This window comes from Pan paniscus, chromosome 6, assembly GCF_029289425.2.
Source record: "Pan paniscus chromosome 6, NHGRI_mPanPan1-v2.0_pri, whole genome shotgun sequence".
Classification (NCBI taxonomy): Eukaryota; Metazoa; Chordata; class Mammalia; order Primates; family Hominidae; genus Pan; species Pan paniscus.
The window spans coordinates 27,960,540-28,067,871 of record NC_073255.2 but is presented as its reverse complement, the minus strand read 5'-3'; the positions used below and the strand labels follow the sequence as shown (position 1 = coordinate 28,067,871).

The window sequence follows — 107,332 nt, the reverse complement described above, 5'->3', positions numbered from 1 at the left end:
CATTCCTTTTTTTCTTTCCCTAGGTAAACACTGTTCTGAATTTGGTGCTTGTATTAGTCCATTCTCACACTGCTAATAAAGACTGGGTGATTTATAAAGAAAAGAGGTTTAATTGACTCACAGTTTTGCATGGCTGGGGAGGCCTCAGAAAACTTAACAATCATGGCAGAAGGAGACGCAAACACATCCTTCTTCACATGGCGGCAGCAGAGAGAATAAGAGCCCAGGAAAGGGGGAAGCCCCTAAACCATCAGATCTCATGAGAACTCACTATCGTGGGAACAGAATGAGGGAAACCAGCTCCATGATTCAATTGTCTCCACGTGGTCCTGCCCTTGGCACATGGGGATTATTACAATTCAAGATGAGATTTTGGGTGGGGACACAGCCAAATCATATCATTGCTTATTATCCACATGCTATTATTCCTGTGTTTATGAATCCATACATAATACTACAGTATTGTTTTGCTCTTTTGTACTTTAAATGGTATATCATACATACTATTCTGTACCTTCCCCTTTTTGGTGGTTGTTTATACAAGTAACTTGAGTCATTATACAGTTATATTCCGTTATGCCAAAGTTTATCCATTATCCCGTGGATGGACTTCTGGTGCTTTCTGTTTTGCTATATAAACAATACTGTGTACATTTTTGTACATCTCCTTTACACATGAAATAGTTTCTGACATGTTCATGTGCATACAAATCATTTGGTGGGTCTTGTTAAAATACAGACTGATTCAGTAAGTTTGGGGTGGAACTGCAAATTGTACTCATATGAGGAAAAATGGGGGAAACATATAAAGGTAATGCTATTGTAGAAAATACAAAAAAAAAAAGACAAAGTGTCCTCATAATCTAGTATGTGGTATGGCAGAGTGGTTTAAAGCATGGCCCCTTTAAATTCAGTGTTTGAATTACAACTCAACTACTTGGAAGTTGAGTGACTTTGGATAGGTCATTTAATGTCTCCAAATCTTGCTCTTCTCATTTTGAAAATGAGAATTGTTATAATAGCACCTAGGTTATATGGTTGTGATGAGGCAATTTGCTAATATACTAGATACAGAATGCTTAGGACATTGTCTGGCACATAGCAAAAACTCACTAAAATTTGAGCTATTATTGTTAACTTTTAGCCTCCCCCATTAATATACTCTTTCTCTCCAAATTGGATCACACTGTACATGCTCTTTTTATAGCAAACTCTCGTCCACTGATTGCAGAATGAAAACATTTCCAAGTTATTCTCTATTAAGTCATTTAGAAAGGCTGTTTAGTATTCCAATGTATGTATCTACCACAATTAAATCATTGTTTGATGCTTCAAGTTGAATTATTTTACTCATGAATAATACTGCATAGCTAAATCATTTTATACCTTTTAGTTTTAATATCAGCTCACTTTCTCTCCCCTTTTAATCAGCTCTCAGCTGTTACCATTCTCCCCTTCTAATCTGTGATCAGATAATCAAGCGAGTTAAATCAGTTTATTTGCTATACCTTATCTACAATTCTGTCACTTGCTCTAGACCTTAGGTGAAAAGGACAGCTATTACAGCAGCTGTGAAGGCAGGCTGTTTTTGCCTATTTTAGGGTATGCCTCTTAGTCCAGCTCTGCTAGTCTCACTGGATATGAGATTAGGAGATACCATCCAGAAGATGCTGGCACATCCTCTTGTTGTGGGTGCCTTTTCCCTTCTACTACCTCCCTCTTGGGGTCTGAACACTCAACCTACCTTTATACCCAGCTGCTGCCACCTCATTATTACCTGTTTCTGATTTTCTGAAGCCCCGATGCCCCTTAGCCTAGGTCTGGGAGTTACCAGTTTTCTTGACTTCTGACACCAGTATGTATGCATGGTGCTAGATTCTACTTTGTGGGCCTCTCTGCTTTAGTTTCTCAAATTTTTTAATAGCCTGTAGCACTTATTTGTGCTTTTTAAAAAACTTCGGATCCTGTTAAATTCCCACATTTTTGTCTATATGGGAGCACAGAAAACAGACTTCAACAATTAAAACTCCCAAATCAGGTATTACTAAGTAGCCTAAATCCAGCTGGATAGTCCTGTTTCCCAAACTTGCTGAAGGACCACAAGGAATACCTGTTGACATATTCCCAAGCCCATCCCAATGGGCAGCTCCTGTAATTTGGATATGTTATCTGGATATATTATTTAACACCCCAGGTGATTCCTATAATCAGGCACAGTTGGAAACAATGGGCTTTTAACTAGGATTTTCTGAGATCTTCCAGGACACTGGGAAGTTCAACTGAGACCTCAGGGAGCTTGTATGCAATTTAGAGGTAGTGTAGGGCTCATCCCAGGGGGGCCAGGAAAATTCTAGGATTCAAGTATTAGTTCGAATACTGGAAAGTCTGTAGAGCTTGAGACCAAAGAAGGAATTTATGCTCTTTTTGTTTTAATCTTGCTCCTTCTAAAGGAACTTATGCTCTATTTACCATCTCTACACCAGCATGGTTTCAAATATGTATCCCCTGGTTATAGTATAGATTCTGTACCAAACACTGGGGTTCCAGAACTGTCAGATGAGTCATGCAGCTCCTCAAAAAGTGTAATGGAGCCAGGCATGGTGGCTCACGCCTGTAATCCCAGAACTCTGGGAGGCTGAGGCAAGCGGATCATGAGGTCAGGAGATCAAGACCATCCTGGCTAACATGGTGAAACCCCGTCTCTACTAAAAATCCAAAAAAATTAGCCGGGCATGGTGGTGGGCGCCTGTAGTCCCAGCTACTCAGGAGGCTGAGGCAGGAGAATGGCGTGAACCCAGGAGGCGGAGCTTGCAGTGAGCCGAGATCGCGCCACTGCACTCCAGCCTGGGCGACAGAGTGAGACTCCATAACAACAACAACAACAACAACAACAACAACAACAACAAAAGTGTAATGGAGAATGCAGGTCTTTTGAGGACTGAATCCTTTGCATACGTTAAAATCATTTGGAGTGCATATCTTTTATTATGTAAGATTTTATATTCACTTAGAAAAATCAGCTGAATGCCAGAACCGTGTTAGTAACTGCTCTGGCAGTGCTAGCTATGCAATTTTTGAGGCCTGAGAAAGCGCAGAAGTCTGATATACCTGCTTCAACTCGTGACAGGCATTTAGTTTCTTGGATCATCCATATGTAAAATATAAATCTTACTCCCTCAATCTGAGGACAGAGGGAGATCCAAACATGCACAATAATTCTTTTTTTGTTGGGGGAGGGCAGGAAAGGGGATGGAGTATCGCTCTGTCACCCAGGCTGGAGGGCAGTGGCGTGATCTCAGCTCACTGCAACCTCTGCCTCCTGGGTTCAAGTGATTCTCCCGCCTCAGCCACCTGAGTAGCTGGGATTACAGGTGCCCGCCACCACACCCAGCTTATTTTTTGTATTTTTAGTAGAGATAGGGTTTCACCATGTTGGCCAGGCTGGTCTTGAACTCTCCTGACCTCAAGTGATCTGCCCGCTTCAGCCTCCCAAAGTGCTGGGATTACAGGTGTGAGCTACTGTACCTGGCCATGCCTGAGAAGATCTAGAAACAGAAACTGGTGAATCCTGACCCCACTACACACATTATTTATTCACATGAGATCACAATTTGTTTTTCTTACAACTCATCCATTTGACAGACTAATGTGATGAATAAATAGAATTCTATAAAAGTGAGTCCAAAATAAAAAGCAGCCTAAGATTGTTGAAGAAAACTCAAATGGTGGTCCACGAGACCGCCAAAGTTGAGAGGGAACCAAACTTATGGGGGGGGAAATGCCCCTATGGTTCTAAAAATAAAAGCTTGTCACTCTTTACAAACTGATTTATCTCTTTGAGAGAATCCTGAACATGAAGTCATGCTACTAATGTTTATTCTAAAAGTAGGCTAAATATTTGAGCATGTTCCCCCTAATAATTACAGAAATTATCTCCTTCCTAAAAAAAAAAGTTTAAAACTTTAAATGGTGAGACAGTAAAGTGGTATGGCATGAGAAAAGTACTTTATTCGTGCACAATTTTTCAGTTCCATTCAAAATTACAGTACAAAAAAATTCCCTTGCTTGCAGAGTTTTTGTTACTTTTTACTTAAATATTTAGAGTTAAGAAAAAAATCAAATTTAAAATCACTATTAATGGAAGCTTATATTCCTTATGAATATATACATGTATGCATATATACATCTCTATATGAATCACTCAAAGCAATTTTAAACATCATTCTTTTTTGTATTTAAAATTACCCTTTTAAAAATTTAGAAGTTCCAGAGGTGGAGGCTTTAATGGAATTTTTCCCAGAGTAAATTTCTTGGATTGAAATTGTTCCAGTTCTTCTACTGTTAGTTTATCTCTGGGTGTGAATAACACATTATCTGTTGCAATGATGCTGCTTGAGGCTGACAGAGAAGTGGATATGCTGCTATTTCCAAAAGTGTCACCGGATGGCTTAGAAAAAGCAGTGTGAGAATGTGAGCCCGGACTACCAAAACCAGCCACAGAACTGCCACCTCCAAAGGCTGGGGCCACTGGAGCTCTGACAGGACCTGTTGCCAAGGAAGCTGGAAGTCCTGAAAATCCAGGTGATCCAAAACTGGAAGCTGCAGGGCTTTTGAATGAAAATGATGCAGCCGATGTGACTTCAGGCTTCCCAAATCCAAAAGCTGGAGCAGAAGTAGAGATACCTGAACTGGTAGAGGCTGCAGCTCCAAATGCTGGGGAACTCCCAAAACCAGCAGGGCTTCCAGAAGAGGCAGCGGCAAATCCAGAGTTTGTTTTAAAACTAAAGTTCTGAGCATTATCACTGCTGCTGTTATTGACTGGAAAGCCTACAAACAACAACAACAACAAAAAAAAAAAAAAAAAAAAAAATCGATTACAGTCAGAAAAATGTCACAATTATTTCCTCCCCCTATCTTTTTTTCTTATTTATGTCATGTTTCAGTGTTGAGAAGCTTACTGGAAGGACGAGATGAGAAAAGTAAAAATGAGAGGCTAGAAATACCCACTAAAGCCTGCTGCCTGTCTTTTCTGCTAACAATCCCATTTTCACCTTGATCGACCTTCACCCAAGGAGAAACCACAGGGACTAGGGAATAGACTTTCACTTTGGTTTCTACTTACCTCACCAGAGCTGCTACCTGAGGACAATGCTATGCTGTTATACACAGTGACAAGAAAGTTCTCAAAGGTACTGCTATCATAGCTATGTACTTCTACGAAACTCCTGAAAACTCATTCCTAAAATGTACTTCTAAAGCTTAAGTGTCTTTCAAAGAACATGCCCAATCTGGCCTCCCTTTCACAAATGTCTAATGAGTCAAATGCTTTGAGGCTCTATGATGGAAGGTTGTAGAATTTACGAAGGTAATTTAAAATGGCGATTCAGGCTTGTAATTTGAAACCTATAAAATCTAATTTTTCTAAATCAGTGAAGTCCTGCATTACTTTATCACTTACCTGGCGACATAAATGTTGCTGCTTGACTACTGCCAAATCCAAATGCAGGTGCTGCTTGATTTACTCCATCCTTTACATCAGAGAGCTGAAAAAAAAAAGTGTGCAAATAATAAAGTGCTTGATGAATAGTGCTCCAGTATCTTTTCTATACACTTTATGGACAAATTCAAGTTTTTAAAATGTGCATTAAAGGCTGGGTGTGGTGGCTCACACCTGTAATCCTAGCACTTTGGGAGGCTGAGGAGGGTGAAGGGCTTGAGCCTATGAGTCTGGGACCAGCCTCAGCAACACAGCGAGACCCCCATCTCTACAAAAAATTAGCCAGTGGTCCCAGCTATTTGGGAGCCTGAGGTGGGAGGATCACTTGAGCCTGGGAAAGCCTGGATGACAAAGTAAGACTCTGACTCAAAAAAAGAAAAGAGAAGAAAAAAGTGCATTAAAAAAGGCAAAGTTAAATGCTTAACATGGAAAATGCCCATAATATGATGTTGAAAAGGATAAGATATAATACTGTATAAACAGTATAATCACAACTAGTAATATGAATATGCATAAAAAATGTACATTAGTAAGTTAACAGTGATTATCTCTGGCTGATAAATTACAGGTGATTTAAATTTTATTTATGCTTTTTTATACTTTCTAAATTTCTACAATGAGCAGATATTATAATCAGAAAAATATTTTTAAATTTTTTTCAGTGTCTATAAGGGTAGATCTGCATTTATCAAGAAATCTAGATATTAGGTAAAAAGGACCTTTATAGAATACCCAGTCTAATACTCGAAATGAAGTAGATCCACTATTATATAATTAAAAGCTTATGACTAAAAATCCATTAAACATTTCCCATTCCCTGAAAGTACTTTATGTTCTTGCTGTTCTGTGCTCTAGAAATGTCTTTCATCTCTGCTTACTGAAATCTTAATCCTACTTTCAAGGAACTTTGTATTTGCTCCTTCCTTTCAAGAAGACTTTCTTAATCATCCAAAGCAAACATAAGCGATTTCTTTCATTTGGAAGTCTCAAAAGCATTCTTTGGCCAGTGTGGTGGCTCACGCCTGTAATCCCAGCACTTTGGGAGGCTGAGGCGGGCGGATCATGAGGTCAGAAGATTGAGACCATCCTGGCTAACACGGTGAAACCCCGTCTCTACTAAAAATACAAAAAAGCTGGGTGTGGTGGTGGGTGCCTGTAGTCCCAGCTATTCGGGAGACTGAGGCAGGAGAATGGCGTGAACCCGGGAGGCGGAGCTTGCAGTGAGCTGAGATGGCACCACTGCACTCCAGCCTGGGCGACAGAGTGAGACTCTGCCTCAAAAAAAAAAAAAAAGAATGCTTTTGTTTTTGAGACTGCAACCTCTCCTGGGTTCAAATGATTCTCCTGCCTCAGCCTCCTGAGTAGTTAGGATTACAGGTGTGCGCCACCATGCCTGGCTAATTTTTGTATTTTTAGTAGAGACCGGGTTTCACCATGTTGGTCAGGCTGGTCTTAAACTCCTGACCTTGTGATCCGCCTGCCTCAGCCTCCCAAAGTGCTGGGATTACAGGCGTGAGCCACTGCACCCAGCCCTCAAAAGCATTCTTACTCCTGGTCCCTGGCAACCACTCTGTCTGCTTTCTATCACTACAAATGAGACTTGTCTTTTCCAGAGTTTCACACAAATGGAATCACATGGTCTACACTATTTTTTTTTTTTTTTTTTTGGTCTGGTTTCTCTCCCTCAGTGTAATATTCATTAACAGGCAGATGATAAACAAATTATATCCATACAATGGGTTACCATTCAGTATAAAGAAGGCATGAACTCCTGATACATGTTAAGTCAGCTATGGGTGGGTTGTCCCACATCCTAACCTATGGAGGGGCCCTGGGCAGTTAGCAAGGAGCAGGGACCTTCCAGCCCTGAGGGAAGTTCCACAGTTCTTTGGACTCAGTTATCCTTTCTCCATCAGCTCTCATCCATGGTGGTGGTGGGCCACCTCTCACACAAGGACAGACTACTTCCAAGAGGTCCCACTAAATTCAAATAGCATTACAAGAACTAAAAGATGAAAGAAATTAGCTTGCACAAGAGTCTAGTTATTCAGGAAGCACATATTTAAGAAAGGGGTGGGGTGTTGGGACTGTCAACCATTCACTAAGTGTAGGGAGATATTACTCTCATATCCTTATACAGAGTAGAAACCATCTGAGAAATTGGAAATATTAAAATTATAAATGTGAATATCTTATTTTAAAATAAAATTCTTAAGAACTTTTTAATGGGTGTAGAAACATCATAACTTTATTTACAAAGATAATGAACTTGCCACAGTCGGGACCATAGATCTTTGGAGACAGGTGGGTATATATCTTCCAAAGGCATTTCTGTTTAAGACAAGGAACATACTGTGTTCTTCAGTCACAAAACGATACATTACATTCTAAATGTGCATTCATATAACTGTTCAAAGTAATTTCTTTTTACATACAGATAACCTTAAATACTTAAACTTATGTAATAGTTTGCCATTTTCAAAACTAGCACTACCAAAGTTAAAAACTTTACCCTAAAAAGCTTTTAAAAAGCATAACTATTTCTGCTTTTCTGACCAAGGAACACAGAGAAAACTATTTCAAGACCCTGACTCTTAAGTGATGCTATTTTGGGAATGTGTGTATCATAATTCTTGATAGAAAATTTTTGTTTTGCTTTCCAAATCTAAAGTAAAATATCCTCTGCAAAAAAGCAATAGGTAAGACACTTCCCTCAAGAAAACTCTCCCATACTCACCAAAGCTACTTTAGTTGATATATTTAGACTTTTCAGTTCATTTACCCTGTTCCTCCATTGATTTATTAAATGTTGGACAGAATTTAGCTGAAAACGGAAGACAGAAAAATAACAGTTCAATATTGTATGTTTAAGTTAGTTTCTTCAATAAAAACTTCACATACTTCTTTGCCAAAATCACAAAAGGTTTATGTAACAGTTTTATGGCCCATGACTTGCAAAATTTGCATTGACTTGGCCTATTTGTCAAAGATATTCCAGCTCCAGTTCCCTCTCCCTGTTCAACTCCTTGTATCATCTGGTTAGTATCACAAGTACCTGGCAGCACGTAGTTAGTTATATTTGGATGGGCGGTGAATACATGTACTAGTTGAAATGCATGATCATGACTGTAGAAACAGAAAAATACAGCATTTAAACTGCTTCCTTCAGGTACTCAACTTATTCTAGTCAAGATTTTAAATTTTTTTTGATATTTGATATATGAGGATGTTAATCTGTATTACAGACTGTATCTTATTTTTGTTTTTCTAGCATTCATCACTGGATTGGTACCTAACAGATGTTCAATAAATATCTGTCAAATGATAAAAGGGTTTCATTTCTGGGATTGACTGTTGGGTAATTTGTAATAAAAATAGTAATATTCCTAATTATTAAAGTAAAAATATATTATCATTTTAATAACCAACCAAATTCAATGAAAATAATATAGAAAAGAAAAATAGCCTACTCCTGAAAAAAGATCATAGACCTCATCGGTTTTGCCAAAACACAAGCCACGATAAAGAAAGCAGTAATTAACAGCTCATCTGTTATTGCAGTAGATTAATAGGAAACAAACTTACATAACTCTGTAAGTTATTGCTGGTTAAGAAGTTATGGTATTCAAGCCTCAATTCCTCTGGTGAAATGTCTGTAAAACCTGAAGTGAGGAATCAATCGGAATCTTTAAAATAAATGCCAATAATTTTGATAGTAAAGCTAGAGGTGCTAAACAAGAAAATATCTAATGTTGATTAGAAAATTTTCATAATCATAAGGAAGAAACTTAAAGCCTACACTCTACTTAATGTTTAATAAAGTGTAAAATTACAGTAAAATATAGTTGGTTATTCTGATCTTTAAATGGGGAAGATTTTCTAAAGATAAGTGGCGTAGAATGAACAACAAACACAGGAGAAAGATTTGACTACATTTATATTCAAACTTTTATTTAAAAAATTCTGCCAGAAACTATACTAAGCAAAATTACAAGGCAAATGGTACACTAGGAAAATTGCAATTTTAACATATATGACAAGAGAAGAACTAATGCCCTAATGTATAAATAGCTCTTACAAATAAATGAGAAAAGTAAATGTATTTGGGCAAAGATAATGAACAGGCAATTCACACACACAAAAAATCAAATAGTAAATAAATGAAATAAAGTTAAATGCAACTTAAAATAGAGATAAAATGCTTTACTTATCAGACTGGCAGAAATTTTAAAAGCTGGTATTTACTGTTGTTCCAAATGTGGTGAAATGTATCATTTCCTAAATTACCGTTAAGGGAATTAAAATGGTACAAGTTTTCTGGGAGGGATAATTGTTAATAAGCATCACAAGCCTGAAAAACATTCATATCCTGTGACTTATAATACAATTTATAGGATTTAACCTTGGGAAATAGTTATATATGTAAACAAAGGTTGCTATGTATAAGGGTGTTCATTCTAATATTTTTAGTACCAGAGACAAACTGAAAGCAAAAATTAGAATATAAAACTAGGGCCGGGCACGGTGGCTCATGCCTGTAGTTGCAGCACTTTGGGAGGCTGAGGCGGATGGATCACGAGGTCAGGAAATTGAGACCATCCTGGCTAACATGGTGAAACCCCCTCTCTACTAAAAATACAAAAAATTAGCCGGGTGTGGTGGCATGAGCCTGTAATCCCAGCTACTCGGGAGGCTGAGGCAGGAGAATTGCTTGAATCTGGGAGGCAGAGGTTGCAGTGAGCCAAGACTGCGCCACTGCACTCCAGCCTGGGCAACAAAGCGAGACTCCGTCTCAAAAAAAACAAAAACAAAAACAAAAACAAAAGCAAAAACAAAAAAAACTGGATTACAGCCGGGCGCGGTGGCTCACGCCTGTAGTCCCAGCACTTTGGGAGACCAAGGCCGGTGGATCACCTGAGGCCAGAAGTTCAAGACCAGCCTGGCCAACACGGCGAAACCCTGTTTCTACTAAAAATACAAAAATTAGCTAGGCGTGGTGGCATATGCCTATAATCCGAGCTACTCGGGAGACTGAGGCTGGAGAATCGCTTGAACCCGGAAGGCCAGCCGAGGCTGTAGTGAGCTGAGATGGCGCCACTGCACTCCAGCCTGGGCAACAAGAGCGAAACTCTGTCTCAAAAAAACAAAACAAAACAAAAAACAAAGAAAAACTAGATTATGATCCTTAATATATATATGTATACATATATATGTATAGGTGAGAGGTGACAGCATGCTGGCAGCCCTCACAGCCGTCACTCGCTCTGGGTACCTCCTCTACCTGGGCTCCCACTTTGGTGGCACTTGAGGAGACCTTCAGCCCACCGCTGCACTGTGGGAGCCCCTTTCTGGGCTGGCCAAGGCCGGAGCTGGCTCCCTCAGCTTGCAGGGAGGTGTGGAGGGAGAGGCGCGAGTGGCAACCAGAGCTACCCAGGGTGCTTGCTGGCCAGCTGGAGTTCCGAGTGGGCGTGGGCTTGGTGGGCCCCACACTCAGAGCTGCCGGCTGGCCCTGCCCGGCAATGAGAAGCTTAGCACCCGGGCCAGCGGCTGCGGAGGGTGTGCTGGGTCCTCAGCAGTGCCGGCCCACCGGCGCTGCGCTGGATTTCTTGCCGGGTCTTAGCTGCCTCCCTGCGGGGCAGGGCTCCGGACCTGCAGCCCGCCATGCCTGAGCCTCCCCCTCACCTCCGTGTGCTCCTGAGCAGCCTGAGCCTCCACGAGGAGCGCCACCCCCTGCTCCACCGGCACCCAGTCCCATCGACCACCCAAGGGCTGAGGAGTGTGGGCACACACCATGGGACTGGCGGGCAGCTCCACCTGTGGCCCTGGTGTGGAATCCACTGGGTGAGGCCAGCTGGGCTCCTGAGTCTGGTGGGGACTTGGAGAACCTTTCTGTCTAGCTAGGGGACTGTAAATACACCAATCAGCACTCTGTGTCTAGCTCAAGGTTTGTAAACACACCAATCAGCACCCTGTGTGTAGGTCAGGGTTTGTAAATACACCAATCAACACTGTATCTAGCTACTCTGGTTGGGACTTGGAGAACCTTTGTGTCCACACTCTGTATCTAGCTAATCTAGTGGGGACTTGGAGAACCTTTGTGTCTAGCTCAGGGATTGTAAACGCACCAATCAGCACCCTGTCAAAACAGACCACTTGGCTCTCTGTAAAATGAACCAATCAGCACGATGTGGGTGGGGCCAGATAAGAGAATAAAAGCAGGCTGCCCGAGCCAGCAGTGGCAACCCGCTTCCACGCTGTGGAAGCTTCGTTCTTTCGCTGTTTGCAATAAATCTTGCTGTTGCTCACTCTTTGGGTCCACACTGCCTTTATGAGCTGTAACACTCACCGCGAAGGTCTTCAGCCTCACTCCTGAAGCCAGCGAGACCACGAACCCACCGGGAGGAACAAACAACTCCAGATGCGCCACCTTAAGAGCCGTAACACTCACAGCGAAGGTCTGCAGCTTCACTCCTGAGCCAGCGAGACCACGGACCCCACCAGAAGGAATAAACTCCGAACACATCTGAACATCAGAAGGAACAAACTCCGGACACGCTGCCTTTAAGAACTGTAACACTCACCACGAGGGTCCGCGGCTTCATTCTTGAAGTCAGTGAGACCAAGAACCCACCCATTCCGGACACATAGGTATACATATATACACACATAGAACAACTTATACATCCCTGTACAAGTGGACCCTTGCAGTTCTGTTCAAAGGTCAACTGTACACACAGCTGTACAGGGTCCACTTGTACAGGGGCCACTTGTACAGGGATTTTCTTCCGCCTCTGCCACTCCTGAGACAGCAAGACCACACCCACGTATCCCTCTGCTACTCAACATAAAGACAATAAGGATGAAGACTTTTATGATGATCCACTTCCACTATGTGAATGGTCAATATATTTTCTTATCCTTATGATTTTCTTTTTCTTTCTTTTTTTTTTTTTTTTGAGATGAAGTCTTGCTCTGTTGCCCAGGCTGGAGTGCAGTGGCGTGATCTCGGCTTACTGCAACCTCTGCCTCCTGGGTTCAGGCAATTCTCCTGCCTCAGCCTCCCCAGTAGTTGGGATTACAGGCACGCACCACCAAGCCCGGCTAATTTTTTTTGTATTTTTAGTAGAGACGGGGTTTCACCACATTGGCCAGGCTGGTCTCGAACTCCTGACCTTGTGATCCACCCGCCTCAGCCTCCCAAAGTGCCGAGATTACAGGCATGAGCCACCGCGCCTGATCCGTTATGATTTTCTTAACATTTTCTTTTCTCTTACAGTACGTTATTAGTAGTTAAGCTTTTGGGGAGTCAAAGCTTATACGTGGATTTTTGACTGCACAGAGGATCAGTGCCGCTAAACTTTATGTTGTTCAAGGGTCAATTGTATACATAAACAAGAAATATGTTTGTGTGTATATATGTTTCGAAAGAAATATACTAAAATGTAGTAGTTACCTCTGTGATATCAGGTTATTTTTATTTTATTTATATATTTCTGTACTTTCCAAGTTTTCTAAAGCAAAAGCTGTAACTTGTTTTTTATTTTTGAGACACAGTCTCATTCCTGTCACCCAGGCTGGAGTGCAGTGGCTCACTGCCGCCTTGACTTCCTAGGCTCAAGTGATCCTCCCATCTCAACCTCCTGAGTAGCTGGGACTATAGGAATGTGCCACCACACCCTGGTAGAGACAGGGTTTCGCCAAGTTGCCCAGGTTGGTCTCAAATTCTTGGGCTCAAGTGATCCACCTGCCTCAGCCTCCCAAAGTGCTAGGATTACAAGCATGAGCCACCACATCTGGCCCAAAAGCTGTAACTTTTATAATTGGGCAAACTTACTAAGAAAGGCAAAAAATGTTCGAGATATTTTCTACCAAGAATTCCTTGTAATCCAGTTATTATTAACTCCAAGGACACCTGCTTCAGAATAAAGGAAAGACTAAATGTTTCCCTGGATTCCTTCTAATGACTTGTCTTCCCCATCTTTACTGACCTCTCAGGCCAAAAAACCCTAGGAATCACCTTGGATTTCTCTTTCCCTATATCTAATTAATCAGCATGCTGCCAGTTCAAGCTCCAACAGAGAACCCAAATATGACCAATTCTGTCTTCACTGCTATGAACTCTAGTCACAAGCAGCAATGTCTTCTAACTTGTCTCCCTATCTCTACTTTTGCCACGGCTCCCAACAGACCTTTTTCCCCCCTCACACAGCATGCTGAGTTAGCTTTTTCTAATCAGATCACGTCCCTCTTTTGCTTAAAGTTCTTCATGGCTGCCTGCCCAGTGCAATTAGGCCCAACATGATCTGGCCCCTGGCTATCTCTGGCCTTACTGTCATATTACTTTCCCTTGTTTACTCTCCTCCAGTAATTCAGGCCCCACTAGTCTGTAAACACTGCCAACCTTGTTCTTACCTCAGGGCCTTTGCAATAGCTAGTCCTACTGCCAGGAATGTTTTCCCCAAATCTTCCCATAACTGATACCCTCTCTTTATTCAGGACTCATTTCCAATACTGTCTCCCAGGAATAGATAACCACTCTATCTAAAGAAATATTGTTCCCCTAATTGCCTATTCCTTCCAGCTGTGCTCAACCAGAATTCCTCATCTAAACCACAGAACACAGAAAATGATTTGAGTGATAATTTTCTCAAGTCTTGCAAAATGGGGCAAAAGTAGTATCATTCTTTTTTTTTATTTTTTATTTTTATTTTTTATTATACTTTAAGTTTTAGGGTACATGAGCACAATGTGCAGGTTTGTTACATATGTATGGGCAAGGACTTCATGTCTAAAACACCAAAAGCAATGGCAACAAAAGCCAAAATTGACAAAAGTAGTATCATTCTATTATAGCTGCATGGAAAAAGTTAATTTATTAATACAATGGATGCCTAAGGACAGAAGTACTCAAACTTTTGGTCTCAGTACTCCTTTACATTCTTAAAAATCATTAAGGACCCCAAAGAATGTTTGTTTACATGGGTTACTTACATTGATAATTACCACATTTGAAATGAAAACTGAGAAACTTAGTATTAATTCATTTAAAAGTAAGAAAACAATTACTTATCTACATAAATGAAAAAGCTATTTTCCAAAACAAAAAATGAAAATTTAGTAAGATGAATAGCCTTGCTTTATGTTTATACATCTCTTAATGTTTGGCTTAATAGAAGACTGCTGGATTCTTATATATGCTTCTGCATTCATTCTGTTGCAATATGTTGTTCTGACTGAAGTGTATGAAGAAAATGGGCATTCACACAGACACGTATTGGAAAAGGAAGACTTAAATGGCTTTTTCAAATAACTGTGGACATTTTTCTTTGATACTACACCAAAACTTGACAAGTGGTAGTTTTTTAAAGGTTAACTATAACATAGACTCAAGCCATACTAATGAACTTTTTGTGGCATTATATTAACATTCACTGGTTTATCATGCATGTAGAATGGACTTTCAGCCACGCATAATTTTGTAATATCACATATAAGTCATTTGAAAAATGCCAGTTCACTGAGTTATGCAGAACTTCTAAACATTGGCACGTTATTATACAACATCAAAAAAAAATTTTTTTTTTTTTTTTTTTGAGACAGAGTCTCGCTCTGTCACCCAGGCTGGAGTGCAGTGGCACAATCTTGGCTCACTGCAAGCTCCGCCTCCCAGGTTCATGCCATTCTCCTGCCTCAGCCTCCCAAGTAGCTAGGACTACGGGCGCATACCACCACGTCTGGCTAATTTTTTGTATTTTTTAGTAGAGACGGGGTTTCACCGTGTTAGCCAGGATGGTCTCCATCTCCTGACCTCATGATCCACCCACCTCGGCCTCCCAAAGTGCTGGGATTACAGGTGTGAGCCACCGTGCACAGCCAAAAAAATTTTTTAAAGAGACAGGGTCTCGCTCTGTCACCCAGGCTGGAGTGTGGTGGCACCATCAGAGCTCACCATAACTTTGAACTCTTGAACTCAAGTGATCCCCCCACCTCAGCCTCCAGAGTAGCTAAGAGTCTTGGCATATGCCATCATACTCAGGCTAATTTTTGTATTTTTTGTAGAGACAAGGTCTTGCTATATTGTCCAGGGTAGTCTCAAACCCCTGGCTTCAAGCCATTCTCCCACCGCAGCCTCCCAAAGCACTGGGATGACAGGCATGAGCTGCTGCGTGTGGCCCTCACATTTGTGAATGTTGCCATCCATTTAATCAGAAGAGATTTTAAGTGCTGAGAAGCCATCATGCTCACGATGACAAAGTTTTCCGTAATTTCAATTTTTGCTTGAAAGTTTTAATTTTTTTCATTGGCAATAAACACTATCAACTGTTTTCTTCTAAATAACCATAGTTGTCATTCCTTTCAAATAAATATTGTCTTTGAAAAAAGTGGCTAGCTCAGTCCAACTTGAACAATTACACAAGATTGTTCATCACACTTGGGCATGGGGCAGACACACTTTGTGTGTGCTTCCCATTTTGTCACACAGAATACTAAAAAGGTGCGTACTCAGGGTCAAGGGTTAACAAAATTAATAATTTTTATCTCTTCATAAAGGAAGTTCTTAAGTTCAAATGGCATTAAACATTTTTTTATTGTGACATCTACTAGTAATTTATTGCCTCTGCCTTGATTCTTGCTAAGATACAAGTAGTTCTACTCCTCAATGCTGCTGCACCAACAGTGCAAATGTCAACACAGTGAAAAATGGCAATTAATCACTTAGTATTATCAGAAAATATTTTTGAACTCAGGCAACTCCTAAAAGGGCCTCAGGGATAAAGTTGCCAGACTTAGCAAATAAAAATACAGGATGCCCAGTTAAATTTGAATTTCAGATATACAATAAATACTTTTTTTAGTATAAATGTGCCCCAAATATTACATGGCATGTACACATACTAAAAACACTGTTTATCTGAAATTTAAATTTAACCGGATGTCCCATATTTTATCTGACAACTATATTCAGGAATCCACATTTTAAGAACCACTGCTTTAGGGCAACAGGCATTAGGTTCAATTTGGAATGGATTAATACTCAAGTACTAATACTTAAGCTGATTAAGGGCTTAATACTTTGTTGTTTCTTTATAGAAAATATCATTATCTGAAATTATCTTAGTTTATTTGCATCACTTATTGTTTTCCTCCCTCAAGAATGTAAGATTCATAAGGAAGGGATCTTGTCTGTCTTGCTCATCACTATATTCCTAGCACTTAGCACAAAAGAAATTCAGTAAATATTTGTTAAATGGACAAGTGAATAAATAAGAAGCGTTGTAATGCAAATGCTCACAGAAAGTGAGCAACTAGAACTGAGACAGAGGAAAGATCCCAAGGTTCTGCGATATTGATTGCAAGAGCTCCCATTTGCAAGGTACCCACTGTTTCCTCAAAAGGACGGAGGCCCAGGAACACCCAGAGTGGGCTTGGGAAAGCCCGGTGGTCTAGGTTTCAGCCCAGAAAGGGCTTAGGGACTATGGACAAAAATAAAATAAAAAATAAAAAATAAAAAAAGAGAGAGAGAATATTCTAAAGCAAATGCTATTCCAGGCCAGAGAGAGAGAGAGAGAGAGACAGAGAATATTCTAAAGCAAATGCTATTCCAGGCCAGGTGTGGTGGCTCACGCCTATAATCCCAGCACTTTAGGAGCCTGTGGCGGGCAGATCACCTGAGGTCAGGAGTTCTAGACTAGACTGGCCAACATGGTAAAACCCCGTCTCTAGAAAAATACAAAAATTAGCCAGGTGTGGTGGCGGGCAACTGTAATCCCAGCTACTCGGGAGGCTGAGGCAGGAGAATCACTTGAACCTGGGAGGCAGAGGTCACAGTGAGCCGAGATCGCGTCACTGCACTCCAGCCTGGAGGACAAGAGTGAAACTCCGTCTCAAAAAAAAAAAAAAAAAAATTGCTATCCCTGTAGCCCAGCTAAGCCTCCTCACATTTAAACATTATCTCCAGAACAGGTCTCAACACAACTATTCTTAGAAGGAAAGACAGGGAAGAAAGAACAGAACCAGGCAGCCAAGGCCTTAATGACAGGCAGGATGACTCTTCTATTCACAACAGGAAGCTAAGAGGTTCCAAAGCTGTACATACAGGGAATCAAGAACGTAGAGTCTCTTCCTGGGCTTTATTTAAATGTTTTCTCCCAAGAACTATATGTCTTAAAAGACTATATTCTCCAACCTTAATCTCTAAATTATGAAGTTTGGCTAGAATACTCGAATACTTTAAACAATGCCCAAACTCTCCTAGTTGTAGCTAAGTTGGTGGTTGATTTCTGTATTTGGCATTCTTTTGGTTTTAGAAAATAATAGTTTTAGAACATGCTTTAAAAATGCACAATTTTTCAGTTACCTGAAATATTAGGTTTCTTTTTCACTGGTGAATAAACAGAAAACATCCACTGCCCTGATGATTCCCAAACCTCCATATCTTTTACAATTCCTTCCCTGCAAAAAAGAGAAAAAAAAAAAAAAAAAGAGTAAAGGATTTTCTTAGCTGCTTGGTAAAATTTATTGTTAATGATTTTCCACAACTGAAAATTTAAATTCTAGTAAATACTTTTCCATTATATTTTCTGAAGAGTGTTCTTTAAAGCACAAGTTTATAGAAGTGTGAACTATATTTCATGGTTACAAATAGTATCATAATGTCAGAGAAGTTAATGAGTTTGGCTTTCCAATACACTGACCCATTAACCAATGTTAATACATAACATTGGTTATGATATGTAACCATATCATATGGTATCATTGGTATGATATGTAACATTGGTTATGATAGTAATTACATAAATACTATCATAGATACCATACTTTTTTTAGGAATTAAAATCTAAAATACTAACTTTAATCTTTGTTAATTATCACAAACATCAATAATCATTTAACTGGGAAGAACAAAGTACCACTTACGTGATACAGAATCATAATATTTTAAAAGTGGGTTATAGGACTTCAGAGATCATTTTATCTAATTCTCACATTTTGCAACAGGGGAAACAGACCCACATCCATACAACTAATCTGTGGTAATGCCGTGGGTAGATTCGGCTCTAAATTAAAGTTTCTCCCTACTTAGACTATGTCAATAAAAGGAGAATTATCACAGAGAAAACTGTATTAAATTTAGAATTGCAACAAATGCAGAAAGGAAGGTTTTGTTTGTTCATTTACTTAAAAAAAAAAATCGGTTGTATATGGTATATGACTCAACATGTCTACAACTGGTTCTGATTTAATTAGGATAAGTAAAAGACTAACCAATTACATTTAAATTCCATCCTAGTCACCATGAGTTGAGAGAACATTACAGATAGCCAAGCACTGTTTTGACACCAGCCATAAATTTTACCATAAATATTCTCAAGAAATGTCATGTATCTACTCCATAATAAATGTAGGAAATCAAATGAGATCAGTTTGAATAGGATAATCCAAGTAAAAGTTTTAGAAAGAAATAAGATATGTGGCTGGGTATGGTGGCTTATGCCTATAATCCCAGCACTTTGGGAGGCTGAGGCAGGCAGATCACTTGAGGTCAAGAGTTCAAGACCAGCCTGGCCAACATGGTGAAACCCTATCTCTACTAAAAACACAAAAAATTAGCTGGCTTGGTGGCAGGCGCCTGTAATCCCAGCTACTTGGGAGGCTGAGGCAGAAGAATGGCTTGAGCCCAGAAGGCAGAGGCTGCAGCGAGCCGAGATTGTACCACTGCACTCTAGCCTGGGCAACAGAGCAAGACTCCGTCTCAAAATAAATAAATAAATAAATGAGATGGTATAATGACCTCCAAGTTCACAAGTTGTTCTAAATTACATCATACTTTGTAAAGGACTTGTAAGTTAGAATGAACTTAAGCAGGACTAATCTTAGAAAGATATTCACAATATAGTGTTATCAACACAAAGTGGAAAAAGCGTAATTACCCCTAGGAAGGCACTCTACTATTATAGAAAGATGATATATTTTTAAGTGAAATAAAATCTAGGGTAATACACAGCAAAAGAGTGGCTATCTATAAGTGATAGGATTGTGGGTGATTTTTCTTTTTGCTACTCTGATTTAAAAATAATGCATTATTTCTTTTTTTAAAGAAAATATTGTATTGTGAAAAGATGTTACAAAAAAAGAGAAAACAACAAAGATTGTAGGTGAAAAAACATAAGCAAATGGATAGTAATTTTCCTGAAAACTTTCACTTACAGAAGTTTCTTTTCATCTTTCTGCTCATCAGGACTAAGTGAAGCAAATGGGTTCTCAGACAATCCAAAGCCTTCCTTCCTGTTAGTTGAAGCTCCAGAATCAAAAGAACTGAAATATGGCTTTTCTTGATCTCTGCTGCCCCCCCATGGTGTGGATTTGGAGAAACTGGATGGCTGGATGACATTGGAATATCTCTGGCTAGTTGTATTCCATCCACGTCTATTATTACCTAAAATAAACAATAAAACAAAATAATTTTACTAGCAACTTTTCTTTCTATTTTCTTTTTAATTGAGATAGGGTCTCACTCTTTTGCCCAGGGTGGAGTACAGTGGCATGATCTTGGCTCACTGTAACCTCAACCTCCTAAGCTCAATCGATCCTCCCACCTCAGCCTCCTGAGTAGCTGGGACCACAGGCGCAAACCACCATGTCTGGCTAATTTTTGTACTTTTTGTAGAGATAAGGTCTTGCCATATTGCCCGGGCTGGTCTCAAACTCCTGGGCTCAAGAGATCCACCTGCCTCAGCCTCCCAAAGTGCTGGAATTATAGGCATGAGCTACTGTGCCCAGCAACTGTTCTTTAAAATCTCAAAAATCTTCATTATATCTTAGTATGTCTAGACAATATAGAAAGATTCAACAAGCACTACATTTAAACTCATTTTAAATGACAATCTCTTCATTTTTTATTTATATACAGTAGTTAGGTTGTAATATCAACAAATCATAGTGGCCAATTGCATTTTTGTTTGAGATTGAGAAGAAAATAATATAGAAAAATAGTGATATATTACTAAATTCAGCTGACAAAGCTTATTAAATGAACAACTGCTTGATAGTTAAGTTGACAGAAGGCATGCATCATAAATCATAAACTCCTTCAGGATAAAAACTTGTGTTTTTATCATTCTTTGCTCCCCCACCAGGCCCTATACTGTAGTAAAGGCTGAAAAATGGACATTGAATTAAAGTTTCTCGAATATAAAAGATTACATTCTACCCTCTGTTTTTGTACAGATGCTTAAGTCTGTTTGATGCAGTCTTTTCTCTGGGCAAACACCTACACACCTATTTTCACAGAGAGATTATACATGGTATTTACATGTGTACAGAATGCATGTAGTTCCTCTACGAGCTTTCCAATATTTCATAAATATCAAAATGAGCCAAAAAGATTCTCTCCTCTCTTTATATATTGGTTTTGTTTTGTTTTTTAAAATCATTTTAGCAATCTCATTTACTCATCACTTCCTAGTTGGGGCCAAGATTAAGGTAATTCATCTTGTTTCTGAATGAATTAAGAGATAAGCCATTAAATATATTAACAGTTAGAATGACACACATGCCCAGTTGTGAAAGTTCATCCTGCAACTCTAAACTACCCTAAAAAAAAAAAAAAAAGTGGAGACTGCTAGACCAGATCCCTCAAGTAGAAGTTAATGGTATCTTCTTCTAAAGTTCCAAATTCACTGGGGGATGATACAACTGAAGAAACTCACTTCCTCCTTTTTTTTTTTTTTTTTTTTTAAATTGCTTTTGGTCTTCATACTTATAATTCCAGAAACATTCATTTGTTTCTGGGAGCTAAATACAATTTGTCTGCCAAATTTTGTTTACACTCACATTCATCAGACCTGAGTCCTAATTTTCGGTCTGAAATATTTCACTAGATTAATTGTGGAGGAAGTAAAAGGACTGTCTTCCCTGAAGTGGGATCAGACGTGAAACCATCACGCAATACAAGGTTTAAAGGTTAGATGAGGCCCGCCGCGGTCGCTCACGCCTGTAATCCCAGCACTTTGAAAGACGGAAGCGGGAGTATCACCTTAGGTCACGAGTTCGAGACCGGTATGGCCAAAATGGCAAAACCCTGTCTCTACTAAAAATACAAAAATTATCAAGGGCATGGTGGCGGGCACTCGTAATCCCAGCTACTCGGGAGACTGAGGCATAAGAATCGCTTGAGCCTGGGAGGCGGAGGTCGCAGTGAGCCGCCTGACTGAGAGAACAAGACTCCGTCTCAAAATAAAATAAAAAAATAAAGGTCAGATGAATAGCCCTAAAGGAGGAGAAGGAAGGGAGACAGCACCGAATTATTAACCCGATCTTTAAAAATCTTGTGTTGTTCTAAGGTTTCATGTCTAATCTCTCCTTTCCTTGAAGATAAAAAGCTTTGACAATGATCTAGGCCCAGGGACTAGATCAACGTGGCCCCCACATCTCCTTTCCTCACCTCCCGGATAGCCCTTAACTGGGCGTCCCACATTCCCAATTTCACCCCCAATTTATGAGCAGGTGCATTTTTGCGGTATGGCTCTATAGGTTTTATTACGGTATGGCTCTATAGGTTTTATTAGATTTTCTTTTTTTCTTTTCTTTCTTTCTTTCTTTTTTTTTTTTTTGATAGTCTCCCTCTGTCGCCCAGGCTGGAGTGCAGTGGCGCGATCTCGGCCCACTGCAACCTCCACCTCCCGGGTTCAAGCGATTCTCCTGCCTCAGCCTCATGAGTAGCTGGGATTACAGGCGCGCGCCACCACGCCCGGCTATTTTTTTGTTTTTTTTTTTGGTATTTTTAGTAAACACGGTGTTTCACTATGTTGGTCAGGCTGGTCTCGAACTCCTGACCTCGTGATCCGCCCGCCTCGGCCTCCCAAAGTGCTGGGATTACAGGCGTGAGCCACCGCCCGGCCGGTTTTATTAGATTTTTTCAAAGAAGTCCACGACTTCTCCAAAATGAAGTCCTGATTCTGACCCAAGCTGCTAGCCTCACCCTCGAAAAAACAACTTAGTAAAAATTATATTCAATTCCGGCATTTACCTACAAGGTAGTTTCGATAGGTACTTCCGATTTAAAAACTCAGTTTCGCACAAGCATCCAGGCCCAAACCCAGGTCCTCAGAAGCTCAATAAAAACGGACCACACGAATAATATGTAGATAAAATCCTCGGTTTAAAAACGTTGTGCAGGGCCCAGTAGGGCCGGCAAGGCCGCGACGCGGGCACGTTGGGGTCACCAGCAGCGGGACACACGCAGGACGCCCGGTCCCCGCCGGCGGGCCCTTCCCGGCTCGGTTACCGCGGAGGATTCAGAGGAGAGTCACCTGAAGGCTGCTGCTGCGGTTGCTGCCGTCCTCCTCCTGCACCCCTAGCACCGGGATGTTCGTTCCAGCACCGATCTCCAAAGCGGCACCGGCCTTGAAGGAAGAATTGACAAATGGCCATTGCGACGGCGTCGCTGACGGAGGGCGTCTTCAGTCGGCACCTTTCGATGCCTGTTACTGGGCACAGAGCCCTAAGGCAACCTCGGCGCCCGGCCGGGCTACTGTGACGTCATCTTCTCGCGCCTGGGAAGGCCTTTTTCCGCCTCTCACCCGGCAGTGCCATGAGCGCATGGACTTGAGCCAATAGGACTTGAGAAGAGCGGACCGCTCTGACGCTTTGAGTGTGTCCTGGGAAGGAGGGATGCTTGAACGGTTACGGGAAGACCGGAGGCGCGTTTGACCCCGGTGCAGGGCCTCGGACTACAGGAAGGCTGGAGGTCCAAAATGAGAGGAAAGCGGAGCAAGCAAACGCAGAACTTCAGCAAGGCCCTCAGAGGAGAATTAGCTATGATTTGAGAGACTGAGTCGTTCTTGCTGAGACGGTAAAACTTAGCTTGGGCTGAGAAAGTAACAAACTGCCTAGCCTTTCATCTGGATGGATAACAGAGTCAAATAAAGCCAGACGACGTTAAGAGGAAACAATGTTTCTTTTAGGACATGCTGCAACGGAAAAGTATTACCCCTTTGAGTGAGTAGTACATTCTTACTACACACTGAGAAACCTTGTTATTTCTTTTTTTTTTTTTTTTGAGACGGAGTCTCGCTCTGTCGCCCAGGCTGGAGTACAGTGGCGCGATCTTGGTTCACTGCAAGCTCTGCCTCCAAGGTTCATGCCATTCTCCTGCCTCAGCCTCCCGAGTAGCTGGGACTACAGGTGCCCGCCACCACGCCCGGCTAATTTTTTTGTATTTTTAGTAGAGACGGTTTCACCGTGTTAGTCAGGATGGTCTCTATTTTCTGACCTCGTGATCCGCCCGCGTCCGCCTCCCAAAGTGCTGGGATTACAGGTGTGAGCCACCGCGTCTGGCCGAAACCTTGTTCTTTCAAGTCCACATAAACGTTGCTATTTGAAATTATATCAGAACGAGTGAAAAGTCCCATCCTTGCCTGGAGGATCTAAGTCTCTTTGACGCAGAGAAGCAGCCTCAATTTCTATCCAGGTGTAGAGCTTCAGATAAACGGTTCTGAAAACACTCTGTATTTTCTTAACTTTGCAGTTTCCAAGGAAACATGCCCTACATTCAATTCTCGTCCAGACCTGATGTTAATGCCTTTACACACAGCTATGCTTTGAGGTTTCATTTAAATTTCACCTAAACTTCACTCTCCCCGCCAAAACATACAATAACTACCTTTTATTTTGTACGGTGAGACACCCCACAGCTCCTCTGGTGTGCAGTCTTCTTGATTGCAATAAGTCAATAGATCTGACTTTGTTGGATTACAGGTTTGTGGTGGTGGTTTTAGGATTATTGAGCTGGGAGTGAGCCATCATTCTTGCTCATGTAATTTGTTTGGATTTTGAAGACAGCAGAATCTACAGGACGGGAACTACTTGTCCAAACTAGTTTTTTATTTTCTTTAATCAATGCAATTCATTTATTTTGAAACAAATTTATGGAAAAGTTACAAATAACAGTACAAAGAACTTTTTTCCTCAACCATTTGAGACTATGTTGCAGACCTAATGCCCCATGATCCAAATACTTATTGTATATTTTCTACAAACAAACCAGGGGATTCTACATAACCACAACACAGCCAACAAAATTAGGACATTGATACTGATGCACTACTACTCTCTCATCCTTAGACTCCATTTATGTTTTGCCAAATGTCCCAATATTGTCCTTTAGAGGAAAAGGGTTCAGTTCGGAATCATTGTTGCTTAGTCATATTTCTTGTGTCTCCTTCAATTTGGAAGATTTTTTGTTTTTCCTTTTCATGACCTTGACACTATTAAAGACTACAGGCTGCTTATACTGTAGAAGTTCCTTAGTGCAGGTCTGTTTGATGTTTTCTCTTGATTAGATTCAGATTATGCATCTTTGTCAGGATTATCACAGAAGTGATGCTGCGGTTTTCACATTGCAGGTTGTGCACAATTTCAGTTTGTCCTGTTACCTGTAATACTCAATGGATTACTTGCTTAAGGTGGTGTCTGCCAAGCTGCTCTACCATAAAGTTATTCTTTTCCTTTTTGTTATTAATAAGAATTTTGTGGGGAGGTACTTTGAAAGTATATAAAAATCTGATTGTTCATCCAACTTTTAGCTCATTCACTTATTTATTCATATCAGTATGGACTCATGATTTCCAATGTTATTCAATGGGTTATAATCCATTACTATCATTATTTATTTTGATGCTCAGATCATCTCCAATTTGGCCAATGGGACCCCCTTTAAGCTCCTTTGCACATTCGAAAAAGGAGAAAAAAAAATTCCCCATGATTACTTGAACACTTTTTTACTTTCTGGTGCAGAGATGTTCCAGGCTCACTTTTACATTCTCTACTCCAGTCCTGAAATCAGTTATTTCTCCAGGGGTCCTTTTGGTGCTGCTTAGAAACCAAGATCTGAGCTTTAATGTGCTTATTGCTACTGGGATGTCTTTGCTGTCATGAACATTGCTGGGAAATACATATGTATAAACAAACACGAACATTTACATCAAACATTTCTATATTTTATATATTAAAACTATTATGCCTTCTATGTCAAAGACTATGAAAAAAAGAAAAAAACTTGAGTTCACACTGATAATCTCCAATTTCAATCCAAAATCACATGATTCATTTTATTTTCCTCTATTTTTAACTCCATTGATAACAAGAAACTTGGCTTTCATTAACCTTAGTATATTTATTTTATTACCACCTTGTGTTAACCAGTATTGCTTTGTAGCCGCTGACTTCTCATTCCTGCACATGTCAGCATGTGTAAGGACTTTGCTGGGATCAAATACCTAAAATAATACCAGTGGTGACTGAAACTTAAGTGAGGGTAAGCCCAGTGCTTGGTGAAGGTAGAGAGGGGCAAGGCCAGCATGCCGGTTGAGACTGTCTAGGTGGAGTGTGTGTGAGACAATGAGAGCCTAGGGCTTGCAGGACTTGGTAGTGATCGGTTTGGTGATGGGTATATATAGGTGGAAATCAGGAGGGTGGGGTTACAGGAAGGAAACTTCTGATTTCTTCAAGATGGCAGAGGAAAAATACTGCTGCCTCCCCTTGCAATTGGATGAGGCAACTGTCTCGACTTGATAGGAGATAGGATTCCTCCCCAATAAAAAGGAATGAGAGACACTTCAGATTCTAGGACATCAGGTACAGAGAGGGCTTATGCTTATTGAATGGTGAGTCAAACATCCCAGAAAAATACCTATGGATCTCTTATGGACCAGCAACAAAAATAGTTGGCCATCTCCTCATCATATAATGAAGTTCATTGATTAAGCTCACCCTTGTACCCCTGAATTATCAATTTTCAGATGTCTCATTTAAATCCAAATGCACAGTCAGGGACTAGACATTTGAAGGCAGATGCCAACAGGAAAGAGCAAAGCAAAGAAACAGAAAAAGAAGTTAGAGGAAACAAAAACACTAAAATATTTTTAAAATTTAAAGAAACTAAAATAACGTCAGAGAGGATAACATGAAACAAGAATGGCATACTATATAAAAGAACAGTTATAGAAATAAAGTACTCTTGGAAAACGTAGATAGTGGGAACAAATTAAAGAAGGTTAGAAGATAAAGTCTGAGGGAATTTCTATAAGATTCAAACTAGATCTTGAACCCCATTTTAAATCTGTTATGAGAGAGGGCGTAAAGCTCTGGAGAGTAAAAAGATTTCTAGTTAATAAGGGCAACATTTCAAACAATTTCCCAGCACAGACTTTTTTAAATAAAATTTTTATTTTTTCTAAAGTAGTGTGAATCATCTTGGGAAGGAGGAAGGTTAGAAAGATAAAAGTGGATTCAAGCTTTTTGAAGTCTTTTGAGGCAACTGTAGAGAGGGAGGAGGATATTTAAAGGAAGGATTTATCAAACGCCGAATGATGCCACCTGTAAAATGTCCTTTCATTCAAAGAACAGATTATTTGGACTTAAGAGTCCAAATAATGACTCTCAGTGAGAGCTGGTTTGGTGCCATGTGGGAGTAAATTGGATTTTCTCAAGTCTTTGGTATAACCTTAGAAAGCAAAATTTCGTCTAAATACCTCCTTTACCCATGCATATGTAGCAAATCCAAAATTTTTGCTGTTAACAGTATATATGGCAAAAGGAATATAGACTGCTTGGTGGAATAATTGTTTATTAAACGGCTCATTTTGATTTTGTTAGCAATATTGTCATGTCAAAATAATTCATGACTCAAAATTTTCATGGGATGATATGTCAAGTTTTTGCCAGCTGGGCCACAAAGTCACAAGTATATGTTTTGTTTTGTTTTTTTCAAATAGCAACAATTTTTTTAAGATGCTAAACTTTTCTGACCGAATTGTGATTTTTGAAAGCATAGACTTACTTTGTCATCAAAATAATATCATTGCAAAGGATATAACATTAACTTATCAAATGTCTACTAAAAAGCAAGCAGAGCACTTTACAGGACAGGGAGTTTTGGGGAACAAAATAGAAAATGTGCTTGTCAGTATGGTGAGTGTACTTTTACCCACTATCCTGATATTGACAATTCTGTAGAAATTTCCAAGGCAGAAAAAGACACTAATTGGGAATTATGATACAGATTACTAAGGAAAAAAACCACTTCATTATAATCCACATCAAACCTGTGTATGTATTTACTATAGTGTGTTCTAGTCAATTGACATAGCCTAAAAGGAAATGCTGGTGTACTTAAAATATCTCAGACAGGTACTGTATATTCTACATAGGAGATTGTCAAATTATATAGCTATATTGTAATATCATAAATGGATATTTCACTCTCAAAAAATTAAACTAGCCACATTTTTCAATAGAGTGCAAAATTGAAAACCCTACTACAAATGTTCAGAATAATCAAATCTAGAGACAGAAAGTAGATTAGTGGTTGCCTAGGGCTATGGTGTTTGGGAGGTTTTCTGTGTTGAACAGCATCTCCCCAAATTCATGTCTATCCAGAAGCTCAGAATGTGTCCTCGTTTGGAAATGGGGTCTTTACAGGTGTAATTAAAATAAGGTCATACTGGATTGCGGGCCCTATGTTGTCCTTTTTTTGTTTGTATTTTGCTTTTTTTGAGAAGGTGTCTCGCTCTGTCACCCAGGCTGGAATGAAGTGGCGCAATCTCAGCTCACTGCAACCTCTGCCTCCCAGGTTCAAGCAATTCTCCTACCTCAGCCTCCTGAGTAGCTGGGACTACAGGTGCACACCACCATACCTGGCTAATTTTTGTATTTTTAGTAGAGACGGGGTTTTGGCATGTTGTCCAGGCTGGTCTCAAACTCCTGACCTCAGGTAATCCACCCGCCTCAGCCTCCCAAAGTGCTGGGATTACAGGCGTGAGCCACAGCGCCCAGCTTTTTTTTTTTTTTTTTTTTTTAATGAGACAGGGTCTCAGTCTGTCACCCAGGCTGGAGTGCAGTGGCACAGTCATAGCTCACTACATCCTTGAACTCCTGGGCTCAAGTGATACTCCCACCTCAGCCTTCTGAGTAGCTAGAACTGCAGGTATATACCACACCTGCTTTTTATTTTTTTTGTAGAGACAGGGTCTTGAACTCCTAGCCTCAAGTGATCCTACTGCCTCCACCTCCCAAAGTGTTGAAATTACCGCCCTGAGCCACTGTGTCTGGCTCCCATGTTGTCCTTATAAGAACACCATGTGAAGATACAGAGACACACAGGGAAAAAGCCCATGCGAAGACAGAGACAGAGACTGAAGTGCTGCAGCTACAAGCCAAAGAATGCTGAGGATTGCTGGCAACCACCAGAAGCTAGGGGAGAGGCATGTGTGGTTTCTGCTGCAGACCCTCCAGAAGGAACTAACCCTGCTGACACCTTGATTTAGGAGTGCTGACTTCCTGAATTGTGAGAGAATAAATTTCTGTTCTTTAAAGCCACCAAGTTTGCAGTAGTTTGTTATGGTAGCCCTAGGAAATACAGGGGCGTTGGGGGAAATAGGGAACCATTGCTAATCAGTACAAGGTTTCTTTTTGGGGTGATGAAAATGTTCTAAAATTCTGGTGATGGTTGCATAACTCTGTGGATATATTAAAACCACTGAATAATACATTTTTTTTTTTTTTTTAGTCTTGCTCTGTTGCCCAGGCTGGGGTGCAGTGGCTTGATCTCGGCTCACTGCAACCTCTGCCTGTCAGGTTCAAGCAATCCTCCTGCCTCAGTCTCCTGAATAGCTGGGATTACAAGTGCACACCACCAGGCCTGGCTAATTTTTCTATTTTTAGTAGAGACGGGGTCTCATCATGTTGGCCAGGGTGGCCTTGAACTGCTGACCTCAAATGATCTACCCACCTTGGCCTCCCAAAGTGCTGGGATTACAGGCGTGAGCCACTGTGCCTGGCCTGAATAGTATACTTTAAATGGTGAATTGTATGGTATGTGAATTATATCTCAATAAAGCTGTACATTAAAAAACCCTACACAAATAGAAATATACCTATCATTATGTTTTTCCTAATTCCTTTTTGATTTAAACATTTTTAGGGTTTAAGACTATTATAACCTCTATATAAAGAAAAGTGAAAATTAAGAGACACTGGTTCACAAATTCTAAAAACAACCATTACCTAAAATACTTGAAGAACAAACTGAGTGGCCTATTTTAAGTTAAAAAATATTTAATATTATCAGATAAAAACATTGATTGTGACAGCTTTACATGTTTCATTCCATACACAGTGAAAAAGGCAAAGTATTACTAGGAAGGAAATGAGTAGTTGGGTTTGTAAAAGATTTATTGATCACATAAAAGCAATGAATAGGAGATGACATATATTTAACTCATGATTACAAAACTTTTAGAGACAACTAGGTTAAATATTTCATATTTTGGCTAAGGGAAAAGAATTCATAATCTTGTTAAAGAAGTTCAAAGTCAACACTGATATTGTACAACTACCAGTGCTTTTCTAATGATCTAGAAATTTGCTATAAATAGCTTTACCTTTTGCTAGTTAATCACTTACTATGATTGGATTTTATTTAACAGTGAGGACTAAAGAGGCAGAATCCTTTTTTAACCACTGGATAAAGCAGAGACATAAATTAATAATGGGTGCTAAGCTTTACATTTTATGTTAAAAAGATGGAATATATTTAAGTGGATTGAATATATTTCATGAGGAGTTGGACATATTAAACCCCCAAATCTGTTTAGGAAGTTTTGTGAGAAAGTGTGTATATGCCTTGACTCACTCTGGCTTACTTTTAAAATGGAATACATTTGGCACTAAATAAAATAAATAGACAAGCAAACTATGTGAGACTAAGCTGCTCCATCTGAGTTGCCCATCTTGACTTACAATTCATACTATTTCTTAGTTCTTGACTGAGCACAAACAGACCTAACTGCATAGCACTTCTGTGATGCATGAAAATAGAATCTAGAGCTAAGATACTGTGCTTCACTGATGAGCCAATCTTCTATTCTGCCAAAATCATAGTTACAAATGTGAAATTCATTCAAGAAATTCATATTTTTAACAAATGCTTATACTTTTTCAAGTTTTCTTGCTAGATATGTTCTTGGTTTTGTGGCCAGCTAAAATATGATCTTTGAATTAAGGAAATCCATATAAAAGAAACATCTATTTTATAGGAACCTCATTTCACTTGAAACTTTCTTTACCAAAACACCAAACCAAAACTTTGTCACCAAACTCCTGGAACAAAGCACTGGTGGCTATATTTTAGAGTCTCTGATGAGTCTGAAGTCCACTCATTTTTCATGTTTCAAGGGTCTCTTCATTTGCTCCACAAGTATCGACAACACAAATTAAACAACTTGTGACTGGAAAAGCACGAACTTTGGAGTTGGCAACCCATTTGTCTGTTTCGGTATTATATTCGAGAATGTGTCCTAATCGACCAACACCCTGAAAACCAGCCAAGACATAAACTATAGAGCCAACTGCTGCACATTTCACTGTTACACCCTTCCATGGCATTGGTGAGACCATCTTCCATTCGTTCAACTTAATATCGTAATATTCCACATTGTCCAGACCACCTTCAAAAGAATAAAACATGAACAACATGAAAAACTATATCAACAATTCTAAGGTTTCTTAAAGTAATAACTTTTTGTATTTTTCCAATATTTTATTGTGAAAAATTTCAAACACACAGAAAAACTGTAATAATTTTACAGTGAATGTCCACATAGCCACCACCTAAATTCTTACTCTTATTTTAACACAATAGACATTTAATATTTCTTTTTAAATATTGATTTTTTTTTTCTACAAAATTAAACATGTTTTATCTATTCTGGAAAAATGCAAAATAAACCGATCAGTGACTTCCCCTCCGATTAACTTTGATTATAATTACTCAAATGTCCTTCTTTTTCCTCCTTTTAGCACTTTATGGAAAATAGCAATGGACAGGGACAGAAGAAGGAAAAGAAGTTACTGTTACACTTAAGTGATGCTTAAATGTACTGACTAAATTGAAGCTTGTGTCTAGATTCAGTTCCGACTCCCTTTCATTTAAGACAATTATTTAAGATACAAAATGCCAAATTTAGTCATTTAAAAATTACAATATTGATATTTTCATGCAATGTTTAAAAATATTTAGGAAACTTTACCATTTAGGACCTGGATACAAGCCTTAAAACTTGTATTTAAAAAGTTTTTAAAGGTTTTTTAAAGTTCACATATTTCTATTGCTCAATCGTTCTTAAGCTGGTGCGACATCATTCCCCAGGAGGTATCTGGGAATGTATAGGAGCCATCTAAAATTGTCACAATGACTGGTGACTACTGCGACATTTCATAAACAGGAATGTTTAACATCCTGCGATATTTTATCAAGTATGTTAATTCCCAGAAAGTATAAAAATAGATATAATAATATACATGGTAAATGCTTCTATCTAGATTTTTTAAAAATGCTTCAATAATTTAAGGAAGTATCAGCAAACTCATCAGGAAAGTGGAACAGTGAATTAACATCACATACCTAAACCATTCTGACCACCCACAGCAAATATCTTGTCTTTTACAAATACCAGCCCATGATTCTTCCTGGCTTCAATCATTGGACACAGCTCAGTCCATCTGAAAAAATTAAAGTTTTTAGTGTGCTTGTTTACAGGAAGTAAAAGAACTCATACTAATGAGAAAGGTCTATTATTCTAATTAAGTGCTCATTTACTACTCACATATGTGTACATATACGCACAAAATGTCTAGAAGGGTAGAAAACAAAAGTTGAACAATGATTATGGGTAATTTATTAATACACGGGGAAAACATGGATTTTATTCCTTTCAATTCTGATAGGATATAAGAAAATGAGGATATCTATTAAAAAACACGTTTTTAGAGGAAATCCATTTCCTGAGGTTCATAAAAACTTGTAATATGGGAACAAAAAAGAAGAGGAAGATGCTTAGAAGATAAATAATTCTTTTTTCTTTCTTCACACCTCTGCTGGCAGGAAATATTAACTAGTTCTATCATACCTAGCTTTAATTATTATTTATATATGCGTAAGTAAAACACAAACTTATAATGGGCCTCAGGCAATCAGGAAATTAATAGTATCTGTTACTATTCACATGTCCATCTTTAAATCTACACTAAGAACTTTATGCTGCTCTGGTAACAAAAAAGTACTATCATTCTGTCAAGTTTAATACCTCATGTTGCTCTGTTCACAGCCACTAATATATAAATAATGAAACTGAGAATATAAATGTGGACCCAAGTGTTAAAGGATATTAATTCACAGGTTGCAGCATTATGCATATATACACAGACAATCGAGTTTAGTTATTTTTTTCTGAGATTTAATACATTCTTCTGCATACACTCCCAAGACTGACATTTGTGATTGTGAAGGTGGTACTGGCACACAGGCTTGTGCTTTTAGCAGCTAACTTAAACCAAGAGACGCCAAACAACAGTAAGGACAACAACAAAAGGGAAACTTGGCATAAGAGTAACTCTCTATAATTATTGTTTATATCTCTTCTTTAAAATAATTTGATGGCCGGCCGGGCGCGGTGGCTCACGCCTGTAATCCCACCACGTTGGGAGGCCGAGGCAGGCGGATCATGAGGTCAGGCGATTGAGACCATCCTGGCTAACACGGTGAAACCCCGTCTCTATTAAAAATACAAAAAATTAGCCAGGCGTGGCGGCGGGCGCCTGTAGTCCCAGCTACTCGGGAGGCTGAGGCAGGAGAATGGCGTGAACCCAGGAGGCGGAGCTTGCAGTGAGCTGAGATCGCGCCACTGCACTGCAGCCTGGGCGACAGAGGCAGACTCCGTCTCAAAAAACAAAAAATAATTTGATGAATTCAACTTTATAAAACATAATTAAGGCACAATGATTAACTCTGAAATATTAACAATTCTTTTGTCTTACATTTATGTATTGTTTTAAAAATGGTTTGACAGTCACCACTCTCATTTTCAAAGTTCTCTGTTAAGGTGAGGTGGACAGCATGGCTCCTGTTTTTAGGAAAAACACACACGCTCATCCAGGTGAACTGACCGGCATACAGCTCGGAAGTGGGACAGCAGTAAAAACTAGGTCTTCACTGCCCTGCTCGTAGTGAGATTTATAGACTCAGCTATCATCATGCATTAAAACACAGTATCTGACTTGGAAAAATTCCATTTACATACCACTTTCTTCTCCAAATATAATGTTAATGATATAAAAAGACAGCATGTCTTTATGTATTTCTAAATCTCCTGAAGGTTTAGAAAAAATTTTCACAAATTCCCCTTCCTCCTATAATTCACATGCAGAGTACATACTAGGTCCCTGCTATCTGCAATCTGAAGTTTAATGTTTAGAAGCGTTTTTTCGCCTGTAATCCCAGCACTTTGGGAGGCCAAGGTGGGCAGATCACAAGGTCAAGAGATGGAGGCCATCCTGGCCAACATGGTGAAACCCCGTCTCTACTGAAAATACAAAAATTAGCCCGTGTGGTGGCGTGCGCCTGTAATCCCAGCTACTCAGGAGGCTGAGGCAGGAGAATCGCTTGAACCTGGGAGGCAGAAGTTGCAGTGAGCTGAGATCGTGCCACTGCATTCCAGCATGGTGACAGAGTGAGACTCCGTCTCACAAAAAAAAAAAAAAAAAAAAAGTCATTTCTTAAAATTCTGACCGCTCAAACTGTGTCACATTGTTTCCATAGACATAATTTCTTTCTTTCTTCAGTTACTTTATTATGAGCTTCTGCTCCTCTCCATCTTTTTTAAAACTGATTTTAAAAATGTGATACATAATACATGTACATATTTTTATGGTACCTGTGATATTTTGACACATGTATACAATGTGTAATGATCAAGTCAGAGTAACTGGGATATCCAGCACCTGAAACATTTATCTTTCCTTTTGTTTCTTTTTGGGCTAGGGAAGGAACCCAGGCCTCCCATGTTGCTGCTGAGGAATATCTTTTCTTTGTGTTGGGAACATTCCAATTCTTCTCTAGCTATTTTGAAATATACAATAAATTATTGTTAACTATAGTCTCCCTACTGTACTACTGAATATTATAACTTATCCTATCTAACTGTATTTCTGTACTTGTTAACCAACCTCTGGTAACCATCATTCTACTCTCTACCTCCATGAGATCAACATTTTTAGCTCCCACATGAGTGACAACATGTGTTATTTGTGTTTCTATGGTCCATAGGCTTAGTTTTTCAGCTTCCAATTAAACACATTCTAATTATCAAACACTTAAAATGTCAAAATTGGGAAGAAATTCTTATTAAAAAAAACTTGGCTGGCTAGATAACTTTTTGTTTTTATTTTTGTTTTTGTTTTTGAGACAGAGTTTCGCTCTTGTTGCCCTGGCTGCAGTGCAATGGTGCGATCTCAGCTCACTACAACCTCCACCTCCCGGGTTCAAACGATTCTCCTGCCTCAGCCTCCCGAATAGCTGGGATTACAGGCACGCGCCACCACGCCCGGCTAATTTTTTTTGGTATTTTTAGATGAGACAGAGTTTCACCATGTTGGTCAGGCTGGTCTCGAACTCCTGACCTTAGACGATCCACCAGCCTCGGCCTCCCAAAGTGCTGGGATTACAGGTATGAACCACCACGCCTGGACTAGGTAACATTTTTAAAAGGAAATAATATAACATTTATTTTGAGAGTTGGATAATTATATTCACACTAGCTTTTCATTTGTGAAAATTGAAGGGCATTGAAGGGAACATAGAGAATTCAAATTTAGGCTCAATATATATAAAATGAAAGAAATGCTAGGTCTTGTAAGTTTTTAAATATTCCTGAAACTGAATATTCACCTAGTTTTAAAAAATACAGAAGCTGCAGAACTCCTTTATATTTTTACTTTGAACAAAAAAGTAAGTAAAAAATCAATATTAATTTACATTGATAGTGCCTGAATAAAGATGTAAAAATTTAGAAACCTGGAGTTTTTATGGTTATGGCTTCTCTTTTAAGAGATTTTTTAGAAATAAAAAATAATTAGCAGAATGAATCAGTTTTCCAACTAGTATGCTGTAACACTTTTTGAGCCTAGGGTTTATGGGAAGTAAGGTAGAGGTTCACATAAAAGGGAGCAAAGTTGGTAAACATCTTTAGCAAAAGACAAATTTCAAGACAACTTGCTTTTCTATTATTTGCATTGGAAAGAAGTTATTGATTATGCTTCCTTAAATCTTTTAAAAATATGTGGGAATCATAGCTAAATGCACATAATTAATCATATTTTATAATTAAGCTCTTATTTTATTTATTTATTTATTTTTTTTTTGAGATGGAGTCTTGCTCTGTCACCCAGGCCGGAGTGCTGTGGCACAATCTTGGCTCACTGCAACCTCCGCCTCCCGGGTTCAAGCAATTTTCCTGCTTCAGCCTCCCCAGTAGTGGATTACAGGCACGCGCCACAACACCCAGCTAGTTTTTGTATTTTTAGTAGAGACGGGATTTTGCCATGTTGGCCAGGCTGATCTCATACTCCTGACCTCAAGTGATCTGCCTGCCTCAGCCTCCCAAAGTGCTGGAATTATAGGCGTGAGCCACCATGCCTGGCCTCTTATTTCTTAATTTTAAAAAAAGCAGTAGCTGGAGTTGAAGACTTCCATGTTTTGTAGTTTGGCAATATTTCCTAAATATAAAACTTCAAGCACGAGAGTTTTGATGCAACTCTGGCATAGCATTTTAGTGAACGTATTCACCCAGTAACTTGTTCTAGTAAGGGAAGAACAATGGGCAATCCAGCCATATGATCAAGTGACTTTTCTTATCAAAGCTCTTTGGATGTTTCCATAAAAGGTACGACTAGGGTATCATCTGTTTTATGTCCTCATCAGCTTTAATGTCACTACTCACAACCCGTGCCCTCATGCCCTCTCCATTATTCAATGATTAGCACATTTCCTTTGGCTACATTGAATGTGTTCCATCATTAACTACAAGGTCAGAAAAACTGGCTAACCAGTTACTTCTTTAGCATTTTACCTTTTTGACACACTTTGCCTTTTTAAAAGCAGTTGATTTAAGAATAATTTTATTTAATAAACATGAATCTAAACGTACTTAGGAAGTTTACACCTAAAAAGAACTAGGGAGGCATGATTTATTAATGCCATGAGCCAATATCTAATATTTCTACTTAAGGACAAATTTATTGCTGGTCATAAACTCCCCCCTCCTCCTCTACATTTCCTGACCGCTCAAACAAAAACATTTTATGAGTTGATGAATCAATCAGATGTGTCTCATTCACAGGCATTTATTGCACGCAGAACCAGAAAGAAAGAGGTTCCCATGGGGTGTAAGTTCAAGCCATTTCTGGTGTAAGGGAAAGGTCCAGGTCATAAATATGCCACTGACCCTAGCACACTCAAAAGTTTATATACACTCTTCACTCAAGGACAAAATTCTTCTGTTGGGTTCCTCTGGTCTTTTGACATCTCCTACAGAGCTTATAGAATACAGTTAACTGTAAAATAAATTTTAAATAGATACATACGTTTCTGTGGCAGGATCATAAACTTCACAGGAATTAAGCACTCTCCCAGAAACATTGTTTCCTAAACTTCCACCACAAACATAGATTAGGCCATTGGCTTCCACCATCCCATGGCTGCAGCGCTGGGTCAGCATGCTGGGCTTTGTGTGCCAGCTTTCAGTTCTCGTATCATAGCACTCAAATAAATACAGAGCTGAGTTTCCTGTAAAAGAAAAAGGCCCCATCATGCTTAACTTTAGTGTGTGCGGGGGTTTGGAAAGAACTGACTGTAGATCTTATTAGTTAAGGAAGGAAGAATTTAGGGTCATACGGCCATTTTCATACTCAATCAACAACAACAACAAAGTGTAGGAATAGTTTAAGAAAACGCTAATAATCCTGTTTGTATAGACCCTGGAAAACATCCTTAAAATGATCTGTTGGAAATACTTATTTATTGGTAATTAAACTTTAGAAAAATAAATTTGATTTCAAAAGAAAAATTAAATAAGAAGCCTTATATATGTCTTCAAGCCCCATTATGCATGACGGGAATTATCCATACTTCAAATGTTTATATAAAGTGGAAAAGCATAATAGTTCCTTACAGATGGTAGACCCATACCTTAACATATGAAAACTACTATCTGATCATATTCTTATTTAATATTCTGGAATAGCTACAGCACCATTAACAAAATTATATTTCCTAACTATTCTCAGTTAGTGTGGTATATCCTGAAATCACACTGGTCCCTGCTTGAGTATATTCTCAAAATATTGATGTATATTTCTGATGTATTTTGATTACACAATTTAAAGGCAAAACATACATTCATCATGTTTTGAAACTTCTACACACTGTAGGAGTTCAATAAAAAATTTTAGAAATGATACTATTAAAGATTAAGTGCTTTTTTTTTTCCTTCCCAAGGACAAAAAATTTTAGAAGTTACCAAACTATTTCTCATCTCCCACCATTCTGGGCTAATATCAAATGATTTAAAAACGACAACACCTTTATAATTCTGCGTTGCAACTAAGGTCTGTGAAAAGTAAAGATCAGAAAATAACAACTAGAAGAAGCAATGGTCATGACCAAAAATAACTTATTTTTAACTTTTTAAACATTCCTGATTTGGTAGGTTCAGTGGGTGGACACTATAGGAAAATATATAGTATATAGTAGATTAAAAAAAAACTACTATTTAAGCTAAAAACACACTTAGCAAAGGCTGACGAAATGAAGTTATCTGCAGTACCACAGAACAGTTACCGTCTATCATCTTTAAGATTTATTGTATTTGAAATATTCTACATTATAACAGTCTGTGAAGAATGCTTTTAAAGAGAGGAAATGGTTACATTTAGGAAATAGTGATTTTTCTTGTATTCATTTGACAAATAGTTGAGGGTAAAAACATAAGTATGCAGACCAAAAGTATAACCATTTACGGTCTCCCTAGTTTTCTTTATTAGCCCATTATTTAAGCTAAAGAAATTACTTGAAAATGAAAGCATACAAAAGCTATTATGTATCTAGCCTGCACCTATTCATTTAGAAAAATTATTCATTTAGAAAAAGAGCACTACTGGACACTAACACACTAACCAATAAGGTTTTTATATCCACACCCACATCCCATTCTGCTCAATAAGCATAAATACCACTACAGTCATTAAAAACTTAAAGAATAAAACAAATGAAAAAGAGCATTCTTTTTTCTAATAAAAAGAAAGCAAATATAATACAAATTTTAAAAGCCTGAATATAGTAACTAGTTCTTAAAGAGTCTATAAGTTGAACTCTGAAACCTTTAAAACAAATAATATTATGCAGCCCAAATAATTTAGAACTATAATTCAGATAATGTCAACTAATGCTTCATTATGATAAAAAAAAATGGGCCATTAATCTAGGAAGCTAAAGTTCTGTAATTTAATGGTTTGTAAAGCAATGGACATAAACCTTCAGGGAGATGAGCTCTAAAATGTGACAAACACATATTTAAATTACCAAGAAAGTATCTGGACAAATAATACCAGCTGTTTATTTAAATATGAAAGCCAAGATACTTGGCTTTAAAGCATATGCCCCAAACCAAAATACTTAAGAAGTTCTTACCTACTTCTGAACCTCCAGATGTATAAATTTTGCCTTCTGCAGCACATGCAGCAAGGCTGTCTCGAGGTGTCGGAGGACCCAGTTTCGAATACCAGCTATCTTTCACTACATTATAGCAGTCCATTCGCTTTATTGGGAAAAGCTGAGAGCCTCCCAAAATGTATACTACATTGTCCCAAAACACGCATGCTGCATCTCTTCGTTTTTCAAAGGGGCAGCGGATGTCTGTCCAGCTATAATCCTGTAGCAGAAAAGGATGGGAAGCTTTCAGTAAGGAAAAATATATAACTGAAAAGGACAATGCAAAGATACAGTCAAAAAACATATAAGAATATGTTAATTTATTAGACTACACATACAAATGTTTGGCTTGAGACTATTACCAATTTAATCTTGTGTGGTTTCTGCAGAATGTTGATTAGATGGGGCGGAGGGCAAAAGGCAGGCACATGACTGCTTTGGGTCCTTTCTGGCTCTAAAATAAACTTAAATATATTTGGATGTACCATCACCACCCTGTCTTCTATTCCTTCTGTTATTGAAGACAATACAAGAAGATTCTAACATAAGTTGTTTTATTATTTTAAAAAAGCTTCTTTTTCAAATGTAAAGGTCTCCATCCCTTCCCTGCCAGATATACAGTGTGATATAAGTAATCAATGGATAATATAAAGCTCAAATTGCCATTATCCTACTGATAGTCTAAAGCCAGAAGGTATTTTTTGGACTTCTTTATTAATTTTCTATATTGAGTTGAGCCAATGTAGTCAGCTGGACTTTAAAACTGTTGATGTTTATAAGGAAATACTTGAGTAATCTCTTCTGAGTACTCTGGATACTCACTTTTCACCCCAATGATTAGAAATACACACCTATCAGTACTTGACAGTAAGGGCTGTTCACAGCATCTGTTTCTTCACTGTGTTTGATAGCATCAAAGAATGCTTGTGCCGCCCTTCCATGTATGTGCATGGGGGGATGCCCCTAAAGTTATAGTATCTTGGACCCTCCCTTTTTTTGAGATAGGAAGCTACAGCGTTCCTGCTATTTTCTGAAAATAGTCAGGGTCAGATAGGAATTCATACCATTCCCAATCTCACCAAGGAAAGCACTATGTGTGATTATTGAGTTTCCTTCGAGAAAATCTGACTGATAACCTATGATCGTATCCAGTGTTTCAGGCATTCATTGGATTGAAGTATCACAGAACATCAGGAATGGTCTCTTAGGAAAGGAAGAGCCCCTAATGTAGAATACTTTGACTCCTGACAAAGATGAACATTTTGCTTTTTAGGTGACCAGGAAAATAGAGCCTTAATAGCTTAGGATGTTATTCTCTAATTAGGATCAATATCCCCGTAGGTTACTCAGTGGTGGGCACACAAAACAATGTGATAAATATAACATGTTCGTGAAACTTCAATTCCACTCAATAAACACTTGAAAAACTGGGGGAAAATATTTTCACTTGTTCTCTTAGAGAAACTGTATACCACAGAATGAAATAAAGAGATAAAATAATGATCATATTGTACAGGGAACAATCCCTCAAAGATAAACTAAATCATTCTCTTAAATGTTCTTCATATCTACTCATAATTCCTATCTAATCAGGTTTATGTAGCAGAGAAATACAATTTCATTAACTGCATTAACTCAGTGAATCTCAAATCTTGTCACTCTTACCCCTAATTTATTTGACATTTATTACTTGAGAGCTATATGGGAAACTTTTTTTTTTTTTTTGCTGATTATAGTACCTAGATACTGTATGTAGTTGGCGGGGGGTGGGGTGGGGAAGAATAGATGGGAAGTCAGTCTTGTCAGCTCAGTGGCTATGACTGTTGGGCATTACCCTAGTGATGAAACTAGTTCCAACCTGGGCTTGCAGGTGAAGGCAGTGCTATTTATTGCTCCCTGCAATAGGGAAATCTACAGGGAAATCTAGAGGAATATGCAGTTCTCATGTTAGCAAGAAGATGGACAAATAACAGTAGAGTCACAGATGGGACGGTGTATGTGTGTGGGCAGGGTCAGGGAGCTGTTACCCTAAAAATATGATTTAATTCACTTAAGTTTTACTGAGTATCTATTCCATGCAAGTTCTTATACTTAGGTGCTGAGATGTGAAATATGGAAAATAGGAAAGCCTGGAAAAGATATGGGTAGAAGGATTTCTTAAATTTTGATATATCTCTCATTATACACACATACACATGTGGACACATCCATGTATAAAGTCCTGTCTTCCTTGGTCCTAGTCAGCCTTTCTTGCCTCTGCTGTGATATGCCATGCTATACTTTTTTCTAAGCTCAAGACTGCTTTCCTTTTTGTAGGTTTTCCTGATTTCTTTCTTCTGAATCCTTACCACTTGAAGTCCAGGCTTGATGACTGAACACTCCATTGTATCTTGCCCTATGTGATTTTCTAGCTGTAATACAATAGTTCTCATTGCTCCTACAAGAGTAAAAGCTTCGGGCCGGATGTGGTGGCTCATGCCTGTAATTCCAGCATTTTGGGAGGCAGAGGCAGGCAGATCACGTGAGGTCAGGAGTTCAAGACCAGCCTGGCCAACATGGTGAAACCCCCGTCTCTACTAAAAATACAAAAAATTAGCCGGGCATGGTGGCAGGCACGTGTAATCCCTGCTACTCGGGAGGCTGAGGCAGGAGAGTTGCTTGAACCTGGGAGGCAGAAGTTGCAGTGAGCCGAGATCACGCCATCGCACTCCAGCCTGAGCAACAAGAGCGAAACTCCGTCTCCAAACGAGCAAAAAAAAAAAAAAAAGAGTAAAAGCTTCTTGGGAGTGATAAGTTCTAAATATTTTCTCTAAATGCCTCAAGGTAAAAGATCAGTGTGATATTTTCCTTCAAAGTAAGGACTGATTTTATATAATGTATTCTGAAAACACATAGATCCTCAAATAATAGAAATACTGTAGTAAAAAGGCAACCACAATCCAAAATGAAATACTTTTCATTTTTAATACCTGAGAACTTTATTTTGGATCATTTTGAGAGAAAATCGAGCCGAATTAGGGAAGGCAGGGTCTTAGGGAAAAAAGAAAGCAAAATTATCAAAACTTTAAGATTTCTTAGAGAAACCTCAGGGAATCAATCCAACCTGAGTTTAAGATGACTAAATTACAAGTACTTTCTCTTAAGCCATTATTTGATATATCTTAGTTTCTAACGCTTTAAAAAAGGTCATACACCTATGGTGACAATCTACATGAAAAGCAAGTTTATGTAGATGCCAGAACATTCCTAGAAGTAGTTTCATGAGAAACACATAGAAACAGTTTTGGCTTCATTCATCTTACAAGGACACAAAGAATGTAGTTCAAAGGAACTGGGAAACTTGGGTATGAAGCCAGGCTCTGTATGGAGGAGCTATGGATCTCAATTAGGGTCACTTAACTTCTAAGGGACTTTATAGTTTATCTGTACAACAAAATGACTGAATGACCAAAGGTCTCTTCCCTTTCAGTCCTAGCATCCAATGATCTTAGAATCCAAATGATTTAGCATGCATCCCTAACCAAATAGATACTATTAATTTATTAGTTATTGAGTACTTACCTTTCCAGGAACTATACTGAAATATTTTAAAACATCATCTTATTTAATTTCCTTAATAACTCTATAAGGTAATATACTCATTTACAGATAAGAAAACTAAGAGATATTAAGTAACTTATCAAAGGTCACATAATTAGAAAATGGTGAACCCAAGATCTTAATCTAAATCCATCTGACTCCAAAGCTGCGTCTTTAGCCCCTGCGCTGCTTCTCTAAAAGTCTTTCATGGCCTACGAGAAAGAACAAAGGACTGGGAGTAGAGTGATCTGGGTTCCTCTTGTCACTGTTGTGTTTCTAGCAAAGTGATTCTGTGCACTTGAATTGTCATTGTTGGATCTCAACAGACTCATCTATAAAATCAGGAGGTTAGCAGGATGGCTGCTGAGGTCCTGCACAATCTCCATATCTTTTCACTTATAAGCACAATGCTCAACTGCCAAAAGCACAGCTGCTGTGAAAATGAGTTTTTCTCCATGTGTTTATACAGTATTTGGCCCAGGGCTCAGCATACTGAGGGAATGTTTTCATTGAGTGGTAGTTCACATTTGTAGAAAAGTATATATCATCCAGTAGGGCCACCCTCATTTTTGACTCTGCAAATGTCAGATACTGTAGATGCTGCACTGTGCTCCTGGTTTGTACCAGTTCTTCATTGCAGCACTATCTTTATGTTACACTGGCTCCAGCTGGCATCTTATCACTATGGATCCTGGTTCTGTGGTGGCTGCACCACTGAAAACCAGAGGGACCTGTAACCAACTAACCGGCAGTTCCTGGGGTTGAGGGCCAGGCTTTCATCTCCTGCTTTTGTAAATCCAAATAGTTTCCACTTTCATCCTTTGCTAGAGCAACTTTTCTCCTAGGAATTTATCCTAAAGAAAAAACTGGACAGTGTACAAAGCTGGCAGATATAAAGGTAATTCACTGCAGGAGTATTTTAACAGGAAAAAACTGTAAATCAACTAAATGTGTTTGATGAAGACAGGTATTAAATTATGGTGTATCCTTGTGATGGAATACTCTACAGCCCTTCAAAACGATGACATTCTCACTGATGTGAAAATATCTCCATAATAAAATGGTGAGAGTAAAATACAGTCTGTAAAATAGCATGTAGGCATGATCCCGTATTTGTAAAATGTAAGGACTGAAATGATGTTCACTAACTACTGATGACTGTCTTTGGACGTTGGGGGCACTTTGACTTTCTCCTTTATATCTTGCTATATTTGAATTTTCTACAAAGAATATGTATTTTTTAAAAAAATAACAACGAAAATACAATGAATGGTACCAAAAATATGGTACCAGGAAAACAACTACTTTTGTCAGCAGAAGCCTATACTAGTGCTAAATGTTTTAACAGGAACATTTAATTCAAACTAATTTAAAGGCTCTAAGAATTGAGAAACACAAATAGCTATTATATTATGAGACTAAATTTAAACTATAGGACAGATTAGAGGCAGTCTTTGCTTTCCTTCCAAATAGCACGTTCTTAAGGGCACTCTGGTTTTCCAGAAGCAAACACTTGATCATGTCAAGTAATTCCACAGGATGTATACATATTTTGAAATATGCTCATTTTCAGTAGTCACATAAATATTACTGGAAACATATTAACCTCCTTAAGTCCAGAAAGAAATTTAGTAATTAGCCATTAGGAAAAGTACCCTTGTAACTCAAATTCTTCAACAACAGTAACATTGTAGCTCAGTAGCTTCCACAGTTGGGGAGGAAGAGGGAGATTGTGCTATTGCAGGCTGCTAGATAAAATCAGGCTTAATTAGCAACAAACAATATACAAATGGGCATTTCTTAGCTGTTAATGATTAGCTAAAATTAGCAAACAGTCCAAAGTGAGGCCAGTGGCAAGCTGAAAGGGAATTATTAAGAATCACTGCTGCTTTATAAAGTCACAAAATGTTCTTCCTGTCTCCACTCTCAAATTAAAACCACACCACCAAAAACCAAAAATCAAACCTAAGCTACTCAGAAACTCAATCATTAAATAAAACTCAGTCTGAAGTTGAGTAAGCATGACATGGATATTATGCTTGATAACAGTACTTGTCCTTTGAGTAGAAATAACATATTAGAGAAGTATATAGTATCCCTGTGCTGCTACCTTGCCAGTTATCTAAACAGATTGCCTTTAAGTGAACTTTGCCATGCAATTTTTAATCTTGGCGCAGCAAGGTATATTACACTTTAAATTATCTCAAATCCCAGAAAGCAATAGTATACTCATTTATAAAAACGTTCTCACCAATGAAACAAACATCTACTCTTTGTACAGAGTACAGGAGATGTCCCAGGTGTCTGGAAGAGTTCAGAAGATGAAGGGAAAAGCAAAGTGGGGAAGATGGTAAGCATTTTTATATTTAAATATGGGAAGATTAGAAAACCCAAGGGTGACAGGGAGAATCTGACAGAGGAGTGAAGGAGAGCAAAGAAAGGAAAAAAGAGTCAGATGAACATAACTGACATTCACACAAATCCTGAGAAGATTTAAACTTTTTGGCTTTAGACCAGAAAACTGGTTTAGAAAGGCTAACTGATGGTGGGGTATGGTGGGGCAAGGCTGTAATCCTAGCACTTTGGGAGGTTGAGGCAGGCAGATTGCTTGAGCTCAGTAGTTGAGACCAGACTGGGCAACATGGTAAAACCCTGTCTCTACAAAAAATCTAAAAATTAGCAGGTGTAGTGGCATGTGCCTGTAGTTCCAACTACTCAGGAGGCTGAGGTGAGAGGACTGCTTGAGCCTGGGAGGTTGAGGCTGCAGTGAACCGAGATCACGCCACTGTACTCCAGCCTGGGCAACAGAGTGAGACCTTGTTTCAAAGAAGAAGAAGGAGAAAATCCTAACTGACTTGCCTAAGGTCATATCTAGAAAAAAGATAAAAGGAAAAAAAGATCTCAGCCAGGCTTGGTGGTTCAGGTACTTTTATCCCAGTGCTTTGGGAGGCCAAGGCAGGAGGATGGCTTTAGACTGGGAGTTCAAGACCAGCCTGGGCAACATAGTGAGACCCTTGTCTCCACACACAAAAAAATTTTTTTAAATGGCCATGTGTGGTGATGCATGCCTGTAGTCCCTGCTACTTGGGAGGCCGAGGTGGGAGAATCACTTGAGGCCAGGAGGTTAAGGCTGCAGTGATTACCACTGTACTCCACCCTGTCTGACAGAGGAAGACCCTGTTTTAAAAACAAAACAACAAAAAGATCTCACAAAAGACAAAAGACCAATGATCTAGTCCTTCAGCTCTTCCACCTATGTCTAATTTCCTTTTTTTAAAAAGTGCAGTCCAGTTAGATTCCATTCAGTTATACAATACTTTTGGGGGCTTTTATGAAAAATTTTAATAATCATACTTACCAAGTCAAGATGCATTCATACCCAGGATTCAATATACTTTTAAGTCTTTTCTCTTTCTTCCTACCCAAACCCTACGAGTAAGTCTCCCTCAAGAAAACTTCCATGAAGCTTCCACAGAGGTTTCCTGGTTGACAAATCTGACCCAGGGAGCTCTCTTCTTTCCATGCCACCAACACAGTCATTGTCTATCACACATCAGGACAATTAACTGTTAAGTTCAGCAGAGGTGTTGACAGCCACCTCTGTGCTAACTGCTGTGTGCTTATGTGTACACCTCACGCACTGTGTGTGTGAGGACAGGGTCCTGTTGTATGTGTCTTTCATATCCCTTGCTGGTGTCCAACCCACAAATTTAAAATCCTATATGAACCATGAATATATGCTAAAATATTACTTATTTAAACATACTTTTACAACCAGCTAACCATACAACACACTCTGTTGTTAGTAACAGGTAAGGATAATTATCTTTTATAGCTGGATCACCAAATTTTCAAAGAAAATAATCCATACCAAATCTAATTGAATATGATTCAATACTTCTGAGATGACAGCTCTTAATGCACCTCTGGGTCAACATATGAACAATTACCAAAGGTAACCAATATTAATTATTGGTGACATGGTCTAGTAAAGAGTGTGAATTCCCTGTTAACCTCAGCTTGACTTATCCCTTCAGCCCTGTGCTCATGGACCCACTGCTCTCTTGCTACCTCCCAAAGGCTAGAGTCCCTTAAAACCCCACCCCAGGCTGGCTGTGGTGGCTCACATCTATAATCCCAGAACTTTGGGAGGCTGAGGCAGGAGGACTGCTTGAGTCTAAAAGTTCAAGACCAGCCCTGGCAACATAGACAGACCCCTGTTGCTACAAAAAATGAAAAAAAATTAGTGGGGTGTGGTGGCAAGTGCCCGAAGTCCCAACTACTGGAGAGGCTGAGGTGGGGGATCACTTGAGCCTGGGAGGTCAAGGCTGCAGTGAGCCACGGCCGTGCCACTGCACTCCAGCCTGGGTGACAGAGCAAGACCCTGTCTCAAAAACACGACACAACACAACTTCACGGAGATAACATTCCCATTTTCCTCATTTCTTCCCATTTACAGCCTTCAATCGAATATGTGCAGCTCTGTTTCCACTCTCCTTGACCCTTTTTAGAGTGATCTGTTAATTTATGATAATTAAGGCCAGCTGTGGCTACGGAGAATGAGTCTGATGTCATGACTCCCAGCGCCAGTCATATTTTCACTGGGGGTATCTTGGAGATGCAGTGACATAACACAAAGAGAAACAAATCTTTGAAGGTGGGAACTTCAGGCACTATACCAAGGTGGGGTGGAAGGGGCTGTGAAGTTGATTTTAGAACAAAACTACCAACCAGTGTATTATGGAGGTACTTGAAAAGAAATTGAGACTGTCAATATTTCTATTTTGGAAGACCTTCTAGGAAACCAGAGCATATAACTGAGAACTTACCTCAGGATGTGATTTACTCTCTTCTTTACATGAACATGAAGACCACCTGTCTAACAAACTGCCTTCAAAGAATCAGGGAGAATACCTTTCATGCACAAACTGCAGAGAATACTGTTTACCCCTGGCTGCCCATGATGCTGACAACTAAGGAAGCTTAAGGGATACTCATGATGACCCACACTTGCATCTCAGCAATGTCAGTTGCTGGGGCCTGCAGCTAGAGGTCCACCTCATCTGGGATGATTGCTGCCTATTTTAGATATTTTGTTCTTGTAGGTGCTTCTGATCATTGTAGCAGTGTTCACATTTTTACTTCTGTGTAGTACTTCTAGAGCTCTTTGCTGGTGACAAACGCTACTGATATACTGCTACAAAACTCTCAATTTTTTGTGATGTAACACCATTTTCCTTTAAGGTTTATACTTTGTTTATGCACATGATCTTTTAAAATCGTACACAATTTATAACTGCTGATTTCCGCCATGATCACAGGGTGGGACTGTTTCCTCCTGTTTAAGAGGGAAGGTGGCTATGATACAGGCACTGCAATATCTTTAATATAAAATATTTCTGACAGGAAAATGTGTCCCAAGTTAAAGATAACTTCTTTTTCTCTTCTTTTCTTTTATTTAGAGCCTTCTATATTTAGATCCAGTCTTATAAAACCAACTGAGAAAATTATGTAAAGTTATATTGGTTCATTCATCCTTAGAAACTTGAGTACTCACCCTGTGCCAGACAATAAGCTCAGTAATGAGTCTACCTTAGAGTTCTGAATATGAAAATGCACCCAGGGTAAACCTTCTGAACCTGGTAGTTCCATGAATAGGGTGCCACATGGTTTTCTGCCTTAGTAATTTACAGGCTCTGGCCCTCGCCCTGCTAGTCTTACTACTAGTTTATTGTTGGCAGGGAATATGCAGAGTCCCATATTCTCCAGGGCATAGTCTCCCGTTTCTCCACCGTATGAAGCCAAGATCCTTACAAAGCCCCAGCTCACCATTTCACTGGGAGGAGGAATCCAAATAAAAACTGATCAGTTAAGTCAACTTTTATTTAGGTATCAATATCGTAAGACATTACCATGTTACAGATTGAGAACACCAATACTAGGATAAATAGAACACTGAATACATAACTCTTTTAGAAATCACTAAGCACTTGATGATTTAAAAACAGATACAGGATGGGAAGAGGCAGCTCAACAGGCTTTATAAAAGGATGATAACAAGAAAAATATCATTTCAATTCAGTATAGCAACCCAAGACTTCTTTTTCTGTCAATATTCAGAAAAAAGATTTTTCTTTGCTATAACTTTTTAGTCATCAATAAATACAAATATTTGCCTCCTGTCACCAATGAAATACAAGTACTATAATTGATGGAATGAAAATGTTTTTATTGGTAGTTCATTCCTCAATTATTTGAATTTTCCCATAAATTTTCAAAGTGCAATTAGGAATGAGTCATTTATAAGAGCAAGGCAAGACAACAAATGAGAATTCTGAAGTTACAGTCTCACTTCCAGGCTCGTGTAGAAGAATATGCATCTCTTTTCAACTGTCCAATAAAAAAAAATCAAGGAAAGAATTAGAACTACAGACTAAAAATAAAGTGCTAAGAGTCATCCCACATTTGCCTTATTCTAGGAACAATGCTCCCTGCCTCCTAAATGAACTCAGAATTCTTCTTGCCCATCTGCACATCAAAATAGCCATCTACTTTATTTTAAAATAAAATATTTTCCACCAACACTTGGCTTAATTGCTTTTTAACTGCCAAAATCAACACCATAGTTATGGTTTGGGAAACAAATTGGGTGTAATTATTATTAATCTATAGTTTTTAGAATTACAATTTTTGTTTTGTTTTGTTTTTTTTTTTTGGTTGTTGTTCTCTTGTTGCCCAGGCTGGAGTGCAGTGGTGTGATCTCAGCTCACTGCAACCTCCACCTCTCGGGTTCAAGCGATTCTCCTGCCTCAGCCTCCCCAGTAGCTGGGATTACAGGTGCCTGCCACGACGCCTGGCTAATTTTTTGTAGTTTTAGTAGAGATGGGGTTTCACCATGTTGCCCAGGCTGCTCTCAAACTCCTGACCTCAGGTGATCCACCCACCCTGGGCTCCCAAAGTACTGGGATTACAGGTGTGAGCCACCGTGCCTGGCCTAGAATTACAATTTAAACTATCATTTCAGTTTTTCTTTGGGGAAAAAAAAAGTTTATAATTTTCCTGTTCTTCACTCAAAAGGATCCTGAAAAATTAAAAAACACAAATAGCCATTGCCGGTGTCCTCACAGTGAGGACACTGTGCTTACTGGATAGTACACAGGCCATGAATTCTCATGGCACCTGCTAGTCACTCAGTCTTCTATTGAGAAAGCCAGATTTCTGTAGGTAAAAAATCAGCCTATATTCTGGAGATGAAGGAATAGACCAGAAATTGATGTCTGAGCCAAGAGCGGGCCAATAGGGACAGTCCAAATATGATGGTGATTAACAAATCTAACCTGATCCTTCCCTCCTTGGGGAGGTGTTTTTGCTATCTGGTGGCATATTTGCTCTATGGGTACGGTGTTAAGTGTTACGGTAAGAAAGAGAAACTGATGGAAGTTTCTTTCTCTACCAAAATATAAGAGGAACTGCTTGCCTTGGAGGAACTGCTGACACTGGTAACTTTGTTACAAGAGGGCCAGATGTAGTCTTCTTACTGGATCAGATTAATATAACCAGGAAAACTTGCCATATAGCTAACACTTTGGCTAACACATATTTCTGTTTGTATCTACCCAGATCATTAGACTGAATTCCTTTTCAGCTGGCAGGGAAAATTTTTAAATGTCATGGTCTGACTTCAAGGATCCCTTGACTCTTTAGCTCTATGCCATAATCTAAGCTGCAGGCATCCTGGACCATCTCACCTTCCCAAGGTCACATACTGGTCTCCTGTGTTGATGCGCGTAATGCTAACCATTTCTGGAGACCAGAAAATGGAAAGGATCCTATATGTCTTGGTAAGAAATGTTGCTTGATAGGACAGAAGATAAGTTAGCCTAGAATACAGTGCTGATTGCTTCAAAGTCCCTAGATGTTCTTAGGTCTAGAGCAGAGGTTGGCAAACTATGGCCTGAAGGCCAAATCCACCCCCTTAGCTGGTTTTGTAAATAGTCTTTTTTTGTTTGTTTGTTTGTTTTGAGACATAGTCTCACTCTGTTGCCCAGGCTGGAGTGCCGTGGCGTGATCTCAGCTCACTGCAACCTTCACTTCCTGGGTTCAAGTGATTCTCCTGCCTCAGCCTCCCGAGTAGCTGAGATTTCAGACATGCACTGCCATGCCCAGCCAATTTTTTGTATTTTTAGTAGAGACGAAGTTTCACCATGTTGGCCAGGCTGGTCTCGAACTCCTGACCTCAGGTGATCCACCCACCTTGGACTCCCAAAGTGCAGGAATTACAGGCCTGAGCCACTGCACCTGGCCTGTAAATAAAGTCTTATTGGAACACAGCCATGACCATTTGCTTATGTATTGTTTATGGCTGCTTTCGTGCAACTGGGTCAGAGAATGAATGGCATGCAAAGCTGAAAATACTTACTCTGGCCCTTTATAGAAAAGTCTGTGAAGCCCTGATCTATAGCATGTTGGAAGAACCCCTTGAAAATGAAGGACAGCTTGCTGACCCCTAGCACCTCCTACATATTAGAGATGGCATATGGTTATTACACTTCTGCGTAAACTGCAAAGCTATCAGTTACAAGTAAAATCTAGAGTAAGAGAAATCTTTCTAAGTGGGACAGGCTACAGTAGTATGGCTCAACTGCCTGTGATCCTGGGGCATTAGGATGCTGCATATAGCTTGAGGTATGTCTCAATATAATCAGAGCATGCCCCAAATTCTGGAGCAGGGCCAGCCTCCTTTATGCAGGTATCATTCTTTCAGTAGACAATTCCCAGCTGCCCATGAGGTTCTGACAGATGGCAAATGTCTAACACCAAGGGAAACCAGGTGATCATGTCATTAACCCATCTTGAACAATTTTACCTGACCTGCCTAGCCACAAATACAGCATGCCTTCAACCAACAATGTAGCATGTAAATGCAAGACTGGGCTTACGGAGGTTCCAAAGGCACAAAATACCCAAATAGACTAATGACAGTGCTTATCCAGTAGCCCTTCACTTAATTCACCATCTTTCTCCCTCACCCAGGACTGTGCCTTCATGGAGGGGTGTCACTAATATATCAGCTAACAAATTTGAGAGGCCTGGGCTTGGTTCACTTTTGATAGTAATAGCCAATAATGAGCTGCAAAAGCATTGTAGCCCCCCCTCAGGAATTGTTTTGAAGGACAATATGAAGGAAAGTGTTCTGACTTGACAGAATTCCAGGCAGTTCATTTTATTGTCCATTATACCTTTTAGGAGAGAAAGCCTAAGGTCAGTTTTTATCAAGTCTTGGGCAGTTGCTAGTGGTTTATCCAGAAGGATGTAGGCTTGAAATAATGCTCTGGTCTCATCAGGTATCTATCCAACCAAAAATGGGTTTGCAAAATGATGAAAGAGATCATTATGTGTTTGGATTCAGCACCACTTATGGTTATCACCTTGCAAGTTTGGGGTGTTATCCTTTAGGACTGTGGTATTTGCTCTTCCCCAGCAATACATGTAGTACCAGAAAAATATGGTATTCTTTCTCCCACAGCCAAAACACACAGGTCTATGAAACAAGGAGTAGAAATGTGAGTGGACCATCTTAAGGTTATAAGTAATGATCTATTAAACATTTTTTTATTCCTATACCTATGACTCAAGCTCTCCTGACCCAGTTGGTCGGCATGATATGTAATGAAAAGTTCACTAAACTTGGTGATCATTTCTAGATGGTTCAAATAAAGGTCATTTAATCTTTTTTCTTTGTGGTTTTCTAGGGTTTCCAAATATTCTAGAATGACTATGTGTTATTTCATATTAAAAGTATTAAGAGGAAAAAAACAAACAAATTTGGCCCAGAAGCAGATTTTCATTGAAAATGGGACATAAGGAAGAAATTGTAATGAATGCAAGGAGCTGCTGACATAAAGGGGTGAGGAAGAACTAGTTTCCCTTTTTCTTTGACAGTGGTTACCATGCAGCATTCCAGAACAATTAAGGAAACATTTGGAATCTAAGCCTGATTTCCTTATCTGTAAAATGATCTATGTATCTCATAACGTATGTGAAAGAACACCATAAACTATCATCTCTAAAGGTATGAGTTATTACTACTTCTGGTTGGTGAGTGTCTTATGTGTTCAGTGATTTCAAAGACAACAACAAAAAACAAGAATAAAAATTAGTTACCTTTGGGTTAAAATATCTACAAGACTGTGGTTGAGAGCCTCCAAATAGGGCTATGCGGTAGTCATGTTTCTTTCTTCTAGGTCTTGTGCCATCTACAAGTTCTTCTCGGTCCTCTGGAGACAGTAGATGGTACCTCATTCCACCTGTAGTAAAATACATGGCAACTCTTCAAGAACTTCATGCACTAATCAGCGCTTTGAAAAGGAAATACCCAGACATAATAGGGCCTTTATTTCAGTAACTTACTTTTATGATATCTCTATAGCATTTGAGGAAAGTGAGGGGGAAGAGGCAGGAGAAATGCATAAGGATCCGAGTACTAACCAATTCATTATTCTCAGCAATCGCCATTATTCTAAGACTGCCCCACCCAGTAAGCAACTACTATGCACCAGTGAATTATCTGGCTCCTCAAGCAACAGCTGCCAAAATAATAATTATTGAAATCCAGATCTCCTAACCCAGTGGTTCTTGATCTTTACATTAGAATCACCTAGAAAATCTCTGAAACTATTGATACCTGGGACCTACCACAGACTAATTAAATAAAAATCTCTAGGTAGTGTTTAGGAATTGGTATTTTAAAGGGCTTCTTAAATCTTGCCACTTAAAATGTGGTTCAAAGACCACCTGCTTCAGCATTTGGGAGTTTGTTAGAAATGCTGAATCCCAGGCCCTATCCCAGACCTACTGAATCAGCATCTGCATATTTAACACCCCACGGTAATTAGGATGTACGTAAAACTTTGAGAAGCACTGTCTTAGATGACTCTAAAATGCAATAAGGTCAGAACTACTGTGATCTATCATGATCCTTTTCCTTTAGAAATTCCTTAATTTTGTCAGTGCCACTTAACAATCAAAAACTGTTAAAGTATCGTTTCAAATCAGTGTGGGAAAGGAGGATGGTCTATGTTAGACAACAATATGAAGAAAGAAATTATACCCCTACCTCATATTTCACTCTCAATTTCAAATCAATAAAAATCTGAATATATAAACCCATAAATGCACTAAAAGCTTAAAAAAAAGAAAAGAAAAACAAAACAAAACAAAAAAGAGGCCCAGAATGGAGAAGCCTAAGAATGACCAAAAACATAGGAGCCAGAAAAAAATGTTCAGACTTAACTATATGAAATTTTAAGTTAAAATAGTGCATGGCAAAAAGAAAGGGCAGAATTAAAAGATGACAAACTAGGAAAATATTTATAAATAATAAAAAATACTATTAAAAGACACTTTATTAATTTATAAGAATTACCAGAAACTGAACCAAAAATTGGTGAAGTATCTGAATATAGTTCACAGAAAAAGAACTATAACTCTTAAACATATGAAAAGATGCTTGAGTGCTCTAGTTAGAAAAATACAAATTAAAATCATACTTTTTTCACTTATCAGATTGGCCAGGATCAAACTGCCTGGACCACACGGTATAATATGGTTGTATTGGGGGAGGCAGCACTCTCTTCCATTGATGGTGGGGATGTGGATGGGTATAACCATGGGAAGGGTGATATAGCCCAATCTACAAAAATTATAAATGTATACACCCTTTAACCCAGGAATTCCCCTTTCTAGGAGTTTATCAACCTAAAGGTCACTGTTAGGGAAGTGGTTAAAAAATTATGCTATGTCTATACAATAGAACATTATATGTAGCTGTTAAGATGAGAAAGATTAGTATGTACGCATGGAATGATCTCCAATAAATAATATGGAATGAAAAAAAGCAAGATGTAGAACAGTACGCAGAGTGCACTACTGTTTGTGTTAAAAATGTATATTTTAATGCAAATATACAAATTTGACACATGTAATTTATACATGGATATATAAGTAAATGACTGTATGCACAATCTCAAGACTACCTCTGGAAGGGTACATACAAGATAATAATGTTAATCTCCAGGGTAAGAGAATGAGAGAGTAGGGAAAAGGGGTATCAGGGAGACTTACTTTTCACTATGTATCCTTTTAATACCTTTTGAATTGTACAATATTATCAATCTAAAAATAAAATAAGGCCATTTTATTTTATTTTTTTCTAGAGCCAGGGTCTTGCTCTGTCACTTGGGCTGGAGTGCGGTGGTGCCATAACAACTCACTATAACCTTGAACTCTTAGGCTCAGCAGTCCTCTCACATCAGCCTTCCAAAGCACTGGGATTGCAGGCCTGAAACAGCATGCCTGGCGCAAAAATTCCTGACACATGCAAAACATTTCTATAAATGAGGCTATGTTGGGTCTTTATTAAAAGGATAGAGAAAGAAAACTCATTTGGAGAATAGTTGGTGAATTAATGAACATCTTTATCAATATTTATCATTTCTTCCATTTCAGAGTTTGAGTAGAAGCTCTTTTGCATTCAAACAGCTGGATATTTCAGAGGCCAAGGCATGCTGATGCAAGCTCTAGGTCAGGGGTCTGAAAACTTTTTCTGTAAAGGGACAGATAGACTTTGCAGGCTACATATGGTTTCTGTGGAATAGTCTTTGTTTATTGTATAATCCTTTACAATTGTAAAAAATCACATTAGCTCAAGTCTGCATTTAGCCTGTGGGTAGTTCTTGAAGTGTGCTTCCACAACCAGCAGCATCAGTATCATCTGGAAGTGTGTTGAAAATCCTAATTATTGAACACTAACCCAGACCTTCTGAATCAGAAATGCTAGGGAGGGGTTTGAGAGCCACTGCTCTAGGATGGTTCCACACAGGCTGAAAGTGGACTGTGTAGTCTATGAACACAATATTCCCAGTAAGAGAAAGGTAGGAGGGAAGGAGAGAGACAAGAGGGAACTGTTTCCACCAATAGGCCATGTGGTAAAAGTGGCTGACCGTGGCCAACTGTGCTGACACACTGGAGGAGGCATGCCTTTGGCTCTTTCACTGGTGGGCCTTTTTTTTCCTCCCCAAGAATAGGGCTGGGGGACACTTTGGTATCTTTCTCTGAGGAGCTAATTGTTGCTTAGGCTTATTCCTTTGGGAGTTATTCTTTCCAGATTTAGGTATAATCATTTCTAAATTTTCAGTAAGAAGTTGGCCTGGCCCTTTGTGGTGGCTTTGACTGTGCACTTCATTTGTATTTTGCAATTCATTTTCTTTTAGATATAAAATTTTTAAGCTTAGTTTTATTTTATTTTTCAACCGTCTTTTCTGTTTTTCTTCTACTCTGGAAAGGCAACAAAGTCCGGTGGTAGGAAGACAACTGATGATCTGAAAAAGAAAGGCTGGAAGCCTTTCCCCAGTTTAGCTCTGCCCAGGCCCCAAAGCTTGGAAGCTTCTCAGCTGCTTGTGCTTAGTCAAGGAGTAATAGAACAATCCACTATTATTTATTTTAAAAAAGGAAAAGAAAAAATGTAATAAGCCTAGTAAGTTAAACTAAACAACATAGCATCCTGCTCAAGTGTCTAATCCTCACACTTGGTTGAATTTCTGAAATAATACTGCTATCCTGTTTCTTACTCAGTTCAGAATCCATGTAATAACTAAACACTAGATTCTGAGACTGGCTGGTTGTTTTCAACAGCCCAGACCATGTATGAAGAAATAGAAATTCTAAGGCCAGAAAAATAACACACAGTTTGGGAATTGGGCATAACAAAAAACCTGATACTAGCATGTACAAAATCTAAGAGACAAAAGTCCTAATGTAAAGGCATCTTCTTGGTCCTGATTTTCTTTCCTCTCTGCATTTAAAGAGACAAGTGGCCATGTATGTTCTATCTTCTAAACACTCTCTTATACCATGGTTTTCCAAGACACTAGCCTTTGGTTCAAGTAGCTTTGGGGTTGCTGTTTTTTTTTTTTTAATTTTCTTGTACCCCTTAAATATAGGTATTTGTAAGGATGTGTCCTTGACACACCTCTTCTCCTTTTCCTTTGACAACCTCGACTAGGTTCAAACACACTTAGTCTTTTTCAGTTTTGTTTTCATTTAATTAAAAAAATATGCATTTGGCACTTATGAAAATTTTCATTATTAGATATCCATGTAAAATATTTTTAGTAACTATAGAACATTGCATTGTATGGATATATTTTTTTCCAATCTATGGACAACATTGGGTCTACTTACCTAAAACCCCATCATACTAGTAAGCAGTAGCTATGTGATAAGTCTAATGAAAATACTGGAAACCTAGAAATTGTTTTTATTGGCTGTATGAGGCAGAGGAGATAAAGTCTTGGATCTGCTCAAGATAAGGAGTTGGAACTGAGATGAAGCTGGATCACTAGGATTGGTGGTTACACTTTTAGTGAAAGGATGGGCTAAGAAAAATACCTGCCCAATGGCAGAAGCAGCAGCAATAATTTGTCTGTTTCAACTTCAGCTTCAGGTAGAGGTAAAGTCTCCCTCTTTTGAGAATTTATATGGACAGTCTTACCCTCATGCAGGTTTGAGGTTTGAATTTACCCTACCTGCAAGTCTAGGAAACCATAAGCCAAAGAAAACTCAAAGTAGTCCTGGATTGTTGTGCCCTATAGAACTTGGCAAAAGCAAACACCGTTCTATTGAGGAGAAGAGAGAAGACCTGCCAGAGAACACAGAAGACACAACCTAAGCCTCCCAATATTCCTGATGATTAAGGTCAATCAAATATAAGCATACCATTCAAAATTACAAAACATATAAGGAATTACGCCACCAGAAATAAGTCAATAGAACCAACAAATAGCAGCACTGTTCCTCAGGGACTTCAGATACTGACATTACCAAACATAAAACATAAAATAAAATTTGAAGAGTTTAAGGTAAAGCAAGAACTGAAAACACAAGCAAGGAAAAAAGACCATAAAAAATGACCAGGGTAGGCCAGCCTTGGTGGCTCACACCTGTAATCCCAGCACTTTGGGAGGCAGAGGTGGGCGGGTCTCTTGAGGCCAGGAGTTTGAGGCTAGCCTGACCAACATGGCGAAACTCTGTCTCTGCTAAAAATACAAAAATTATCTGGGTGTGGTGGCGCACGCCCATAATCCCAGCTACTTGGGAGGCTGAGGCACGAGAATCACTTGAACCCAGGAGGTGGAGGTTGCAGTTAGCCAAGATCATGCCACTGCACTCCAGCATGGAAGCCAGCGAGACTGTCTAAAAAAAAAAAAAAGTCCAGGTTAATAAATAATACATAGAAGGAAAAAGATACAATTTACAATGACAACAAAAATATCTGAAATAAATTAAGAAAATTACTCATAAGAAAATTACTCATAAGAAAATTACAGATTCTCCAGAGACACATGGCAATTTCAATGAAGTACAACAATAATTAAAAGGTATTAGAATGAAGTAGAAGAGAAACTGACTGTGTGTATGTGTACCTACACTAGACTTGATCTTAGCCAAAATACTGAGAAGTGATGTGTGTACATATAGATATATGGAAATTTAGTTTAATGTGTTTCAAATCAGTGGGAAAAAATGAATTTTTCAATAATGGTATTGAGCCATCTTATCAGATATATTAGGAAAAATATTATTTATTTCACACCCAATAGATTTCAGTAAGATATAGCCTTGAAATTAAAAAAAAGAAGAAGAAGAAGAAGAAGAAGAACTCTATAAGTGATAAATGCGCAAGAGGAAAATTTAGTTAATTTTTAAAAATTGCCTTGGAACAGGGAAGACCTTTCCAACCACAACACAAAGGAAAAGACTAGTTCAGACTTAACAATATAAAAACAACATGAGATCAGACTTGGCCATTTTAAGATCCTTTTTCTCCTCTTCTCTTGAAAGCTATCCCAAACAACAAAGAAACAAGAAACAAACACAAACTCCATCTTTGATAATACTAAGAGACTTGCAACCCCAAAACACAATTTATGAAGACAGCTGGCAGATGGAGTGTCTGTTAAACCTAAATGGTTGTGCCAGGAGACACCAATGAAAAGCAAGCTAAATTACCCTGCAGAGCCCTGAAAAGGCTCATAATTGGAGATACTAAGTACCTAGAAGTGCAGGTAGGGATGAAAACAAGATAACTCTAAAATACCGAACAAACGACAATTGAACTTCCAGTTCTCCTTCCCCTGTTGCACAGTCAGGTACCCACTGTACCTGTACCACTGTAGGAGACAGGATTCGTCTTTGGAAATACTGAATGAGAAATGTTCCAGACTCAGAGAACAGCACAGAAAAGGATGGGAGTCTGAAAACACGGATTAAGGCCAGGCACTGTGGTTCATGCCTGTAATCCCAGCATCTTGGGAAGCCTCGGCAGGAGGGTTGCTTGAGCCCAGAAGTTTGAGACCAGCCTGAACAAGATAGCGAGACATCATCTTGACAAAAAAATACAAAAATTAGCTGGGCATAGTGGCGTGCGCCTGTAGTCCCAGCTACTTGGGAGGCTGAGGTGAAAGGATCACTTGTGCCGGACAGGTCAAGGCTGTAGTGAGTTGTGATTTTACCACTGTACTCCAGCCTGGGAGACTCTGTCTCAAAAAAATAAAGTAAAATAAAACAAATACAAATATGGATTAAGTGAAAGTCTGCATAGCAAAATATTACTTCATCCAGTTCCCAAATGCCTACACCCAGCTTATAGTTCCCTGAGACAATATCTACAAATACTGACATCTGGGGGTCCCCAATTTAAAAAATGACCAGCTACTCTGATTATGCTACAGTTTAGCCCAAGAACTGAGATGCCCACTCATACATACAGCCTTATCTATCAGTTTTGTAATAACTCACTCTCATATGATATAAAACCAAATATTTAAGAAAACTTTCCAACAAAAAAAGGAAAAGGAAACTCAAAATATAGAAAATACAGACAACATAAGAAAACTTCAAAAGCACTACAAAGACTACTTTAGAGTGATAAGATATTGCAGCCATGAAATAATAAATTAGAGAATAAAAACTCCAGAAATTAAAAATTATAGCTGAAATAAAAGGGTTGAAAAAAATCAAGCAGAGCTCTCAGAAAAAGGCCAAGAGACAAAGATGGATAATTAAAAAAAAAAGAAAGAAAAGGATCAGATTGGCACTAGACTTCTCAAAATAACACTGGAAGCTAGAAGATAAATTCTAACTGAAAATGATTTTCAGCATAATTCTATCTTCAGTTTAACTATCTTTCTTTCTTTTTTAAATAGACAAGGTTTTACCCTGTTGCCCAGGCTGTAGTAGTGCAGTGGCAGGATCAGAGCTCACTGTAACCTCAAACTCCTGGGCTCAAGCAATCCTCCTGCCTCAGCCACTGGAGTAGTTGGGACCACAGGCACATGCCTCCACGCCCGGCTAGGTTTTTTTTTTTTTTGTAGAGTTGGAATCTTGCTATGTTGCCCAGGTGAATCTCAAACTCCTGACCTCAAGCAATCTTCCTGTCTTGACCTACCAAAATGCTGTGATTAGAGTTGTGGGCTACTGTGCCCAGCCTCCTTCAATATTTTATGATCAAATAAACATATGAGATTTGTCAAGCCTCCAAATATTTACTGATAATATACTCTATCAGGAACCTTTTAGAGGATATGTTGCATCAAACAAAAATAATTAAGATAGAGGACAGCCAGGATCCAAGAAGACAACCGATCTAACAGGAGAGGAGTGAAATGGCTTCCCAGGATTGTGCAGAAGGAAACCCTAGGACAAGAACTGTGCCTCAGGCCTAGAGAGCAAACAGTTCATACTGGAATAGGCAGAAGGAAGGTTCTACAAGGCATATTTCCAAGAAAGAAAAGCAACAGATTGTTTAATTGTATAGACAATTTTATTAAGTGGCATTTTACAAAGGTGTTGAGGGGTTGGGACTTAGCCAGCAAGCAAGAAAATGGAAGCAAACAAAAACGATGTGGCAATATTTATCTCTGGGCCAAAAAAGACAAAATACTGTTTAAGAAAGAAAATGTGATCACAGTACACTACTTGGCTGAGTAAAATAAAAAAGGAAACACTAGAAACAAAAGCGCATGAAAGTTATTGTATACAAGAATAGGAAAAGCATAAGTAATTTGTACCTTCTATCATATATACCCCTATAAAATAAGGGTTGAGGCCAAGTCCCTTCCAGGTGTACAGTTCAGAAACCCAAGGGATTAACTATCTAGAAGAGCAAAATCTTGAATGTTTCTCCCTGGCTACTGAGTCTAATCCATTCTAAAGGGTTTTAAGCCCATGAGAAACTGGCTACATGATCAGGTTATAAATGGTTATTAAGGCAACTTACTTATCACCATCTTAAGGCATTCAGGATTGTCTTGAATAAGTGGTTCAGCTTGTACCGTTTTACTTAAGAAATTCTTTGATATAAGAGGAAACCTGACTTTAGCAAGGATATCAACCATAAATGGCTGGCGATTAGGTTCATCGTATTTCAACCACCTGACTGCAGCATCATAAACCTAAGGGGGAAAAACAGCACAGTAAAGTTCTTAGAAGACAGCAACATTTCCAGTTACCTATGTTTACTCTCACATTGAAGGGAGAGAACCTCATAAGGAGATAACCACTTATTCCTAGTATTTTTCATCCCTGGACACTTGCTGGTTCTTCAAAACAGCTTACATACTGCTCCAGTGAGTCTTGTAGGTAATATGTTTTTTAGAACTAACTACTATTATGTAGTGTAATGACAGGGAGGATGTTGAATTTATGATTAAAAAAAAAAGATAGCTTCCTTTTCAGACAAAGACATGATATACATTGCACTGAAAAAAAACTATCAGTCAACAAAAGTTTCAACATATACTCATTTAGTTTAGTACCAGGAAAACAGGTTAATTTCTCAAGAGGCCGTCCATTCCAGGAGATAAGAAGGTCACCCATGATTTTATTTCAATATTATATTCCTGCATTATGAATGGATAGACTTATCTGCTTTTTAGAAACTTTAAGATATAAAGAATTCTATACTTAAAAATAAATTACAGGATATTCAAAAGAATTGTCTTCCAAAATAATACTGTTGCTTCATTTAACTGCACTGAACAAGTCCAAGTTCCTCAACATAATTTAACTTACAAATCATTAAACACCCCCCCAAAAATCAATTGCTTCATATACACACACATCTCCCATACCCACTAAATTAATTTTGGGGTGATATTTATAATTAATTTTCGGGTGATATTAATAAGGCCTAACTTCTGATCTCTTTCTGAGTCAATTTTTTACGGGAATTGGTCTTTTTTTAAACAAATTTTTTTATTTTAGAATAGTTTTAGATTTATGGAAAAGTTGCAGAGATAGCACAAAGAGTTTCCACATACCCTGCCCCAGTTGTTAAGGTGTTGCATTAGTATGGTATATTTGTCATAACTAATGAACCAATACTGACACATTAACTAAATTTCATATTTTTTTGGATTTCTTTAGTTTTTATCTAGTGTTATTTTTCTGTTCCACAATACTATAAAGAACACCATATTACATGTAGTCATTAAACCTTAGAATCTTCTAGACTGTGACAGTTTTTCAGCCTTTCCTTGTTTTTGACAACCTTGACGGTTTTGAGTTCTGGTCAGGTATTTTGTTGAGAATGTCCTTCAATATGGGTTTATCTGATGTGTTACTTATTAGACTGAGGTTATGGTTTTTTAGGAGGACGATCATAGAGGTGAATGGCATTTTCATTACATCAAGTGTGCATACTATCAACATGACATCACTGATGATGCTAATGCTGACCATCTGCAGGTAGTGTTTATCACGTTTCTCCAGTGTAATGTTACTTGTTACTCCTTTTCCATACTGCATATAAGTCAACCAATTTTGATCATGGAAGTAAATTTTTTCTATTTATCTAGTGAGGTCCTCCAGGTCCAACCTGTCAATTTGCAAATTGATACTCTAGGCCACGAAGAAGACTGGGCAAAAGAACATTGCTAAGTGCAAATTTTTGTTTTTAGAACAAAAGCAACTTAAAACATATGATCTTACAGTACCTATATTAGTTTTCTATTGCTGTTGTAACAAATTACCACAAACTTAGTGGCTTAAAATATAGAGAAGGATGTGGAGCTGAAAAGAGAGATTAAGTGAGTCTGCATACTAAAGTGTTCCCACAGCCAGGCATGGTGGCTCACATCTGTAATCCTAGCACTTTGGGAGGCTGAGGTGGGCAGGTCACCTGTTTGAGACCAGCCTGGCCAACATGGTGAAACCCCATCTCAATTAGCAGGGTGTGGTGGCACATACATATAATCCCAGCTACTTGAGAGGCTGAGGCATGAGAATCGCTTGAACCCGGGAGGTGGAGGTTGCAGTGAGCCGTGATCATGCCACTGCACTCCAGCCTGGGCAACAGAGTGAGACTCCATCTCAAAAAAATAAATAAGGCCGGGTGCGGTGGCTCACGCCTGTAATCCCAGCACTTTGGGAGGCCAAGGCGGGCAGATCACAAGGTCAGGAGATCTAGACCATCCTGGCTAACACGGTGAAACCCCATCTCTACTAAAAGATACAAAAAATCAGCCGCGCACGGTGGCGGGCACCAGTAGTCCCAGCTACTAGGGAGGCTGAGGCAGGAGAATGGCGTGAACTCGGGAGAAGGAGCTTGCAGTGAGCAGAGATCACGCCACTGCACTCCAGCCTGGGCAACAGAGCGAGACTCCATCTCAATAAATGAATGAATGAATGAATTAATTAATGAATTAAATAAAGTGTTCTCCCACCCAGCTCCCAAATGACTGCAACCAGCTTACACTTCTGACAGTTTATCTGACAGTTCTATAGGTCAGAGTCCAAAATGGGTCACAGTGGACTAAAACCAGTGTGTCTGCCTGGAGACTCTATGAGGAGAAACCACTTCCTTGCCTTTTCCAGCATCTAGCAGCTGCCTGCATTCCTTGGCTTATGGTCCCCTTCCACCTTCAAAGACAGCAATGACCAGTCAAGTCTTTCTCACATTGCACCACTTGACGCTGCCTTCTTTTGCTTCCCTCTTCCAAATTTAAGGATCTTTATGATTACACTGGGCCCATTTGGATAATCTCATCTCAAAATCCTTAACTTAGTCACATATGCAAAGTCCTATCTGCCACGCAGGTATATTCCAGATGCTGGGGATTGGGAAGTGGACATCTTTGGGGAAGGCATTGTTCTGCCTACCATGGTACCCAATGGCTTTATCTCTATGAAGTGGCCTATTTCTCAAAGAGCCAGCCTGGCAAGCACCTAAGATTACAATACTCTGTTTAGTGTAAAGAACATATTCTTTCCTAATATGACTCTTTCCCTTGTCATGTGTCCAAACATGAGTTTTAAGAAACCAATAAAGACATTTTTATTAAGAAAAATGTGAGAAGGCAATTTAGTCACCTGATCCTCTGCTCTCACAGTCAGAGTGTCCTGGTTGAGAAGATGTGTTACTCGCTTGACATCAAGTTGAAGAAATTCATCAGTTTTGTAAACTTCAGTAAAATGCTGATGAATAAAGTCATCTGCAGTTGCTTTCAATTCAGGACAATCTAGACACTCCGCTAGCACACTTATACCTAAATACAGAAAGAAAATAAAAGAATAGAAAATCATTTTTAAAAAAACCAAGTATACATTCAAGATGAAGCATGACTTCAGGAAAATTAGTTGAGTAAATTTCATAAATCTGGATCCGTTTCTGTTTCATTGATTTGTCTATTCTTGTGCCAATACTATACTGTCTTATAAAAGACTGTTTTTTTTTTCGTTTTTTGTTTTTTTGTTTTTTGAGACGGAGTCTCGCTCCATCGCCCAGGCTGGAGTGCAGTGGCGCGATCTCAGCTCACTGCAAGCTCCGCCTCCCAGCTTCACGCCATTCTCCTGCCTCAGCCTCCCGAGTAGTTGGGACTACAGGTGCTCGCCACCACGCCCGGCTAGTTGTTTTTGTATTTTTTAGTAGAGACGGGGTTTCACCGTGTTAGCCAGGATGGTCTCGATCTCCTGACCTCGTGATCCGCCCACCCTGGCCTCCCAAAGTGCTGGGATTACAGGCATGAGCCACCGCGCCCAGCTGGTTTTTATATTCTGTAGGAGAAGCCCCCTTCAATGTGTTTTCAAACTTTTCTTGGCTATTGTTAAACATTTTCTCTTGCAGACAAATTTTAAAATAAGCTTATCACATTCTACTTTACAAAATCTCCATGTGATATTAATCAGAATTGCACTGAACTTTTGTATTACTTTGGGACAACTTCTGCAGCATGGAGGAGCTCCACTTAAAAACATGACATACATCAAACTTATTCAGGTATAAACTTTTATGTCAGGAGTCTGCAAAGTACTGTTTATGGGCAAAATCTAGCCCATAGCCTGTTTTGTAGGGTCAGCAACTAAGAATAGCTTTTACATTTTTTTTGAAAGGTTAAGGGAAAAAAAAAAAAAAAGAGGAGAAAAGGGAGAAGTGAAGATGGAAAGGAAAGGAGGAGGGATAAGGACCACATGTGGTCCATAAAGCCTAAAATATTTACTTTTCTGATCCTTTACAGGAAAAGTCTGCTCCCTCTTCTATATAAAACTACAAATTATTTTTGTATGTGATCAAGTGGCAAGCATCCTTAATCATGTTGACTTTTTTTTCAATTCATTATGTTTTTCCATGTTTCAATTTCACATTGTCTTCATTTAGTGAATTTTGATGCTTTCATATTTGTGCCATAAAGGTTCTCAAAGCTGATGCTTGTTAACCAACTTAGATTAGCTGGCATTTTCCACCTCCTTTGTAAAATTTACTAACCAATGCCATGACATGTTTGATGCTCATGGTGAAAAGTTGGCTGTATTTGTACACTTCTAATAGTTTCACCCAGTAATATTCCTATTTTAAGGATTATTATTTTTGCTTAAACATCAGAAATGGCTACTGAAATCACAAAAGGTGCCTTCAGCATCTGCTGCTATGATTTTATGTACTCAGTTTTCTCCTACAGCTTGTTAGCATAGTAAATTATGTTACTAGATTTCTTGACATTGAAATGATTGAACCATTGTGTCATTTTTAAAGTAAATCCTAGCTGGTCACAAAGTATTATTATTTTTAAAATAAACTTCATTTTTTCAGAGCAGTTTTAGGTTTATAGCAAAACTGAAGAAACATTACAGAGTTCCCATGTCCCTGTTGTCACCACACATGCATAACCTTTCCCACTATCACCATTCCACACGAGGGGTATTCTTGGGGTTTTTTTTTTTTTAGCATTAATAAATCTTTTTCAATGAAACTAAAATGTTATATGTGTTTGTACACACACACGTATATACAAGCACACACTTTCTTCATCCAATGTTGCTATTATGGTAACCCTACCCCAGGAGAATGAGCTGGCAAGTTTTCTACCCTTTCTAGAGATTTAGAACAATTTAAATAACGTAAGAATTAATCTATTCTTTGAAAGGTTGATAGAATTAACCCACAAAGCCTTCAAGCCTGGAGCACTAATTAGAAATACATCTTCATGGTGGCTCATGCCTGTAATCCCAGCACTTTGGGAGGCCTAGGCGGGGATCACTTGAGGTCAGGAGTTTGAGACCAGCCTGGCCAACACGATAAAACCCCATCTCTACTAAAAACACAAAAATCAGCTCAGTGTGGTGGCGCACATCTATAATCCCAGCTACTCAGGAGGCTGAGGCAGGAGGATCACTTGAACCCGGGAGGCAGAGGTTGCAGTGAGCTGAGATTGGGCCACTGCACTCCAGCTGGAGCGACAAACTGAGACTGTCTCAAAAAGAAAAAAGAAATACATCTTTACTTTTTTGATTGTTTCTGAGGTTACTGGCTTCAGGTTTTATACCTGCTTTTTTTTTTTTTTTTTTTAAGATGGAGTCTTGCTCTATCGCCCAGGCTGGAGTGCAGTGGCCCGATCTCGGCTCACTGCAAACCCCACCTCCCAGGTTTCAAGCAATTCCCTACCTCAGCCTCCCAAGTAGCTGGGAGTACAGGCGCATGCCACCATGCATAGCTAATTTTTGTATTTTTAGTAGAGACGGGGTTTCACCATCTTGGCCAGGCTGGTCTTGAACTCCTGACCTCATGATCCACCCGCCTTGGCCTTCCAAAGTGCTGGGATTACAGGTGTGAACCACCGTGCCTTTTTTTTTCTTGAGACGGAGTCTCAGTCTGTTGCCCAGGCTTGAGTGCAGTGGCACGAACTTGGCTCACTGCAACTTCTGCCTCCCAGGTTCAAGCAGTCCTCCTGCCTCAGCCTCCTGAGTAGCTGGGATTACAGGCACCAACCAGCATGCCAGGCTAATTTTTGTATTTTTGGTAGAGGTGGGGTTTCACCATGTTGGCCAGACTGGTCTCGAACTCCCAACCTCAAGTGGTCAGCCCGCTCAGCCTCCCAAAGTGCTGGGATTACAGGCATAAGCCACCATGCCTGGCCAGGTTTTATGCTTTTTAAGACAATTTTGGGCTGGGCACAGTGCGTTATGCCTGTAATCCCAGCATTTTAGGAGTCACCGTGCCCAGCCCAAAACTGTCTTAAAAAGCATAAAACCTGGCCAGGCGTGGTGGCTCATGCCTGTAACCCCAGCATTTTAGGAGGATGAGGCGGGCAGCTCACTTGAGGTCGGGAGTTCGAGACCAGCCTGGCCAACATGGTGAAACCCTGTCTTTACCAAAACTACAAAAATTATCCGGGCATGCTGGTGGGCGCCTGTAATCCCAGCTACTCAGGAGGCTGAGGCAGGAGGACCGCTTGAACCTGGGAGGCGGAGGTTGCAGTGAGCCGAGATCACACCACTGCACTCCACCCTGGGCGACAGAGTGAGACTCTGTCAAAAAAAAAAAAAAAAAAAAAAGACAGTTTTGGTCACTGCCTTTTGCTTTCATGTCTATAGTTCTAATTCTTGATGCTGTTCTTTGATATTTTCTTCTTGATAAGACTTGTTAAGTCTGAGGCTATTTTGTACCATTCTTTGAAATACTTAGCTTTAGTTTTTCCAAGTCTATAGTCTATTAGTTTTATTTCTCTGCTTTATTATTTTTTCTTTTTTTGCGACGGAGTCTCACTCACTCTGTCGCTTAGGCTGGAGTGCAATGGCGCAATCTCAGCTCACTGCAACCTCCACCTCTGGAGTTCAAGTGATTCCCCCGCCCCAGTCTCCTGCGTAGCTGGGATTATAGGCACACACCACCATGCCTGGCTAATTTTTGTATTTTCAGTAGAGATGCGATTTCCCCATGTTGGCCAGACTGGTCTTGAACTCCTGACCTCAGGTGATCCGCCCACCTTGGCCTCCCAAAGTGCTGGGATTACAGGCGTGAGACACTGCGCCTGGCCTAATCTATATTTTAAATCATATTTTTTTATACTTTTATTAGGTGTTTATAAATTATTTTTCTCTGAGTAGGATACATAAGTCAAGGAAGAATAAAAATAAGTACATTTATTTGGAAAAAAATTTAAGACTACCAATTTTCTTCTAAGAAATACTTTGGTTATATTCCAAAGATTTCAGTTTATTGTGTGCTTATTGCCATGTTTCTATATAGCCTATAAGTTTACCTTTAATATCTCTAAAAAATAATTTTCTAAATAATTCTTTGGTTAAATTTTCAAGTGTTCAGAATGGGGTGGGAGAGAAAAGCTGTCCTTCCATAGTTAATTTTTAGTTTTACTGCACTGTAATCAGGGGACGTGGCCTGTGTCTCCTCTTTTTTAGGTGCTCCAGCTTTTCTGTGGCTGGTGATCAGTATTTGTAAATACTCCAAGGGTATCTGAAAACAATCTGTGTTCTCTGATGACTAGGTAAAACATTCTGTGTTATCTAGCTAAAACAAGTTTGTGTTATTCAAATCCTTCTTTTCAAAATCTGACTTGAGATTTCTGGGCAATGCTATGAGTTACTCACTAGCCATTCCATAAATTCCCTTTCTGTGTAAACCAGCAACATTTGGTTTATTTTGCTTGCAAGTAAGAAACCTAACCGGTACATCCTTATCTTGAGCTCTTTACCTCTCTCACTTAGCTAGCTTCAGTACTTCTAATACTTTTCTCAGAAGGGATACATGTGATTGTTTTCTTGCAATATCCAAATGAATGATGCCTTGAAATGCAATTTTCTCTCCCTCTCATTTGCAACCTTGTGACATTATGTTCGAATTTTGTGCTGCAGATAAAAAATTAATGGCATTCTGATTCTCTTTCTTTTCTAAGTAACTTGTTATAGACACCAGCTGGGATAGTTCATCTCTGCCCTATGGTCTCTAGCCTTCTTCTCATGGCAGCAGAAGAGTTCCCAGCAACAATGGAGGGCAAATCCCAAAGTACAAGCATTTTTCTATCGTCTGCTAACTTCACATTTGCTAATGTTCCACAGGCTATAGCAAGTCACACGGCCACAGATTACAAGGGAGATGGGAGGAGCTACCAAGTCACATTGCAAAAGGGTGGACACAAATGGATGGAAAGAATTTATGGTTATTTTTTGTAATATACTATACTGCTTCTCTTTGAAAGCCTGTAAATTCTTTTATATTGATATTTTTTCTTTTTTATTGTTTTAAGACCAACTTATTTTTACACAGTCACTCATTCAGAAGCCAGTGAGACATCAGGGCAGCAGAAAGGAAGCCGGGACAGAGTAGGCCCTGTGAAGACAAATAGCCACAGTTATGAAATTTTGTTTTATTCTAATAAAGACTAATGTATGCCTGATAGCCTAGTGATAATACATGTTTAGCAGGTCACAACATTTTTAGAAAGCACATATCATTCAAATAAGGGCATTATATGGCTGGAGACTTCAACACCCCACTTTCAGCACTGGAGAGATCTTCCAGACAGAAAATCAACAAACATCAGACTTAATCTGCACTATAGACCAAATGGATCTAACAGATATTTATAGACTATTTCATCCAAGAGCTATAGAATACACATCCTTTTCCTCAGCACATGGATCATTCTCAAGGATAGGCCATATGCTAGGTCACAAAACACGTCTTAAAACATTAAAAAAAAACTTAACAGTATCAAGCATCTCCTCTGACCACAATGGAATAAAACTAGATATTAATAACAAGAGGAATTTTGTAAACTATACAAACACATGGAAATTATACAATATGCTCCTGAATGACCAGGGGATCACTGAAGACATTAAAAAGGAAACTGAAAAATTTCTTGAAACAAGTAACAAATGATGATAATATCCCTAAACCTATGGGACACAACAAAAGCAGTACTAAGAGGGAATTTATAGTTATAAGTGCCTACATCAAGAGAGGAAAAATCTTAAATTAACAATCTAATGATGTATCTTAAAGAACTAGAAAAGCAAGAGCAAACCAAATCCAAAATTAGTAGGAGAAATAAAGATCAGAGAAAAAATAAAACTGAAATGAAAAAAATACAAAAGATCAATGAAACAAAAAGTTGTTTTTTGAAAAGTTAAAACAAAATGGACAAACCTTTAGTTAGACTTAGAAAATGAGAGAAAAGATCCAAATAAAATGAGAAACGAAAAAGGAGACACTACAACTGACACTGCAGAAATTCAAAGGATCAGTAACAGTTACTACGAGCAACTATTAATATATGCCTATAAATTGGAAAATTTAGAATGAGCAAATTTCTAGATACATACAACCTACCAAGATTGAATCAGGAAGTAATACAAATGTGAACATATCAATAACAAGTAATGACCTTGAAGCTATAATAAAAAGTCTCCCAGTAAAAAAAGCCTGGGACCTGATGGCTGCCCTGATGAATTCTACCAAATATTTAAAGAGGAACTACTACCAATCCTACTGAAACTATTCCAAAAAAACAGAAGAGGGGGGAATACCTCCAAACTCATTTGATGAGGCCAGCATTACCCTAATACCAAAACCAGACAAAGACACATAAAAAAAAAGAAAACTACAGGCACCAATATCTCTGATGAACATTGATGCAAAAATCTTCAACAAAATATTAGCAAACGAAATTCAACAACACATTAAAAATATAATTCATCATGACCGAGTGGGATTTATCCCTGGAATGCAAATGATGGTTCAACATACACGAATCAATCAATGTGATACAGCATATCAACAAAATGAAGGATAAAAACCATAAGAAAATTTCAGTCAATGCTGAAAAAGCATTTGAAAAAATTCAACATCCTTTCATAATAAAAAACTAAAAAAAAACTGGGGATAGAAGGAACGTACCTCAACATAATAAAAGCCATATACAACAGACCCATAGCTAGTATCATATTGAATGGGGAAAAACTGAAAGCCTGTCCTCTAAGATCTGGAATACAACCAGGATGCTCACTTTCACCACTGTTACTCAATATAGTACTGGAGGTCCTAGCTAGAGCAATCAGACAAGAGAATGATATGAGAGGCAGCCAAACCAGAAAGGAAGAATAAAATTATCCTTGTTTGCAGACAATATGATCTTATATTTGGAGAAACTAAAAGACTCCACAAGAAAACTATTAGAATGGATAAATTCAGTAAAGTTGCAGGATACAGAATCAACATACAAAAATTAGTAGCATTACTATACACCAACAGTGAACAATGTGAAAAAGAAATAAGAGGGCTGGGCGTGGTGGCTCATGCCTGTAATCCCAGCACTTTGGGAGGCTGAGGCAGGCGGATCACCTGAGGTCAGGAGTTTGAGAACAGCCTGGCCAACATGGCGAAAACCAGTTTCTACTAAAAATACAAAAAAATTAGTCAGGTGTGGTGGCATGCACCTGTAGTCCCAGCTACGCGGGAGGCTGAGGTGGGAGAATCGCTTGAACCCAAGAGGTGGAGACTGCAGTAAGCCAAGGTCACACCACTGCATTCCAGCTTGGGTGACAGAGCAAGACTCTGTCTCAAAAAAAAAAATAAATAAAATAAATAAAATAAGTAGCCCCATTTACAATAGCCACACATACATAAATAACTAGGAATTAACCAGAGAAGTGAAAGATCTCTATAATGAAAACTATAAAACACTGATAAAAGAAATTGAAGAAGACACCAAAAAGTGGGAAAATATTCCATGTTTATGGATTGGAAGAATCAATATTGCTAAAATGTCCATACTTCCCATAGCAATCTACAGATTCAATGTAATCCCTATCAAAATACCAATGACATTCTTCACAGAAGTAGAAAAAACAATCCTAAAATTTATATGGAACCACAAAATTTATATGGACCCAGAACAGCCAAAGCTACCCTAAGCAAAAAGAATGAAACTGGAGAAATCACATTACCCAACTTCAAATTATACTACAGAGCTATAGTAATCGAAACATCATGTACTGGCATAAAAACAGACACATAGACCAATGGAACAGAATAGAGGACCCAGAAACAAATCAACACACCTACAGTGAACTCATTTTCAACAAAGGTGCCAAGAATACACACTGAGGAAAAGACAGTCTCTTCAATAAGTGGTGCTGGGAAAACTGGATATCCATATGCAGAAGAATGAAATTAGACCCCTATCTCTCATCATATGAAAACTCAAATAAAAATGAATTAAAGACTTAAATCTAAGACCTCAAACTATGAAATAACAAGAAAACACTGGGGAGAAATCTCCAGGACATTGGTCTGGGCAAAGATTTCTTGAGCAATACCCCACAAGCACAGGCAACCAAAACAAAGATGGACAAATGGAGTCACATAAAGTTAAAAAGCTTCTGCACAGTAAAGGATACAATCAACAAAGTGAAGAGACAACCTATAGAATGGGAGAAAATATCTGCAAACTACTCATCTGACAAAGGATTAATAACCAGAATATATACGGAGCTCTATAGGAAAAAAATCTAATAAAGCCAATGAAAAAATGGGCAAAATATTTGAATAGATATTTCTCAAAGACATACAAATGGCAAACAGACTTATGAAAAGGTATTCAACATCCTTGATCATCAGAGAAATGCAAATCAAAACTATAATGAGATATCATCTCACCCCAGTTAAAATGGCTCATATCCAAAAGATAGTTAATAACAAATGCTGGCAAGGATGTGGAGAAAAGGGAACCCTCGTACACTGTTGGTGGAAATGTAAATTAGTACAACCACTATGGAGAATAGCTTGGAGGTTTCTCAAAAAACTAAAAATTGAGCTAACATGTGATCCAGCAATCCCACTTCTGGGTATATACCCAAAAGAAAGGAAATCAGTATATCAAAGAGATATCTGCATCCTTATGTTTGCTGCAGCACTGTCTACAATAGCTAAGATTTGGAAGCAACGTAAGTGTCCATCAACAGATGAATGGGTAAAGAAACTGTGATATATATACACAATGGAGTACTACTCAGCCATAAAAAAGAATGAGATCTAGTCATTTGCAACAGCATGGATGGAACTGGAGATAATTATGTTAAGTGAAATAAGCCAGGCACAGAAAGACAAACATCACATATTCTCGTTTATTTGTGGGATCTAAAAATCAAAACAGTTGAACTCATCTTCTACATCTACTCATCTTTCTACAGAGAGTAGAAAGATGGTTACCAGAGGCCTGGAATGGTAGTTGGGAGATTGAGGGGAGGATTAATGGGTACCAAAAAAAAAAAAAGAATAAATAAGACCTATTATTTGATAACACAACAGGGTGACTATAGTCAATACTTAATTGTACACTTTAAAATAACTTAGAGTGTAATTGGATTGTTTGTTACTCAAAGGATAAATCCTTGAGGGGATGGATACCCCATTCTCCATGATGTGCTTATTTCACATTGCATGCCTGTATCAAAACATTTTATATACCACATAAATATACTAACTATGTACCCACAAAAATAAACATGCAAACACAAAAATAAATAGGCATTAAGGAAAGTTTTATAAAGAATGAAATATCTACTATAATCCTCTTTAAAGACTTGATTCATTTTCAAAGATCAACAATAATTTTTTTTCAATCAAAAGAAAAGGAAAATAAGTTTTTTTCTACCAAAATACACAAGAACCATTTGTTGGCATTTTTATTTCAAGTTTCTGGGAAAAAAGGGCCACATTTTCAAAGGCAGTTAATAGCAGCTGTACAAGGGCTTGTTTCATTTGATTCAGCATCAAGTAAAAGTAAATATGCCATGGAAGACAGTCGAGTTTTATCTCCACCTCTCATATTGGCCCACTTCTCCTACCAAGTCACAGTACATAAGCATGCATCCTTGTTGCCCCACTAAGAAATCTAAAATGATTCGGATTTTTAAATGGTTGCTCAGATGACACTCACCAGCAGAATTCTTTACCCTTAAGATAGGGTGGCAGCGAACACTACCAGGTATCAATGTCATCAGGAATAAATAACTCTTTCAGGAAAGTCACTTTCTTGATCCCTGTTAACCATTATGTAAATTCTTTTTGTTGCTATACCTGTTTACTAATTGTGTTTGTTATGCAAAGGGAATACTCCCCAGACATGCCTGATCTATTATTTCTATTTCGTAACAACAAAGTATGTTCACTTTACATAGTGCCACAGGTTTACTCTTAATCTTTTTTCTTTCTTTCTTTTTCTTGGTACCAGATGTTGTTATTTATCGAGGCAGATCATATGTTTGGATCAAAAAGAGAAACTGGCAAGTAGATCTTAAAACATACATTTCTAAACCTGAGTAACAGATGAAAAAATAAGTCTTTAAATTACATTTTCCATTGAAAATTCATTCAACTGTGGTGCAAGAACTTATCCAAGAACTTACAATGTCAATTTCTGAGGGATATAAATCATATCCCTCGGCACATATGTATTTTCAAAAGAAAACAAGTCATCTTAAAGTAATATATTCCCATATGCTAATTGATAATTGTATAGCAAATTGAAAATTCTGAGTAAACTTAAGGTATGTTTAACAACAAAATAAATATAGCATATATGGCTAGCTTATAAATTTCTTAGTGTAAAGGCAGCAGTGAATTTCCATCTTGCAACAGATCTGTAAATCCAGCTGCTGTTTTTCTGGAATTTTATAGATATGATGTCTCACAAAACCATGTTCCACAGGGCTATAAATATCTCTATGCAAAAACTTATAAGATATTTTCCCCAAATGACATGTAACTTTTAAAAACTTTTCCAGAAAAATATGAAAATTTTATCAACCACTTATTCTTACTGAAGAAAAAAGACTACTAATTGCTCTTTTAATTTTGCTCTAACATGTTTTAAAAGTTTAGACACCAATGATGTTTTTGAATTGCACACTGCTAGAAGATAACTGGATAAAACACATTAGATGATTTCAAAAGATGAATCAGTATCTGATTCATCTGGCACATCATTAGTATCCAGAATAAAATCTGTAGAAATAATATAATTTTCAAAGAATTTATACATGCATACATTCTTATACATGCCTACATTCTTATTTATACATGCTCCATTCTTAGGAAAAGGAGCCTCTAAATCCAAGGACAAGGAGGTTCTGCTCATCTTACTAGTTATAACCATTTCTCCTCATGGAGTAACTGGGGCTTTCTGATTTTGTGGAACTTTAGTTTGTACGAAAGCATAAACATGACGTTAAATCTTGTTGGTTTCTGCTCTGGAGAGTGTTTCCAACATCCCTGTTTTTTTCTGCTAAAGTTCTGGGACTGGCTCCATAAGTCTTCAGTTTCTTGATAACTGTGTCTCTGGTCTATTATTCTCAGGCCGAATGAGAGGCTTCCCAGTCAGATCAGCAATACCCACAGTTTGGGGACGGTTGAATTCAATGTAGTCGACTCGGCCACTAGCTAGATGAACAGCAAGCAGTGAAGTGTTGTTTAAATGACCTCCAAGGGCACATACAAGTTAATCATTGTGTCTATCTGATAAGCTCATCTAGGGCTTCTGCCTATGGCAGTGTCCTTGGAAAACCAGCTATATTAGGTGAGATTTTTCAGTTCACGAAGGGCCAGCCGAGTCGTAACATCATTTGGGATGAGTTTCCCTTGGTCAAGAAAAGCCTTGGCTAACACACCAATTTATGTGCCCTGTAGCATGTTGTCCTGGAGCAGTCCCTGCTGGAGAGGTGCCTCAGCTTGAAGTGTTTGGTGATGTACAACAACACAGTGCCCTTGCCTAAGCCCAGGGCTGGGGCCCCCATGATCACTGCATGCAGTAGCTGCGGAGATGCCCCTGCAACCATGGACAGAGGCCCAGGCTGTGCCAACTGTAGGGCTTTGGTCTGACCTGTGCAGTCACCTGATCCACAGCCAAGGTCCCAGATGGCAGAAAGCACTTTTATTTTTTTTTTTGTTCAAGTTAACCAGTGCTTTCCTTTTCCTCTATAAAATGTGCTGGCTTGGAAACAATTCAAACATTCACCCATCAGTAAATGGATAAACACATTTTGGTATATCCATGCAATGGAATATTATTCAGCCATAAGAAGAAATGAAGTACTGATAAATGCTACAATATGGATGAACCCTAAAAACACTGTGCTCAAAGAGGCCAGACACAAAGGGCCACCTTTGGTATGATTCAATTTATATGAAACACTCAGAATAGGCAAATTTATAGGGGCAGAAAGCAGATTCATGGTTGCCAGGCCTGCCGGAGGAAGAATGGGGAGTGACTGCTAGTGGGTGTGGGAGTTTCTTTTGGGACCTGCTAGCTGTAGGGTCACTTTTTTTTTTAATGTGGTAAAATACACATAAAACTTACCGTGACATTTACTTCGTTCACAATGTTGTACCACAGTCACCACTATCTAGTTCCAGAATATTTTTATCACCCCAAATGTAAGCTCTCTTTTGATCTTTGAAGGTGAAAAATATCACTAGAATATATCTGAGGGAGGAATATCTTAGTTCATTGATCAGGTTTAATACTCAGTATAACTTAGTCCGAAAGTTAAAGTTCTTTTTTTTTTTAAACCCAAAGAAGTCGTAGTCTTATTTGATTATTGCTTTCTCCATCTGTTCCTTCTGGAACTCCTACCTCACACTGCAGTTCCTGTATCTTCCTTCCCTTTCTTTTATCTTCTCACTAGTGGCTTCCTTTGCATTTTTGTTTCTTATCATGAGGCAACTTCCTGTTTGATCTTCTTCGGTTTGAGTTTTAAGAGTATCCATTCTATTTTTCAATTCAACTGAATGTCAAAAAACTGTAAAACCATATTTTTACACATCGTATTTTTAAGTTTGCTTTTTTTTTTTTTTTTTCTTGAGACAGAGTCTCACTCTGTAGTCCAGCCTAGAGTGCAGTGGCGCAATCTCGGCTCACTCACTGCAACCTCCGCCTCCCGGTTCAAGCGATTTTCCCGCTTCAGCCTCCGGAGTAGCTTGGACCGCAGGCGCGCACAACTATGCCCGGTTAATTTGTTCCCTTCTATTTCTTACATTAAATTTGCCTTACAGGAGCCATTCATTTTGGCTGTTTAGCTTGGTTTTCTGTTCCTCAAACTACTGTTTTTTTTGTTGTTGTTTTTTCCAAGACAGGGTCTCACTGTCTCATGCAGCTGGAGTGCAGTGGCAAGATCTCGGCTCACTGCAACCTCCGCCTCCCGGTTCAAACGATTTTCCCGCCTCGGCCTCCGGAGTAGCTGGGACTACAGGTGTGTGCCACCACGCCTCGCTCGGCTAATTTTTGTATTTTTTTGGTAGAGAGGGGTTTCACCATGTTGGCCAGGCTGGTACTGGGTTTAATTTTTTACATGATCTTTGCCCGATTCCATCAGCTGCCACCGGTTCCTTTAGCATTTGTGGAAGTTCGATTGATGGACTCTTTCTGGGCAGCAGAGAATTGACAGGTGGTGAAAACTAAGCTAGGAATTATCCAATCAGCTGACATTGAGAGCCATGCTCAAGGCTAAACAGAAAGCAAGCAGAAGCGGTTTCCCTAGTTATTGGGCCATGGCACTTGGCTCACTTGGCTGGGCCACTGTCTTTGCCAGAAGCTTAGCCAGGAATCAGTCTACTTTCTAGGTGGTGGGGCTGTCCGGTGGGGCTGTCCTTCCTCCCAGCTTTGTGAACAGTAAGGATAGAAGGTATCCAGAGGCAAAACTACTAAATGGTCTCCTCAGAAGCCCAAAGCCTAAGATGTGCTTAGCACAGACTCACTCCAGGTTCCACACTATGCTTTGCACCACCACATCTACTACCTACCTATATTTCAGCCATTCTTCTTTGTAGTTGAATCACCCCAGGAGGAAATTTAGAGTGCTAGGGAGTTATAGAAACAAACATAAGCCATCATTTCCAAAAACTTAATTAAGGTAATTCCCCTTTTATAGTACATTGTCTGAAGATAATTATTTATATAATGGAAGTAAGCTTAAATCTTAGGAATATAAATCTTATTGATGAGTGAAGCCCCAATTACGGCCCAAAGAGATGGAAGGACTCATGCCAGAGTGTCTCTGCTGTATAGGTAGGATTAGAGATTGGCCTTTTATTTTCTAATATAGGGATCTTTTCAATATGTAGACCCATGGCTACCTTTTAAAAATTCCTTCAGTATATTCACCTGCATAGCTATTTCTCTTCCTGCTCCATCTAGTCCAATCCCTTTTCTGGATATTAGGCTAAGTCTCATTTTTATTCCCTTCACCTGACTTTTACTCCCTCCTGAAATTTATTCTGCTGCTTTCCACCTGCGCCTTCCAAGATCTCTCTCTGTCTGTGCTCACAGTGAGGGGGTATGCAGGAAGGAGTACTAAAGTGTCCGGAAGGAGGAAAGCCTACAAAAAGTAGGGACAGAGGAGGCTTGCCAAAATTCTGAAGCATCTCCAGGAGCCTTTTGCATCAGTCTTTGCGTTCTTGTCATTTAGCACCCCGCTTTTCTCCTGGGTCAAATATCTTAGCACTGACTGGATTCTTTGACCCCTCTTTATACTTTCCTTCATTCTACTTGTCTTTCCTCCCTGCTTTCCTAGCACTCCTATACCAGCGCTCTTCCCTTTCTTTAAAGCCTCTGAATCACAACAAGGATAGGAAAATGGAATTACAGTAGTCCCCCTTATCCATGGTTTTGCTTTCTGTGGTTCAAAAACATTAAATGGAAAATTCCAGAAATAAACAATTCATATGTTTGAAATTGTGTGCTGTTCTGAGTTGTGTGATGAAATCTCATGTCATCCTGCTCCATCCTGCCTGGGACAGAAATCATCACTTTGACCAGCATATCCATGCTGTATAACCTACCTGCCTGTCACTTAAGAAACCATCCTGGTTATGAAGTGGACTACCCTAGTATTGCAGTGCTCTGTTCAAGTAACCCTTATTTTACTTAATAATGGCCCCAAAATATAAGAGTAGTGATGCTAGCATATTGTTAAAGTTGTTCTATTTTATTATTATTGTTGTTAATCTTTTACTGTCTAATTTAGAAATTAAACTTCATCATAGGCATGTATGTATCATAAAAAACACAGTATATATAGGATTCAGTACTATCTGCAGTTTCAGGCATTCACTGGGGGTCTTGGAACGTATCCTGCAGATAAGGGTGGGCTACTGCACAAACATCTGGACGTTCATTCATGTGCCACTAAGGATCATCACACAGTGAAAAGCATACCACACTCTGGAAGGCTCTGATCAACTTTTTCTGCTTCTCCTATCACAAAATAGAAAATACTTTATTAATAGCTTCAAAATGGCTATAGCAGTCCCTCAGATAGTATCTTAATTTATAGACTAAGGTTATGTTTTCTAGTATAAAACAGCATTTTGACAATGTGGGGAGGCAGCAAGGTGTAGTAGCTAAGAATTAGATTACTTGAGTTCCAATCCCAGCTCGTTCATATATTAGCTATGTGACCTCTGGCAAGTTACCTAACTATAAGTTGCCTCATCTGTGATAGACCTTAGCATATCATAAGTGCTTAAATAAAAGGAAACATTCACAATCATGTTACCATCACCACATGCAATCCTTATTCCTTGTCCTAGATCTGTGAAAAACCATTATAAATGCCATTTTGTGTTTTAGAAAATGTTGATATAATATTTAATAAGCTTGCTGCTGCCCAGGTTAATATGCATCTCTCTAAGCCCCTCTTAAATTTTATTACTAGAAAACGTTCTAGTGGACAATGTCTTTAAGGTTAAATGAGGATACTTAAAATCAGCCGTTTAAAAAAATTAAATTAGAAATAGAAGATAAAACAAAATAAACACACAACAGGAATCTGATATTTCTTACCAAGACAATTTGAAGCATCAACTTGTTCTTTCAAAAAATCAACACACATTTTCTTCACAGGTTCAATCTGATATTGGTTTGCTGCATCCAACAAAGACTGAACATTGTTGCTATTCACGGAAATTCTGCAAATAAGTTAGAGGGAATATTAGTTACCCATGATTTTTTATTATTTAAATGTTACTGTGGAATGTATCCTAATAGCCCCTGAAATTAAACACAAAATTAAACTTTCAGTCCTTGAATTAGTATGGCATAGGATACTCAAACTCTTCCATCCTTGCGGTTTTTCATTTTGAAGAATTTGTAGTGCAACTATTTGTTACAACAATGCTTTGCCATGGTAGATACCAACATTACTTCTCTAAAATAAAAATAATACTTAACTCACCTAGCAGTATAAGCAAATTCCACCAGTTGTTCAATAATATCAGGTTCAGCATCTTTGAGTTCTACTTCAAAGGACTTTGATTCAAGCATGTTAGCTACAATGAAGAGAAGAAACATAAATGGCATCTGTACTATCACAAGTTTGACTGAGGAACCACGGCATTCCAGGCCATGTTAAATATGCAGAAAAATAACGGGACAGTTCTCTCTGGAAGAAAATGCCCCAGCAAGCCCAACATTTCTATAGTGAATGCAAATTAATTCTCCACACAAGATGTGCCTTAAATTAAGCTAAGAAAAGAGTGAATTAGTGTACTTCTTTTTAAGACCATATTAACAGAAACATAAAACTAGATTTTGTTTTTTTCCCAAGCTCATAAAATAGTACTAAGTAGAGGAAGTAGGACTTGGACCCAGTTCTGAACACCAAATCCAGGGTTCTTTCTAGCACAATATGCTACAGCTATTTTTTTTTTTAAAGTTTAACTTGCCGGCTAAAATATTATGAAATTTACCTGCTTCTTTGTCTTTCCACCTAAGGTTAAAAAGAAAACCCTGGGCTTTTTTTTTTTTTTTTTTTTTTTTTGAGACAGAGTCTCGCTCTGATGCCCAGGATGGAGTGCAGTGGCGCAATCTCGGCTCACTGCAACCTCCACCTCAACCCTGGGCTTTTAAGTAGAAGCTGTACCTCCATCAATAAAGGCATCAGGCCTTTAGGTCTAATGAAAGGACATTTTTTCCTTTGGTTATCAGCTGACTACTTTTTCAATCTCTTCACTGTTCTGTGGCCTTAAGTTCTTAACTGCTTTAAAAATTAGAAAAATGACATATTCTCTTTTAGATTTTACTTCATTCTCATAGAAGAAATAATGGCATGTTTTACCTTAAGATACTTACTTGTGAACATTAAGTTAAAAAAATGACTGGCTGCAGCAAGAACAACACGATGAGCAGGTATCTTTCTTTCCTGGACCATGAGGATCACGTCACACAACGTTTTCTAATCAAAGGAAAAATACATAAAATAAAAAGAGGCTCACTAGCCTAGCTTGGCAATACATATTAAAAAGGTGCTTGCCAAATGCTTTATCTCTATTTTCTATTTAAAGCCAATCTTTTTCCAGCACAGAATTTCTTTTGAAGACATATTTAGAAAGGACTTACAGAGTCGCTGCCATGTAGTATAAAAATTTTGCACTGAGTTTTCCAACAGTCAAGAGGAAAGAAAAAGTTCCTCATAATCAGAAACAAGTCTACTAACCCTTCAGAGAAGTCTTTTTTTTTTTTTTTTTTTTCTGACACAGATTCTAAGACATTTCTCATGGTAAGCTTTTCTGGGGGAAATTCAATGACATCACGGCAGTGCCCCTGACACCCTGACAGTTTTTCAAACACAGCAATTAGTTTTTATATGATTTATTTTCCATTATTTATCCTTGATGAAATTGAGAACATACACTGCATTTCCTAAGAAAGTAGCATTCACAGATCTAATTTGAAACAGAAACAGCTCAGAATACAGAGAGGAGATGAACTAAATGTCCTTTCAGCAATCTTTTATTAAATAACACTTCTCTCAAATGCACTTCTGATAGAAGCTGGATAGCAGTCAGTTTTAAATTCTGATTTCTGACCAACGTCAAAATAGTATCACCATAAGCTGCTTAAAGAAGGCAGCTCTGAGTAATACTTATTTAAAATGTGGGGAAAATGGAATAATAAAGAAAAAAATTTAAGGCTTACTAGAACACTTATAAATGAATATCAAGAAAAATAAATGTCCTTTTTGCCAAATAAAATCTTAATTTCTTAACGAAGTTAAAGACAAAATATAGAGATTAGGCTTACAGAAAACTTGGTGTATACAATGTATTAAAGACTGTCCTAGGCACTGGGAATATGAGGCAAATAATATATTCAGAGTAAAAAAAAATATCGCTTACAAATCTAAGATTGGCTTCATGGCTCAGAGGATTTGCATTTTGCAAATTTTAAGTATTTTACTAAAACTGTTAATATAGTTTCTGATAGATAAATCTCTGTTATTCTTATTGTATTATTTTGTGAAGATAAAATAAAATAATAATGTTTAGAATGAGAGAGAAAATAAGCCTCAAATAGCAGGCTAGGAAATGAACAAAATTTCACTTTTACAGCTTATTTGAAGATTTTCAAATAAGGCCTAGTATTGACTATTGCTTAAAACTTATATGCAGGTTTATAACTAAAGCTATTTTTATTCTCAAAGTGTCTTGAATTTTTAAATTTTATTTCATTTGGGGAGGGGGTACAGAGGCAGATCTCTCAGGTGATTTTGCTACATACTACACCAAAAAATACCAAGTAGCATAACCAAGTTAACTATTTGGTTACCACCAAAAAACAAGTGATCAAGTTGCCTTGGAGGTCAAAGGAGGAAGAGAAGGAGAGGGAGAAAGGGGTGGGGAGTGAAGAATAAAGATGATAAAGCATCAAGCAAATCAGATTATATCAGATCATGGGGAGAAATCTATGGCTAGTGATGGAACTTCTATGAAACATAGGGTTAAACCAAAATACAGCAAAAACATCTCCAAGGCATACTCAACAACAGAGTTTATAAGTAGAATGACTTTATAGGCACTGAAGGAGGTTGAAGAAATGTAGATCTTTGTACAGCAACTGAGTTTTAGTCTAAGATTAATGTCCAGCTGGATATTAATGGTTGTAGGGGTGGGGAAAATAAGTAGGAAGAGTCTTTTGTATCCAAATGGTACATTTATTTGCCTATACTACAATAGACTGATAATTTCCAATAAGAGATGGGACTGCCGGGTGCAGCGACTCACGCCTGTAATCCCAGCACCTTGGGAGGCTGAGGCGGGCGGATCACAAGGTCAGGAGATTGAGACCATCCTGGCTAACACAGTGAAATCCCGCCTCTACTAAAAATACAAAAAATTGGCCAGGTGTGGTGGTGGGCACCTGTAGTCCCAGCTACTCGGGAGACTGAGGCAGGAGAATGGCATGAACCCAGGAGGCGGAGCTTGCAGTGAGCTGAGATCGAGCCACTGCACTCCAGCCTGGGCAACAGAGCAAGACTCCATCTCAATTAAAAAAAAAAAAAAAGGATGGGACTGACCTATAGTGAAAGGCCCCTCCTGTTATTAATAAGCTAAAGAAAGGTATATCCACAGACAAGAAATGGGGGCTGGGTGTGGTCGCTCAAACCTCCAATCCTAGCATTTTGGGAGGCCAAGGCAGGTGGATTGCTTGAGCCTAGGAATTCGAGACCAGCCAGGGCACCATGATGAAACTCTGTCTCTACAAAAAAAAAATACAAAAATTAGCCAGGCGTGGTGGTGTGTGTCTGTAGTCCCAGTGACTGGAGGTGGGGGTGGTGCTGAGGTAAGAGGATCACTTGAGCCCCAGAGGTGGAGGTTGCAGTGAGTTGTGATTGCATCACTGTACTCCAGTGATATCATTATAACAAAGAGACATCTGCACCCCCATGTTTACTGCAGCACTATGCACAACAGCCAAGATATAGAGTCAACCTAGGTGTCCAGTGATAGATGAATTGATAAAGAAAATATGGTATATATACACCATGGAATACTATTCAGCCATAGCAAAGAATGAAATCTTGTCTTTCACGGCAATGTGGATGGAACTGGAAGACATTATGTTAGTTGAAATAAGCTAGGAACAGAAAGTTAAATGCTACATGTTCTCACTCATATGTGTAAGCTAAAAAGGTTGATCTTATCCAAGTAAAAAGCAGAACAGAAGATACTAGAGGCTGGAAAGGGTAGAGGGAAGGGGAGGCGGAAGGAGGGATAGAGAGAGGTTTGTTAAAGGACATAAAATTACAGCTAGATGGGAGCAAAAAGTTCTAGTATTCTATATCACTGTAGGATGACTATAGTTAACAGTAATAGATTCAGGCTGGGAGCAGTGGGTTACACCTGTAATCCCAGCACTTTGGTAGGCTAAGGCAGAATTGCTTGAAACCAGGAGTTCACGGCCAGCCTAGGCAACATAGTGAGACCCTGACTCTACTAAAAATAAAAAATTAGCCAGGTGTGGTGGCACATGCCTGTAGTCCCAGCTACTTGGGAGGTTGAAATGGGAGGATCACTTGAGCCCAGGAGTTTGAGGTTGCACTGAGCTGTGATCATGCCACTGCACTCCAGCCTGGGTGACAGAGCAAGCCTGTCTCTAATAAAATAATAATAATAAATATTAGATTCTAGAAAGAAGATATTGAATGTTCCCAACAAAGAGAAATAAGTGTTTGAGAGAATGGATATGCTAATTAGCCTGATTTGTTCACTACACATTATATGCATTGAAACATCACTACATTCCATATAAGTACAACTATTATTTGTCAATTAAAACAAAAAAAATTTTTTTAAATCAACAGCAGACATCACATGTAATAGTGAAACATCAGACATGCTCTCATTTCAGTCTTGAAACAAGGTATATGGGGCTGGGTGTGGTGACTAATGCCCGTAATCCCAAACACTTTGGAAGGCCGAGGTGGGCAGATGGCTTGATCTCAGGAGTTCAAGGTCAGCATGGGCAACATGGTAAAACCCATCTCTACCAAAAATACAAAAACATAGCCAGGTGTGGTGGCACGCATTTGTGGTCCCAGCTACTTGGGAGGCTGAGGTGGGAGGATCGCTTGAGCCCGGGGGCAAAAGGTTGCAGTGAGCCGAGATTGTGCCACAGCACTCCAGCCTGGGTGAGAGTGAGACTCAAAAATAAAATAAAATAAATAAAATAATAATAAAATAAAACAAACCAGGTATACAAATCCTTGTCATTACTGTTATTCAACCTTGCTCTGGAAATCTTAGCCAAATTAGTAAGACGATAAAGATAAATCAACTTACACTTATAGAAATAACAAGAAAAGTCAGTAAAATGGCCAGACACAAATAAGATAAATATGGAAACACAATTAGCTATCTTGTATGAGAAATAAGCCATAAAGAAACACAAATGAGAAAAAAATCCCAAGTCATAGAAGCAACAAAATAATTAAATATTGAGAAACAAAAAAAATGTGAGGGATCTTCATTAAGTGGCAATTTGATATATGACAAAGATACCATTTCAAAAATGTAGTGAGAAGGTGGAGAACAGCACATGTTTAGGGCAGTGAAACTATTCTGTAGGACATTGTAATGGTGTATACATGTCATTATACATTTGTCAAAACCTGTAACATGTGCAACACAGAGTCAACCCTAATGTAAACTATGAACGTTAATAATATGTGACAATATTGGGGGCTGGGCACAGTGGCTTACCCCTGTAATCCCAGCACTTTGGGAGGCTGAGATGGGTGGATCACTTCAGGAGTTTGAGACCAGCCTGGCCAACATGGTGAAACCCTGTCTCTACTAAAAATACAAAAATTAGCTGGACGTGGTGGCGCACGCCTGTAATCCCAGTTACTCAGGAGGCTGAGGCATGAGAATCGCTTGAACCCAGGAGACAGAGGCTGCAGTGAGCAGAGATCGTGCCACTACATTCCAGCCTAGACAACAGAGCGAGATTCTGTCTCAAAAAAAAAAAAAAAAAGGAACAATATTGACTCATCAATTGTAACAAACATACCACACTAATGCAATATGTTAATGATGGGGTAACTGTGTAGAGAAGGAGGTGAGGGAATAAATGTAAATACTATACTTTCTGCTCAATTTTTCTTTTTCTTTTTTGAGACAGGGTTTTGCTCTATCATCCAGGCTGGAGTGCAGTGGTGCAATCTCGGCTTACTGCAGCCTCGAACTCCTGGGCTCAAGTGATCCTCCCACCCCTCCTCCCAAGTAGCTGGGACCACAGGCGTGTACCACCATGCCTGGCTAATTTTTTTTATCTTTTGTAGAGACGAGGTCTCACTGTGTTGCCCAGGCTGGTCTCCAACTCCTGGATTAAAGCAATCTTACTACCTTGGCCTCTCAAAGTATAGGGATTACAGGCACGAGCTACCACACCTGTCTCAAATTTTCTATGAAATTAAAACTGCTCTTAAAAAAAAGTCTAGGAAATAATGTGATAAGAGATCAGATAAAAATGATATTGAGATAACTTAATCATTTAAGAAACCATGAGATTCCTCACTCATAATGTATTCCCTCTTCCCCTGGGAAGGTAAGTACTGAGAAGGAAGTTTCAGTCTCCATCCATCACATGTGGAAGAGTGAATACAGGATGAACAAGAGTGTGGCAGAGGACACCGACAACAGATAGCCAGGCATTCTGGCTCATTCTTCTTTCCTAGGTCTGCCCCAAAAGTGGGACATCAATCATCGGGGCAGGGTTGCTCCTCTGGCAGGAGAGGACTGTTCCTGCTCATCAGCTGCTCTGCCTCAGACTGGGTGGGTAAGTTTAGTTTAGGGAAGAAAGAATAGAAAGCCCAATTTAATGCTCAGGTCAATGTCCTAATTAGAACTAGTAGTGACGGGTCCTCAAATATGTATGCACAGATACTCAACGCGTCATAAAGAAAGAAACTTTGGTGCTGCTTTAGTGCCTGCAAGATTTGGGGGCTTTTACAGGAAGAATCCTTTGGTTCTAGTAAAGGCTCACCTCAGAAGCAGCAGACATTTTAGGCATCTATTGGTATCATGACCTTTTGCTCTCTATCAAGTTTACCCGACAGGATTACAAAAGGCAGTTGGGTCCATGTAAGTGCTAAAGCACTGTATGAGGATTAGCTTTTAATCACATGTGCTGTCATTAGTAAGAGGCATGCAGTCAACTGCCCCACGTTCTATTCTTTGTTATATCCCAAAGAGAAGACTGAGGAATGACTAACCTTTAGATTTATGTGGCTTGTCAAGAAGGTTCTGCAATCAGTCCCTCCCAGCATGATATCAAATTGGCATTGAGTATAAATCCCTGAGCAGATTGTAGATTCAACTACAGCTGGGTGGTAGATTTAAATCACTGAAAACATAAAGGGAAATGAGGCCCTTATTAGATGGGGTAAATAATTTTCTTGGATTAGTTACTAGAAAAGCTTCAATAAAGCAATAATAAATGCAAAGGCTAAGAAACATTAAAAAGACTTCTCTAGAAATCACATTTGTCAGAAAAGCAGAGAAAAACAGGATTGAACTTAAACACATACACAATTAGAATAAGGCAAGTGGGATAGTGAAGGAAAAACAAAGGAAGATACCTAGACTAAGCAGAAGGAAAAGAGGGACTGCCTTCCTTAAGGGAAACATATGCCAGGTCAGGCCAAACAGCTTTGCAAAGGAAAGGAGACTTTGGCATAATTGCCCTTTAAGAGCTGGGACTAAGAAAAAAAAGCTATTTTTGTTATTTATTCAAGGAAGGTGTTATGGACCAAACAGGAATAGAAGAAGAGAAGTAAGAATTGAGGAGTAGGTTAAAACAGTTCTCTCAGAAAGGCCTGGATCAGCACTTTGGGAGCCAAGGCATGTGGATCACCTGAGGTCAGGAGTTCAAGACCAGCCTGGCCAACATGGCGAAACCCTGACTCTACTAAAAATACAAAAATTAGCCAGGCGTGGTGGTGCGCATCTGTAATAGCAGCTACTTGGGAGGCTGAGGCAGGAGAATCACTTGAACCCAGGAGGCAGAGGTTGCAGTGAGCTGAGATCATGCCACTGCACTCCAGCCTGGGTGACAGAGCGAGACTTGATCTCAAAAAAAAAAAAAAAGGCCTGGCTCTAGGAAAATTTTATGATTCCTCTTAATGCTAAAGATATTAAGAGAAAATTAGAGGATTTCTCTTAAAGAATAGGACAACTATAATAGGCCATTACAATTAAGTTCAGACAGATTTGAAAAGGAGAAAGATCAGCAAGAGTATTTCTTGCATTATTAAGTAATTTTCAAGGTGATATTGCTGGGAAGACAGGTGTGGTATTTGCTATATGGCATATGGTATATAGTGGAACAGAGAAGTTTGTGGAATTAAGACTGTAAGGGAGAGTACTAGATCACATTAAAGTAAGTCAAATAACCCAAAAGTAGTCCAGCTCTAAGTTATATGCTGGACATCCCCACAATTAGAATTACCTTTCTGAGAGTAGTGACGGCTGGCAGTAGCTGAGCTAATTCTGAACACATGTGCTCTCTTATTTTCCACTAGGGGAAGTTCTGTAGGAAAGGCATTAGAGGAATATGTATGCAAGCAAAACAAACACCAAAATCATAAGGAAAAGAAAAAGAAAGGTATTCTAATCTAAAAAGGTCAGCTACCTGATGTAGAAAGGAAAAGATCCAACTTAAGCAGGTTAACAAGTCAGCTGAGGCTGCCTGAAAGAACAGATGTACCATAGAGGAAAATGCAACACTAGAGACATAGCCCATTTTGACACAACTAGGTAACGGAAAGGAACATGTCTGCGCTGTGGCTGAGTTTGCAAGGCCTAGAAATTTCAAATACTGAGGAAAAGCAAGGTTTTGAGGAGCATGCTGTAAGGGCCATATTGGTCCCTGTGGGACCACGGGCCTTAAAGGAATGTTAAAGGCCATTCTCCAGCTGAGACAAATGGAGAGGAGAGGAGGACAAACCCCTCCAAGAGACAGGATTCATAGATACAAGGAATTTCACAGCATGACAGGATCTTAATGGGCACACAAAGGTGCAGAACAATCAGGAAGCTCAGAATTGTAAGGAATGCAAGGCCACAAACTGTGCTCTGCAGAACTGCTGGCTACAAATGTAAATCACTCTCCTCTCAAAAATGAGAGAAGGCTTTGTCATTAGATAGAACTCAATCATTTCAGCATTAGGTTGCCAGGAACATAGGGTTCAAAAAAGATATCAAAATTAAGCTTTAAATGTGCAGGATGGATAATAGGGAAAAAAGGGAAACTCTATGATACCTGGTAGCTGAGTATTATCACCCTGGCAAATCTCTAACAATTGTCTAAGAAAAAGAATGAGTCCTGGCCGGTCGCAGTGGCTCACTCCTGTAATCCCAGCACTTTGGGAGGCTGAGGCTGGCAGATCACGAGGTCAGGAGATCGAGGACATCCTGGCTAACATGGTAAAACCCCGTCTCTACTAAAATACAAAAAATTAACCAGGTGTGGTGGCGGACACCCGGTAATCCCAGCTGCTCGGGAGGCTGAGGCAGGAGAAATGCTTGAACCTGGGAGGCAGAGGTTGCAGGGAGCCGAGATCAAGCCACTGCACTCCAGCCTGGGCGACAGAGCGAGACTCCATCTCAAAAAAAAACAAACAAAAAAAACCCAAAATGAGTCCTATGCCAGAGAAGCATCAATATACATTGAATAAATCTCTTCTATAGATGGTAAACAGTGCCCCTATAAGCATGGAAGATTCCTCCCAACTGAGTTTAGCCCTAGAGTCTATAGATTACAGAAAGCTGATTCAGACTGGCAAGCCAAAAGCCAAGATTGTTATGTTTTCTTTGAAAACCCTCTGTTCCCCAGAAACCAAAGTTTATATTCTGTTTTTGGCTGCGAAAAATAATGTGGGTTAGGACTGTATAAATAAAATGTCAACATCTGGGCTGTTTGGTATAGAGATGAGAGATCTTCTTATATCAATCCTAGGGACGTTCTGACATACTGGAAAGTGTGGCAACAACTACCTTGAAATTGGACAAATTCAGCTTTGGAGGCGCTAAGCTAACTAAATCCATTCCAATGGAAGCCAGCCCACATTGCAGCTGCTGAAGAAGCTACCCTGACTGTACCCAAACACTCAAGCAAACGCTTTCTGGCTGACTAAACTGAACAGTATAAGAAACCAGGGTGAGCACATATTTGGAATTCAATTGCCTTTCATTTTAATTCAGAGGAAGAGCATAGATGTGGGAATTTAATCATGAGAGGGCTCATAACAGTCAGATTTGGGAGATTCTGTGTTGCTAATACAGAATTATATGGAGTGCTTTAGGCTGTCATTTGGTTCACCACAGAACATCCAGAGAGCTATGAATGACACCTTGGCTTAGAAAAATTTGAGATGGGAAATAGAAGTGAATTGCCAGCCTGTAGTATCTCAAGGCCTGGTGTTAATAGTTATCCACCCATTTCAAAGCTTTCTTGGGTAAAAATTTAAATAACCTCTTAAGCTGGTCTTTGGATGATACAAAAAAGAACAGTTATTGGTAGAGGAAAGTAGCCACATAAGCATTTAAGATAGAACAAAGCATTCCCTGAGCTAGTAAGAAAATAGCCCAAAAGACAAGGCAAACTTGGAAAAAAGAACTTACAGCTACTTGGTCCGGCTACTTTGTGCTGGAGTTTGGGGTGGGGCTTTGGTGCCTGAATTCTATCATTCAGCCCACTGAGATTCTCAACTCAGGTTGTTTATATAAGGAAGTATCAATAACCAAATGAGACATAACAAGATGCACTTTTGACTGAAGGGCAAGTACTTGTTAATCTCCCATATGCAGTGCTTCTCTCATAAAACAAAGTTGGAAAATGAGGCTTTGCTTGATAAGCCAAACTTTAAATTGCCCCTACATATCCCAATAATCTAAATTTTGGAAGCTGCACAGTCATATGTCCTACATGGGAAAAATGAGAGATGGCTTGGCCCAAACCCAGCTTATGGAGTCCATCATAACACATACCTTACCTGTCCTACTCAGCAGATGGATTCCTTAAATACAACAAGGTAGCTCTCAACAGAGTAACTTTACCATTAATAAAACAACAGTGTCTTCAGTTCTAACTTAATTAGATTAGCAACTCCTCTCTCATTTGACAAAGTGAGGAAGTGAGATAGATATGAGCTCAAGATGCCTCATTTCCTTTCAGCTTCTTACATTCGTGCTTTTCAAGCTTCTTTTTTATGTAGCAGAATTCATTCTCAAATAAGCTAATCTGATATAATTTATATAGACAGAATGGTCTCTATGTAGCAAGAATTAACAGCCTGGCAACCAAAAAATGGAAGAGGCTCCCTTCAATATTTGGGGGTTTTTTTTGAGACAGAGTTTCGCTCTTGTTGCCCAGGCTGGAGTGCAATGGCACGATCTCGGCTCACAACAACTTTCGCCTCCTGGGTTCAATTGATTCTCATGCCTCAGCCCCCTGAGTAGCTGGGATTACAGGCATGTGTCACCCGGCTAATTTTTGTATTTTTAGTAGAGACGGGGTTTCACCATGTTGGCCAAGTTAGTCGTGAACTCCTGGCCTCAAGTGATCTGCCCGCCCCAGCTTCCCAAACTGCTGGGATTACAGGCGTGAGCCACTGTGCCCGGCCTGGCTCCCTTCAATATTACACTTAATGATTCACTTACAAAAATGTTGCTTCTAATCTCAGCAATTAGTCTTTCTGCTAGTGGGTTCTGTTAGTTTAGAGATTTGGAGGCCCAAAAGAAAAGTGATTCCACCAAGTGATAGAAAAATGTTTCCATGGGATTGAAAGTTAAGACTGTGACCTGCCTATATTAGCCTCCTCATTTTTACCTCCTCTTCAGGTAAAAAGAACAAAAGACAGGGCTTTGAAGGCTAGCTTAATATTCAACGTAAGTTCATGACAATGTCAAAAGAATCTTCAAAAATACTGACAGCCATAATACCATTTCTATTCTTCGCAAAGACTACATTCCTCAACCTCCAGCTTTGCCTTCTTACTCCTTCATTTTAGCAGATGATCTCATTCTATTTTTTTTTTTTTTAGAGAAAAGAGAAATCACTGGATAGAAACTCCTTCATTCTTCTGATTCCAAACACACCTACTATCAATCCCCTCCTTCTTCCCACTTCTTATGGAAGAGGAACTGGCCCGCCACCCCTGTCTGAGATTAATCACATTTGCTTTGGATCTCATATCAGGAATTATCTATTAATTGCCCACTCTGTCTCATATATATCCAACCTCTACATCTCTTTTTCCCACTAGTTTTTAAAGACACCTATATCTTTCCCATTTAAACAAATAAAACCCAGCAACCTTCGTTTGACTCCCTCTCCCTTCAAGGCCAAATTTCTCAAAACAGCTGCCTGAATTTCCTCATATTCTACTCACTTCAGCTTACATTAATCTGACTCCCATTTGTCTGCCCATCAAAATAAGTCTTACTACAGTCAACAAACCACTCTGTGTTGCTATGTCCTACTATAAGTATTTTTAGTTTTAATCTTATTCTGATCTTTTACCAGCTTCAAAAGTTGCAGTCCTCCTGTGAATACAGTGCTTTAGACCATTTGGCCATCCTGACTTGCTGGGAAGGAGAAACAATTTCTTCCCAATTTTCGAAACTCTCATTTTTCTCCTATTCTTCTGGTGATTCCTTTGTTATCTCCTCCATAGGCCCATTTTCTATCCTTTATTCTGGACTCTTGCCTCTTCACAGCTTCAATGAAGAAGTTATCTTCTATATGCAGATAATTCACAAATGTATACATCTAACCACAACTTTCCAGACCTGTCAATTTGTCATATATACTTCAGTGTCACAATGATATCACAAATTAAACACATCTAAAACACAAATTATAATCCTTTCCCCAATGCTTTGATCCTTTTCCAATACCTCCTTTCTCAGTGAATAGTGTCATCATCCATTTAGTTATGCATTCCAGAACCCTAGAGATCATAAGTGACACCTTATGCTGAATCCCTCAACATCCAATCATGTACCAGCATCACAAGACAAATAGCTAACACTTACTGAGATGTTACTTGTTATCAGGTCGTATTTTAAGTTATCTTAATTTGGTTACCTAATTTAGTTATCACAACTACATATGGCAGTTATCATCACCAAGTCCTGTTGATTTTATTATCTTTTTAATCTATCACTTTTTCTTCATTGATGTTGCTTGTGTCTGCCACTGTCATCATCTCAGTCCAAAGGACCATCATGTCTCACTGGACTACTACAGCTTCCTATTTGGTCTGCCAGCAAGCACTCTGAAAACTCTTTAATTCATTTACCACAAAGCAGTAAGTCTTTTTTTTTTTTTTTTTTTTTTTTTTTTGAGACGGAGTCTCACTCTGTCTCCAGGCTGGAGTGCAATGGTGCAATCTTGGCTCACCACAACCTCTGCCTCCCAGGTTCAAGCAATTCTCCTGCCTCAGTCTTCTGAGTAGCTTGGACTACAGGCACGTGTGACTATGCCTGGCTAATTTTTTGTATTTTTAGTAAAGATGGAGTTTCACCATGTTAGCCAGACTGGTCTGAAACTCCTGACCTCAGGTGATCCACCTGTCTCAGCCTCCCAAAGTGCTGGGATTACAGGTGTGAGCCATTGTGCCAGGCCAAGTCATTTTTTTAAAGAAGAAAACACCCCATCTCTACAAACATGCATGCACATGCACACAAACATGCATACACAGATTTTAGAATAAGGGCAAATCACCTAACTTGACTTATGAAGCTATGCATGGGCAGGTCTCTAGCTACTTCGCCAGTTTCATCTAGAACCATCGTCCGCCTTATGTTCTGTGCTCCAATTACACTGACCTTTAATCAGTCTCGAACTGGCCATTCTATAATAAAGTAGGTCTCCAACTCAGAGCCTCTGAATATGTTGTTCCCTCTACTTGAGTCACTCTTCCCTTTTCTCTTTACCTAGTTAACAGCTACTCTTATTTCAGCTCTCAATGACCATTTCCTTAGAGAAAACTTCCTGATGGTCAAATTACCCACCCATATGCCCTTGTTGTACCATGTTATTCTCCTGTGTAATACCTACCACTGTTGCAATATTAAATTTATTTGTGTGATTACTTGACTAATGTCTTGCTTTTCTACTAGCCTATAAACCACAAGAGGATTGGGACTGTCAGGGTTTGCTTATCATTGCAACCCCAGAATCTAGCAAAATGTTTAGCATACAGTGGGTTGTCAATAAGTATTCATTTCGATGAATGAACTTGGAAGCCAAATTGAACTAGAGTAATAAATAAATAGTAAGTAAGAAAATGTAGTGAACCGCATGTTCTCACTCATAGGTGGGAATTGAACAATGAGAACACATTGACACAGGAAGGGGAACATCACACTTCGGGGTCTGTTGTGGGGTTGGGGGAGGGGGGAGGGATAGCATTAGGAGATATACCTAATACTAAATGACGAGTTAATGGGTGCAGCACACCGATATGGCACATGTATACATATGTAACAAACCTGCACATTGTGCACATGTACCCTAAAACTTAAAGTATAATAATAATAAAATTAAAAAAAACAAAAGAAAACGTAGTGAATTTACCCAGCTTTTCATCATTAATGGGGGGAGAGAAGTATTTAGAGGGGTATGTTGAGATTAAGAATGGGTTTGCTGGTTGTTTGATTCAAAAGCTGAAGAGGTTAAAACAAGCTTAAGTGCTAATAGCAAGAATCCAGCAAAGAAGAAAAGTTAAAGATGCTCAACAAAGATGGAATAACCAACAGTATAATACTTCTGAGAAGCCCAGCATCCAGGAAGCCAAAGCCTAGGTAGAAGTACTGGCCTTAGAAAAAGCAGCAGCATCTCCATTGTAGCAGGATAAGAAGAGAAAAGGGAAAGTGTCAAAATAGGTTTATAGATCTGGTGGTAGAAAGTGAAAAGGTAGACAGTTCTAGACTAATGACTTCTATTTATCTATGGTGTCAAAAGAGGGTGATCTGCTGAAAGTGAGGATCTAGAGAAAGGACTCAGATTGGAGGAAAATAGTACAACAAAAAGATTGCTCACTGGCACTGATAGTCTAGTGGAAATTAGTGGCCAAGCACTTACTTGGCAGAAGTTGCCTAGTGAGATATTTTCCAGCTGTGCTTGGAGCCTTGCACAAAGAAGGTAATCAGTCATCAATACTCAAGTTTGCCAGATGGACATGAAAAAGGGACAGAGGGTCAAGAAAACTGGGGCACTGGAGAGACAGTGGAGTGACAATAGCTTCTAAGCTGGACAGACAGAAAAAGAAAACAGAAAACAGTAAAGTACAGGAAAAAGAATAAGAAGGTCTGGATGACTGGAATTGTCAATGAAAGTTAAGAGAATTAAATGAGACAAAGCATGTAAAACACTCTGCAGAGTGGCTGGAACAGAGTTATAAGTGCTCAAGAAGCCTTATTATTATCAAGGGTTTAACACTGAAGGTTTAGATTATTCACAAGAGAACCTAAAGATAATGACATGTAGTAATTTACAGTCAGACAGATGAGAATACAGAAGCAAAGTCATTTTAGCTGGAAGGTGAGCCCAGTTAACTGCCCAGTATCTAATTGTGAAATCAGCTTTGTAGTTCTCTCACATAACTCTCAATAAGGACTTTAACATAAGCTTTCAAGTTCCAATTATGCTTTAATTCATTTAATGTGGAGAAACTATAAACTACGGTGGTACTCAGGAAGGTCTTAAAACATCTTCCTCCAATGTTAAGAGACTCCTGGACTTCATTAACACAAAAGAAGAGTATGGCAACAGCAATGTGCATGTGTAATAGTGACTGTGACCCAGACCTGCCTTGTAAAGCCTCTATTTTACATATCAGGTAATAACATTAATCTAAGCAAAAAGTTAAAGAAATAAATGAAAAGGTACTCAATCCAATTAAATAAGATGCTCCTATACACCCAGTTAGAATGGCTAAAGTGATAAGACTGACAACATCAAGTGATGGCAAGGATGTGGAGCAAAAGCCTCTCTCACACACAACTGGCAGAAGCGTAACATGGTACAATCACTTTGGAAAACTACACGACGATATCTTTTAAAGCTGAAGGTGGTATAGCTTATGACTCAAAAATTCCTGTTTGGTATTTCCCAACACAAATATTAATACATACATATGCATACCAAAAGGCATGTACAAAGTGTACAAAAATGTTCAAAGTAGTACCAGTCTTAATAGTTCCAAACTAGAAATAACCCAAATGTTCATAATGATAGAATAGATAAATTGTGCTATATTCATTCAATGGGATACTATATACCACAAGGATGAAGTAGTGCTACACACAGCACAGATGAATCTCACAAACAATGTTGGCTTTAAGAAAACAAAACACAAGAGTTTATGCCATATGATTACATTTATATAAGTTCAAACACAGGAAAAACCCACTTTTTGCTGATGTGCTGCAGACTTTCATGAATGCACCATACACCAAAGACAGAACAAAGAGCTCCTCTTAATAACAGGGGTGCACAGTGCCCTTAGAAGATGGCATGGCATGGTATTTATCAATGGCTGCTTCTGCTCTAACTTCAATGGTTACAGAGTTAGAATAGTTGTTACTACTGTGGGGTTGGTGACTGAGAAGGGCATAAGGGGGGACCTCTAGTGTACTAGTCATGTTCTTGTCTTGTTGGTGGGATGTGCACTTCATAATAACTGAGCTATACATTTATGATTTGTGCCCTCTTATATGTATCCCATACTTCACTGGAGAGTTTACTTAGAAACAAAAGGCTAGAAATGACAAAAACAATGTAGGAAAAGGCTTTAGAAGAAGCCAAGGCTGCTGGCTCTGCAGAATCCCCTTTTGCCTCTATGTATAGAATCGGCCACTATGCTACAGAGAGATGGAATGACCTAAATCATGTTATCTAAAATAACAAAATGAAATAATGAGAGAGCAGGATTGGAACTGAGGTATGCTAATCTCACAATGTTCTCAAATTCTTGAAGGAATGTTTCTGGATGTTTACAGAGGGGTCCTTGTCATCTAGGCACTCATTATCCTGATCCTTAAAGCAATGAGATTGTAAAGGGATGCAAAAGTAGTCATAACACAAAAATATTAATTAAAGAACAAGAGCACTTATAAAGTTGGTCCTCACTCAAACATTCCTCCTCTGGCTCAGACCAGCCACTGTTTCTGCCAATTCCCATCAACTGCCCTTGTCAGTCATTCTTGGTCAATTGTTTCCTGTGTTATGATGTTAAACAGGACAATACAATATAACCATAATGTAAATCAATTGCGAAGTGAAACTGCACATCTTGCAAAAGATGCATGATTCCATGAAGTTGATAAAAGTGCTATTGGAGAACTGTTTGAATCACATGCCAAACCACTGACAACAGGAGAACCTGGCAGATTAAGGTCAGTTAATCATTGTGGAGGGGACCCCTGGTTGTTCACCAGGTAACCATTTTTTCCTTCCTACTCAGTAACAGAACCCTGATTTTTCAGTAATTGTACTTCTATTGTAACGGTAAATAAGTGATGTTAATATACTCCAAAGCTAAGAAATGTGAGTCAATTTTTAAATCCAAAGAGCTAAACGGACAGTCTCAGACAATCCTCTCCTCCTCAAGTAAATATTTGCTGCTGCAATCCAGTTTCACCCTATTTAGGGATTAAGGCAATGCTTTACAATGCTATGATCCACGAATGAAAACATATATTCGAGGGAGTGGGAGGGAACCTAATGAGTCTTCAACGAGTTTAAGCCCTGGTAAACTATGTTCAACTACCATTACAGGCAGGCAATAGCTAAATGCACCAGCAATTTGAAGTCTGTGGTATTGTAGATACAAAAAGGTTTACATGAAAGGAACATGAATTTGAAAATAGATACATGAAAGTAAGTTACATAAATTAACGAATTCAGGCATTCACAGTACTTCAGCACAAAGGCCAGGAAAGATTTAAAAGCATTCCCATAGACTGCACTGGTGCACTGTAGCAGGAGCTGGTGAAAAAAGACAAAATCCCTGCAGTCAGCGTTTGCTTATAGAAATCTGAAGTTAATATCTTCATAAAAATCTTAAATTCCTCTACTGTTGCCCATATTCCCAGCAGAACCACTAGACAAAGCAAACTAGGTTTTGCAGTTACACATAACTCACATCCTGCTTTGTCCTCTTGAAACAGGATCCCAGTCAACAAAACCCAAACATTCCCACAAATCTACTTAGATGTGTATTATCTATAAATAAAGCTTACAGAAAGGAAAAAGTGACTTTCTATGCTTATCGGTATAGATGTTATGGAATTAAAAAAAAAATAAAGCCTCTTTGTTTCACCTTCGCCAGCGTTAAAATCTGTTCTTTTCATAACCCACCTTTCGCCGATGTGCTGCAGAATTTCACGAATGCACCACACACCAAGGACAGAACAAAGAGCTCCTCTTAATAACAGAGGCGCACAGTGCCCTTAGAAGATGGCATGGTATTTATCGATGGCTGCTTCTGCTCTAAATTAGCACGAACAGGAGGACTCCTCTTCAACTAGCTCCACCGGGGAATACAGGAAGGGGCGGGGATCCTTATTTAAGAGCAGCTGATTTCAGGCCAGCAACTCTCCTCCCTTTGGGGGCTTCGGTTTGGGCTATGCCAATGGGTTTCTTCACACAAGATCTCAAGACACCTTAAAACGGCTCGCCAATGGAAGGATCCTCGCCCCACAAAGAGATAAGTAGGGCAGAGCTGTTACACAACCGATACCCGACGGCGAAAGCCAGCCCGAGGAGTCCCCCAGGAGTCTGACTTGGGAGCTACATCTTCGGCAGACGAGAAGCACTTTTGCTCGAGAATTGTTTTACGCGCCCCTCTACCAACTGCGGAATCGCTCGCCTGCGAAAACGGAAGGAGGGGCGAGGACAGAGAAAGAGGGGCGCGATCCACAGGGCGCGGGGTTCGACCCCGGGAACCAGGGGCCCGAGTCCCGGACCACCTCCCACCGTCGTCCGTCACTCCCACAGAGGCGGTACCTGTTTCCGCATGTTATTCATGACGCCCATGAAACCCGCCAACAATTTAGCTTCTTCCCGAGCAGCAAGTTTCTTCTCGGTCTTCTTCTTGCTGCTCTTCTCCACCCCAGAGGCTGCCATCCTCCCTCAGCTCGGTTCACGCCCAGGGCTCGCCGGGCCGGGCGAGGGGTCGCACTCTCTGGGCACACTGGGGATTCTATCGACCAAACACGGCGATCGGCAGTGCAGCTGCAGCGCCCAGCTCTGGAACGCGCGGCAGGCGGCGGTGGCTCGGCCACTGCCGAAAGACAAGGCCGGGCGGCCCCCCTAGAAGCGCTCAGGGAGCGACGCTACTAACTGGGCTGCGTCCCCGGGCAGAACCCAAGCCCTGCCCAGGAGCCTGCGCACTTCGCGCAAGGAGGCGGGGGCACTATGAAGAGAGTCAGGGGCGGGGCCTGACACGTCACAGTGGCGCGCCGTTCCGAGCAATGAGACTGCAGGCACAGGTGCGGCCGGATTCCCTGTCGCTGTCCCGCGCTGAGTGAATTTTGCCTCGGAGCTGGTCCGAGGTCGCGCCTGCTCTTTTGTGTATATCCAAGGCAGATTTCCAGGTTTCGGTTACGTGATTATCTTTTTTTTTTTTTTTTTGATAATTGGGCGGTGGAACATGCTAAGGTGTCTCCCATCAGTGTAAGGCTTCATGGGACAGGGTCGGTGTTCAGTGCAGTATGTGAGCCTGGTGTATGGTAGGCGCTCAATAAATATTAAATGATGAAAGGATATTACTGCAAGTTAAAGTCTTGTTACACGGAGCACAAGATTTATTTTCGTGGGATTCATAACGCAAGAGCACACAGTCCCGTTGGTGTCTCCTTGGCGTGCAATGAATGTCTGCCTAACTAGGCTGGCTTACTGTGTGTTTACAACTGAAATCAGTTGTCAGTCGGTTCTAGAAATCTTCAGTTAGGCTTCTCTAAGTGTTTTTACGGTAACACGGAACTCAATCACAGCCCTCATGGAAATGTTTTTTGTAACCATATTCTTTCTACTGTATAGTAATATACAGGATTATTTGAAATTGTACATTATTTAACATTATGAAAACTTTATATCTCATTGGTTTTCCTCCTCGGTCTATATAGGACTATACAGAGACATTTTATGTAAAATAATTTACACCATTGAGGCATTTTTTTTTTTTTAGAGGCAGGGTCTCGGCCCTGTCGCCCAGGCTGGGGGTGCAGTGCAGTGGCTAATCATAGCTCACTGAAGCCTCAGCACTCCTGGGCTCAAGCAATCCTCCCATCTCAGCCTCCCAAGTAGCTGAAACTACAGGCGTGCAACACCACTCTGGGCTAAGTTTTAATTTTAAAATTTTTTTTTTGTTGGTGGTGGTGGTGGTGGAGAAGAGGTCACACTATGTTGCCCAGGCTTGTCTCGAACTCCTCGTGTTATGCAATCCTCCCACCTAGGCCTTCCAAAGTGCTGGGATTACAGGAATGAGCTGCCAGGCCTGGCCCACAGTATACTCTTCTTGTTGAGGACAAACAATATAGCATAATCCAGATGAAAGAGCAAGCTGTATATACGCCTCAATTTTTACAAAAGAGTAAGATACTTATGTCTCTGTACTCTTTATCTTTCTTCTATTAATCTAGAGGTTCTCAGATGTGCCTCTATTTTAACTAGTTGATTTGGGGATTTCAGGTGAACCCTGGCAATAGGAATAATTTATTGTTAATAGAAATGAGAAAATTTTTCATTCACTTTATTAAATGACCCAGGACACTGAAGAAAAACAGAATAAAGTTTTTTCTTTTTTTTTAATTGAAAAGAAGGAGAAATCTGTCTTCTAACTCTAAGGCCTTGGGAGATGAAGGATCCGTGATTCTAAGGCAGAAATGTAAGTGGTGAAAAAGAATGCTGTCCTGTAATAAGGCAAAAAAGAAACGAGGAACAGCATACTTAGTGCTTGATGTTAGAACAGTCTTTTTACATATTGCTGAATATAAAACATCAAAGTTCATGGAAGAGCCATAGGATTCAGAGCTCAAAGAGGCCACAGAGATTAAGCATGAGACTTTGCCTGGATGCAAAGTCAAACATCTCAACTTTCTAGTTGTGCAACTTTGGGCAAATTGCTTAACTTCTGTTATGCCTCAGTCTCCTTATCTGTGAAAGTAGAACCTACCACATGGAACTGGCGTAAGGTTTATAAAAATGCTTAGAGGGGTGCCAGCACAAGACACTTAAAATTACTTTACTGAGTTAATAATACACACATACTTCAGAGATATTTTGGGTTCTGTTCCAGACCACCACATAAAGTAAATATCGCAGTAAAGTGAGTCACACAAATTTTTTGGTTTCCCAGAACATATGCAAGTTATGTTTACACTATACTGTGGTCTATTAAGTGTGCAATAATATTATGTCTGCAAAAGCAATGCACATACCTTAACTAAAAAGTGCTTTGTTGCCAAAAAGTTGCTAATGATCATCTAAGCCTTTGCAAGTTGCAAGTTTTAAATTTATTTTTATTTTTATTTCTATTTTTTTAAGAGATGGAGTCTTGCTGTGTTCTCCAGGATTGAGTACAGTGGCTATTCACAGATGTGATCATACTACACTACAGCCTCAAACTCCCGGGGTCAAGCAGTCCTCCTGCTTCAGCCTCCTGAGGAGCTGGGACTACAGGTCCACATCACCATGCCCACTAGATTCACAGTCATTTTGCTTGTGGAAGGTCTTGCCTCAATGTTGATAGGTGCTGACTGATCAGGGTCAGGTTGCTGACTGATCAGAATGGTAGTTTCTGAATGTTGGGAATGGCTATGGCAATTTCTTAAAATAAGACAACAATGAAGTTTGCTGCATTGATTGACTCCCTTTCACAAAGGATTTCTCCATATCATGCAATGCTGTTTGATAGCATTTTACCCATAGTAGAACTTCTTTCAAAATTGGAGTCAATTCTCTCAAACCTTGTCTCTGCTTGGTCAACTAAGTTTATGCACTATTCCACATCCTTTGTTGTCATTTCAACAATATTTCCAGAGTCTTCACCATGAATAGATTCCTTTTCAAACAACCACTTTCTTTGCTCAGCCACAAGAAGCAACTCTTCACCCATTCAAGTTTTATCATGAGATTGCAGCAATTCAGTCACATCAAATTCCACTTCTAATTCTAGTTGTTTTTCTATTTCCACTACATCTGCAGGTACTTTCTCCACAGAAATTTCAAACCTCTCAAAGTCATCCGTGAGGGTTGGAATCAACTTCCAAATTTCTGTGAATGTTGATATTTTGACCTCCTCCTAATCACAAATGTTCTTAATGGCATCTAGAATGGTGAATCTTTTCCAGAAGGTTTTCTGTGTGCTTTGCCCAGTTCCATCAGAAGAATCACTGTCTGTGGTAGCTCTAGCCTTATTAAATGTATATTTTAAATAATAACACCTAAAAATCAAAATGACTCCTTGATCCATGGGCTGTAGAATAGACATTGTGTTAGCAGTCATGAAAACAAGATTAATCTCCTCATATAGCACCATTATAGCTCTTGGGTGACCATGTGCATTGTCAATGACCAGTAATATTTTGAAAGGACACTTTTTTTTTTGAGCAGTAGGTCTCAACAGTGGACTTAAAATATTCAGAAAGCTGTGTTGTAAACAGATGTGCTGCCAGCTAGGCATCGTTGTTCCATTTATAGAGCACTGGTAGAGCAGATTTAGCATAATTTGTCAGGACCCTAGGATTTTTGGAATGGTAAATGGGCACTGGCTTCAACTTCAAGTCACCAACTGCATTAACTCCTAACAAGAAGAGTCAGCCTGTCCTTGAAAGTTTGAAAACAGGCATGGACTTCTCCTCTCTAGCTATGAAAGTCTTAGATGGCATCTTCTTCCAATAGAAATTGTTTCATGTACATTGAAAATCTGTTGTTTGGTGTAGCCACCCTCTTCGATGATCTTAGCTAGATCTTCTGGATAACTTGCTACAGTTTCTACATCAGCACTTGTTGCCTTACCTTACACTTTTATGTTATGGAGATAGCTTCTTTCCTTAAACCACAGGAACAAACCTCTGCTATCTTCTAGATTTTCTTGGGCAACTTCCTTACTTCTTTCAGCTTTCATAGAACTGAATAGTGTTAGGATCTTGCTCTGGGTTAGGTTTTGGCTTAAGGGAATGTGGTAGCTGGTTTGATTTATTTAGACCACTAAAACTTTCTTCATGTCAGCATTAAGGCTGGTTTGCTTTATTATCATTTATGTGTTCACTGGAGTAGCACTTTAAATTTCCTCCAAGCTTGTTTGCTTTTCATTCACAATGTGGCTGTTTGGTGCCAAGAGGCCTAGCTTCCCAGTCCTGGCTTTCAACATGCCTTCCTCACTAAGCACAGTCATTTCTAGCTATTTATTTAAAGTTAGAGATGTGCAACTCTTCTTTCACTTGAACACTTAGAGGCTATTGTAGGGTTATTACTTGGCTTAATTTCAATATTGTTGTGTCTGGAGGAATAGAGAGGCCTGGGGACACAAAGAGAAATGGGGAACAGCTGGTCACTGGAGCAGTGAGAACACACGCAACATTTATTGATTAAATTCGCTGTTTTATGGGCTCGGTTCATGGTGCTCCAAAACAATTATAATAGTAACATCAAACATCACTGTTCACAGGTCACCATAACAGATATAATGATAATGATAATAATAATAATGTTTGAAATATTGCAAGAATTACCAAAATGTGACTCAGAGAAACAACAAAGTGAGCACATGCTGTTGGTAAAATGGTACTGATAGACTTGATCCATGCAGGGTTGCCACAAACGATTAATTTGCAAAAAAAACAAACAAACAAAAGAACATGCAGTATCTGTGAAGCACAATAAAGCATACTGCAAATAAAATGTGTGCCTGTCCTGTATTAACTTTGTTACTATTTAATCTAGCATTTCCCAAAATGTGTTTCTTGGAATACAACTAGTCTTATGATTCCCCTAACCTGAACTGGTTCTCTGGGAATGCACCCACAGGAGGATAGGTCCTTGGGTGATCTTGGCCAATCCAGCTCTCCCTGCAACTTGTAGTTCTCAGAATAACCGAGAATGCAACTTTCTGAGATAGAGAGGTAATGTCTAGAATAATCCATATTGTGTCCTTGTTCCTCCCAGAACAGGGTGTACTGCAGCGCTTGTTCTCAGTGATCCTAGTGCCACCTAGAATATAAAACCCAGAGCACAGTGCTTTCAGTGTCCCTCAGCTGCAGTGGGATGTGGAGCACACACAGATAAGACCCTTTCCACACTCAGCAGCTTTCTTGAGCCTTAGAGGACTGGCTTGCTGTGGATCCTAGGCTTCTATTTATTCCTGCTGCTCATCTATCTGTGCATAATAAATCTTTGTCTAGCCTGTGTGAGTGTTCTGTCTCTCTCACCAGACTCATGCGATTGGTAGAGAACCTTTGTGACAATTTTGGGAGACATGTAAAATATATCCTTGGTGAAAAATCCCAAAATATATTTGCATATTAAGTGTTTAGAGAAGGTTTTCTGTACCTATTACTTAAACCTATTGAACTTTTCTATAGTCCAGTACTTCTTGAAGTGTCAGCTTAGCCAATTCCCATTTTCTGTGAGTTGCTTACTCCTCTATTCACCCACAGGAGGGATTCCTAAAGCTGTACCTATTCTGTGGGACTTTACCTCTACCTGGTCTCAGTTTATTGGATTAAGGTTGAACACCTAAACCAAAGAGACCCAATTAATAAGCTGAAGTAAAGAGCATCATGTTCTCTTTGGACACTGGACAGATGGATGTTGATGAGCTTGTGTGCAGCAGTTCTACTGGAAGTATGTACAAGGGGCTCAGCCAGCCAATTTGGACGGTGTATGTGATAAGCAGAGAAAGGCAGCAGTCTGCAGAGACTGCAGAATGAAAAAAAAAAAAAAAAAAAAAAAGCAGAAACCCAGAGAGAAATCAGACAAAAGACCAGGTGGAGGGCAGGGGTCTGGGGATTATCCAAGCTTAAAATTCAGGGTCTCTAAACTTGAACAGGCTGATTTCAAAGCTGTGGGCCTAGCAATGTGTTCACATAGCAATTTGGCTTTGTAAAATTTATAAAAGTAAGATATTTTAACCACAATGGCTTGAGTCTATTGTCTCATTTCACCCTGATTTCCCTCTATCTTACTTTTTTTTTTTTTTTTTTAACTATCTGGTGGTGTTGAAATTGCCATATATATCTTTGGGAACAAATCACAAATTGAACTGGGGATATATTTTTTGGCATCTAGCAGGATATATATTTGTAGATCACAGTTACTTCCATACAGTTAAGCTATTTCCAGCCCTTCTAATGTAAGAATGGCATTCAGGAATAGTCCCTAGTCCCACTGTGCCAACCCTATCTTGTGATGCCAAAGATGCAGGGCCTGAGATCTCCTAATATGTCTTACAGTAACCAGCACTGAAAGTATTTAAGTAGTGGAGGAGAAGCAAGTTTTAAACAGGTTTCATCAGCTAAGCCACAAGCTGGTCTATGGAAAATTCTTCAATCATCAAATATGTAAAATTTTAAGCAGAAGGTTGGTACTCACTTCCAATCAGAAGTGGAAGGAATATATATGTCATGCATTTTTTTTTGAGACAGAGTCTCACTCTGTTGCCCAGCATGGAGTACAGTTGTGCAATCTTGGCTCACTACAACTGCCACCTCCTGGGTTCAAGTGATTCTCCTGCCTCAGCCTCCCAGGTAGCTGGGATTACAGGTGCCTGCCACCATGCCTGGCTATTTTTTTTTTTTTTTTTTTTTGTATTTTTTGCAGAGACGGGGTTTCACTATGTTGAACAAGCTGGTCTCCAACTCCTGACCTCTGGTAATCTGCCTACCTTGGCCTCCCGAAGTGCTGAGATTACAAGTGTGAGCTACCATGCCCAGCCAGTCGTGTGTATATTTTACAATATGACGTATCAATGGTAAGTGTGACCTCAACTCCCAGAAAGGTAAAATAAGGGACTCTGAAAATCTACTCCTCCATAAAAGCAACAAGAACACTGGGAAATTGTCAAAATTAACTTTTTCAGATCGCTGGAAACTAACTAAAAGCTTATAACAATCCAAGAAGTAGTTATTTAAGACAAATGGCTGAATCTCATAACAATGAGACTTGAGGTGTTTTAACTCTTCCTAATCCCTTCTCACTCTCTCTAGCTTTATAGTAGCCTTAAAAACCAACAGCTTCACAACTATGGTAGCTGTGAAACCCACCAGCCCACTGTCATTGGAGAAGTCAGAACAGGTTAAGAGGTCCTCAAAAGCCTCATCCCTAGGGTATTTTTAGTGTTCAGCCTGTCTGGCACCTTACTGAAAAGCTCCGTTCTCAGGGCTTGTATTTGTTTGACATGACTCAGAGCTCACTTTGTGCAAACAGCTCCGCCAGCAGGGAATTTGACAAAGACAATAAGCAGCAGTTGTTTAATATTGTAGCTGCCTAAGGCAGTATTGCCATTTAGGGCTAGCAAAATGCTGACCTAAACACTTAAATGGAAAAACCGAGTATATTAGTCAGGATTCTCCAGAGAAACAGAACCAATAAGATGAATGGATGGATGGAAAGATAGATAGATAGATAGATAGATGATACATACATACACACATGTATACATACATATGTCACAGGATCCTTAGGGTGTTGCTTCACCAGCCAGAAACCTCTGTGGCTAGTGGCACCTTCTGCCTGAATATTGCTTGTACCTGCTGGACTCGTTTTGCCCGCTCGGCCTGGCAAGCTGTGCTCAGCTCAGGCTACCGGCCCGGATCCCACACCTGCCAACAGCAAACCAGGTTCAGAATGGTGAGGAGTGTGTGGGCCAGTGAGCGTGGGGTCCGGCCACTGTGCACAGCCAGGCAGGCTGGCTACTGTGGCAAGGCAGGCAGCTCCAGGCGCCAGCACAGGTGCTGGCTCCGTGCGAGGCTGTGGCTGGTCCAAATGTTCTGTGTGCAGATTCTGTTGCAGACACCCACATCTGGATGAGGGGAACACAGTGGCACCCAGAAGCTTGGAGATGCCAGGAACCACAGAGCCCTAAAGAGGGTGTCACAGCTCTGGCTGGGGAGTCCCTAGGTCTGGGCTTCCCGAAGGGCCACAGCTCTTCTCTCCTTCTTGTCATCCATAACATGGCAAGCAGGGGGGCGTGTTTCATGCCTGTTTGTGTTATAGCTCTTTCAGTCCTGTCATTTGTTGGGTCTTGAGCTCTTATCCTGCATCCAGGAAGAATGAGGTAAGCAAGCAAGGTGGAGAGGGCAAGCAAGGTGGAGAGGAGCTTCATTGAGTGACAGAACAGCTCTCAGGAGACCTGAAGTGGGTAGCTCCTTTCTGCAGGTAGGTCACCCTGATGAGTGTCCAGCTCTCAGTGGAGAGGAGACCCATAGTGGGTAGCTCTTTTCTGCA

The 107,332-nt window shown here is 39.3% G+C and overlaps 2 protein-coding genes, 1 long non-coding RNA gene and 1 pseudogene across 8 annotated transcripts; 1 reads left to right on the top strand and 3 right to left on the bottom strand.

Annotated features, from left to right (window-relative positions):
• Positions 1-3,988: 3,988 nt before the first annotated feature.
• NUP42 (nucleoporin 42) lies at positions 3,989-29,499 on the bottom strand. Of its 3 annotated transcripts, XM_003807945.6 has the most exons (8): positions 22,810-29,499; positions 19,706-19,934; positions 17,856-17,950; positions 9,083-9,159; positions 8,235-8,321; positions 7,754-7,828; positions 5,459-5,543; positions 3,989-4,827 (listed from the first exon to the last, which is right to left on the bottom strand). In XM_003807945.6, the coding sequence occupies exons 1-8, from the start codon at positions 22,928-22,930 to the stop codon at positions 4,250-4,252; spliced, it is 1,347 nt and encodes a 448-aa protein (XP_003807993.2). In that variant the 5' UTR covers positions 22,931-29,499; the 3' UTR covers positions 3,989-4,249. The 3 variants fall into 3 exon arrangements, with proteins under 3 accessions (XP_003807993.2, XP_003807992.2, XP_034819689.2); XM_003807944.6 differs by lacking the exon at positions 7,754-7,828; XM_034963798.3 differs by lacking the exon at positions 19,706-19,934 and having other exon boundaries at positions 22,810-22,946.
• A 97-nt stretch (positions 29,500-29,596) lies between these two features.
• Positions 29,597-99,298, bottom strand: KLHL7 (kelch like family member 7). Of its 4 annotated transcripts, XM_008960056.6 has the most exons (12): positions 98,243-99,256; positions 87,087-87,217; positions 81,164-81,266; positions 80,268-80,361; positions 79,877-80,001; positions 64,110-64,285; positions 61,018-61,192; positions 52,845-52,987; positions 39,081-39,321; positions 36,977-37,178; positions 31,962-32,059; positions 29,597-31,005 (listed from the first exon to the last, which is right to left on the bottom strand). In XM_008960056.6, exons 2-12 carry the CDS (start codon positions 87,138-87,140, stop codon positions 30,722-30,724), a joined length of 1,695 nt encoding a protein of 564 aa, XP_008958304.1. In that variant the 5' UTR covers positions 87,141-87,217; positions 98,243-99,256; the 3' UTR covers positions 29,597-30,721. The 4 variants fall into 4 exon arrangements, with proteins under 4 accessions (XP_008958304.1, XP_003807994.1, XP_003807996.1 ...); XM_003807946.5 differs by lacking the exon at positions 87,087-87,217 and having other exon boundaries at positions 98,891-99,298; XM_003807948.6 differs by lacking the exon at positions 87,087-87,217 and having other exon boundaries at positions 98,243-98,811.
• On the bottom strand, positions 69,368-75,966 carry LOC103784327 (GTP:AMP phosphotransferase AK3, mitochondrial-like; annotated as a pseudogene).
• A 672-nt stretch (positions 99,299-99,970) lies between the features above and the next one.
• LOC134730665 (uncharacterized) lies at positions 99,971-104,848 on the top strand. The gene is made up of 2 exons (XR_010112572.1): positions 99,971-100,772; positions 101,432-104,848. It is a non-coding gene; the product is annotated as an uncharacterized LOC134730665 (long non-coding RNA).
• Positions 104,849-107,332: the final 2,484 nt, after the last annotated feature.

Excerpts from the sequence above, each read along its gene's own strand:
- NUP42 (XM_003807945.6), bottom strand. The coding sequence starts at position 22,930 with ATGGCCATTTGTCAATTCTTCCTTCAAGGCCGGTGCCGCTTTGGAGAT. Across the intron at positions 7,829-8,234 it reads TATCAACTAAAGTAGCTTTG|AAATGCCTTTGGAAGATATA; the intron begins GTGAGTATGGGA and ends TGTCTTAAACAG. Across the intron at positions 4,828-5,458 it reads AGCAACATTTATGTCGCCAG|GCTTTCCAGTCAATAACAGC; the intron begins GTAAGTGATAAA and ends TGTTGTTTGTAG.
- KLHL7 (XM_003807946.5), bottom strand. The coding sequence starts at position 99,010 with ATGGCAGCCTCTGGGGTGGAGAAGAGCAGCAAGAAGAAGACCGAGAAG. Across the intron at positions 81,267-98,890 it reads TGAATAACATGCGGAAACAG|AAAACGTTGTGTGACGTGAT; the intron begins GTACCGCCTCTG and ends TCCTTTGATTAG. Across the intron at positions 80,002-80,267 it reads GAATTTGCTTATACTGCTAG|AATTTCCGTGAATAGCAACA; the intron begins GTGAGTTAAGTA and ends ACTTATTTGCAG.